This window comes from Erpetoichthys calabaricus, chromosome 2 (assembly GCF_900747795.2).
Source record: "Erpetoichthys calabaricus chromosome 2, fErpCal1.3, whole genome shotgun sequence".
NCBI classification, from domain to species: Eukaryota; Metazoa; Chordata; class Cladistia; order Polypteriformes; family Polypteridae; genus Erpetoichthys; species Erpetoichthys calabaricus.
Window position 1 is genome coordinate 200,580,870 of NC_041395.2, and position 144,179 is coordinate 200,725,048.

Below are 144,179 nucleotides of genomic sequence, written 5' to 3' on the forward strand. Positions count from 1 at the left end.
GCCTCTCCTTCCCATCCTTCTTTTAAAATATCCAGTATTCTCCTGGGTTGTCGACCATACAATAATTCAAACGGTGAGAATCCCGATATGCAAAGAGAACTTCCCGATATGCAAAGAGAACGAGGAGGAGGAGCTGATCCCAGTTTCTCCCATCCCTGCTGACCACGTTGTGAAGGTTTGATTAAACCTCTCTACGAGACCGTCGGTTTGAGGATGATACACCGCGGTTCTTAAATGCTTTATTTTAAGTAATTTGACAGTTTCCCTGAATGTCTCCGAGGTGAAAGGCATTCCTTGATCCGTAAGGATTTCTTTAGGGATGCTGAAACGTGCAAAGACCCCCACTAATTACTGTACGATTGCCTTAGATCTGGCTGAGCGCAACGGAAAAGCCTCAGGATATCGAGTAGCATAATCCACAAGGACTAATATGTACTTATGTTCTCGGGCTGAGGGCTTCACGGGCCCTACGATATCGACCCAAATACGTTCAAAAGGGACATCAATCAAGGGAAGGTGTTCAAGAAGAGCGCTGTCTCTCCTAGGAATTTGCCGTAATTGACACTCGGGACAAGAGACACAAAACAGCAAACATCCTCATTAATTCCCGGCCAATAAAATCGGAGCTTAATTCGCTCTAATGGCCTCCCAGGAGATGAGCATGCGCCAGCTCACAGACCTGCTGCCGGTAGGTTCATGGGATTAGCAACAGTTTTCTCACGCCCCACCCCCCCATGTTCCACTATTCTATATAATAGATTGTTTTCAATCACAAAGTGAGGACCCTGTAGCATGGGTTGATGAGTGCGTTGGCCATTGACAAGCACGACTGCATTTTTCGCAAATTTCAGGGAGTCATCGTTCCATTGCTCCCGTTTGAAAGAAGCCGGTGTTTCTCTAAACTGTATCTTTATTTCGGAGAGAGGGTCCGGTCTGACCTCAAGGGGCAGAGCATCATCCCGGCTCATCAAGGCGCGAGTTGATGATGTATCTGCCTCAGACGACCCAGGAATCTCCCCACCCCTTTCTTGGGTTTCCGTATCTCTCTCTGCCGGCTGATTACACGGCATAGAGACAGCTTGAGTCGGGCCATCCCCATCTATAACTAGGCCTAAGCTTTGTTCAGGAGTAGTCAAAAGCATACCGCATTTATTTTCAGAACAATCCCGCCCCAGAATCACTGGGAAAGGTGGCGAAGGGAGGACCGCAACAGGGATTTTTCTTAGCAATCCTCCCTGACAGATGAAACACCTGGTGGTTTTGTATTTTCGGACTTCTCCGTGTATACATTTAATACTGGTCTTACCCTTTATCCACTATTGCGGTAATACATATCAGAAATCAACAATGGAGATTGTGAGGCTGACTTTATTCTTTCGAGGAGCCCAATGAGCTCGCTCATGCCATGGAAGTCTCCCCAGATTGGCTGGGCTAAGTTAGCGGGGAGGCTCTTTAATAGTAAAAAGAAGGCTGAATCTGAAAAAGAATCTGAAATGTGCTAAGCTCAAATGGCCTTAGCCATTGTGCCACCTGCTCCCACGAAGTGTCTTTTGGGAATTATACTCCCAGGTCATTAATTTTCTCGCCTGCTGGTCTGGGGAAAGCCCATTTTTCTCTGAGGTCTTAATCTCAATGGGCGGTTCAGCTCTCTCCTCCAAGAGAACATAATGAGCCCACTTCATTTCATCCCCAGGAACCAGCCCACATCTGTTAGTCTCCTCCATATTCCCCCTGTGGTTATATTTTAGTCCGGGTTTATATATAGGGTGTGAAACCTGTTCTGAGTTACACCCGACCATCAGACTAGCTCCCCACCCAGAAACTCAGCCCCGGTACTTTACCAGCTGGGTATTTTTCAGGTTCTGTCCCGTTTTCTTCAGGATATCATCCTGCTGACTACGCCACTGTAACAAAATTGACTCCAGACAGTCACAAAGGTTTTGGGCAGCCACCTGTATAATATGTTCCTGGCTGCAAAAGGTTTAGAGTAAGGTTGAGTTCTTTACAAGACAGAGTCCAAAACAGAACTGATCAAATGGAGGTAAGATGGCGGTTTTTAAAGGTTGGGAGAGGAAATGAGGTCATCCAAGCCAGAACTGGAAGTGACATCTTCAGGACTGGAAATGACATCATCACTGGGGTTGGAACCGGAAGAGACACCGTCGGGACCGGACGTGACATCATCAGTGGTGCCGGAACCCGAAGTGACATCATCTGTGGCGCTGGAACCCGGTTGGATTTCCCAAGAATGGTCTGCAAGAGACTGAGAGAGACAGTCAGCAACTCTGTCACCCCCTGGTCTGGCATAGTATTACCGTTACTTAAGCCCTTTACCTGCCTCCTAATCACACGTGTGTGACAAACTTTATACATATGCTCTTGTGAGCAATCAGAGAGGTCCACCCTGGCTTCTCATCCACCCCTTGCGGGACATACAAGATGGCTAGATCATTGTTTTCATTATTGTGAATTTCCCCTTGGGGATTAATAAAGTATCTATCTATCTATCTATCTATCTATCTATCTATCTATCTATCTATCTATCTATCTATCTATCTATCTATCTATCTATCTATCTATCTATCTATCTATCTATCTATCTATCTATCTATCTATCTATCTATCTATCTATCTAATTGATCACAAAATGCAAGCCCTGTGGCATGGGATATGCAATCTGCTGTATGTCTAAAAAAACGACCACATTTTTAGAAAATTTTAAGAAATTGTCATTTTGTTGCTACCTTTTGAATGATGGCGGCAACTGCCAGAACTGAAAGCTTAGCTCTTAGAAAGGACCACCTATGACATCCCTAGGCAGAGTAATGTATTGTGTGATCCCAGCTAAATACTTCTGGGGATGTATCAGAGCTTTTTGAGTGGCCATGTCATTCCCCTCTCAATCTGAGGAAAAACATGGTGCAGAGACAATTTGAATGAAGATACCTCATCTTTGGAGAGGTTGATAGAATACGCTAGTGGGTTCTGTACTGTTCTGCTAATCCTATTTGACCAGTCCCACCCTAGTAATGACTGGATATGGAGGGTTCTGCATAACCACCACTGTAATTATGTGCATTTCCCATTGAAAAGTGATCACACAGATGTCAGAACTATACCATCGAGTTTCCCCATGAAAACAGGTCAGACTGGTCTTTCCTGAGCTCTATTGTTGAGGCAGCATGAAGCGGCAAGCAACAATAGAAATATTTCTCCTGGAATCTATGAGGGCTGTCACTTTAAGTCCTCTTTCTAACAACCACACCTGTATAAGGATGGGATAGAGGGTTAGCAGAAGTCAAACCACAATGCCTTCATCCCTGAGCCCGGCTGCAGTCCATTGGCTCATTGGTGTGAGGACAGTTGGGAATGATGTGCTCCACCTTTCCACACTTAAAATAATGTAAGGGAGGTGGGAATTTGTCCTTTGGTCAGGCTGCTTGTTCTGAACTATGATGCTCGACTGTGGTCACATTCTGGTAGAGCATCCTCTGATCCTCGATTAGAGATTCTATATTCTGTTGGGCAAGAGACTCAAGGAGAGAGTTGACAAAGTAGTCACAGCTATTCCTAACACCTTCTCAGAGGTATTTGCCCCTGGTTTGAGCCAGGATCTGAGCTCCCCCCATAGCTCAAATGCTTAGGAGAGTACTGCTCTGAATTGAAACACCACTCCTGATGCAGCCTTGCCTGCTGACCCACAGTCACCCCATATCTGGCTAGAATCTTGACCTTTATCTTGTTGTAATTCCTGGAGGCCTGCTCTTCAAGGTCATAATAAACCTTCTGAGCCTCCACCATCAGGAATGGAGCCAGTATGTGTGCCCAATCTGTATGCTCCCATGGATGGATCGGAATGATACAAATACCAGGGAGGGACTGACGGCTTGTTCCTCACAAAGAGCCCACTGGTCCACCTGATGAGCCTCAGATTCAGTGAGCTGCACTTGTTGATTTGACACCTGAATATGGAGAGCCTGCACCTCCTCTGTCAAGGCTACAACCACCACCAAGAGGTCCACCGGTTGACTCATCTCCGGTATGAATTCTGTTCACGATAAAACTTTAAACAAATCAAAGACAATAACATGAAGGGTTGGGGCACTGGCAGGTGACCCCCGTATAACTGATGGCAAAACAAAATAATTGGTTTTACAAAATATTTATGATATTGTCTTTTCTGACAATATTCCAAAACAAGACTGATGCAAAATGGCAGTTGAACAGTTATAAAGCAGAAGAGGCAAGCTTAGGTGACCAGAACCTGAAAGTGATGTCAGATGCTGATGTTCCCTCACTCATCAGATCTGCAGGCAGAAAAAGAGGAAAACATTAGACAACAGTACTAACCTTTGACTTGGAATTACCATTTGACGAGCCCTGAAGTTGTTTCCCAAGGGCACATTTGTGACAAGATTTATAGGGATTTGACTCACTGTAATAATTTAGATTTAAACATCTCACAAATTAAAGAGGATAAGATCACCTCCTTGTGCTTTAACTGTGCTTTAGTGTTAAGATCAGACACCTTCTGTGTGTTTAAAGCAGGGATTAAAGTGGCCAGTACTCACTTCTGAACTTTTCCACTGTTGTGCACCAGTGATAAGCACCCTCTGCCGATCAATTTTAATTGTAATTGACACACTGCTTGAAATTTCAAGTAGGACCCCCTAAAAACTTCAAAGAGGACCCTCACAGTCTTAAGCATAAGGTCATGGCACTGGTTTAAAGACATTTCCAAATTAATTTATTCTTTCTGATATGCTTAGATATAAACTAGCATCCCACCTTTTGTGGATTCTGGTCTTGTTCTTTGTGTTCTATGCTACTGAAGCATTTCTCAGGGATTTTGGTCCATATTGACATGACAGCATCACACGGTTGCTGCATATTTGTTGGCTGCACATCCATGTTGCGAATGTCACATTCCACCAGTCCCAAAGGTGCTTTATTGGATTAAGACCTGGTGACTGTTAAGGCCATTTGAGTACAATGAACTCATTGTCATGTTCAAGAAACCAGTTTCAGATGATTAAAGCTGTGTAGCATGGAGCGTTATCCTGATGGAAGTAGCCATCAGAAGATGGGTACAACCGTGGTCATAAATGGAAGGATCTGGTCAGCAACAATACTCAGGTAGGCTATGGAATGTAAATGATGCTTAGTTCACTACCAAGTGGCTCAAAGAGTGCCAAGAAAATATTCTCCACACTATTACACCACCACCTGAACTATTGATACAAGGCAGGATGGAGCCATGCTTTCATGTTGTTGACCCAAAATTCTGATCCAAACATTTGAATGCTTCAGCAGAAATTGAGATTCATCAGACCATGCAGCGTTTTTTCCAATCTTCTATTGTCCAATTTTGGTCAGCCCATGGAAATGGTAGCCTCAGTTACCTGTTTTCAGCTGACAGGAGTTGTACCCGGTATGGTCCCCTGCTTCAGTAGCCCATCTGATGAAAGGTTTGATGTGTTGTGCGTTCAGAGATGCTCTTCTGCATACCTTGGTTGTAATGAGTGGTTACTGTTGCCTTTCTATCAGCTCAAACCACTCTGGCCTTTCTCTGGCATCAACAAGACATTTTCACCCAGAGATCTGCTGCTCACTGATTATTTTTCCTTTTCAGACCATTTTCTGTAATCACTAGAGGTGGTTGTGTGTGAAAATCCAAGCAAATTAGCATTTTATGAAACACTCAGCCCAGAACCATGCCACATTCAAAGTCACTTAAATCACCTTTCTTCCCCATTCTGATGTTCAGTTTCAACTTTAGCAGGTTGTCTTGACAATGTTTACATGCCTAAATGCATTAAGTTGTTGCCATGTGATTGGCTGATAAAATATTTGTGTTAACAAGCAGTTGAACGGGTAAGTGAATAATGTTTGGCCCATACATTTTAAAGTTTAGCTAACCTTAGGACTTTTTTGTTTTTCAGAATGGTCCATAGAAACTGCTCAGCTTGAATACTTTGGCTGAAAGTGGAGCATAAAGTCTAGAACAGTTTTGGAGACAAGTTGAAATGGAGCTCGGGTGTACTTGGATCCAAATCTGTGACTATAATGACTTAATCACATTAATACTGAGAGAATGACATTGTTTTGAATAACATGGTCTGTTAAACCACTTAAACAGAGCATTTTAAATCCAGTCGCTTTGCTTGAAATTAAATCAAAAGTTATCAAAAATTTTCAGCTTTTTATTTAGTGTTTCTGTCAAGCTGCCTTAAAAAGCAGTCCAGGATCATTTTACTGAAAGCCTAAATGCTGGTTACAAGCAGACAAATTTACCATTAAAACAACACAAAAACACATTTGTTATAGTTCTGCCCTAAAAAAACAGACAAAATTAAAAAGGCCTGCTCAGCTCTGGCAACTCGTCAACAATGTGAGCTTTATCAGAGCTCAGAATGGAGTGTGTTGTAAAGTGCCAATGGACCAGCATCTGAACGAGCTTTCTGAGGCCCCAATCAGCATTCACCAGGGGTATCTGCGCAATAGACACTCTGTAACTTTAGGTCGGCAAATGCACTTTAGCATCTTCCCAAAAGCTGGAGGTTTACGTATCTTTGAAGTGGCTTTATGAACTGTACAATGACAGAGAGAAAATTATAACATTCTGCTGTCAGACATACTTTGTTGTCAGTGGAGATATTAATCCAGACATCTGCTAATGAATTTGGAATCCATGATGTGATTTCCAATTAGTTTGATCACTACACAAATTAAAAAAAAGAAAATAGAAATTATCCAAGAGTGTACTTCTCAAGTTAGGAGTTACTGAGCCCAAAAGAGTAGGAATGCAAAGAACCATTTTATACTTAAAAATATTCAGAACCATTTTATATTTAAGGACCTTTACAATTTTTGCATAATCACGAGTGCATAGGTCAATGTTTCTTTATTTTTCTTTACTTGCTGATAGTGAATTCCTAAGGGTAACAAAGTAAGTCAGTGCTGGGAATTTGTCCAGCAATTTTATAGTGAATTACCTGTGCTGCTAGGCTATGCTACTGTCTACATTGGTAAATGAAGAACTACAATGAAAAGAAGTGCTGCTGAACTGATCAGCCTTCAAATCAAATAGTGAATCATAAAGGTAACAGCAGTGCCGGATTAACCAATAGGCACATGTAGCATATGCTACGGGCCCCGCAATTTCGGGGGCCAACAAATGGTGGACCCGATATTTAATGAAAAAGTGTAGCATTGAAAAACTGGTCTTTAAAAATATTATCTTTACGTTTTTAAACTGTAAATTTCTTACACAACAAAACTTTAGGGGCCCAACACATAAAATTCACATAAATATTATAAGATTCTTATTATAATCGAGAGTAAAATGATTATTTAGTCCGGTTTGAACTGTTCAGAATCTAAACTTCAGATGATGCAGACCAAAAGGGCCTCCAAATTTGAAATGTGCTACGGGCCCCCAAAGCTCTTAATCCGGCCCTGGGTAACAGTATTGCAAAATACGTCACACACAAAGAAACATAAAATAAAGTGGATTGTTCTGATACTTTAATGCAGTATTGACATCCTTCATCCTTGTGATTTTCTACGTGGTGTGCTGGGCTGGTAAAATCACTTCAAGAGAGGCTCCCCGAATCAACAAGCTAATTTAAAAGTCAGGCTGCAAGCTAATTTAAAGTTATAGGATACACTCTGGACGCCCTGGAGGTCGTAGCAAAGGAGAGAATTCAAACAAACAGAATGGCATTATGAATAATGCTGCACATCCTCTTTTTGACACACTAACAATGAGGACTTTCAGCCAACTAATCATTCAGCAGAAGTGTGTCAAAACCCAAACTAGGGCTCCTTATACCAACAGTAATATGTCAGCATAATGCCTCCCTGTGAGTGTGACAGCCAAGTCAGAAGTTTTCTTTTTTAAATTTTTCTTCCTTTTTAGTCATTCTGGTGTGTGTTCAGACCATAGTGTGTATATATATATATATATATATATATATATATATATATATATATATATATATATATATATATATATATATATATATATATATACCAGTAACGGTGCACTGAACAATAGCGTGCAGTGAATACCCTTGACTTGAGTATTCATAGTTTTCCTACTCTTTCTCTGTACATTTAGCATTTGTTGGCTCAGAGGTTGATGAGCTTGCTTCTTCCTGGGCAGCTCGTCTTTTCACCACGCTAGCGGCCCACTTCTTCTCTTCTTTCATCGGCATCTGTTCATGTTAAAACTGATTAAATCAGTGTTTGTGTTGCAATTACTTAGTACGTTGTCTTTAATTTCAATCTGCCTCAAGAATGATTTAAGATATGAAGAGGTAGAGGAAGTGACGGCGAACGTGGTAGGGATGAGAGGGCCCTACTAGCTGCTGTAGAAATTTGATTCTAGAATAAAATAAAGTAAAAATAAAAAGAGGAATAACCTTGGAGTTATATATATATTTATATATATATATATATATATATATATATATATATATTTATATATATATATATATATATATATATATATATATATATATATATATATATATATATATATATATATATGGAAGAGAAGGTCTGTGATACGGTTTGCATATTTGCAGCTGGAGATCCACAAAGGGAGAAAAAATGAATCACGTATCATAAAGTAGTTTTTATTCCTGAGCTTTCAACCCCTACCAGGGGTCTTCATCAGAGGATAATGCTTAGACTTACAAGAATCAAAGGCAATATATAGCAACACATTAAGTGTGTTGGGAGGGTTTGTATAGTTTATTTATTTTGTAAATGTTCTTCTTAAGTTAGGGGTTGAAAGCTCAGGAATAAAAACTACTTTATGATACGTGATTAATTTTTTCTCCCTTTGTGGATCTCCAGCTGCAAATATATAATATATATATATATATATATATATATATATATATATATATATATATATATATATATATATTGCGATAGATAGAGGTCTCCGTGACCCCTTGAACCCTCAGACTCGACTCCAGACACCAGGTAAAAGTCCAATAATTATATTTATTCGGACAATACAGTGCACAAAGCACCCTCCACTCCACAATACTCAAATAATAAATCAATAAATAATCAATAATCCTCCACACTCCCAGACACTTTGCCACCCTTCCTCCCAGCTCAGCTCAATGTCTGGGCTTACCCATGAGTCCTTTATACCCCCTAACCCGGAAGTGTTTCTCCCTTCTGTCCATGTGATCATGAACACTTCCGGGTCGGATAAAAAGCTCCTTTCTTCAACCCGGAAGCACGTCGTTTCCTCTTGTCACATGATCATGACGCACCTCCGGGTTATAGGGCAAGTAAGAGTCCGGCAGTCTCCCCACAGCGACTCCTGGTGGTCCCCAAGGTATCCAGCAGGGCTGTGCATATAAACTACAAAGTCCATGAGGCCCTGCTGGAATTCGGGGAACGTCCACGCTGTTGGGAGAGCTCCATCTGGCGGCCTGGGGTTGAGGGCTGGAATATTTAGCCGGCCACACACCACAATATATATATATATATATATATATATATATATATATATATATATATATATATATATATATATATATACATTGTGATAATTAAAGGTCAAAAACATGTTGAAAAGGTTTGGGGATTTGCCCCGTATAATGTCTGGTATCCAAAATCTGTCAAAGTGAATTGAAAAATACATCAAACATTCGACCACACCAGTGCTGTGTGGATCGTTTTTATAGAGAAAATGGCTACAGGAAATGAGGTGGCAGGAAGTTAGCTGGCAACGGAAGTGACGTCATTAATGCGGGACTGGCAGTGACATCATCGGGATTGGCCAGAAGTGATGTCATCATCAAGGGACCAGAAGTGGCGTCATCAGTGCTGGCTGGAAGTGACGTCATCATCGAGGAACCAGAAGTGACGTCATCTGCGGGAGTCGGAAGTAATGTTGATTCTGAAGAAGTTACTCTTGCGGAGCTATTTTCAAGTATTGGGATTGTTGATGGTGATTATATGCTATTATTTTTCCTCTTTGGTTCTGTAAAGGTAGAGAGAGATATCAGTACCAAAATTCAACCCCCCGTTGGACCATATATCGCTCACCTCCGGGCTTGTTGACTGCCTCCTAAGCGCACGTGTGTGACAACATACACATATTTATCTACCCTATTTACGTATGTACTCATCCTAGGGGATGGAACAATATGATAAATTGAAAAAAAAACATTTACATGTTATGGAGGTAGAGTTAGGGGGTTACAAGGGAAAGAAAACAGCATCAAGAAATGAGAACCATAGAAGAAGTCTTCTGTACATCTGACTCAAGGGTTGAGATTATTATATCTTGAGGATGTTATAATGGCTGTATGCACCATGTGATAGCACTGTAAAGAAAGCAGCTATTCACCTTTCCCCTCTAAAACTATACTAATATTTTATATATTTTATATATATATATATATATATATATATATATATATATATATATATATATATATATATATATATATATATATATATATATATATATGTATATATACTGTATATAGTGTGGCTCACAGTTGGAGCTCATGCCCAGTCAGGACACCTGGAGGATGAAAGGACTGGGAGAGGAGCTGTACCTATATATATAAATAAATAATAATCTATATTAATACTATATATATAATATAGGGTCTTGATAGAGGTGGGATATATTTCAGCAGCATTGGGCATAAAGCAGGAGCCCACCCTGGATAGGTAATAAGCCCATTTCAAGTCACATTTACTTATACTACAACAATTCTCACAATCAGCCTAAACTGCATGGCTTTGAGATGTTTAAGAAAACTGAAGAATTACAGAGAAAATATTAATAAGCAGTAAGAACAATGTACACACTCAACTGTAAATTATATTTATCCCTAGATCTGAACCTTGGTCTTTTGTGTTATGAGAAAGCAACACCAATCCATGTGTCACTTAATTCTGTGGACAACTAAACTTTGTTATAACAACCTACTTCTAAAATGCATTTTAACTGTGGTGTTATAAAAGGCAAAAGCATCAGTATCAAAGCAACGTAATTAGGGTCTTTCATTACATTTGCATTTTTTAAAATACTGTAGGAAAATTGGGTATGAACAAACTGTAAACAAAAGTGACAGCACATTGACTTGTTAATTTTATTGTGTTCTCAGAAACACAAAATCATATAGAAATGATAATCTTTATATGTTTATAGTGGGCATAAAAATATGTTGCTATTCCACCATTCTCACACATTCAATTGTGCCAGTACCACATAAGATTTACTTCTCTCGTCTTCCAACTCTCTTTCTCATTCAGTCACTTATTCACAGACTTGGCCTCTCTTTCTCCACTGAGTAAGACTTTACCCCATATCTATGGCAAATGCTAACCCCAAGATGCCTATGGCTTTGGGCAGCTTTCAAGGTCCTACCACGGTCGCTTAAAACTAAGCCAGAAACCACCTGAAGAAACTGGGGTGAGTCTTTAAAGATATTTAGCTGTTGGGTCATAGTGACATGTGGCTGCCCCTAGGCTATCACACCCTTAAGTGTTTTGAAGTCCTTAAATGGACAGGTTTCCTCTAAGCTTCTGCACTTAAACATAGGCCAATTCCTTCCATTTTTGAATCATACACTAACACCTAAAAGGGCTAGAAGTTACTAATCTACCCCCTGACCTGTTCTTCCAGTACCCAGCTTTTAAAGGACAACATGAGATTCTCCCAATAGGTCAGGAGGTATTCTGCTCTTCTGCCAACTTCATGTGACTTTTGCTGTATTTGAGGGCAAAGACATTCCTGGACCTGCTGGATCACATGTGCTAACCTACCTTGGGGGAGCACTGTATGTTTCTTTTCATGCCACAGCTCAGGTTCTCTTCTCTCCCCACACAATTCCCAGTGAATACACTTGCTGAGTTTACTGACCACTGGTAGTGTCCTTCTTTTAACACACAAGTAGAGTAGTCCTCTCTCTAAAATATTTCTCATAGACCCTCTTCCTGTCTTTTGCTAACCTTTTTTGCCAGGCACCTCTTTCCCTTAAAAGCTACCACATAATAAAATATATGTTATAAAAAAATAGTCAGGACCCCTATACTACAGTAGCTATTATACATTGTAGCATGTCTCCCAACTAAAGCTATAAAGTTGTCAGCCCTACCAATATATGAAAGAAGGTCTTCTGTACCCCATGGCATTTTGAATAATAGCCAGCTTTAACCCGACTTACATCTCAAACACAGTTACTTTATAAATATGTCTGAAATATGTAGTGTATGCTAAGGTAATTGTTGGCTGTCACCATATTTTGAATGATAATATGCATCTATGATGGTTGCTTCATGCCTTTGACAAGATGCTTAAAACTGCAGCCTCCCAGACACTGAAAATCTTGTATTTGTCTGTGCAGAATGTGTAAGTTCTCTTTCTGTGTTGTGTGGATTTTTCTAAGGAGACCTTGAATTTCCTCCCATATCTTAAAGATGTCTGTATTTAATTGGTGGTTCCATATTGGTTCCATATGAGTGCAGGTATAGCTGTGTGCATGAGTAGGTTCTGTGATGTTTTGGAGTCTCTCTCTATCGGAGATGGTTCCTACCTTGCACCTTGGATGGGTTCAGGCCACTGTGACCTTTAATTGCTTTCAGTGGGTCTACGAATATCACGTTATGTTACTGTATATCTCATTCACTTGTTTAGGTAACGGCTATCTCAAAGTATCTCACCCAGTCATTTTCAAGTTGATGGTGAGGGCCCTGTTTCAACTACAGAACTGGGCAGTTTGTTTCAGGCTTTCAGTAATCTGACAGTTACACATTGTGCTGTCTAGACACCAACTGATATGAGTTCCCTGACCTTTGAGCACTTACGTGTAAACTTTAACCTTCAGCAGACCATAGCAGCAATCAGAAAGCCTCTGGAATGAATTAAGCAGTCTGTATAAATTCTAGTTGCTCATGCGGGGGGTCTCAGCTAATGAAGGTGTTCAGCCTGGGAGTAAATATGGTTGTTTTGCACCATCAAAATACTGAACTGTTCCTAAAGGAAAAGCTCAACAAAAACCGATGAGGACTGTCTTTGTTCTGTGGGCACGGGCAAGACAAACATAAAGGGAAGTCCCCAGCAACACAAAGCAAATGAAGCTGAAATAAATTTGAGACAGAACACCAGCAGGGGAGTGAAAACACAGAAGAGCCCCAGCCCACCAGGAGGCATAGGATTAATTACGGCTTTGGTGTTTTGATTTTCCAGAGACCTGTATACATACATTGTCAGCTGAGTTCATTGAAATTAAAATGTGTGAAATGAGATGTTGCACTTGTATGTGAAGAGCATGGAGCAGTGATCTATTTTAGATTTAATGGACCTCCTGGGTTGCTCTTTTGTGGGAGTAAGTGCCATAAATTACAGCTGCTAATATGTATGTATTTGTTAAAATTTATTTTAGGCAGCATGATCCATCCATCCATCCATCCATTCTCTTCCGCTTATCCGAGGTTGGGTCGCGGGGGTAGCAGCTTGAGCAGAGATGCCCAGACTTCCCTCTCCCCGGCCACTTCGTCTAGCTCTTCCGGGAGAATCCCGAGGCGTTCCCAGGCCAGCCGGGAGACATAGTCCCTCCAGCGTGTCCTGAGTCTTCCCCGGGGCCTCCTCCCAGTTGGGCGTGCCCGGAACACCTCACCAGGGAGGCGTCCAGGAGGCATCCTAATCAGATGCCCGAGCCACCTCATCTGACTCCTCTCGATGCGGAGGAGCAGTGGCTCTACTCTGAACCCCTCCCGGATGACTGAGCTTCTCACCCTATCTTTAAGGGAGAGCCCAGACACCCTGCGGAGGAAACTCATTTCAGCCGCTTGTATTCGCGATCTCGTTCTTTCGGTCACTACCCATAGCTCATGACCATAGGTGAGGGTAGGAACATAGATCGACTGGTAAATTGAGAGCTTTGCCTTACGGCTCAGCTCCTTTTTCACCACGACCGACCGATGCAGAGCCCGCATCACTGCGGACGCCGCACCTTTCCGCCTGTCGATCTCACGCTCCATTCTTCCCTCACTCGTGAACAAGACCCCAAGATACTTGAACTCCTCCACTTGAGGCAGGATCTCGCTCACAACCCTGAGAGGGCACTCCACCCTTTTCCGGCTGAGGACCATGGTCTCGGATTTGGAGGTGCTGATTCCCATTCCAGCCGCTTCACATTCAGCTGCGAACCGATCCAGAGAGAGCTGAAGATCACGGCCTGATGAAGCAAACAGGACAACATCATCTGCAAAAAGCAGTGACCCAATCCTGAGTCCACCATACCGGACCCCCTCAACACCCTGGCTGCGCCTAGAAATTCTGTCCATAAAAGTTATGAACAGAATCGGTGACAAAGGGCAGCCCTGGCGGAGTCCAACTCTCACTGGAAACGGGTTCGACTTACTGCGAACCAAGCTCTGACACCGGTTGTACAGGGACTGAACCGCCCTTATCAGGGGGTCCGGTACTCCATATTCCCGGAGCACCCCCCACAGGGTTCCCCGAGGAACACGGTCGAACGCCTTTTCCAAGTCCACAAAACACATGTAGACTGGTTGAGCGAACTCCCATGCACCCTCCAGGACTCTGCTAAGGGTGTAGAGCTGGTCCACTGTTCCGCGACCAGGGCGAAAACCACACTGTTCCTCCTGAATCCGAGGTTCGACTATCCAACGGACCCTCCTCTCCAGAACCCCCGAATAGACTTTTCCAGGGAGGCTGAGGAGTGTGATCCCTCTGTAGTTGGAACACACCCTCCGGTCCCCCTTCTTAAAGAGGGGGACCACCACCCCGGTCTGCCAATCCAGAGGCACTGTCCCTGATGTCCATGCAATGTTGCAGAGGGGTGTCAACCAAGACAGTCCTACAACATCCAGAGCCTTGAGGAACTCCGGGCGTATCTCATCCACCCCCGGGGCCCTGCTACCAAGGAGTTTTTTGACCACCTCGGTGACCTCAGTCGCAGAGATGGGGGAGCCCACCTCCGAGTCCCCAGGCTCTGCTTCCTCATTGGAAGGCACACCGACCCACAACGTCTCGAGTCGAGGTCAGCAGCGCACCATCCCCTCCATATACAGTGTTGACACTGCACTGCTTCCCCCTCCTGAGACGCCGGACGGTAGACCAGAATCTCCTCGAAGCCATCCAAAAGTCGTTCTCCATGGCCTCCCCAAACTCCTCCCATGCCCGAGTTTTTGCCTCAGCAACCACCAAAGCCGCATTCCGCTTGGCCTGCCGGTACCTATTAGCTGCCTCCAGAGTCCCACAGGACAAAAGGGACTGGTAGGACTCCTTCTTCAGCTTGACGGCATCCCTCACCGCCGGTGTCCACCAACGGGTTCGGGGATTGCCGCCACGACATGATCCACAGTGGGAAAATCATAAGCATGTGAGTGTGGCTTTTAACTTATCGTTTGCTCTGGACATTGGACAATATGCCCTGGAAAACATATTTGGTGTGTTAGTGTCAAGAGCATTTACTCACTTGTTTTCTGGTATAAGAGCTCTTTTTTAGTACTTGTACATTGTAGATCACTGCTATGATGGCAAATCAAATTTACATTTCACAAAACAAATTACAACAGTTAATTAAAATTTACAAGAATCCCTCTGGCGCAAGTGAACTCACCTTTTTTACCGGTCCAAACCCATCTGGCTTCAGATCAGCCAATACTCAGTCCTTCTAATATGTCAGGCTGTAGGCTCATGTTTAGAAGCTCAGGTGGTGTGGCAGTTGCAATACTACTTTCAAAATGACCTGTCTTAGCCTTTATGATGTGTTTTATCAGAGGCGGGCTGGGTCATGGTCCTTAAAATAATGCCACAGTGTTCAGGCTGTGCATAGTGTTTTAATTCTTTTTTTTTTTTTTTTTTTTTTTGAAGTGGTTTTTCTGTTGATTGATACAGATTTGTACTTTGTAGTGTGATTAGTTTTGTTAAGCACAAAGCTAATTGATTGATTTCACATGCTTTGGAAATTATAGCTTTAATTAATTAAGATGGGAGGTTGATAAAAACAGAGACTTTTGTGACCGCATGAACAGGGACGAAGCTGAAGTTCACCACTTATTCACAACTCCTTTTTCGGCTGGCTACTTATTCGCAGCTCCTTATTCAGTTCCAGCCAGCTAATTCTGACATTTCTGTGCAAACTTTGTCAAGCTGCAGTTGAGCTTTTCCTGGCCCAACATGGGTACCTGGCTCAAAAGCACTGGCAAAGCTGGCACAATTCCATATCTAATGAATTAGATTTACTGCAAAGTTTAAAGGGCACTGTAAAAAGTTAAAAGTGTTGGGCCACCCCAGTTGTCACACTTTTGCAAAAAGACAGCAATGCTTTAACTTTAAGCTGGATACCTGGGTCAAAATGACTGGCAAGGTTGGCACACTCTTATATCTAATGAATGGAACACACAGTGGTGTCTGAATGGCACTGTAAGGGGTTAAGCAGCATTGATTAAACAGAATTGTCACACTTTTGTAAAAAGACAGTTGCCTTTGTTATGTTTCAGTTGAGTTTTGCCCAGCCCAACATGGGTACCTGGTTTAAAATGACTGGGAAAGTTGGCACACTCCTATATGTAATGAATGGGATGCAGTGTGATGTTTAAAGGGCACTGTAAAGGGTTTAAAATCATTGGGCCACTCCAGTTATAACACTTTTGTAAAATGTAGTAGTCATATGGAGTTTCTTGGATTAAAATATTGAACATTCAGTGTAGACGCATGCAACGGCAGGCAGACCAAACCAGGACTGACTGCACTCATCATTTATCATTAACTCTGTTTCTCATTAACAGACAGTAAAACCGTGTATAAGGCAACCAAGATGGGTAGCGGGTACAACTTTTTAATCACTTATTAAAAATCTTAGCATACTGTATCTGTCACTAATTCTCTTCTCGTTGAAGACTGGGCAGCCAGTGCATCAAGTTTTAAGCCGGCTTTGTCTTGGGTTTTGAAGTACAATGTACCAAGTAAGCACTCAAGTTCTAATTATTTCATAAATACCAAGTCAAAGTATTCATGTTTCCTTTCAACCCTAAAGTTTTCAAAATTTTTCTAAACATACATTTTTATCACTTTTCAAGCTACACATCTAAGCATAAAATACAGAAGATAAAGTGCAAAGCAACACAACACATAATTGTCTGATGTTTCTCCCCATGTTAACATAATTGCTTATTTAAAGGGTGTTGTCTGAAAACATAAAATTTAGGAGGACTCAGGGAATATTAGAAGAGAGAAGCAGTTAATTTTGCTATTGTCAGACACGTGCAATTAGGGGGGTCAAAAGGGTCCAATTCAGGGCATGAATACAACAGAAAAGGGTTAGTAAGGAGTCCTAATGCCTTCTCTTTTTCTTGCTACAGAACCACGGAGGACTAAGTAAATTTTCCTCACTTTCGTCCCTTTCCAGTTGACCTCACTACCATCCTAACCTGATGACCTCACTTCCACCCCGTCTTGATGACGTCACCCTACTTCCTGCTACCATAATATAAAAGTCTTTTGCTGTTTTACTGCTCATCAGACCGGTATCAGTACTTTGTGATTGCTCCACACTACAATTTACAGGCTCATTCCCCAACTCTTTATTTTTGTGCGACTTATATTTATTCGACACTATTTAACTTTTTATTCTGTAACCTGTGAAAAGTATTCCATGTGACACACTTTGAAACATCAAACAAACGTTTGAGACACCATTGAACAAATATCATTGCATGCAGCTCTCCATATAAAGTCTAAAGTCAACCACTAACACTAGGGAACTTTGTTTACATAATATGAATTGTTCTAGAATGCAGAAATAAGCATTTAAGAGATGGAGCCTCACTGACAAACCTATGGAGAAAAATTCACAGACTGGGAGGCACACACAGAGGTGGCCAAAAGTATTGGTATCCTTCCAATATAAAAAATATTAGTAAAAATTAAAAAAAAAACACAATTTCCAGTGAAAAAAGTTGAAACTAAGATAAGTAATTGGCCTCCACCATTATTTATTTCAGATTCCATAGGGTGTGATTAAAGACAGCATAATAGTAAAAAAAAATAAAACAAATGAAAATGGCATGGTCAGAATTATTAGGACCCCATTGGAGCTGAAAGACATAACTGAATTGTAGTGACATCTCAAGCGGACTAATTACTATCCTTAGTGTCATAGGTGCCTTCAATCTTATACTCAATCACTCTGCCTGTATGAATGGAGCGAAGACGTAGAACCCAGCTATGTTTTGTCAGTATGGGCATCACACTGAATATGTTATGCTATGTTATGTTACACACAAAGATTTTAATGGCTTCTCTCACCTGTGAGGCATTTTTGCTATTTTGAACTTTAAATACTTGGCTTCTCCATTTCGGGGTCTTGTCAGGCTGCAAACTCCTGCTAGAAATTTCAGATACTGTTGCCTGACAGAAGTCTCCCGGCCTGATTCTGTAGTCTTTTGGATGGATGGAACGGTGGTGAAAGAACCAAAGAAAACCTCAAGATGGATATAAACTAACATCCAAGATCAAGATACGACTGTTCTATTATTTCCTATATGTGAGTCACATGGACCATTTGTAGAGTTATATTAAAAAACTGTTAGTAGGATTTCCTGGGTTGTCTTCTCTGGGTAAATTAATTTGATGCATTTGATATCTCAATATCTTGTCTAAGGTAAAAGACCTGATATGAAGTTACCTAGGGCGGCACGGTGGCGCAGTGGTAGCGCTGCTGCCTCGCAGTTAGGAGACTTGGGTTCGCTTCCTGGGTCCTCCCTGCGTGGAGTTTGCATGTTCTCCCCGTGTCTGTATGGGTTTCCTCCCACAGTCCAAAGACATGCAGGTTAGGTAAATTGGCCCTAGTGTGTGTTTGTGTGTGTCCTGCGGTGGGTTGGCACCCTGCCCGGGATTGTTTCCTGCCTTGTGCCATGTGTTGGCTGGGATTGGCTCCAGCAGACCCCCGTGACCCTGTGTTCAGATTCAGCGGGTTGGAAAATGGATGGATGAAGTTACCTCATTTATTACCTTATACATTGGAACATTTTTATGAAGTGAGTAAAACTTGTGTTGGGAAGGATAAAATAAAATTTCATTTCTCAGACTTACAGTGTGTTTAGTAGTTTTTATGTGGAAATGCTACAGTATATTTGATAACCAGTATGTTATTTTATATAATGCCTTACCTAAAGGTACAAATCAGTAGCCATAACATACAACACTGGAATTTATTTTGTGTGTTTCCACCACTTACAAGTGACATTTTTATGATGGACAAAGAGAATTAAACATCCCTGGCTGAGGAGACATGGTCTCTATGCCTGAACTACTGAAGGATGTTCTTAAACCTGGAGTCAGAATGGAATACATGCTTCTCATATGTCGAAATGACATTTCAGTTGACATCATACAATTTCGCTCCTTAAACCTTATTATTCTAATTGACAAAATTATAGTAGCAAAATACATATCTAAACTAAAATTGCACAATATTTATGATTTTCTCCACACTTCTAAATCTGAAAAATTATTACTTATACTATTTGGACAGGAATCATCAGTGCTGAAGGACATGGAAAGTGCAAGTCACTGGATGATGGAAAAAAACAAAATAATTTACAAGAAAAACATGTAAACCATTAGTACTAGAATTGGAGCATAAAGTTGCTATGGATGCAGTTAAACAGTTAGAAGTCAGCAAAGACTGTGATAATGAAGAACAAAGGGAGCGTAGAGCCTTTTACATTTACTTTTCACAGCTCTAAAGATATGGAGACATTTCTCTCTCACTCATACGAGAGACAAACTAAGACTGTGTTTTTACATCATTGATCACATGAAACAAAATAAATTGTTGATGCCACAAACATACTGTATATATTGAACTGTATATAAATCATGAAAATGTTAGCCTACAACTAAAGTGCTGTTTGTGAAAAATGTATGTACAGTATATTTTGAGTTAAGTCATTGCATTTTTAAAAAATACCAAAACAAACTCTACCACCTAACTTGCATTCGGACGAGCAAAACTAGGCATCTGTCATTTTACAAAAGCGGCTCAACGATTTATAACCCTTTACTGTGCCCTTTAACGTCACAGTGTATCCCATTTATTATATATAGAAGTGTGCCAAATTTGCCGGTCCTTTTAACCCAGGTACCCACACTGGGCCAGAAAAAGCTCAAATGTAGCTTCAAAGGGTTTGCACAACAATGTCACAATTAGCTGTCTGGAACTGAATAAGGAGCACCGAATAAGCAGCCAGCCTAATGAGGAGATGCGAATAAGTAGTCAACTTCAGCCTCGTCGAATACGAAAGGACGGAACGATGAAGCATGGAGGAGCAGTTTAGTAAAGAGGAAAAAAGGGCAACCAGTGGTCGTAGAGACTGTGCAGATGGATGAAGGGGAATTGTATCCAGTTCTGTCCCCCCTAATAAAGATGTCAATCAAATTTCAAAATCAGTGACGTTTCACGATCAGGGCACGCACAGAAAACAACAGTAAACCACGCCCTCCTCTACATTTTTGCCAGGGGGACAGGGTGGTTGCTCTGAACTGGATACATCACCTGTGACCGGGTTACTGATGTGGCAAAACGCCACCCCGTTTTGGATCAAGTAATTGTTACCCGTGCCTTGTTGTTTAGACTTTTATTTCATTTGTATTATTGTCTGTTTTAGCAGACTCCTCTTCTAAGCAGATATGGCTATCAACTGGATGACAGCGGTCTATCTGGAGTTTAATCCTTATCCCTAGTCTAGTGGAACTCTTTGCCGGCTGAATCAGTGATTAAAGACCGTGGGGACTTGGAACGTTATTTATGGACTGTAACTATTATATGGGGAACGTTTTATTGACTTTAAAGTTTAAATGAAATGTAATTGTAAAATGACTCAATAAGTCTGTTTGGGTCATTGCGTTTGGCTGTTTCTGGTTCCCAGAATAAAATAATGTTAAATAAAACAAAACATTGCAAATTAATCTCTTGGTTTCCGGGACCCAGAGCTCACAATCCACAGGGTGGCGACGTAGGATGTTTATCACCCAGTGACATAACGGTCTCTCTCTAATCCAGGTCACAAAGTGGCTGTGTCTGCAGCATTGACTGTTAGCATCAAAGCAGGCGTGTTCGAAGTTGCCCTCTCTTTAAATTACACTTGTGGCTTCTGAAAGAAGAGAATGCTGGGGTTTAACTTGCGACATTAAACCGGAAATTCTCTCTTCTGTTTATCGGTGAATTCCTGAGATAGTTTGCTCTTGTAAATTATATTGCGCGTATATATAAGGGACAGACACTCTTGTCAATTGCATCCACATTTCAGAGAATCACATTTAACCACCCCATCCTTTGGTTTACCTTGTCACTGTCGTGCCTCGTGCCCACCGCGTGTTATCCGCTTGATTTAGTACATTTAAAAAGACTTTTAAAAACACAGTGATAAGTGCCTGGCATAGACTCCAAAAGCTCTAAACACTTAACGGCTCTGGAAAGGCATTGGTGTTTTTCAGAAGGTGATGTGTGTAAAAGTTGCTTGCTCTCAGATAAATAATTTACAGTATTTCAGGTTTGCTCTCAGCACACTTTTCAACACCAGTTAATTTCGCATAAAAAAAATCGCATTTTACTGGCTCTGCATTGGCAGCTGCCCAGAAACTGCTATGCAGGTTGTTCTTCGTGTTTACCTGCAATAACTGTGACAATAACGAAACGATTTGCCTCTCATATGTCATAATAGCCTTTTTTCGATAGATACCAAACACTGATTTGTAATTGAACTCATCTTTTTCACCTGCACGTACCTAATCGCGTAGGTGTTTCGTTTTATGAAAGAATTGTCGACACTTCCTTGAGCTAACATTTGCCAGTTAATTTGCCCATATTAGCACACACGCAATCTCTGAAAGATGCGTACCCGGAAAGAATGTTTTAATGCCTCGAAAAACAAACTTAAAAGTGAACACTCGCTCATTGCTGTCAATTTTTTTTTTTTTCATCTGTCTTCGTCTCATGTAGTGCCAAGAACTGTTGCTTGACTTGTACTGTACCTCCAACCACTTCGGAAGTCACATAATCGGAAAGGAATCTAAGCGCCTAATTGTAAACAAACATCAGTTTGTGTTTGAAGTTTTATTTTTCTAACTTGTTTTAAATGAAGGCGCGCATCCACCTTTTCTACCACTTGTAACAAGGCGTTTGTTTTCACACTATCCGGATGGTAATGTGGTACTTTGCGGACCTTCAGACTTATATCATGAAAAAGGTGCTTAGCAGCACTGGTTAAAATGCCAGGGTGAAAACTCCAAAGCAGTGCGGATCTAATCAACTTAGAGTCGTTGATAAAGTAATAGCCTTCTGTTCGGTAAAACACTCATTTGAGGACACCTAGTGGACGATGAGAGGAATCACATTGAAGTTGGAAAGAGCTCCCCATCTGTTAATATTTGGTTTGCAGGCTCAGATGCAGCACATCAAAACTGTATCTGGACTGGGACATATCATGGGATGGGACGCCATTCCAGCTTATGGCACATCCAAGGTGCAGTCACACAGATCTGGACAATGTAGAGTGCCGAATTATCGCCATCTTACCCAAAAACAGGTTCTTAATGTACACACATTTGGATATATTAAGTTAAGATCATCTGTTAGCGGTTAATGTTGACTATTAAACACTTTAGCAGATGAAGGTCTGATGTTAAAGTGTATTATCGCTATCAACTTCATTAGGGAAAAACTAGTCAGACCAAGCACGGCACCACTGAGAATGAGAAAGTCTTGTGCTCCAGTTCTGAAGATCTTCTAGAAAGAGCAGACGCTTCAAGAACGCTGGCAATCGCGGCTCTGCTGATTGCTCCTTGGATGCAGACAGTGGTTCCTCAGGACTGGTCTCTGCTGTAAGTGGGCACAACTCGGCGTAAGCTGATGCGCTCATATCTTCTTTCAAGAATGAGCCCGTTTAGTCTCCTTATTGCTCTCCTGACTTTTCAAGGTAAGAAAATTTAGTTAATTACTGTCTAATATGATCAAGCAGCCTCATACAAAAAAGAAAAGAAAAAAGAAAAAACGAACGCATCTAAGAATTTTTTGGAAATTAAATATAAACATCTAACATTAGTTTTAATAGGGTAACTCGTTTCCAGAACAAGCTTATTCTTGGATACGACAGAGTCCAATGCTGGATGGGGCGCAGTGCCATTGTAGGTGACATTCACATTCGTGTACACTTTTATTCAGAGTCAGTGGTCAAGCTAACATTCATATCTTTGGGATGTAAGTGCTAACCCAGAACAAAAATGCAAACTGCACGTGAGCTATTGAGCTGTGAGCAGGCATATGAAGAAAAGCCATTGTCAATTTGTATTCAGTAATGAAAAGCTACAGGCAACGGAAACACACGAGGACTTTGAACTCAAATATTTCCCAAGCAATAATAGCTGACTTTGTCAATTTAAAAGCAAACGTTTTAGGTTCTAAAACACCCACGACAGTAAGATGGATTACGCGATGATAGACCGTCGGCTCATCAGAGTTAGTCCAGCCTTGTGTCCACCGCTGCGGGACAGGTCCAGGTATGGATTAAGATCGCTGTCACAAATAACTCAGAATAATTACAGCACAGGCTCACCGCGACACTGCATAGGTGGGTGAGGAAATTGACAGGCTGAGAAATTAATGGGCACGAGTTTTTACGTTTAGCCGTCAATCCTCAAAATGAGTATATGTTGTGAATTTCAATGCAAGGTGGCTAATAGAGCTAGCATATATTAGGCGATCGTCATATGTTAATACGTTATGAATGAATGTAACACTGCGACTTTAAAATGGGAAAACTTGCTACCTGCTGTAATCTAAGTTGGTTTGCAGTAATACTAAATAAACTCATCCCAGAGCCGAAGCAGTGGTGCTCAGGCTGATCCAGGAGGGCCTGAAGGTTTTCATTCCAACCATTCTTTACTATAACTCATTATTGGTAGGTAACTATCTCTTAATTAAGCACCTTATTTTTCATTTTAGTTTTAAGAAAATCTCATTTAAAAAGTCTTTTTGATAATTATACAAAATTGCACAGGACAAAAAAGGAGTTAGTGTTGGCCATGCCCTGCGGTAGGCTGGTGCCCTGCCTGGGGTCTGTTCCCTGCCTTGCACCCTGTGTTGGCTGGGATTGGCTCCAGCAGAACCCCATGGCCCTGTAGTTAGGATATAGTGGGTTGGATAATGGATGGATGGATGGATAGTGTTGGCCACCTTTAACTGACTGTAAACTGGATGGTGATTAAGAAAAAGAGAATAGAACAATTTACAAACAAGTGAGATGTGGTGTTAAGGTGCTGGTTTTTCTTAGAGGGATTAAATAGGTGAAGTCTAAAAAAAAAGGCAAAATAAAGCAGTAGTAGTTCAATTAAATTCAATCATATTCTAACCCAGTTAGTCCTGAACAGGATTACGGGAGTCTGCTGGGACTCATCCCAGTTATCATACGGCGCAAGGCAGGAACAAACCCTGAACAGGGTGCCAGTGCATCTCAGGGCGAATACACACACACACACACACACACACATGCACACGCACACACGGACACACACAAACACACACAAACAGGCTAATTTAGTATCTCCAGTCCACCTAACCTGCATGTGTTTGGACTGTGGTTGGAAACCCATGGGTACATGGGGAGAACATGAAAACTCTTTAATGCGAGGCAGTGGTACTACTACTGTGCCACCGTGCCACCTACTCAGTTAAAATGACTTTGTCAATTGAAAATTTTAACCTGATTCTAATAAACGCAGCAGCAATAACAACAAAATATTTGAAACAAAAGTCTGCAGCTACCATAGCCCTCCACCACCATGTCTGACTTTAACAAAACTAGTTTTGAGCTGAAAAAAAAAGCATAACTTTTTATAGAAATACATTTGGCAAAAAGAGGGTTAAAATTAGAGAATGACAATTAATTTAATCAAGAGGTACATTTGTGTATTGTTATACTGCAATCACTAAGAAAATTAAGAATATTCGCCAACTGTTAGTTAAGTTGTTCAACATCTCATTAGAACCATTTTCAAAAGCTGGCAAGGTTTCCTCTTCATTGAAAAATTAAAACAAAACTCTTAAAATATAAGTGAAGTCTTAATGGTCTAGGAGCAGGAAAATCATGACTTAAATGTTTAGTATTTTGAAATATCAGAAAACAGAGAGGTATTAGATGAGTATTATCTTGAGACAGGTTGAAAGTCGATTAGTCAATCATTTTCTAACCCACTTAGTCCTGAACAGGGTCGCAGGGGTCTGCTGGAGCCTATCCCAGCTAGCACAGGGCAGAATGCAGGGAACAAACCCTGGACAGGGCACCAGTCCATCACAGGGCAAACACACACACACATGCACACACCTCAACCACACACATGGGCCAATTTAGGATCACCAATCCACCAAACCTTCATGTCTTTGGACTGTGGGAGGAAACCGGAGCACCCGGAGGAAACCCATGCAGACACAGGGAGAACATGCAAACTCCACTCAGGGAGAAGCCATGATGCAAACCCTGGTCCCCCACTTTGCTCCCCAGGTTGAAAAATAATTTCTTAATTTTACTTTTCTATAGCACCCTTACCATTGAAAAACTTAGAATGCTGCATTTACTGATATTGTAAATATCAGTAAATGACTAAAAAAAAAAAATTAAACAAAAATGCTAACGGTTAATACACACAAAAAACATTAAGAATTATTTATTCGTTTTCTAAACTTGATTTTCTATTATTAAGATCTCAGTGAGGCAGTACGGGCAGAAATCAATCACAGTGAGAACATCGGCCCTTTGGTGGGCACATGCTTTCAGCCACCCACCCTCCTTTGGTTTAATCTGCTTGTCTTTGGGATCCTGGAAGATGTCAGCGAATCAGAATACACACATGGATGGGGCACAACAAGTCAACTCCACCCAGACTGTTGATCACATTGGGTCCTGAAGTCAGCAGCTGCTATTGAGCCACCTTGGCATTGCCTTACAATGAGTGCTTATGTACACATTTGTACCTCTGGACATTTATTGAAAGGTTCTTAAAGTAATATTTTAGTAATAAACACAGTAATAAATGTGAGGCTAAGGGAAGATGTTAATGGAACACAGAAATAAAACTTCACTTTGTGCCGATCCAAGAAAAATAAGCCAAACCACAAGGGGTAGTCACACCAAATATTGATTTGATCTTTTTTTACTGCTTTTTAAAGTACATTTTGTGATATTAACAAACTTTTATTTTGTAAAGCATCTTCACTTTGCACATTTTTTTTTTGCACGTGCCTATGACTTTTATATAATACTAAATATACACATACAGCAGCTTTTTGAAGATTGTTTATGTAATTTCAAGACATTATTAAACTATTTTAAATTATAAATAGGTCAGCAGTAGCTGTAACTTATATATACAGTGTGTGTGTATGTATGTATGTATGTATACATATATTTATAATATATGCTAGACAATAATCTTCAGAAACATCTTTAATAAATTTGACAGGGGACATGGCACTTGCAGAAGTCAGCTACGATATGGGTGTCTTCATGAAATTCTATCAAAAATTTCAATATATTTTGGAGATGCCAAAAATGAGACCGAGCTCTAACTGGACTGTACCAACGAACATTAACATCTCGGTAACCTTTCACCATATCCTCGGAGTGGTATGTATTCACATTTCTAACTACGGCTGCAATACATATCTCACAATTAAATGTTAGCCTCTTTGTGGCAGTCGGTACCTTTCTTCTTCTTTTTTTTCCTTTTATGTAATCTTTAAAATATAATAAGCATCCAAAAATGACCCATTATAACAGGATTATACTGATTATTAGTTGGGAATGGAAAACTAGTTAAACAATGTGCTTAGCGCCAGTAGCTGGCTTTGATGAAAATGATTTTAAAAACAGCACATTTTCAAGTGACAGCTATTAGCCTGTGGTACTTCAAATGCACCCGACCGAGTGGTGGGGAGTGTTGAGTGCTTCTTCCTTGTTTCACTTGTTGATTATGTGTTCAAGGCTTTTTGTGTGTGTGTACAGAAGGTTTAGAACAACCAGCAAAAGAGATCTGATAAGGTGTCAGTAACATTATACTACTGCATAGGAACTTATGCCACATGTTTAATTTTCTGCTTCCAATCCACTGCATCTTTCTTTCTTTCTTTCTTTCTTTCTTTCTTTCTTTCTTTCTTTCTTTCTTTCTTTCTTTCTTTCTTTCTTTCTTTCTTTCTTTCTTCTTCCAATCTGCTTTCCATTCTTGGCTGCACACAATTTCTCTTTTACACTATAGCCACTGTAATAGCTATTTTAAACAGACATTATTTGTACCTTTTGGGGGAAAGATAGAGCTATCCGAATTTTATTTTCAAGATCTCCCTGCCTTTCTGTTAAAACCTGACATGAACAGGTCTGTCTGCCTAAGAGGTCAATTTAAAATACTAGGAGCCCGATCCAAACCAGCCCAATGTAAACAAAACAAGTTGTTTTCTTGTTGTAGAAGTAATAGAAAAGAAGGGGGCAGTGTTAGGTATTTTCATAGAAGAAAAACAAAATGTCTCTTAGGGGTCATCGTGTCAGAAAGGGTTGTGTTGGATCTCTTGTTTTTGTGCATTCACTCCACTGCTGTCCCTGCAGACCTTGCTAGAACATGACTCTCCCTGCTTATTTCTCAAGGGAATTTCCTTTATGGGTCCCTTAGGGCTTCCTTTAATTCTTAACAGCAGCCACCACATCCTGTCACTGATTTCCAATAAATTGTTTTTTATGCAAGTACTAAATTACATTTATTGTGCAGTATGCTGGCACAGTGGTTAGCAGGGGTCCTGTGTTTAAATCTCACCCTTGCCTCTGTCTGTATTGTCCCCATATTTAAGTGGGTTATCTGTGGTTTTCTTCTGCATCCAAAGACATGCATTTTAGGTTCATTTTTTGTTACTGTTAATGTTTCATTCTTCTTTTAAGAAGGCTGGGTTCTCCCACTTATGTGTTATTTTTTTCAAGAAGAATTTTTTTTTTTGTAGTTTTGTTTGGATGACATAATTTCAAAGTAATTTTGTTTACTTTGATTTCCATCATTTTGTCCGTTTATTTGAGTAGTGCCATCTATTGCTACTACATGACCAGAAATCGTTGTGTGACATCACGAGCATGAGGCACACTGCTCCAGATATCAAAGCTTTGTATAGAGAATCTTTGTCAATTTTCATCATAAATTTTTGCACTTTATTTTTGTATGTTTGACAATGAGTTTTTTATAGGCATTTTTAATTTTGGTCTCTCTCTATATATATATATATATATATACAGTATATATATCCATCCATCTATTTTCCAACCCACTGAATCCGACTATTTATATATATATATATATATATATATATATATATATATATATATATATATATATATATATATATATATATATATATAATATACAGTGCATCTGGAAAGTATTCACAGCGCATCACTTTTTCCACATTTTGTTATGTTACAGCCTTATTCCAAAATGGATTAAATTCATTTTTTTCCTCAGAATTCTACACACAACACCCCATAATGACAACGTGAAAAAAGTTTACTTGAGGTTTTTAAAAATTTGTTAAAAATAAAAAAGCTGAGAAAGCACATGTACATAAGTATTCACAGCCTTTGCCATGAAGCTCGAAATTAAACTCAGGTGCATCCTGTTTCCCCTGATCATCCTTGAGATGTTTCTACAGCTTAATTGGAGTCCACCTGTGGTAAATTCAGTTGACTGGACGTGATTTGGAAAGGCACACACCTGTCTATATAAGGTCCCACAGTTGACAGTTCATGTCAGAGCACAGACCATGCATGAAGTCAAAGAAATTGTCTGTAGACCTCCGAGACAGGATTGTCTCAAGGCACAAATCTGGGGAAGGTTACAGAAAAATTTCTGCTGTTTTGAAGGTCCCAGTGAGCACAGTGGCCTCCATCATCCGTAAGTGGAAGAAGTTCGAAACCACCAGGACTCTTCCTAGAGCTGGCCGGCCATCTAAACTGAGTGATCGGGGGAGAAGGGCCTTAGTCAGGGAGGTGACCAAGAACCCGATGGTCACTCTGTCAGAGCTCCAGAGGCCCTCTGTGGAGAGACGAGAACCTTCCAGAAGGACAACCATCTCTGCAGCAATCCACCAATCAGGCCTGTATGGTAGAGTGGCCAGACGGAAGCCACTCCTTAGTAAAAGGCACATGGCAGCCCGCCTGGAGTTTGCCAAAAAGCACCTGAAGGACTCTCAGACCATGAGAAAGAAAATTCTCTTGTCTGATGAGACAAAGATTGAACTCTTTGGTGTGAATGCCAGGCGTCACGTTTGGAGGAAACCTGGCACCATCCCTACAGTGAAGCATGGTGGTGGCAGCATTATGCTGTGAGAATGTTTTTCAGCGGCAGGGACTGGGAGACTAGTCAGGATAAAGGGAAAGATGACTGCAGCAATGTACAGAGACATCCTGGATGAAAACCTGCTCCAGAGCGCTCTTGACCTCAGACTGGGGCGACGGTTCATCTTTCAGCAGGACAACGACCCTAAGCACACAGCCAAGATATCAAAGGAGTGGCTTCAGGACAACTCTGTGAATGTCCTTGAGTGGCCCAGCCAGAGCCCAGACTTCAATCCGATTGAACATCTCTGGAGAGATCTTAAAATGGCTGTGCACCGACGCTTCCCATCCAACCTGATGGAGCTTGAGAGGTGCTGCAAAGAGGAATGGGCGAAACTGGCCAAGGATAGGTGTGCCAAGCTTGTGGCATCATATTCAAAAACACTTGAGGCTGTAATTGCTGCCAAAGGTGCATCGACAAAGTATTGAACAAAGGCTGTGAATACTTATGTACATGGGATTTCTCGGTTTTTTTATTTTTAATAAATTTGCAAAAACCTCTAGTAAACTTTTTTCACGTTGTCATTATGGGGTGTTGTGTGCAGAATTCTGAGGAAAAAAATGAATTTAATCCATTTTGGAATAAGGCTGTAACATAACAAAATGTGGAAAAAGTGATGCGCTGTGAATACTTTCCGGATGCACTGTATATATATTATTGCAGGTTTTATTATTTTTATATTTCACAATACTTTTCTGAACAGCACATTTCCAAATGTCTCTTAATGCCAGCGCCATTTCTTTCACTATGCCTCTTTTCGTGATGATTTTGTCACTTGTCAATCAAGACAAACGGGCTGAACCTGTTTCTATTGCTTTTATGCATTGTAGGCACATTGTTTCTTTATTTCCTTAATAATTGCCAAAAACATCAAGGCAGCAGGTGTTGCAGTATTTAGTTCTACAGATGAAATATATACAGACAGTTTATAATATTGTAATTGTACCAAACAATGGTTGGGGGGGTGGCATGGTGGGATAGTGGTAGCGCTGCTGCCTCACAGTAAGGAGACCTGGGTTCGCTTCCCGGGTCCTCCCTGTGTGGATGTTCTCCCCATGTCTGTGTGGGTTTCCTCCGGGTGCTCCGGTTTCCTCCCACAGTCCAAAGACATGCAGGTTAGGTGCACTGGCAATCCTAAATTATCCCTAGTGTGTGCTTGGTGTGTGTGCGTGTGTGTGTGTGTGCCCTGCCCGGAGATTTGTTCCTGCCTTATGCCCTGTGCTGGCTGGGATTGGTTCCAGCAGACCCCTATGACCCTGTGTTAGGATATAGCGGGTTGGATTATGACAGACTGACTGACTGACAATGGTTGTGTTTATCAAACAAAATTAACTCTGTGTTAAATAACCTAAATACTTGTTACAACCCACAGGAAATGCCTGGTAAAAGAAGACACACTCATACTCTTCCACTGTCCCCATCCTTAATGCAGCCTACTACTGCTGATAGATCTGATGGACCCTGCACACTGTCTCTCCATCTCTCTTTCACTCTCCCCGATTCAGCAAGAACAACCCACAACTCCTGCATTGGGATCTTTATTGTCTTGAATATTCGTGATTGGAATGCAGGGTCTCCATTGCTGTTTTCTTCTAAGTGGTTGCTGTCACTCAAGCATTTAGCGCCTCTAATCTGAAGAGCAGTCTGTCAGCTGCAATGTGATGCTAATGATACATTAGGAATGCTCAGACAGGTAAGTGTTCTTCAAAAAATTCAATATGATGAAGACTTTGTCAGTAGTTTAAGATCAATTGAGTGGTGTGTCTGCACAGAAGGACATCTGCATTAATGTGTGCCAATGTGATTTCTTAATGGGCATTTTCTGTGCAGACGCAGAGCTCAGTCAGTTTTAAACTACTAACTACTTCTACATCAATGTGAACATTTTGAAGAGCACTTCTCTAATCACCACAGCTTTTGATTGCCTCTGCATGCTTTCCAGATGGAATACAAATAAAGGGAAGCTAAGATTATTGGCTGCCTTCAGCCTACAATCAGGGGAAAGGAATTGACAGCAAAAGATTTGTCAATAGGAACAGGTTCAGCCAGGTGGTCTTTGTCTTTATTGACTAGTGATGAAATCATCTAAAATAAATCTCACAAGCATTAAAAGTCACGTTGTGTAATAAAGACGGTCTTTTAAACAAGGCTATTTTTAAATGAAATCTGTGATAACAAAAAATGATGACATTCATTTAAATAATTTAATTACTTTTCATAATAATTATATGACTTTTCACAATTTATGGACTATTTATTTATATATACTGAATATATATATATATATATATATATAGTAGAAAAGGCGCTATATAGCCGCCTGACCCGGCACAGAACGACACAGAGGCACGTAATAAACCAAGGAATTTTTATTTTTCTTCTTCACCTGTGGGTGCATGTCTTCCCTGTGACCCACAGGCAATACACAGTCCCAAAAGCACTCTTTTCCACACAACAACAACAGCACTCTTTTCTACTCTCCCACCACTCCTCCGCAAACTTAGTCCTCCTCCTTCCGACCCTGGCTCTCTGAGAGGTGGTGGCTGGCCCTTTTTATATCCCACCCGGAAGCATTCCAGGTGCTTGATCACGTGGTCCTAACTGCATTTCCAGGTGGGGCTGAAGATTCGACCAGCCAGGCTGCAGACTCCATGCAGCTACCCCTAGCAGCCATCCGAGCCCCCAACCAGGCTGTGGAGGACTCCATCTCCCATGGAGCCATGCGCCAGGTTGGGGAATCACCGTCCGCCAGGGAGACTGCCACCAAGCATCCCGGGGGAGGTATTGAGCTGCCCATGGTGGCTCCCACAGAACAGATGCAGCAGGGGCATCCCTGCCGGGCATGGGACCCGGCTGTCCTTCACAATATATCCATCCATCCATTATCCAACCCGCTATATCCTAACACAGGGTCATGGGGTCTGCTGGAGCCAATCCCAGCCAACACAGGGCACAAGGCAGGAACCAATCCCGGGCAGGGTGCCAACCCACCGCACACAATATATATATATATATATATATATATATATATATATATATATATATATATATTATATATATATATATATATATATATATATATATATATATATATCCATCCATCCATCCATTTTCCAACCCGCTGAATCCGAACACAGGGTCACGGGGGTCTGCTGGAGCCAATCCCAGCCAACACAGGGCACAAGGCAGGGAACCAATCCCGGGCAGGGTGCCAACCCACCGCAGGACACACACACCCCCACACACCAAGCACACACTAGGGCCAATTTAGAATCACCAATCCACCTAACCTGCATGTCTTTGGACTGTGGGAGGAAACCGGAGCGCCTGGAAGAAACCCATGCAGACACGGGGAGAACATGCAAACTCCACGCAGGGTGAACCATATATATATATATATATATATATATATATATATATATATATATTTATATATATATATATATATATATATATATATATATATATATATATATATATATATATATATTACAATAGCTTATTACAATAGCTTTATGAACTCAAAAAAATGTCACAATAGCAGACCACACTTAGGTACAATCTCATAAGTGCTCGAATTGCCGGCCACTCATACTCACAACTGTAAACCTACTTTTGCCCACCCCTCTATATATCTCACTATACTTTTGTATGTGATTTTCTTATTTTATTTACTATTTAATTTATTTGATTTTGCCAGAAATGATATTCCATAGCTATACTATTGTTAAGTAAAGTCAACTGAATGTGTGCAGCACATGTCATCACAAGGTATGAAGGTATAAAGGACAGTATTGGTTGTCCATGTTTGAAGATAGAACAATGAAAAAACTCGGCATTCTCATTAGCATTCTGATAACTATTTTGGTTTTGACTACATTTCTTGAATTACAGTTTTGATTTCTTGTCCTGGGCTTGTTTATTAGGGTATTGTCCTTTGCCTGTTATCAAACCACTGCCTTTCTCCTGTTTTCACTCTTATATAAATACTACTGCTGTCCAGCAGAGTCAGTAATATGAACTTATTTAGTGGCGCCAGTGGGTGAATGTGAAAGTGTCTTGCTGTTGTCACGATTGGGTGTACTCTATTGGGGGGTAAATCTCTCAGCAATTTTTTATCAAAAAGTCGGCACTTTGATACTGCAAGCTAATCACATAGCTTGCCATCTCGTATACAGTATATATAATACTGAAGCAGGCTTGAACCAGAAGAACAAGTACTACATTTACTATTCCACTGCAACCTTTGGGCACAGCATATGATTAATACTTCTGTCACAATACCTTATGTTTTTGGGGTTTTTTTCGAGTACAGCACCAAAATTCCCAACTATCCATTTTCTAAACCTACTAAATCTATTTTTATCAGTGGTAAGGATCTGCAGCCTGTTTCTGCAGGACTGGACACAAGGCATCAGCCATTTGTGGACGAGACACCACTCCATAGCAGGGACTCACTCACAACAAGTAGCAAAGTAAGACGAGTCCAAAACCTGGATGTACTAATGAAACCCATGACTACACACATGAACAGAAAACCTAAAACTCATTGATAGAGATGTTTTGACTTGAAGAATTGCCCCCTCCACATCATTCATTGGTCAAGAGTCCCGTCTTCAGTTCAAAAAGTCCTTACCATGAGTATTTAGATTTACTGTTTATGTGTGCACTGATAATCACAGATGTAACTATTTAGCAATATTTTAGCAAGTGAACATTAATTTTGTACATTTTGAAAAAGCAACTGGATAACAGACGTGGATTATGCAGGTTTTTTTTTTCCATTTTCCATGGACATTTTCATTTGCCATTGTACTACATTGGTCATCATTGATTTCTGTTATGTGACAAACTTCTTTTTCTGCATTCTGCATTAAAACATTAGATTAATTTTTTTCTTGGCCACCTCTACATTGTACATGGGTAAGTAACATATAAAAAATATAATTTGTTGGGTGGAGTATTCCTTTAAGAAAACCAAGAAGCTCAAAAGAAATCCAACATACAAAAAACAAATTTCTACTTCATTTAAGTGAACCACCAGGGATCCACTCTCCCAGCCTGCCTTTATAGGCTGAGGGCGGTTCTTTAGTGGTGAGGTAATGATGGCCCCGCCTCTTGGGAATGTCCACGGACAAAACACAAGAAACATAGGATTACCTACATAGAAACTAAATAGCGGATAAATAAAATTAATAGGGAATGCATAATTAGACAAATAGTAAATATGGCTTTATGGGAACCCACTCAGTAGATGGAGCACCACTCAAGAGCGGAAAGGACTTAAAAATACAAGTAGGGCAAATGATGTCAAATATTTTTTAATTTATTCTATTACCTGTCTTTGACAGGTAGCATGGTTGGTAAATGAATAAAACATTAATAAAAAAGACAAAATGTAATTTAAATTAAAGCCAGAGAAGGAATCCTGATGTAAATATAACGATACCAACATTAACAAGAAATGAATACTAGCAAAAAGCACATTTAAAATAATACTTCAAAAATACCAGAAAAGACCATAAAAAGAATAAAACAAACATAAACATAAATTAAGGAGTAAATCGTGTCTGAATCATATCACGTATGAAGCCTGTGTTGTTCACCTCTTTCTCACTTCAATTTTGGATTTAATTTTGTGGATATTGTAAGTCTTCTTCTTCCTCTTGTTGATTCTGACTTCCACACTTGTTTCCGGGTTTCCTTATTGGTTTGGTTTGGATTGGATTTTATTCTTTTTGAGTTGTTTCTTTGAGGCAATCTTTTATATTTTGTCTTTTTGTGATGACATATGCTAGCAGCCAGTGGGCACAAATTGCTTTTGAAGCATCTTGTAGTTCATGAACTGAGATGAACTAGGGCAAGTTTTAGTGCAAAAGCACAAAAAGTATATTTATTTAAAAGCAAAAATCAACAATGGTTTTGTGCAGTTATATAAAATTTCTCCATTAAATAAATAATCTTCAATAAATCAATCCATAAAACAGTGCAGTGGGGAAAAATCCAATAAATAGTTAAAGCCTTGAGTTAAAACTGGAATCAGCTATGTCACAGTTTTTCACTCCAGTGAACCTCTGGCTCCCCTGCTCTCGCTCTAAGTCCATTCAGGAGATACGAGATGCCATGAAACCAGGTCTCCTTGTCTCCTTCATGGCCATATCCATCAGTACCCACCAAGAGTCACTAATGCCAGGCTGTTCTCACTACCACTTCCCCTAGTATTCACAATGCAACCCCTAGAATCTGTGATCTCCCCTGCCCCTTCCATTCTTTAGCAGGCTTGATCTGTCTTGTGCTCTGGAGATTCTCACCACTATCTCACTCTTAGGTTTCCTCACTAACTTACGTTGTCCAGTTCTCTAATTTTTCATCTCTGTCTTACATTTCTAACTTTTCCTTCTCTCTGGCTTCAGACCTTTATACCCTGAGTGTAGATTAACCCATGGAGCTGCTAATGAGGGACGCCTGTGGTAGTCTCTCACTCACACATGCATAATTAATTAGCCCATTCCCCCTTTAAGCACCAGTGGGTCTATTTCTACTTCTGCTCCTGTGGATTTGGGTCCCCTTGCACAATATGGTATGCCTGTTATTACAAATTTGGGTTTTAGGATAGATGAGGATTTTAGACTGGATGGTCAGATCAGTGCGGTGGTGAAATCTGTTTTTTTTTCAGTTAAGACGTTTGGCGAAGATAAAAAACATTCTTTCCAAAGATCAATTGACAACAGTAATCCACGCCTTCATTACAACCCGATTGGACTATTGTAATTCGTTGTATGTTGGTGTTAGCCAGTCCACCCTGTCTCGGCTGCAGCTGGTACAAAAGGCTGCTGCACGCCTTTTAACTGGCATGCGAAAGAATGAGCACATTACACCTGTGTTATCCTCACTGCACTGGCTGCCTGTTCAGCTTAGAGTTCATTTTAAGATTCTTTTATTTGTTTTTAAGTCCTTAAATGGGCTTGCTCCGCCCTACCTCGCTGAGATGCTGCATATGCACCCTCCTTCCTGCTCACTCAGATCAGCTGGTCACCTGCTTCTGGATGTGCCTTGGACTCAGCGAAAACTCAGGGGGGATAGGGCTTTTTCCGTTGTGGCTCCAAGGCTCTGGAATTCACTGCCGATCCACATTAGACAGGCCTCCTCACTGCCCATTTTTAAGTCTGCTCTTAAGACTTACCTTTTTGGTTTGGCGTTTGATCCTGTGTGAGCAGTTGATTTTTCTCTGTTTTAACTCTGTTTAGTTGTTTTTACTATGTTTTAAATTAGTTTTATTTATTGTATTTTATTTACTTATTTATTATTTTGTTTCTGTTTAAAATTTATTTTAGCCTATGTTCAGCACTTTGGTCATCGGCTGTTGTATGTAAAATGCTTTATAAATAAAGTTGACTTGACTTGACTTGACTTGACTTTAAGGGGGCCACACGTCTTTCTTTCACACACACACACACACACACACACACGCACACACACACACACACACGCACACACGCACACACACACGCATGCTCACACACACACACGCACACACACGCACACACACGCACACACACACACCTACAGTCACAAATCTGAGTTGTACTTCTTTTAAAAACACCGCCCCACCATTTTACTATGACTTTGTGACACACCATACCTTGTTTATATTTTTGAACATTGCTTGAATAAACTTTACTATTATTAAGAAAATCTGATTTGTTTTTAATTCCTGTTTTTTTTATGGTTCCCCTCTCCCATTTTGCTATTTAATTGGATTTTGTTCATTTTGGATGTGCAGGCCTAATTGTATGTTTATTTAGAAAGATGTCTTTGAGTTTTGTAAGACCTGCATCATAACAGTTTCCACTATGCACATTGGTATCCAGTTTTATATATTGTTTGGTTTAAATGCTATTTAAAAATAATAACGAAACCAAGAGCAACCTGGAAAATGAAAGTCTAACCTGCTTATCCATTTCACAGTCACTGGGAAGGGTAACATTATGAATAATAAAATCAAATTAAAAGAAGGAATAAGTCTGTGATTAAGAATATGGAAAAGGGCACCAGAATTTTATAGACGTGTTCTTTCAAACTGTCTTAGCTTAGCAGTCCTTTCTCTTTCTTTGATGCAGAGTTCTGTTTGGCTCTCTCTGAATATTAGAAAAAGAACCATCAACCAAATTGTAGGAAGGGTCAGTTTCAGGCAACACACAATACTTTCTGGCTGAGTTAGGGGTCTCAGAGTGAGTTTTTCTTGCGGTGAAGCATGGTCCACTGCATGTAGGTGTTATTCAGCATATGAAGACACAGTATGTGATTTTAGGACCATCATTCTCTAGAGCAATGTACCATAGGACATTTGAGAATGTTACTAATCTCTGACAAATGTCTGTCGTCAGGCTGAAGTGAGATGGCTGTCCCTTTTTCAAAATTAGACTTTGCAGGTTTCACATGCTTTTGTTAGACTTGTAAGTTGCACCTTAAAAGGCACCAAATTTTCCATAAATTAAATATTGGGAGAAGGATGCTAATGATAGAGTTTCCAGGCAAGAGGAAAAGAGGAAGGCCTAAGAGAAGGGTTATGGATGTTTATGGACATGCAAGTGATGAGTGTAACGGAACAAGATACAGAAGACAGGAAGATATGGAAAAAGATGATCCACTGTGGCAGCCCCTAACGGGAGCAGCCAAAAGAAGAAGAAGAATTTTCAGAATGTGGCACAATGTCATACCATGTAGGCATAGCCTAACAATTTTTTTCCAAAATAAATGTAAAAAATAGTGCATTGTAAAATTGAATGTCAAACTGTCTATGGTGTCTAAGTAGAGTAGCAGAAAAGGTCCATCTTTTTATATAAATTATCTCAATGTTTTCTGAACGTATACCCATATTTACTAAATAGACTGTGTGACTGTTCATGTCCTATGCTTATTTTTTATTTATTTATTTTTTTACAGAATGAGAAGGCACACATCCTCATTAGCTTCCTCTCCTCCAGACAGGTAAGTCCCCACACAACTCTGAAATCTATCTGACCACCTTTCCGCAACGGTGTTTCTCATTCATTGTTTGCCAATAAGAAGAAAGCTGGGGATCATCAAAGACCCCCTTCAATAGCAATCAGATTTCATCAGTTTAAAATGACTGCAAAATTGATATTTGTTTTTTTCTTTATATGTTTACTTGCTTTTCCCAAAGATGTGTGTGTTAGGACGATTACCAGCAATTAATTTTCCTGGTATGTAGCCTTTAGGTTCTTCCCTTAATGGTAGATAAGAAGAAAAGTCAAAACCAGCTATACACCTGTTGTCTATAACTTCTTACCTGTCTTACAGCCCTTATTGTACCCTGCATATTCAACCCTAGGGACTTTTAATGGCAGGCTGCTCAGTGACTGGGAGGGACTTTCTTTCATTGTCATTCCTTCACTTCAACCCAGCTTACCACCAATAGAAGATCACACAAAGCATCCTTGAGTCCTAAAGGAACCTCAGCTAGACAAGGAATTATCAATCAGAACTTGGCTATGCTAGTAATCAAATAAGTTAGAGACACTGAGCTTAAGCTTTTAGCTTAAATACATATTTTAATTTCTATAATAACCAATTGCTGCAGATATGAGCAATACAAAGAATTATACAACCTATGTGTGTTCATTCATTCTTCATTCAGTACCAAATGAGAGTCCCCAATTGGCCCAGGTCTTTAGTTATTGATTATATCACCTTAATGTCAAAAAGAGAAAACAAAAGAAAGTATCTAGCAGCTAAGCAGGCAGCAAGCACCATTTAAATATCCATGGCTCCTCTCAAAGTGTCAGAAACACTTCATTCTTTCAATAAAACACTAACTGAACTAAAATTAAAAAGCTGAACTGAAATTTGAACTAAGACTCTTATTGGAAAAAAAATGTTCTAATAAAAGGCAATCACTTTCGCCCCAACTTTTCACCCAAAGTGAGCACTTCTACACTTTCTTACAACAGAGCATAAGTACCACACAAGCTCAAGGTCAGTTGCAATGGGAACTAAAAGCTACACTAAGCTGCCGACAGACAGGTTGTATAAAATATTCTAAGATTCTTTGCCTTTTAGCTTTCCCAGAATACACTTTACTCTTGTCCAACTTTCAGACCTAAGCCACTTACCTGAAATCTGTCAATTCAGGAGGTTAAAGCATCCCCCATGCATCTTCAAGCCCTGAGCTTGATGGTTCAAATCCCACTGCTGACACTGTTTGACCATGAACAAGTCAAAACCTGCTTGGAAAAGCAAAAGCAATGTACAGATTGCATCTCTAAGGTTGTAACTCTCCTTAGATAACAGATTCATTGGAATATGTTGCTTCAGGAAATACAGAGAATTGATACAAAAACTCCTTTTTATCCTTATACAGTGTTGATATTTTTAAAAATTGATTATTTTGTTAAAAAATAAGGAGTGACATTTTTAATGAAATTAATTTATTGCTTTTACAAACAGATTATTTGTTTACAAAATGCCTGACTAGTCTTTTAATGAAATGAAATTGATACTGCTTTAGTTCCAATTCCGTATAAAATGTGAATTTCCCCTTGGGATTAATAAAGTATCTATCTATCTATCTATCTATCTATCTATCTATCTATCTATCTATCTATCTATCTATCTATCTATCTATCTATCTATCTATCTATCTATCTATCTATCTATCTATCTATCTATCTATCTATCTATCTATCTATCTATCTATCTATCTATCTATCTAAAATGAAATAGAATCCACAGTTCTAATTTAATGAGAATCACTTCTTGTTATCTTCTATATTGCCTATACCTTCTCTGACATTACATACTTTTTAGAAGTTTTGCCAGTTTCTTTGTGACTAGTTCAGCGTTCCTTCTTCTGCTCTTTAGGAGCTAGTTCATTTAGTCATAATAACTACATAGGCTCAGGTGAAAGAAGTCTATGGGCTTCACCATAAGATGTTTGATTTGGGATCTGTCTGGGTCAGTTAAAGCCCTTTGCTGATTTTTTGGGTCATTATAAAAACAAATGACTGCTGCATATTTTGTGCCTGGTGCTCTTTTTTTCCCTCTAACTTGTCAAGCATTTTTGTGAGACTCTTTAATTTGTGTCTTTAGCACAATAATGCCTTATGTATTTTTATCATTTTTTTCATTTTTTGGTGTCTGTTTTTCAGCACTGAGATGTTTATTCCTTATTTGCTCCTTATGAATTAGTTTATGTTTTGACAGCCACACACTTCTGCTTAATCAGAGACAAGTGAGGGATGTAGATCCAGGCAGACTCCACCATAGAGCATTCCTAATTAGCTAATTTTATATGCAACTGATTGGGCATGCCTGGATTTTTACATTACATCACTGACACAAACTTGTCAACTAATCAACACATATTGCACCTTTGAGTATTTTATGTATCTTTTATGTGCTTGGTGGTCTTGCTAATGTCACTGTCTAACTTTCGATTTTAATATTCCTGTTAGAGGTGCTTGGAGAGTCTTGCAGAAATTTTTATACAGTTAAACAGTATAAACAGTTACAGCCCAACTATTCTGTTGTTTACAGTTAACCATTTCTTGGGCGACTGACTGAGATTTGGTTAGATGACCTGCTTCCATATTTTGAGTAGGGCCTGCTGCCTATTGAGTTGAAAGTTGAACACTGGCCCATCTGGCAGTGCTGCTGAAGCACCTTCTGTTTGTTACTAGTATGTTATCAGTGTATTCATTTGGAACTCTTCTTGAAGTCACACAGTCAGGTTAATGGGAGACTTAATGATTTTTATTTTTTACCTGATTGGTTATTTCAAATAACAGCACAGATTGCTAGGATAATAAAGACCACTGAAACTGTTAGTTAATATGGAATGTGTTATAGTTATTAAAATAAACAATATATTCAAATGCCATGCAAGCAAAACCTAATGATATGGAACATTTCAGATAAACAACCTAATCTTTTTATAATTTAATGACATATTTCTTTCTCAGTTGGACACTTCAAAACTTTGTCCACTATGGTATTCTCTAAGAGTCATTCAGAATAAACATAGAAAAAGAAGCCTGTAAACTGTTAGAGCTTGTAGTATTATTTGAACTTGGAACATACTTTTGCTTAAATTTCCAATTGAAGCTTTTAATTTGCTAGACATAAACGTGACCTTCTTCAAAGATACAATACATTGCAGCTTTTGAAATGCTAAAAAAGGTGAATATGAAGGAAGGTATTTAGACTCCTTCACTTTGTTCACATTCTGTTATGTTAGAGCGGGGTCCTCAATCACAGTCCTGGAGGGTCGCAGTGGCTGCAGGTTTTTGCTCCAACCCAATTGCTTAGTAAGAAGCACTTATTGTTCAAGTAACAGCTCTGCTTCACTTTAGTGGTCTTGTTCATTAAGATTTTGAACCCTTATTGCTTATTTTAGTCTTAAACAGCTCTATTCTTGGTTTCAATTGCTCCTAATTAGCAATAACATGCAAATGACAAAAGAGAGCAGCATTTCTCCATTTAACTTGTTACCATTTACACCTGTGTGTATTTATCATGCATTATTGGGTTTAATTAAATACTTGGAAGGAAAGTGAAGAGAAAAAAGAGAAGGACTGAGAATTACTCATCCATTTGAGCCTTCAAATCATGTGGATGATATCCTTAGAAAGGGGAAGAAAATCTAGGATATGAGAACTACCTGACATAGCAGTGTTAAAGCACTAACAAGCCATGAAATTAAATTATTGGCAAGAATTGCTTTCTAATTAAGCAACCGGGTTAGAACAACAACCTGCAGCCACTGCAGCCCTCCAGGACTGTGATTGAGGACCCCTGTGTTAGAGCCTTGTACTATAAACATTTCAGTTATTTTTTTCATTATTATAAAACAGTATTATATAAAACATTATTATAATTTTTTTTTCAAATTTGTTAAAATTAAAAAAAAAAAGAAATATGTTGACAGAAGTATTCAGACCCTTTACTCTTTCCTTAGTTAACCACCTTTGGTAGTGATTAAAGCCTGGAGTCTTCTTGGATATGATGTGACATGCTTTACACAACTGAATATGGGGATTTTCAAGCTCTGTGAGGTTGAATGGAAACCTTCGGTAGATAGCTATAGTCTGGTCTCTCCAGAGATATTTAAATGGGTTCATGTCCAGGATATGTTTGGTTAGCTCAATGATCTTTAAAAAGTTGCCCCTAATCCACTCCTGTGTTGCATTTGCTTCGTGCTTATGATCCTTGTCCTGTTGGAAGATAAACCTTTGTCCAGTCTGAGGTCCAAAACACTCTGGAGCACATTTTCATTAGGATGTCTATGTGCTTTGCTCCATTCAGCTTTCCCTCACTCCTGACTTGTTTCCCACTCTGTGCCACTGAAAAACAACCCACAACATGACACTGCCACTACCACTACTGGAATGGTTTTGCACAGTGTGGAGACTGGCTCGGACACAGACAGGCAGACACGCTCATGTTACCCAACACACGTTTATTATACATATTTACAAAGTTATTATGCTCACAAACCCCAAAGACTTGGTCACACAACAATGCCTTTTCTCTTTTCAGGCCACCTCCTTGCTTTCCTCCCGACATCATCCAACTTCCACCCGACTCTTGTCTCTGTCTGAAGGGAGGCGGCCCCTTTTATACACACCCGGATGGGCTCCAGATGCTCCCCGGCAATCTTCCACCGGCACTCCCCAGTGTGGCAGAAGTGCCGGCTGCGTACCCGGAAGCACTCCGGGTGTCCCCTCTTTTCTTCCCCCCAGCACTTCCGGGTATGGCAGAAGCGCTGGGGTCCAGGGTCCCCAAGACATTGGGGCGCCCCCTGGCGGTGGCCACGGGCCCCTACGGGGTAAAGCTTCCAAGCTCTGTACCCGTGGCTCCCAAAACAACCAGGTCGGTCGCCCCCTCGTGGTCTGGAGGAGGCACAAGCCCTCCTCCGGTCCGCCTGGGCATCCCGGCCAGGCATGAACCCCAGCCGGGTGCCACAATAGGTGAAAAGTAGTGCCCAGTTTCTTCCAGACATGGTGCTAATCTTGGTTTCCTCAGACCAGAGAATCTTGTTTCTCACAGTTTGAGAGTAATTTAAGTGCCTTTTTGTAACCTCCAAGCAGGCGTCCATGTGTTGTTTTTACAAAGGAGAGGCTTCTGTCTGGCTTCTCTCATATAACCCAGACTGGAGGAGTGTTGCAATGATAGTTGATTTCTGGAAGTTTCTCCCATCTCCACACAGGTTTTATGGAGCTCAGCCAGAGTGATAATGAGGTTCTTGGTCATTTCTTTTGCCATGGGTCTTCTTTCATGATTACTTTGTTTGGTCGAGAAGCCAGCTCTAGCAAGAGTTTCAGTTTTTCAAAACTTTTTTCAATTTAACAATTATGGAGGCCACTGTGCTCTTAGAAACCTTCAGTACTGCAGGAAGTTTTTGTAGCCTTCCCCAGATCTCTGCCTTGTCACAATCCCATCTCTAAACTCCGCAGGCAATTCCTTCAACCTCATGGCTTGGCTTTTGCTCTGATACACATTGATCTTGATCATTTCCAATCAACTGAATTTAGCACACATGGACGCCAAACAAGGTGTCAAAACATCTCAATGATGACCAAATAGAATGGGATGTACCTTAGCTGAATTTCAAGTGTCATAGTAAAGGGTCTTAATTCTTGTGATAGTGTGATTTTTCAGTTTTTTGATTTTAAAAACCTCTGAACAAATCTAAAATTTTGATTTTGCTTGATCATTCTGGGGTTTTCAGACTTTGTTCAAATGATTTTAGCATAAGACTGTAACATAACAAAATGTGACAAAAGGTGTAAGTGGTTTGAGTACTTTCTGAATCCTCTGTATATGCAAGTGGCTGTTAACTTAAAGAAAAATAAACTCCCTTAATCTTTGGTTTTGAATGTTTCCTGGACTGGTGTTTATGGATAAAATAAACATCATCTGATGAATGTTAGAACTCAAAGTCTAAGCATGATATTCTGCTATGTGCATACATTCTAGAATTTTATAACATGCATTATCTGTAATTGAAAACACAATTAATAAAGCTTATAATAATTACTCTAAAGCATTCTCATTATATATATATATATATATATATATAGCTGGCACCCTGCCCGGGGTTTGTTTCCTGCCTTGTGCCCAGTGTTGGCTGGGATTGGTTCCAGCAGACCCCCATGACCCTATAGTTAAGATATAGCGGGTTAGATAATGGAGGAATGGATGTATATATATATATTATATATTATAAAAAAAATCCTTGGACAAGATGATACTTTTTAGCCTGGGATGAGACGTGACTTTTTCAGAGGGATACTTTCAAGTCCCATGAGACGAGACTTTGTGCCAAGAGATTTAACTATGTCTGGGGCCGGAAATAAAAGACAGAGTAGATGACAAAGTAGAATGTCATATTGAATTCAAAAATGTTGGTGCGATACACATGTAGAGCAGGTTAGAGATAATGAAAGTACTAAAATTCGAAAGTCTCAAAAAAAATTATAGTAAAGATCTCATTAGCGCAAAAAAATGGAAATTATTACTCGGTGAAATAATGGAACAGCGAAAAGAGATCGAATATTTTGTTTGATTTAAACTTTAAGTCGGAGACTTGTAGACCGTCTAATTCATGTTCCCATCAGGGAAAAGTAGTATTTCATCCCAATGAAGAGGCGTATCTGAGAGAATTAAAAGATTTGTTGTTTGGTGAAAGTGAAATCCCCAAACATGAGCAGCAGAGACACAAAGTGGCTGGCACGTAGTGCAGGCCTGAGGGTTGGCGAGCGAAGCATATATGTAAAGTTTCATAAATATCACCTGTAGTGATGATATAAATTGTGGTGGATGGCCAGGGACCTTGCCCCGCTGGGATGCCTCCACACTGGGAGCACTGGGGGAGCAAGTGTGGCCAGAGCATTATGTCCCGGAACAATAGATGTCAGCCCCCCTGCGTTGCAGTGGTGCCTTGGACTCTCACAGGGCTTCATGGGAGTTGAAGTTTGGTACAGCCCTTGTGGGATCTGTGAGTGCCCCCTGGTGGTGCTACAATTACCCTGGCGAGTAGCTCTTCCACCATACCTGGAAGTGCTGCCGGAAACACATCATCAGACACCTGTAGAACTCCTGGGTACCCTATATAAGGAGCCAGCAGACACTACTCTGAGAGCCAGAGTTGGGAGGTGGAGGGCGAAGCTTACCGGAGGGAGAGTGGAGGAGAAAGAAAGAGAGAGAGAGAGAAAGAGAGAGATGAAGAAGAAGAAATGAAAAGGAGATTAGTAAAGGGTGTTGGTGCTTGTTGGAACTGTATAAATAAAATCACGTGTGCTTTGGTACTTGTGTTCTTGGCGTCTGTCTGTGATCTGGGCTGGAATGTTCACCAAATTTATATTAAAGCTCTTTTTTTGATGAGTGCAGTTATTGCAAAGCACAGGTGCCCTCTTCAGGGTTCATTCATGTGAATTTCCCCTTGGGATTAATAAAGTATCTATCTATCTATCTATCTATCTATCTATCTATCTATCTATCTATCTATCTATCTATCTATCTATCTATCTATCTATCTATCTATCTATCTATCTATCTATCTATCTATCTATCTATCTATCTATCTATCTATCCATTCCTGTTTCACGTCTTGTGCTGATTTCTTAGACTCCATATGCCTTTGAACAGAAAAATATGTGTTTAATAAGTAATGGATGGAGGGATTTCTGGTGTCATGCTAGAGCTTTTGATGTCTGTTGCCAGAAGAGGCAAGTTATGTCCTACGTAACATAAATATTGACAGCTTCTTCCTTCTTCAGGTATTTTCCCATTTGAGGAAATGTTTTCATCTGTTTCATTTTTCTGTGAACAGTAATGCATAACACAGTGTGGGAAAACCAAAGCAGCAACTGACATTACTTATATAAAAAACCAGTGGATCAGGTAGCATGATCATTTTATAAAAGGGCAACAAGCAATTGAGTGTGAAACATGTAAAAAGTACAAGAAAAGTGTGACATCAAAAACAAGGCAAGAGATCATAACTGCAGTTAGCAAAAGTTGTCAAGGTTGTGCAGCAAAAACATTGTCAAATATCTGGGCTGGCAGGTTGAGAAGCCACAGAAAGTTAAGGCAAGGAAGGTAACAACTTGAGGGACCATGTACTGTGCTAAAGACTTGAGCCTGTTTAATTAACAAAGCCAACGAAGGTGACAGGTAAAAACTGCCATCAGAAAAGCCTGGCAAAAGGCAGGGTACACATTTATGTTCACATGTGTGGCCACTTACCAGTACCAGGCATGACTCAGGAGAGACCTCCTTGGCATGTGCTACCCAAGGCTGGAAGGGTGTTCAAGGCTTTGAAGGCCACTTGACCAATTTTTGAGATGTTTGATGTATGGAATATAATTAGCCTGTAAAAGAATGTTTTATTACAGGAAATGATGCAATCAGTACATATGTTAACAGACAGCCCCAGCCGTTTTGAAGTAAATTAGATAGAAATTTATATAACCCGGAGTAATTTTAAAGGGAAATGTTCAGATGGGACCTCCCCTTCTTTCCACTTGTCTATGAACAGATCAAACAGGACTATTAAAATTAATCCAGTTTTCAAGCTGGTTGTGTGAGCTTTTAATGGACTATTTAATACTGACAAACCTGTCAGTCCTGGTTGTAGGTTATGTAATACTACTGTGACAGACCCACCAAGAGCCCACCATTCAGCTAAGCTATCAAAGTTGTAATCTATTCAAGAATGTTCATGTTTTGTTTAGTTTTGTTTTCTGCTTTCTGTTCAGTCTATAAAACAATACATAAGAACAATGAAATGAAAATGAATGGATGTGCTTTAGAAAAAAAATCATAATAATAGGTTGGCATTGTTTATTGCTTGACATTTTGGGAGCCTTTGTTATATACAAATACAAATTAAGTTAATGACCTGTCAAGTACATCCATAACTAGTAAAAAAAAAAAATTCGACCATTCTAAACCTACAAACACTGTCAGAGTTTAATTTATTTATATTTTTTCTGAGAGCCATATCTCCAGGATGCTAACACATATTAGGTCAAACAGAAGAATTTAGGGAATTTAATTATTTCTATTTTTTTTCATTTCTACATCTACAGCTGTGGTTTAATGACTACTTGGTGTGGAAACCAGAAGAGTTTGATGGTATCGATCACCTAATTGTTCCTCTTGACTTCATCTGGATTCCGGATTTTTACATTTGGGAATTGTAAGTGCACTCTTGTTTTATTTGGAAATGGTTTTTCATGGCCGTACCTTGAGTCCATTCCCTTTTAAGGATGCAGACTTACAATTATGTGCTCTCTACACTCTTAAAAATAAAGGTGCTAGAGTGGCTTTTCACAGTGATGCCATAGGGGAACCAATTTTGGTCCCCAAAAGACCCATCCGCATGAAGGTACCAGAAAGAATATTTATTTATTTAGATCAGCAACAAGCTCCATACAGTAAACAACCGGGAATAGATGGCAAAACATTTTGTTGAAATACCAATGGCCTATGATATTTAAAGGACTCTCGCTGCATATGTAGCGGTAGCAGTGGCACAGGCTAGATTTTCTTAATCTGTTAATGTCCTGATATGTAGCCTACCACATGTTAAAGATTTCAGTTTTGTTTTCGTTTTCCTACATACTACAACATTTTTCAAAGCACAAACAACCAACTTGATATGTGAAGAACCCTTTGCAGAATGAAATGGTGCATTGTCAAGCAATGGATTTACGAGAAATCACACAACCCAATAAAGAACCATAAAGTGCAAATAAAGAACCATTATTTTTAAGAGTGTAGGTCTCCTCATGTTGTATGAAAGTAATATGCTTAGTTAGGTAAGCTAATTTAATGACTTTTCTGGCTATGGAAAGTGTTTACCTATTAATGGTGCGTGCTGTTTTTGAAGACAGGAATATTGCACTTGGAGATTTTGAATCTCTAACAGGCATGATATTACGATAAGGAAAATAAACTGCAAGGGTATCCATAATTGTAGCTTCTGATGTTTGTTTGTTTCTAGTAATAATGCTTTTTCATTATTATTAAATGGAAGAGATGGGTTAATAAGTAAAGGGACTGATTCATACTACTGAGACACCATGATTTATTGATTAAAGATTAATTTCTACTAGAAACACACGGACCTCCAGTACTCCCAAAGTCAAGGCTACAGCCTCAGTAGTTCATGAACAGCTGCAGTTTGCTGCACCATATGTGCTTGATGCTTAGCACATGCTGGAGCTATCCTTCTTCTTCCTATTACATAAGTGGCTTCATGCCCAGAACATGCCGCTGCTCTTCTTTCTCTTTCTGCCATGTCACCTTCTCAATCAATTTCCCTATGCAGATTGCCACAGGAAAGACACAAATACCAAAAACCTTGCAGAGTTTTCTACTAGCCACATTTTTTGCTTACATGTATCACGTCATAAGCTTTCAGTTAGGACCAAGATTCGAGGTGCTGGCCCCAGTGGTTTGAGATTACGAAATTGACATTGTGACAGAAGAACACAACTGCCATGCAGTTAAGAGACCCGGGTTTGCTTCCAGAGTCCTCCCTGCGTGGAGTTTGCATGTTCTCCCCATGTCTGCATGGGTTTCCTCTGGGTGCTCCGGTTTCCTCCCACAGTCCAAAGCAAAAACAGTTCACACAAAAATAAAAACAAAAATTGGAAATACACAAAAAAGGGAAAATTTCTGATATATGAGGCTTCTTTTTAAGGCTTACATAGTTACTTAGTTTCTCGAAGTTACTGTATAGTTGCATTTATGTAGTCAAAAAACTGTATACCATCATAACAGTCACTTGAATGGATTAACCTGTCGAACAGTTCATACTTCTAGCAAAGACACTATGTTACACTATATAACTGACTAATTAACATTCTGTTATTATATATTTAGAATCTGTTAATAAATATAACCAAGAACAGTACATGTTATCTTGGATTATACATTATCTAAATAAATAACAAAAATTAACATTTTTATTCTACCTAATCAAATACTTATGTAGCTCTCACACCCTTAGTTAAATCAACACAATTGAAGGGGTAGCTGGAGTCAGCTGAATGGACACAGCCCGGCTTGGTAACATGCTGCTCAATATAAACATAATTTCTTTTGACCCACTACCATGAAAGTGAGTCAAACCAGCATCAAGCCCACACCTAAAATCATTCAGGAAGTCTTAAATCATCCTAAGAAACATCCGCTCAGTTGCAAGTTTCTCCTGACTGGTCAGCATTCATAGCTCCACTATCATAAAGACACTAGGAAGGGAAGAGACACAGGGGAAGGCGGAAACTCCTGTTAACCAAGAAGAACATAAAGGGTCGCCAGGGAGCAACGAGAAGATCCCCAAGCTTTTTGCAAGGATATTCCTTGAACAAAGTAAGACAAGATTGGAATGTTTTGGATGACATGTTTACTTTTATAGTGTTCTTATTGTAATGTGCATAGAGTACAATGACATTTTAATTTGCATGTACTAATCAACGTGCAACATATCACCACTCTCCAGTGCCTTGATTTTGAATGCTTAAGTAATTTTATTTATCATTTGTTAAATATAATCACTTTTATCCACTCTTATTTAAATAGAGTAACACAATCATAAATAAAACTATAAAAAAATCTGTAGATGTCCCATTATGCGTGGCATAAAGCAAAAAGCAGTCTTCACTAAGAATGTCAAACATAGAGGTGGCAGTTGGATGGTGTGGGGATGCTTCACTGCCTTTGTACCTGAAGGACTTGCCATAATGTAAGGAACCATAAACTCTGCTCTGTAACAGAAAAGTTTTAAACAGAATGTCCTGAGAGATGAATGCTTGAAGTGCAGTTGTGTCATGCAGCTGGACAATGGTTCAAACCACAAAAGCAAATCACCTCAAAGTAAAATCAAAGTTTTGTGCTGGCATGACCTAAACCCAATAGCTATAATGAGGCAGAATATGAAAAGAGCAGCTTATGCTCACAAAGCTTTCCATGTTTGTGAATCAAAGCAAGAGTCAACTAAAGTCCTCCCCAGAGATGTGAAAGACTGATATTGAATCATAGGAATAATTTTGTTGCAATCATTGCAGCTAATGGAGTTATAAGTTTTGGGGCAATTACTTTTGCAAACAGTGCCAGATGATGTTGGGTAGCTTGGTTAATTTAATACATATCATGCATTGTAAAAAATGTGGTACTTCTTCAATCAGGTGCCCTGTATCAGATATTAAAATTTGTTTGGAGACTGGAAAATATTAAATGTCAAAATGTATAAATGTCAAAAATGTACAAAGGAAATCAGGAAGGGACAAATGCATCTTCACAGCAGATGGACTCATCTTTCATGTTTTCTTAAAAATGTGCAGCTGAAGTGGTGATGGAAGATGTCTAGAATGTAGATACAAATATAAACCCAGTGGAACGCAAATAAACTCTTTCCACTAGTTGTACTATTTCCATTTTAGATGAATTTAAAATTATAAATGTGCAATATTTGTGCAAAAGTATTTCTTCCCAATTTTTCATTGGGTGTTAAGATTATTATGTCAGTTAGAGATATTAATAGTCATTGTTCCATTATGTGTTATTAATTCTTAATTGCTCTGAGGAATCACATGGCCTTGCTTAACTTCAGGATCAGATCTCAACCGGCTGCTAGTCATGTTCATTTAAATTTTGTTGTCATGATTACCATCATCTAATAATACTTCCACTACCTAAACGATTCAGCTAAAGTAATCTCCAAAAACATCTGTCTTTTTGACAATAATGTGTTTTCCACGCTGCTTAGCACTGTTTGACTTTGAACAATTAAAACAAAAATAGCAGACAAGTTGTAGCTAATTGAAATATTTTATCTAGTGCAGAATGCAATCTCATGGGCCTCTTGCCTGTTTAAGTCAGTCATCTCTGTTTTCTAAACTGTTAAATTCATTTTTTTTCAGTGTTGGTGAAAATATTTCTCCACTCATGTCATATGCATACATTCATCATACTGGAAAAGTCATCTGTGATCAGCCAATAAGAGCTGAGACGTCTTGCTACTTGGATATTTTCTTCTTTCCTTTTGATACTCAGAAGTGTTTGTTTACATTTGGACCATATCTCCATACTGGTATGTAAATATTACTTTTAAGTTCTGTAGCTTTATATTCTAGACACTGACTGATACTAGAAAATGCTCTTTTTCTTTTCACCTTGGTTTTTTAATAAATTTTGTACTGGGCTATAATTCAGCTTAAGAGACGTTCATGTCAGATGGATTTTCACCTCTTTCTCTGTCTCTATCTCTCCATCTTATAATCTCTTTCAATTGGAGTTTTTGTGAATTAGGCTGAGGGACTCTGAAACGAATGGAGAAGAGAGAATGGATACTCTGTCACTTAGTGACAAATATCAGACTAACAATCTTATTTCAAAACCATTCTTCATTTTTGTTTCTTAATAGGTGTTCCCCATGGATACAAAACAAGGCTTTAAGATACACATAATATGTCTGTGGATTGTCAAGGGTGGTTAGTAGGGGAAATGCTGACTGGAAAGGCAGATACCTGACAGATATGTGGTCTATAAAGAGAGGTATGGGCTCTAGCTGAAACAATGTATGTTGTCTTACCAGAGTAAACAGAGCACAGGGATAGGTGACGTGCCTCCTGAATAAGTTGTGTTCTCGAGATGGCCTTTGGAGGTGGCAATAATAGAGAGTGGGAGTGATTACGTATTAAGAGCCACATTGTCCCCAAAAGGAATATCTGGGACTGTTCTGTCTCAAGGAATGAATGTTCAGCTGGGGTTGTTGTCTTTGAGATCTGGCCATTAAGGATGATACTATGCCCACATCAGAGGCCAGTGGAGGAAGCCCTATTCTGGTTTACTAGAACAAAGTATGGAGACTAGAAGTTGCCCAGGGAGGCGAAAAAAAACCAGGGGGACTTCAGATGTTGTCTTGGGAGGAATAGTTTGGCAAGAGCTCAACTAGGAGGGGGAAGAAGAGTGCAGAGTGATTGGAACATTTCGGAAGCCAAAGCAGCGGTGGATGGATAAAGAAAAAGAAGATCTGAAGGAAAAGGGCTTGACTAGTGAGGAAGTGCAGGGACGAGCTGTTTGGAGAAGGCTGCTCGAACGCATAGACCCCACAAAAAAGTGGCGGAAGATGAAGAAGATGAAGAAGAAGAAATTGCTGACAACTTTAGCATATACAGTTAATGAGTCAGCAGTTGTTTGATATTACATCATACCTCCAGAAGGGCCTGGAAAAAGTAGAAGGCCATGTCTCTAAATGTTGTTCTTCAAGGCATCCCAAAGGTGATCTATGGAGCGAAAGTCAGAAAAGGCAGAAGGCCAATACACCAGCATTCATATTCTATGAAAGCTAACACCACAGCAGTTGTGTATGGCCTGGCATTTTCCTGGCCAGCTTGTGTAAGAAGGTGTGAGCATGAAGACCGTTTTCTATTGTGTTTTCACTAATGAAGGGATTCAGTCTGACAACAGTTTCAGCAGCAGTATGGGAGGCTTATCTGAAGCGATGTCCCTGATGGACTAGTCTGAGATGTTGGTCCTGCTCTAGTGTCGCTTAAAGGCAACCAGATTCTAAACATTTATCTGTTCTGACCATCTGGTTAAATCTTTCCTGCAGTTTGGACATTCCATTGCTTCTCATGACATTCAAGTCATTATTTAATGTATCAAAAGCAAATACTGTAAGTCTTCCATTTGTCTTGTCATGACTTTTGAATTAAGGTCTTTTTAAAGGTGAGCTGATGTGACATTGTTCCACCTAGATGCACAGTTGCACAATGAGATCTAACAGGCATTTATGGGTTTGGCCACTTGCTAATTTTTACTTCACAAATTGTATGGCTTTTTCAGAGGGCTAAAGCAAATTGACACTGTTTTATGAAAGCATACAAATTATAACTATAATTATCTCATTCCAAAATTATTGTTTTTCTTTTGTCTTCAGTATATCATGTTTCTCCCTGTTTTAACCCTCCTTTTAGTTTCCTAGATACATTTCCTTTGTGTACTTTGACATCTTTAGACATTATTTTAATTAGAGATTACTACAAGATAGCCCCCTGGTAGTTAACAAAATGTATACTCAAAGTCCTGACCTATACCCTATTGAGATGTTATACAAGATACTGAACCAAGAGGTTCATAGACAAAAACCCACTAATCTCATTGAAGAAGTTCTGTTATAAAAAAAACCCATCCAAAATTCTTCCACATTAAGAAACTGAACATCTGAGAAAAGAAACATCAGCTTTCAATTATTACTATTAAAGATTGCATGACAGGCTATTGAGTTCTAGGGAGAAGATAGTTTTTTCCTAAGAGACATTGGGTCTCATTGGATAAGTAAGTATCATATTGGTTTATTAAGGGGGTTCATTGAAATTATTCGTCTATATTCTCAAGTGACGTATAGAGTTTAACATGTAAATAAAATAAAATAAAATAAAATAAAATAAAATAGAAGTCTTTGCAGTTAAAGCAGAACCCAAAGTAATTCAAATGGACTGAACTTCTGTTTAATATCCTGTGTTAGCCGATGACAAGACAAATCAGAATTGGAAAGTTCTGTAAAAGAACATGTTATATATTCACATGTGTGAACACGTGTGTACTGTAGCTGGAAGTCCAATAAATGTAATTTGTTCAAGGCTATTAGTCGAACAGGCAAAATCGACTAAGGACATCTCTTTGTTGCTGTAACCAGCAGGGTTGTTTAATCATAAATAAATATTCTGACACTAACTCCAGCTTTACTATATGCTAAATAAAGTTTCTAGCCATAGTTTTTATATGAGACCTTACTAATATTTTGTAGTGATTGGCTTGTATTTATGTAGTTATAGTACTGTTATAGTACTATAGTACTATAAGTCATGATGTACACCCTCACCTCTTACAGTATATGACAAATGAAGGCATTAGTGAAAGAAGATTTGTGATAGAGGTGGTCATCTAAATTGGGACTCAACAGTTGTAGGTCCAGGTCTACATAGCTCTAGAAATCCTGTGGTACCCATGGGGTCCACCCCAAGACTTTAAGAGCTGTGAGCAGATGCAGAGTTCATTGTTTTCAAATGTATTATTCCAAATATTGTGGCGCATGCAGTAGGCAAATTAGGCTGTGTACTCAACTCATGTGCTATTTTAAGGGGAAAACACATCGCACTTGGGAATGTGATGGGGCTTTTGTAGGAGCAGCTGGGAGTGGAATAGGAAAATCAGTACCGCGCATACCTCTAGTTTTAGGTATGGGATGTTTTCACTGACATGTAAGCAACAATGGGCTGTCAACATTGAGATATGACAACATGTGCAATAAAACTCCAGGGAAACTGTTATTGCTTTGAATATAAATAAAACCTTTACTTTGGAAACAGACTTTTAAATATTTTAAGTATTAAAAATTCAATTACTATGTCATTATATTTATGTTTTTTTCTGAATGCCACACATTCACAATATACTACTTAAATGGAGAGGGCAGATGTGCAGTGGACAGCCATTACAGTAAAATAAAAGGAGAAGTCAGATTTACAGATTTAATATTACTTTTATTATTTGTTTATTTGGGGAGGATTGGGCCAAGCTGTTCAGAAAGCAATGATGTGAATGGTAGCAGTCAGAGTATGCTATTTAATGCAGGACAGTTTTCACCTGATATGAAATAAAAGCAGGAGAGGGTCTAATGATTTATGAAGGAGATACAAGAACATTACAATTAAAGCTGATAAGTGTAGAGAAAAGCCAAGCAAAATGACACCTTTTATTGGCTAATTAAAAAGATTACAATATGCAAGCTTTCGAGGCAACTCAGGCCCCTTCTTCAGTCAAGATTGTAATCTTTTTAGTTAGCCAATAAAAGGTGTCATTTTGCTTGGCTTTTCTCTACATTCATAATGGCTAACACGGTACAACACCCTAGTACAGCTGATAAGTCTGAAAAACCGACTGAATTTGTCCATGTTACTGCCCAGGAGTGGTTGCATCATCCTGTTGATGTTTATTTTTATTTATTTAGTTTTTTTTTTTTTTTACCACTCTAGAGGGCGATGGACTGGGTGTTGGGCAAGGTCATGGAGTCTAGCAGCTGTGGACCATCCGTTGGTGAAGAGAGATTCGCTGATCTTGACTTTGCTGATGATGTGGTGATCTTTGCAGAGTCAATGGAGGCTCTGATTGGGGCTCTCAAGAGACTAGGCAAGGAGTCTGAGTGCCAGTCCTTTAATGACTTCTTGGGCACAGCCATCAGTAGTGTGTCTATCTGTGTAGAGAATGTCTAGTTTGTCGAGAGGTTTACTTACCTCGGCAGTGACATTTATGTCTCTGTTGACTCTTCCTATGAAGTCAGTAGATAGATTGGGAGAGCATGGGGGGTCATGAGGTCATCGGAAAGGGATGTGTGGCGCTCCCAATATCTATGCAAAAGAACAAAGGTCCAAGTCTTTAGAGTCCTGGTGCTTTCTATCTTGCTATATGGTTGCGAGACATGAACTCTATCCAGTGATCTGTGACATAGACTGGACTCCTTTGGTACTGTGTCTCTTTGGATTATTCTTGGGTACCGCTGGTTTGGCTTTGTGTTGAATGAGCAGTTGCTGACAGAGTCCTGAATGAGACACATTACCTACATTGTGATTGAGCGTCAGTTACGGCACTACAGCCATGTGGCACGATTCCCCAAGGGTGATCTGGCTTTCATGATCGTCATTGTTGAGGACCTGAGTGGCTGGACCAGACCAAGGTAAAATCTGTGTACACCCTGATGCTGCAATAGCACTCAGTGTCGCTCTGTAACTTTGTTTGCATGTCTTAGTTATATCCTGTGCTAAAATTGGAGCCCCGATTAGTGTGGATAACAACATTCTAAAATTAACTTTAAACCAAATTACATTTGCAAATGTCAGGTTACTTTGTTTTTATTATTGTTTTAGCCACAAAAAAAGTGGCGGATATCAGAGTAGCTCAAAGCCCTTGAGACTCAATTGCTGTAACTGGAGCCAGATAACAATTTTGCAACTGCAATTCTGCCAAAAAAAGCCAACTCCATGATTGCACAATCCTGTTAAAAAAATTTACATTTAAAGTGTTAAATGTACACAGGAAGATCATACAAAAAGAAAACGTGAATGATGAAAGCAACTATGAGGTGACAATGCAGACTGAAACCAGACTTCAAATTCATACAGAGATGTAGTTTATATTTAACAGCAGACAGCAGTAATCCACAGTAAGTTATTTGAAATTCAGCCTTTGTTTTTTCTACTATAATCTGTAAATATAATTTTCATAAATGATATGTGAAGAACAGAATTTACCACATAAACACGACAAGGTGTGAATGAAAAACGGGGCGTCAGTGAGCCCCAAACCCCCAAACACGATCACACCAAGAGTCCCAAGTTCAAATAAAGGATGGTTTATTCACCAATTTCTCTATAAAGTAACACATGCACAAAGACAGGTTGTCTCTATCCACAAAACACAATACCTCTTCCCAATCCCTCTCACCACCGAACTGCCCTACTCCAGCTGAGTGTTGCTCCACATCCTCCCAACTCCAACTCGCCTGGATAAGGGAGTCTCTTTTATTACAAACCTGGAAGTACATCCGGTGCCAGAGCAATTGCCTGATGGAAGTACTTCTGGGTCACATGGAAGTCCCTTTGGGGAGCGCATCTCCCTACAGCACACTCTTGCGGCACCCATGGTCCCCAGCAGGGCTGCTGGTTCCTGAATGGGTGCCTTCATGGAGGGCTTATTCCATCTATTATCTAGGGGGAATAGAAAGTCCCAAGTAACCTCTTCCACTTCAAGTGGGCTGTCTGTTCCTCTGTTCTGTCCAACTCTTCCAGGTCTGGTTCCTCTTTCTTCCCTGGTTGGGATGCCTGTCTGCCTTCTAGGAACCTCCCTTCTGGGTAAGGAACCATCCCCTCATCTGGCTGCAATGCTGGACCAGCCCATGTGGTATCTACAAAGAACAGCAAGGACATTAGTCCATCACAAGTTACTCAGTCATACATTCATACAGAGCAAATCTAGATTCACAAATGAACTTAATCCAGAGTCGACAATAACATAGGGAGAGCATGATGTCCCCACATAGGCACGAGCTGCTGGGCAAAGTCAGTTATGAGACAGACACCATGCTACACTTTGTGTGATGGTTTCCTGTACCCCTGCAGTTAAACAATCTGGTGTACAAAATGGATTTATGAGCACTGTTAGAAAATTTGAAACATTAATAATTAGCAATGAAAGAATACATCCTTCTCACCTTGTACTGTTAGAGAAACACCATTCATATTACTTATGAATTATTAGGGCTTTATCAGATGGTCTTTATAATGTATGTGGTCAACCATGCTATTCAGTCTGACTGTAAGATACGTACGTGTTCTGCTTAGAGACAGAAAGCTGTAAAAAAATGGTTATGATACCCATTGACACAGGGTAAAATCTAAGGAAACCAAAAACACCCTGGTACTTTTTTGTCTCAAATATTATTCAATATAAAATTTATATTCCGAATCTGACTTGTATTTACATTATATCTTAATGTGGTAGTTCATTTTGTTCATGTATTACCCCCCTAAAGAAGCATCAAGATTCTGGGTTCAAATACCGCATAGGTTCTCTTCCAGATATTCCAGTTCTGATCACACATTCCCAAAGAAGTGCTGGTTAGTGCACTTGGTGACTCCATATTATCCCCATGTGGCTATGTGTGGTTATGTGTGTGTGTGTGTTTGTGTGTCAGTGGATCCTGTCATGGACTGACATCTGGTCCAGGGCTCTAGCACCTAGTGCTGCTGGGAAAGGCGCAAGCTCCCCACAACACAAAATTGAGTGGGATAAAGAATGACTGATCAGCATTACAAGGAGATCTGCAAAATAAGTTTCTTGAGAGGATAAATAGCACTACACTTGTGCAAATGGTAGATTGCAATACAAAGTAAATCTATGTGTAGGGTAGTTGCACATTCTGAACTTTTAAATCAAAAGAAATAATCATTTCAATTGAAATACTCTCAGCAGCTACAAGAAATTTTTAAATATTATTGATTTAACAAATTAGGAAAGAATACACTCAGCATAAACAATAAGTATAATGAAAGATCCCAATCAATTTCTATTAAGCGATGCTAATTGTTCATATTACCAAAATAACTGTCCTGCACAAGACTGCAGAATATTGAATATTGGATTAATAATACTTACTTGGATTAATAATACTCAGATTCCAAACCATCATAGATGGACAGTACAACTAGTTATAAATATAAAAGGCATGATAACTTTTCAGCAGGGAATCTGCCATCAACAGGGAGTGGAAAACACAAAAATACTGAAGTTCCACATTATTAGCAGTTTTAAATGCAATGAGAAAAGGAGAAGATCTTCAGCTATCTGTACTAAGACTGAAGCTGAAGGACACCTTATTGCTGTAATAAATGATTTGATTAGCCAAGAAATGGTGGAAGAAAGTTTTAGCTTTGTATTTATTAGTGGGGAAGAACAAGGCAGACAGGAAAGGAGAATTTTCCACTTTAGGAAGGAATCCAAATGCATAACTGATTAAATTAGTCTTTATGAGGATGTCTTTACTGCAATGTGGATAAGAGTGCTTGACTGATTCTGTATATTTGAATTATTAATACAATTTGTCTAAAAAAAATGTCACGTATATGTGTTATGTGTTGACTATTGCATACCCAGACATATTTCTGCTTATGTGCCCTGAAAGACTTTCTCCTGGCTCACAAGTTTTAGGTCCAGTAAGTAAGTAGATTGCAGCTTATACTGATTTCTTAGTGGAGCTTTTATTTTTATTTGAAAAAAATTGGATTTCTTCTATACTCCTGTTGTAAAAATGAAAAACACATATGGAACATAAACAGATTTTCAATTGAACATTATAAGCTAATAAGTGAAGGATAAGCAAAAACCATCCATAACCAACAACATATTCGGAAAATGTCGTTAAGAATATTGTACTGAGAAAAACAAGAGCTTATTTATTGCATATTTTAGAAGTAAATGTAAAAAAGCCTTTGAGCTAATGTTGACATTAGCATACATTAACCAGGAAGCTGTAACCTGTCTAGATGTTTCTGTGAAGCTTATATTAATGAAGATGTCACAGATTTGCCTGTAGCTACAGAGTGTGCCAGAACCATTAATTAATAAGGAGATCTTAGAGAGTGATATATAGCAGTAAGGAAGCTAAAACAAGTGGGAGCCAAATCATACTCATAAATATATTCAACAAGGTAATGTCTAACATTGGAAACCCATTATTACTTCTACAGTAGTTTGCATTGAACCCTGCAGGCCATTGCATTTCATAGAAAGAGAAATGTGAACAGTATTGTATCCTACAAAAATATAAAAAAATAAATATTAATAAAAATAATAATAATAATAAGAAGAAGAAGAAGAAGAAGAAGAAGAAGAAGATGAAGAAGCCAGGAAGGACATTATAATTAAATTGCTTAGTAGTTTTATCTATTTTAAAACTCTGTAGTCCCAAATTTTAGATTAGATTAGATTAGATAAACTTTTTTGATTCCATGGGGAAATTCAGATGCATACAGCAGCAGAAACACTATAAAAACAAAAAATACAGATTCACAGGACAGATAATACAGCCAAACAATCAATCAATCAATCAATCAATCAATCAATCAATCAATAAAATTAAATAAACTTAATGAGAAATAGGGTGGAAGCATTGAATTGCCTGACATCAGTGGGCAGAAACGACCCCCAGAGAGCACAACATGGTGGAATGAGCCTGTGGCTAAAAGTGCTCCAAGAGAGTGCCTCTTGGAGGGGATGAAGGGGATTTTTCATGATGGTAGCCAATTTTGCTATCATCCTCTTTTCCACAACAGCTTCCAGTGTGTCCAGTGTTCGCCCTGTGATGGAGCAAGCTTTCCTGATAAGTTTGTTCAGGCATTATGCTTCTTTTGAACTCGGGTTGCTTCCCAGGAACACCACACTGGCTACTATGGACTGGTAGAACGTTTCCAGAAGCTTGCTGCACACATCCAAAGACGTGAGTCTTCACAGCAAGTACAGTCTGCTCTGATCCTTCTTGTACAGCACCAGTGTGTGATCAGACCAGTCCAGGTTGTTGTTTATGTGACCCCCCAGGTACTTGTAGCTCTGCACCACTTCAACATTCTCCTCCATAATGGTGACTGATCTCAGAAGGTCCTTGGCATGCCATATGTCCATCATCACCTCTTTTGTCCTACTAATGTTGAGTAAACTGCTGTCTGTTGGTCATATAGTTCATGATCCAGGAGACTGTGAAAGCATCAAGATTCAAAGGTTTGAGCTTTCTCCCTAGTCATTTAAACAGAATGGAGTTAAAACACTGGAAAAATCAAAGAACATTGTCCTGACTGTATTACTGGTTTTGACCAAGTGGGAGTAGGCTTTGTGGAGCATGTACCTGAGAGCATCCCCCACACCTATATGTGCCTGATAGTCAAACTGCAGATGATCCAAATGTTCTGAAGCCAGGGATCAGAGATGTTTCAGAACCAGCCTCTCAAAAGTCTTCATGATGTATGAAGTAAGAGCAACTGGTCTGATGCAATTCCCTTTCTTTGACACTAAAACCGCACAAGATGAGATGACACCTTTTATTTTCAAAAGTACAGTTTGTCATCAAATGGTACACTATATATATAATGGTTGTTAAATTAAAGTTCTATGAATAGCACTATTCTTAATTGTTCTGGGTGTCAAAGATACTTCAATACTTTACGGGATTTGATTGTTCGGTTTTTTGGCAACACTAAATTAGCTCTGTATAAGTCAGCATAGGTTTCATCAGGGTGCTCCAGTTTTTGCTTACATTCTAAACACACATGAGTTAAATGGATTAAATATGCAAAACTAGCCCCTGATGTGTGTGTGGGGGTGTGTTCACCCTGTGATAGGATAACACCTTGTTCCAGGGATATTCCTGCGTTGTGCCTGTTGCATGCTGGGATACACGCAAGCATTTCCATGCCCTTCCTCTGGATAAGCAAGCATAGAAAATGGATGGATTGGTGGATCAGTAAATGTGAGTGTGTGTATGTGTGAGTATGTCCTACGATATACTGATGTCCTGTCTAGGCTCGTTTGTGCCTTGCAGTCGATGGTGGGATTGTCATTGGTCCTCCATAACCTTGAATTCTATAAACAAGCATGAAAATTGCATGAAAGAATGAATCACCATCACCAGGCACTCCAAAGGAAAAAGAATCAATGGGGCATGATCTAATTTACTGTAGATCAAGAATTTTTGGCAAACTGATAATAATAAAATCAACATAGTGCAAGACATATTAGATGTGGATATGTTTGTACATTAATGGAGTTCAAGTTAGAAAGTTTACTTTGTATGAGATGAGATAATGATATATTTATTTCATATGCACTTCTGTTATTTTGAAAAGTGTGTTTATATCATAATGTGTTCTGTTAGGCAGTTGTAACAAATATTTGCATGTGCTGGTTAATTTAAAAGTGTCATATATGAAGAAAACTAATAATGAAGGACATGCTCAGCATCCCCTGTTGTGTATTTGAACACGGATACAAAAATGGTGTCAATCTCCTTTTAAAATGTTATGGTATCCAGGAAATAACACCTCCCATGGCCAGCACAAAGAATATGATTAGAAAGGATCACAAACAAGTTAGCTTACTAAGAAAGTCTTGCATGCTTTGGTAATGAATTTCATGTAACCACAATGGGGCACCATTGAGCCCCAAACTACAAGCACAGTAATCCCCAACACAATTTCAGTTTCAAATAAAGGATTTTAATTGGAAAAAATACCTTCTTGATAAGATCATCAGCAAAATAAACCATTCAGAAATCTCTCCTTCCTCCTTCAAGAGTGTTACCCGCTGCCTCCCAACTCTGACAGTGGTAAGTGCAGTGGTGGGCTTTCTTCTAAAGTAGACCCTGAAACTGCTTCTGGTCGCCTAGCCAAGACGTCTGGAGCACTTCCAGGTTGTGTAGAAACCAGGGTGCTCCTCCCCTGGCAGCACCCTCTGGTGGTCCACAAAGACCATGACAGGACTGCATTTATAGACTCCAACTCCAATGCCACCCTGCAGGTGTCCTGATCCCCTGACAAGCACTGCCACCTATCATTTGGGGGAATGAACCACTCTTGGCATGCCCATTCACCTGATTCTTCCCTTATGGTCTTGTGGACAGGGTATAAATCTTTCCTTTATCCTGGCCAGGATGCCTGTCATATAACATCTTACCCTGCCACCACATTGTTTTTCTGTTGGCATTTTACACATATTTCTTTACTGTCTGTGGGCTGGTTGTCACCCTATCACAAACTGAAGTCACTATTCTGACTATTCAAAGATTGGCTTTGCAGCTCCCCAGTTGTCAGACATTCTGCATAAACAACAAAAAGCTTTTTCCAGGTATTAGGATGTGTCTTTATTTAAGATAATTGCTTTATGTGTTGGTCTTTTGTAGCATAATAGATTTGACGTTAATAGGAACCCTGCTAGAGTTTTTTTACTTTGATTTTTGCAGTGTCCATCTCCCTGTCCATTGTTTCCATAGCAAAACTCCTTTCTGTCTGCTTTTCAAAGTCATTCTGTGCCAGCTCAGGAAAGTGGAGTGTCTTGCCCCCAACGCAGCATCATGGGATATGTGAGTCATGTAGGTAGTCAGAAGCTGAGCTTTAGATCCCCATTTAACTTAATTATAGCTCCATTCATGAAAGTGTAATAGAGCTGTGTACAAAGAATTGAGATTGGTTAGAGGTTGGGTTCTTTCACATACTCTTTGTGCACTCTTTGTGTTTTGCTTATGGAATCGAGCTTCCCCAGTTTTCAACTGATTGTTGAAGGAGTAGTCTTACCAGTTCTGTTCATGGCAGAGAAGACTGTTTAAAGTTTTTGAAAGTACCAGCTTCATAGTATTTATACATTTTTGAAAACTGGTCCAGTCTCTCTGAATACTGTTTCGGCCTCTACGTTTACTCCCTATATGCCAATCAATCATATTACATAAATTTAGCAGCTCAAGCATTGTTTTTTTTTTTGGCATTCATTGTACATTTTTTCTGCTTTTAAAATATTTTTGTGATCTGTAATTAACTGCATTGTTTGTTAAAACAAAAGAGGATTTTTAGGGTTTTGTTGCTAGTAGTTGAGGTGCACAAACGTTGTGCATTTGAAATCACATTTGAAATTTGAAGTGACACTTTATAAACACATGCAGTGTCTGAAATTGCAAATAATCCTCCTAAAACCTTTACTGGTGTTTAAGATGTTGTATATGCTTATAGGGTAAGAATTTAGCATTGTTTTATTGATAGCAATTTTGGTTTATGGCTTTGTTAATTTAGGTCATTGGTTCTTTTGGGTTTAACCCCTGTGCATTTACTTACCAGGAGTCTAGTCTTGTCCATCTCATGTCCTTGAATTACCTTCATTCCGGCCTGTTTCCAGCCTGGCACAACAATTGGAGCTTCCTGATGGACTCCACCAATTTTCTCTTTCCATGCTGTTAGTCTCATGTCTCCCATCAAGTTTCATAGTTTCATAAATTCCAACTAGCACAAATAACCTGTTTCTTCGTAAAACAAAGGATTATATTTTTAGCCTAAAAAGTGCAAAAAGACACAAATAACAATTCACAATTTTTTACACAAAAGAAAAGAACACATACACTGGTGGACTGAGTTTCCAGTGGCATAAACAACTTTATTTTGTGAGCATCTGTGTTTTCCTGAGTATTTTTCAAAAGAGTTTAATGGTTGTTTTTTATGTCCTTCTTTCCTTTGTAGCACTAGATGGCCCTATACCAGTGTTTAACCCAACACACAAACACTGACAAAACATTTTAAAAGCACCAATAAGTTGTTTAGTTTGTTTTCTTTAAATAAATAGTGCCCATAACACCTACACCACTATAAACAAATAAACACAATAATATTTAATTCTTGAAATCTCTCCCCCACACCTCCCAGCAAGCTCTGCCTTCAACCTCCCAACTCCGGCTCGCTTGCTGGGTCTTCAGTAGTCCTTTATATAATCCTTGACCCGGAAGGGCTTCTGTTCTTCCGTCCTTGTGACTTGCCAGCACTTCTGGGTCAGATGGAGGACTTGAGGTTTTCTTCAGCCCAGAAGTACTTTGTGGCTTCCGACCCCGTGACTTGGGAGTACTTCCGGCTATTTGGAAAATAAAAATCCCCAGATCTTCCTGCAGCGATTCCTGGCGGCACCCACGGTACCCAGCAGTGCTGTGATGCCGAACTACAGATCCCATGATGCCCGGCAGGAATCCAGGGCACCTCTATGCTGCAGGAAACTTGCCATCTGGCATCTCGGGGGAGGCAGTGCCCCTCAATAGCTGCCTTCCCCCATCCTTCTCTTTTTTGGGTGTCCCAGCCGGATTGAGCAGATGGCCATCCGCCACACCTTTTGTATTTCCTTGTCACTAAAATTGAAATTTCAACTATTTTTGACCTTTCAAACTGTGTTTAAACTACAGTGGCAGACATCACCTTGGGTGTTCACGTGTCAGATGAGCAGCTGTTGTCAGATTCTCTTCAGAACCTTCAAGACAGAGGAGAATGGGAGCTCCGACAGATTAATGCATCTATCCAGCAATTTTACTATCAGAGAGATGAGTGGCCAATGTGTGTCTTCACCGTGAGTAGCACATGTTATGTTTATCATTGTTACAAGGAAACTTGTCCATTGCTTCTTTTATTTACATCTCTGCAAATGCTGAAGAGGGAGCATTCATCACAGCAGTCTGTTACAGACTGTCAAAAAATAAGAGCAGAGGTCTGTTTTATAAAAAAACTGAATTTACTCAGCGGTGCTGATTAATGAATGCATTTACTTTGATTGGTTTGTTGGCTTACACCCAAATAACTTATCCAAAGAAAAGTCTATTATATTATATTTCTTGTTCTTTTCATATCTCTTAGGTTCAGCTATTACCATTGAAATCTCTGTGTATGTGACAACTGTCCAGCTTTGTTGTTTACAGGACATCTGATGATCTCTTAACCATCTCCTTGTACATTTTGTGTATTACATCAATCATTCTCCTAGTACTTATACATTCTTGTTGTTTATTCCCTTAACCATTTCAGCAGTTCTCTTCAGTAGTTCTGAAACAAATGCTTATATATTTCAATGTATACTGCAAACCAGAATAAAAGGGAAAATGCTGACTGAACCATGACAATTACCGCTACAAATGCCAAGAATAGGCTGCTTAATCCTAAACAGTAAAGCTTCAAGAGGGGCTAACTCACTGATATGGCTCTGCTGACTATTGTCAACATATTACAGTTGGCTAGAGCCACCACCATTTCATCTGTCCTGACCCAGCTTGAACTTTCCTTATCGTTTTACACAGTTAACCATCAGCTTCTCCTTGTCATCCTCTCTTTTGTAGGTGTCATTGGGATTAATAATAATAATAATTCATTACATTTAGGATTACTCTCATATGGTTTGAATCCTACAACTTTTGCAGATTACACTATGTTTCCTGATGTGTAGAGATGTCAAGGGTGCATAAGACAAGCACAGGAGTGCCCCAAGGATCTGTTCTTGGTCCTATTCTCTTCTCTTTGTGCAATACCTCATTGGGCCCTGTCATCCAGTCCTGTGGATGCTCATATCAGTACTATGGTGAAGATACATACCTGTTGTTCCCTCTGGAAGATCATTTTCTCTCTGATATCTCAATCTGGATGAAGGAACACAATGTCCAGATCAAACTAACAAAGACAGTCCTCCTTGTTATTCCAGCCAGTCTGTTTATTCAGCTCGGTTTATTATCATTAATACCTGCAAATTCAGTATGCAACCTTAGGGTTGTGATCGAAGACCATCTAGCATTCCCTAACCAAATTGCAACTTCCTGTCATCCATTCAGATTCACATCTGCAAGATCAGCCTTTATATGGCCGAGTATTCAGCATGACTTCTTGTTCAGGCATTGGCTTCATCACAGCTTGACTACTGTAAGCTTAGGTTGCTGCAAGAAGAGGTGTTTGTGAGGCCAGCAGGGGTACTTAACCTGTGGTCTGAATGTGGATCCCAATGCGCAGTGCTGTAAAAATGGCACTGTCCTTCGGATGAGATGTAAAACCAAGGTCCTGATTCTCTGTAGTCATAAATGAACCCTGGACATCTTTCGTAAAGAAAAGGGTGTTTCCTGATGTCCAGGCTAAATTGCCCACCACAACCTATTCATCATGGTCCCCTAATCATCTCCAGTCTCTAATTGTTTCTCTCTCTCGCCACTTCACCAATGTGTGGTGAGGGTAGTGTATTTTAAGCAGTTGATCATGACCTATGTCTAATTAATCATTTGAGACTTACTGGACTCATATCATTTGATCTACCACACAATTAAATCAACAGAGCTCAAATTTTCCCCTGCCATCCATAAAGCACCAACCCCCCCTTGACAATGGAACATGTGACAATTATGTTTGTCAAACATAGCTTTACATTCAGTACAATCATCCCTCTAAAGTGATTAGCAAAGCAGAGGGCCTTTGGTTAGAACATCCCACAACAGACCTTCCTGACTAGTAAACATCTGGCTGTCAGGCTTTGGAAACATACAACTAACAGTGTCACTTTGGACACCAGAGGAACCCTGGACCATCTCAACCAATTGCTGTTTTGCCTGTGAAAGCCCACTTGGTTTACCAAACATGAAACACTGGTAGCACCACTCTGGGTCAGATTACTAAATATGAGGAAACATTTTTACAGCAAAGAAGTGTTATTTCCTAATGAATGGTGCAAGGATGTCTCATCATCCACTCATCTAAACACGGACTATGGAGGTTTGGAGGGAGTTAGGTGTTTATTGATATAAATGGGGTTAGAAAGAGTGAAAAGCCTTAAGTTGTTAAGGCTAAGGATCTTCTGTCATCTCTCAGCACCAGTTGAGAAGGTAGTAATAGGGTGTTCAGCTTTTGAGAATGCTGAGGAAAGTTAATCTGGTCCCCCAGTCATATTTACAGATGCACAAGAGAAGAAAGAACTACTACTTGCATTACACTCTAATATGGCAATGACATTCTGGTAGACCACAAAGCCTCCCAGTGGGTGGTTAAAGTGGCCAACCTAATTACTAGAGCCATAGTATTCATCTTATAGGAAATGTAGAATAAGCCACTTGGTTGGCCTCTTCAAGCTTCTCTAAAAGGCTTCTGGGTGCTGCAAAACACACATGATCCTGGATCTTCAGAGATCCTAGTGTTTGGAGGAATGACTAAAGGACCAATTTCTCTAGTAAATCAATAGGAATTTTGAAGTGTCTTTGAAGGCAGTTATGCTACATGGTTGACATGGCATTCTGAATAAGCTCTGCCACCTTTCTTTGCACAAAGTTCCTCCCCTCTCAAGTAACAGTTTCTAGTGTCAGGGGCCTCATTTAAAAAACATTTCCACCTGTTGCACTGAGACCCCGCCATCTGCATTCAAGAGTATCTGGCTGTGCTCTGAGAGAGTAGGATCACACGCAGCATTATTGTGCCTCTCCTCTGTATTCTGCGGGTCCGGAAAAGGTGAATGGCACCATTGTCTGAATGGGTAGCTGCTATCACCTGACACATGTAATGATGTGATTGTTGTTACAATGAGCAGTGCAGACCAGTTACCTTATCAATAAACCAGCCACCATGTAGAGCACCATCATGGCTGTTCGAGCTACTTTGCCTTAAAATAAATTAATCATGGGTTGACCCAGGCCACCAAGCCATGATGTTTGTCAGTCTCATCCTGGAATCACAGAGGGCTTGTGCATTAATAGAATGTCACTGCTCATAGTTAACAAAAGCAGATTCTTTCTTGCTAATATTAGGTGCTCTTATTGCAATAAGAGAACATTAAATTGCCTTTTTCTGTAGGCAAAAATATGTTAAGTTTTATGTATGTGAACTGAAAACCATGCAAAAACTACATGAAATGCCTTGCTGATCAGTTAATGCCAATAAGCACAGCAGGTAAGATGGAGTGGAGCTTGGCTGAGATACTGTTGACCTATCAGCCAGTTCCCTAAGAAGTGACAACAGGTAGCTGATATAAACTGATGAAAAACCATAAAAAGTCTTCAGAGCAAATATGCGGTATTGACCCTCTTAAAAGGGAACTAAAATAGAGTCTGTACATCACATTAATCATTTTGTGGTGTAAGCACGTTATTTTGACAGCTCAGTGATATGAATTATTATGTCCACAAGTCATCATTTAGCTTGTTTGGCAGCATTTCCCAACTTGATCAAGGGCGTTGTCATTTCCCAGCCACTCTGAAATGTTATATATGGAGTGATCTGAGTTGCTGTAAATATTCTCCCTTAGTCAAGTTTTCTTTTATAAATCCCGAAATTTGTGTGGGAAATTGTGCATGTACATTTTGAGCTCTAGGCCATTAAAGTAACCTCCAGTTTATTCACCTCCTTGCCCTATGTCCATGACACCACATGCACTCTGTTTAGTTTGGTTTTACTGTCTTATTGGTTGTGGTTCTGTCTGATAAATGTGATATTTGCTTATGTATTTATTGCACTTTTAATTTGAAACTGTAACATATCACTGCTGTGTTTAGTAATTTGCATTAGCTGTACCATTTGTACCATATATTGTATGGCTGCTACAGATATCTGCACCAGTGACTGGAAGAAACACTTTTTATTTTACTGTAAAGGTATATTGACAATGAAATAAATTGAATTAAGTAATGTGCTCCAGAGTCCATTAGTTTAGTCTGCATTATGCTTCATCAGGATAAGTAGAGTAAAAAATTGAATTGATGGATGCTATTAAAAGCCCCTTTAAATTGTTGCCATTCAATGCTTGAGGGTTCTTTTCAAGCTCGTAAGTATGAAATAAATATTTTGCACTTCATTGTCCCCTACTTTAGGAGAGTTGATCCAATAACCACTGAAATACTTTCTTTTCTTGGCTCCATTCATATCACATGAAGTTAATGGACTGTTGTGAACTAAAGGCTCACCTTTCGGTCAGAGGTACTCCTATTTCTATTTTTTCTCCTTTTGCAGGTCAAGGTCAGGCGAAAGCCCACCCTCTATTTGGTCAGCCTAATTCTGCCTAGCGCTTTCCTGATGCTGATTGATATTCTGAGCTTCTACCTTCCCCCTCATTCTTTGGACAGATGTGCCTTCAAAGTGACTCTTCTCCTGGGGTATACTGTCTTCCTGCTGATGATGAACAACATTCTGCCAAACAATTCTGGAGGAACTCCCCTCATAGGTGGTGTACAATTTATACTCTCAAATCTCCACAGACCTGCCGTCTGTCTCTGCTAATCATTTTTCCTTGCCTTCCTTTCCAGGAGGATACTTCTTATTCTGTCTTGCCCTGTTAGTTATCAGTTTGTTGGAAAGCATTTTCATTTCTTATATTCTCAATGGACTGGCTACTCAGAACAGGACTGTTCCCCAGTGGGTTAAATCTTTTGTCTTGGGCTACATGTCCCAGCTGATTTGCTACAAGATCACGGATACCAGGGAGCATCACAAAAAGATAAATGTGTTTACAGTTGGAATGATCAAAGGTTATGAAGGTACTTATATTAGGTCCTATTTCACAGTAGATATATATTGATATTTCTATGTTGATCTTTCATGTTAACGTATCGGTGTTTCTTTATATTAAGGTATTATATGATGAAATGGCTAGCCAGGCTATACTTTCATAAAGAACCTTTTGCTAGAGTATAAGATAATTTGTAGTCATTCATTCTATGTTAGGAGGTCTGTCCTATCAGTGTCGGTTACATATAGAAGCCAGCTCTGAAGGCAGTACTAGTCAGTGTGGCCTTGTTTAACATCATGCACAGTAGCTTCAAACTCCTTCTTTCAGTAGTCAGATATGATGTCTGGCATACTGCACACACTATACACACAACACTTTCAAAACCATCGACTTCACTTACATGAAAATGACTTTGTTTTGCCCACTGTGTTATTCATAAGAACATAAGGAGCTTCATATTTAGTGTATCAGGCTAATCAGGTGATATAGTACCTATCTTATTCAGATACTTTTTAAGCGATGTCATTTATTTATATAGCACGTCTTCATACAAACAACGTAGCTCAAAGTGCTTTGCAAAATACAATTAAAAGGAAGTTTATATAAAATACAAACAAACAATATGAGGCGAAAATGTTATACAGTATGTAATAAAGAAAAAAGGTTTGGTCGAATGACCAGGATGACTGAAAAAAATAGAAAAAACTTGAGATAGTCTGGAGAAAAAGACAAAATCTGCAGGGGTTCCAAGGCCAAAAGACCGCCCAGCATTCTACCTAACATAAATGTTCTAGATCAGTCCTTACAGTTTTCAGGCTTTACATGGAAGAATTTGATGATGATGGTCATGTGGACATCTGGGACACCCGCCATTCAATCCATAAATACTGGGGACAGCATTGTACCTTTATCAGGTGGTGGGGTGCAGATTGCCATTACAGAAGAATAAGAAAAGACAGACTTTGACTTTGATATTCCACAGGTTTCAGAATATTGCCTAGCATTTTATTTATCTTATTTCTGCACATCATATGGAAATGTTGCATCCGTGTCAATCCTTATATTTTTTTTCAAAAACTTGCTTTCTGAAGGCCATTATTATCCATTATCCATGTTTCTTTTGTCTGTGTATAATGCTTTTCTCTCTTCTATGTTGAATTGCATTTTCCATTTGTTTGTCTACTTTTGACGATTGCCCAGGATTTTTTAAATTGTTTTTGCTAGCTCTTCAGCATTTGCAACTCCTCCAATTTTACTGTCTTCTGCCTGTTTCATACATTTGCTTACTATATCAGAATCAATATTAGTAATGTAAGTCAAAAAAGTGACAGTCTAAGCAGAGATGTATGGAAACTTCACCAATGTCCTCTCCACTTACCTGTGCTCGGTGAAGCTGTTAAATCTGCAAAATGTATTCCCCATTTTCAGTTACACAATGATATCTGCCTTTAGACAGCATGACCACCTCCATCTTCCCATTAATCATTTTACAGCCAAGAATCTGACAAGATCAGGTCACTGAAAGGGAGAGGATGTGTGAACAACCAGTGAGTGTATTTCTGCAGCTGGGTCACACAATGCATCCAAATGTCTCACAAGAGAGAAATGTGTGCAACTCCGGTTTGCAGATATGAGTCTCCCAAAAAATCTGGGAGACTTATTTAACAAAAACAGAAAAATAAGGTGAGTGGCTCATAAGAGTAAAAAGGATTTACCTGAAAAAGCAATCCATAGCAAGCATATTCAAAAACACAATCCAAGGCTGAAATCCATTGAAACAGAGCGAACTTAATCACAAGACCAGAAAATTCATAGCAATAGCAACACTCACACAACTTCATATACAAGCTTAATGATCTGCCTCCTGCTGAGTTTCTTCTTCTTCTCCTGCCTTAAATAGCCAGAGGGAGGGCTCAGGAGTGGTGATGTCATAGTGGTCCTGCCTCCTGGAGTTCCACCCACAAAGTGCAAAGGAATGAAGGCATGCTTAAAGTTACAGTTCATAATTATCTATATTACTTTCTATATTACTAACCGAGAATGGTAAACCGGATGGCATGGAAGCAGGTACACGGCGATGGGACCATGAGACGTACTGCGCAGGCACGTACAGCGCGCGTCTCATAAACCGCACGTGAAGTTGTATCCACCGCGAACGAAGGAGTCACGGCCCAAAAACGAAAGAGCTCAACTGACGTGAATGAGAAATGAAGCAACAACGTGCCCATAGCTAACTACTAATGACACAGCCATACAAAAAAGAGGATTCTCAGCCCAGATTCAAACGGAAGAGGCTACGGTGGCCCCACAAGTCCACATTGTGAGTGGTACTACTACGGAAGGCGCAGGCGTCACCGCCATATTGTGAGTGGCACTACTGCGGAGTGAAGTTAGGAATAATGTGCTGCTTGGGATTGTACAAACCGCTGAACGCTTTACACCGAATTCAAACACAATACAGCTCAACGATACAAACACGAGCCCACCTAGATAAGATCAATGAACGCAGGCGCCTACAACACACGTCTGAAACTGCGGAAGCAAAGCAGGCACGGGTTCAAAACGAACAAGCTCGACTGACAGATATACAAACATGAACCCGGCTGGATAAAATCAATGAACGCAGGCGCCTACAACGCGCGTCTGAAATGCCGCAAGCAAAGATGGGCACGGCTCCAAGACGAACAAGCTCGACTAATGTATTTCAGGATACCCAACGCCGGGGGTAGGCGAGCGAAGCGAGCAGGGGGCGGAGCCCCCCTTGTAAACAACAGAAAAGACATAAGGATCTGAACAATAATAATTCAAAAACAACAAACAAATAACACAAATTCAGAAGGTAATATAACAGTTTTAAGATGAATATGATTCTGATTCTTAACTAATTGAATACAGTATTGGAATAATTATAAAGCTGATTTATGGGATATAATTTTTCAGCAAATATTTTGCCTTAATACTAGAGTCTTGACTGTTCATTCCACACAGAGACCGTATAATGACCTGTGCAAGTAATGTTGGTACTCAGGTCCCTGCTTCTAGATTGGTTCAACTGTAAGTTGTTTCATCTTGCTAGTATTTCAGATCAAATACAATTAAACTGTAAATGCATTTTTTTAGTCACTAAAGTCAAATAATTGAAATTAGATATTGTTAGTAAAGTAGATATTTTTGATGTCAAACAAGAACCCTCAAGTCAGCATTTAAGAACAGTATTCCACCGATGGCAGAAAACAAAAAAGAAATCTACTCCAGACTCATAACAGACTTCTCAGAGTAAGTACTACTTGTGCACTTCTCATTTAATCCTGAATTCCCACAACAATGAATCCTCTTCTGATGCTGAGTCCACTGCTGTATATGCCACCAGACACCCCAGAGTGGGTAGAGCTTTAGTGTTCTGAAAGGCAAGAAGGACATTTGTCTGTGTTGGTCAGTTGCCAGAGGTGTGCTGACTTGTTGTGTCTCAGACTTAGGAAGTTCAACTGCTTCAGGTTTTGGCTCTCTTATTGCTTTTTTAACTTTGCCCATGGAGTAACCTAGATAATAGGTTTCAAGAACTCCCAATGTACATTTTTTAGGATTTGCAGTCAATACCACCTCCCTGGTATTGTCATGCACAATCTGTAGACAAAACACATACATATTCAAATCATTGTCAAATATAGTGAGGTCATCTAGCAATCTGTCAGAAGGCAGTCTCCTCATAACTAGACTCCTGTAGTGAAAGCTGCCACTACCCTCTTTGGCAGGTCAAGAATACTCAGGTAACTTGCTTCTGCAAGCTCTTCCAGAAGTTCATCAACACAAAGCATGAGATATGCATAAACTTTGAAACTTTATTTAAGTAAACAAAGTCAAAACCAAAACACATAATTTGGTTTGGATCCCATTAGTCAATCTCAAGTGGATTGCACCAGTCACTGACTGATGCTGGTAATTATGCTCAGTACTGTAATTTGTTAATTTTTTTTTTATCTTTTATTGAATTGTATTAGTGTCCTGCAGTGGGTGGCAACCCTGCCCGGGATTGGTTCTCGCCTTGTGCCATGTGTTGGCTGGGATTGGCTCCAGCAGACCCCCGTGACCCTGTATTCGGTTTCGGCGGGGGTGGAAAATGGATGGATGGATGGATGAATTGTATTAAAAGCATATAACATTTTTTTAACAAATTAACCTCTTGCCAAAGTGTGGAGAATCTAAATGGAGGTACATAGACCTTTACACTATTAGCTAAGTTGTGGCGCAGTGGTTAAGGCTTTGAACTTCAAACCCTGAGGTTGTGGGTTCAGATTCCAATCCTGACACTGTGTGACTCTGAGCAGTTTCACTTCACCCACACGTGCTCCAAATGGAAAAACAAAAGAACCTTAACCAACTGTAGCTCAAATGTTGGAAGTCTCTTTGGATAAAAGTGTCGGCCAAATAATGAAATGAGTTGAACCAAGTTAGTTTGCTTTATCTCAGGCCTAATGTTACTAAAAAAAACAGCAACCAAAAAACTCTCAAAACAAGAGGTGAAACATTATAAGGTTAGAGAAAAAAAACAATGCATAGCTTAGCTTTTAATGCAAGTTCAACTTGGAACTTACAAGTAGTTATAGAGACAAGGAGCAGGTTATTATCACTATTGTCAGAATATGACCCTCTGGTATAACATTTTATGGAAATGTTCTTGTCTGTTCCCGAATTTTCTTTGTGGCACTTCAACTTTGTTTAAGTGTCTTGATTAAGAAAAGGTCTAAGGCCAGGATGGCTCAATGACATTCAATAATAATAATAATAGTAGCTGTACCTGACTGACCCGCTTAATTGTTTACAACCTTTGCCCAATATGTGATACGACTTCATATTGTATGCATCTTTTGTCCCCTTTTTTTCCTTCTGTAAGCAGGAATTGTAGCAATTTCTAGTCCTTCAGCTATAATCTTGATTTCTAGCATTTCTCATGCCTTATTATCAAGCTCATATATTGTGTCCCAGGAGAATGTAAAATAGCTTCACATGGTTTGTATATATATATTAAAATATCAACAGTATGTGTAGCTGTGTTTGTTCCAAATTACCAAAGTTCTGCAGCTTTTAGTTTACTTCATAGGACAGTTCTGGCACTAGTGTGACATGTTTTTCAAATAATTCCATAGACCAAATATCTTTGTTTTAAAAGTTTTAATAAAATTTAAAGCAAAACAGATCATACAAAAATAGAGAAAAAATTGAAATTTCAAAGAAAGCAAAGTTCTTAATTTAAAGAGAGTTCAGATTAATGCTTATTTATCTTATTTAATTTCTCTCTAAGTTTGTTCATACAGTTATACTTTCAAATGCTCCTATCAAAACATGTAGTACAGTCAGAAAACTGTTTGCCAGACTCCTATTTGCAAACTTATCTAACAGTTCATGCTAGCAGTGAGACTTTCTCCTAACTGGCTTAATTAACACTCAGTTTTACACATATAGCTAAGAAAGTTCATTTTTCAGATTAATTTACAGGGGGTAAAAGACTATTCCATATTCTACGTAACTATAAGAAACTGATATTCTACTATTGAAATTAAGCAATTCTAACATTAACATTAATCATTCTAAGATTGGCTCTTACAGTCATCTTCTTTCTGCTGCTCCCATTAGGGATTACCACAGTGGATCATCTTCTTCCATATCTTTCTATCCTCTGCATCTTGTTCTGTTACACCCATCACCTGCATGTTTGCTCTCACAACATCCATAAACCTTCTCTTAGGCCTTCCTCTTTTTCTCTTGCCTGGCAGATCTATGCATCCTTAGCATCCTTCTCCCAATATACTCAGCATCTCCCCTCTGCACTGTCTAAACCAACACAATCCTGCCTCTCCGACTTTGCCTCCCAACCGTCCAACTTGAGCTGACCCTCTAATGTACTCATTTCTAATCCTGTCCATCCTCGTCACACCCAATGCAAATCTTAGCATCTTTAACATCTGCTACCTCCAGCTCTGTCTCCTGCTTGCTTTCTGGTCAGTGCACCATCTCCAACTCATATAACATAGCTGGTCTTACTACCATCCTGTAGACTTTTCTTTCACTCTTGCTGATACTTGTCTATCACAAATTACTCCTGACACTCTTCTCCACCCATTCCGCCCTGCCTGCACTCTCTTTTTCACCTCTCCTCTACAATCCCCATTACTCTGTACTGTTGATCCCAAGTATTTTAAACTCATCCACCTTCGGTACCTCTACTTCTTGCATCCTAACCATTCCACTGACACCCCCCTCATTTACACACATGGATTCTGTCTTGTTCCTACGGACCTTCATTCCTCTCCTCTCTAGAGTATATCTTCACCTCTCTAGGGTCTTCTCAACCTGCTCTCTACTATCGCTACAGATCACAATGTCATCAGAAAACATCATAGTCCATGGGACTCCTGTCTTATCTCGTCTGTCAACCTGTCTATCACCTTTGCAAATAAGAAAGGGCTCAGAGTCGATCCCTGATGTAATCCCAACTCCACCTTGAATGCATCCATCACTCCTACCGCAGACCTCACCACGGTCACACTTCCCTCATACATATCCTGTACAACCCTTACATACTTCTCTGCTACTCCCAACTTCCTCATACAATACCACAACTCCTCTCTAAGGCACCCTGTCATATGCTTTCTCCAGGTCCACAATGACGCAGTGCAACTTCCTTCTGGCCTTCTCTATACTTCTCCATCACCATCCTCAGAGCAAACATCGCATCTGTGGTGCTCTTTCTAGGCATGAAACCATACTGCTGGCTCACTAATCATCACCTCACTTCTTAACCTAGCTTCCACTACTCTTTCCCATAACTTCATGCCGTGGCTCATCAATTGCATCCCCCTATAGTTACTACAGCTCTGCACATCCCCCTTATTCTTAAATATTGGCACCAGTACACTTCTCCACTCCTCAGGCATCCTCTCACTTTCCAAGATTCCATTAAATAATCTGGTTAAAAACTCCACTACCATCTTTCCTAAACACCTCCATGCTTCCACAGGTACGTCATCTGGACCAACGGCCTTTCCATTTATCATCCTCTTCATAGCTGTCCTTACTTCCTCCTTGCTAATCCGTTGCACTTCCTGATCACTATCTCCACATCATCCAACCTTTTCTCTCTCTTGTTCTCTTCATTCATTAGCCTCTCGAAGTACTCTTTCCATCTTCGCAACACACCCTTCTCGCTTGTGACTATGTTTTCCATCTTTATCCTTTATCATCCTAATCTGCTGCACACTTTTCCAGCTTGGTCCCTCTGTCTAGCCAATCGGTACAGGTCCTGTTCTCCCTCCTTAGTGTCCAACCTCTCATACAACTCATCATACACCTTTTCTTTAATTTCCTTTTTCCTCCTTCATTTGTCCAGATGTCACCCTTACTACATCTGCTGTAGTTTCCCAACTGTCTGGTAACTCTTTACTTACCACCCAGTGCCTGTCTCACCTTCTCCCTAAAACTCAACCTTGCAGTCTTCTTTTTTCAGCTTCTACAATTTGATCCTTGTCTCTGCCCTCACTCTCTTCCTCTTCTTGATCTCCAACGTCATCCTACAGACCACCATCTTATGCTGCTTAACTACACCGATCACTCTCCCACTTGGACAGAGGCAGTGGTGCTGTGGGAATTGTGTTTCTAGACTTCTCTAGCGCCTTCAACACCATCCAACCTCTGCTCCTGAGGGACAAGCTGACAGAGATGGAAGTAGATTCATACCTAGTGGCATGGATCGTGGACTATCTTACAAACAGACCTCAGTATGTGCGTCTTGGGAGCTGCGGGTCTGACATTGTGGTCAGCGACATGGGAGAGCTGCAGGTGACTCTACTTTCTCCAGTCCTGTTCAGCCTATATACATTGGACTTCCTATACAACTCGAAGTCCTGCCACGTGCAAAAGATAGCTGACGACACTGCTATCGTGGGCTGCATCAGGAGTGGGCATGAGGAGGAGTATAGGAACCTCATCAAGGCCTTTGATGGGTGGTGCGGCTCAGACCACCTACACCTGAACACCAGCAAAACCAAGGAGCTGGTGGTGGATTTTGGGAAGCCCGGGCCCCTCCTGGACCCCGTGATCATCAGAGGTGACAGTGTGCAGAGGGTACAGACCTATAAATACCTGGGAGTGTAGCTGGATGATAAATTGGACTGGACTGCCAATGCTGATTCTCTGTGCAAGAGAGGACAGAGCCGGCTCTACTTCCTTAGAAGACTGGCGTCCTTCAACATCTGCAATTAGGTGCTGCAGATGTTCTGTCAGATGGATGTGGTGAGTGCCCTCTTCTACGGAGTGGTGTGCTGGGGAGACAGCATAAAGAAGAAGGATGCCTCACGCCTGGACAAAACTGGTGAGGAAAGCAGGCTCTATTGTAGGCATTGAGCTGAACAGTTTGACATCCGTGGCAGAGCGATGGGCGATCAGCAGGCTCCTATCAATTATAGAGAATCCACTGCATCCACTAAACAGTGTCATCTCCAGACAGAGGAGCAGCTTCAGCGACAGACTGTTCCACCCGGGTTTGGGTAAACGTTAACATTATTCAAAGTTATTGTCCTGTTTTTACCTACATTTTTTATTACTCTTTAATTTAATATTGTTTTTTTTGTATCAGTATGCTGCTGCTGGAGTATGTGAATTTCCCCTTGGGATTAATAAAGTATCTATCTATCTATCTACTATCTGTCTATCTATCTATCTATCTATCTATCTATCTATCTATCTATCTATCTATCTATCTATCTATCTATCTATCTATCTATCTATCTATCTATCTATCTATCTATCTATCTATCTATCTATCTATCTATCTATCTATCTATCTATCTATCTATCTATCTATCTATCTATCTATCTATTCTATCTATCTATCTATCTATCTATCTACACTTTCCCCTGCCACCTCTTTGCAGTCTACAATCTCCTTCAGATTGACTCTTCTACCTGTGTGCATCTTCCGCCACTCTTGTATATAACCCTATGTTCCTCCCTCTTCTTAAAATACATATTCACCACAGTCTATCCTTTTGGCAAAATCCACTATCCTCTGACCTTTTTCATTTCTCTCCTTGACACCACCTCCTTGTCTCCTCTGTTTCCTTCACCAACATGTCCATTAAAATCCGCTCCAATCACTACTTTCTGTCCCTTGGGTACACTGTTTATCACTTTATCCAACTCACTCCAAAATTCTTCTTTCTTATCCATTGCACACACAACTTGCAGTGCATATGCACTAACAACATTCATCATCACACCTCCAATTTCCAGCTTCATAATCATTACTCTGTCTGACACTCTTTTCACTTCCAAAACACTCTTGACAACTGTTCCTTCAGAATAACCCCTACCCCATTTCTCCTCCTATCCACACCATGATGGAACAATTTGAATCCACCTCCGATCCACATAGCTTTACTCCCCTTCCATTTAGTCTCTTGCATGCACAATATATCAACCTTCCTTCTCTCCATCATATCTGCTAACTTCTCTCCCCTTACCAGTCATACTGCCAAACATTCAAAGTTCCTATTTTAAGTTCAGTTATCGGGTGACCATTGTTGCTGCAGGTTTTTATTTAAGCCAGTTCACAAACCAGTGAGTCACCCATTCTAATTTTAATTTGCTATTAGCATTTAGTAAAGTTCTTTAGTATGATAGTTACATTTCTACAAAATTCAGGAATTTGTATTTTTTTTTCTTTAATTTTAAATATTTAACATCTTTGATAATTTTCTTTTTTAATTTTCCTTTTTCTGTTGAATGTGTTCTCGTAACTGTATTCAAATGCTGCCAATTACTAACGACCACTGCACACACTACATGGCCAGAAGTACATGGATGATCCCTCAGATTATTGAGTTCAGGTGTTTTCAGCGGCCCCCATTGTTAACAGATGCACACACTCAAGTGCATAGCCATGCAATCTCCATTGACAAACACTGGCAGTAGAAGGGGTCATACTGAAGAGCTCAGTGGCTTTAAACATGGCACTGTCATAGGATGTCACCTTTGCCAAAAGTCACTATGTGCTAGATCTGTCCTCACCACCTGTTAAGTGCTATTAATGTGTACTGGAAGTGTGTAGGAGCAGCAACAGCTCAGACACAAAATGGTAGACCATGCAAACTTACATAGCCACCAAGTGCTGAAGTGCATAGCACCATAAAAATCACCTATTCTCTGTTGCATCACTCACAACAGAGTTTTGGGCTGTTTCTGGAAGCAACATTAGCACAAGATCTATGCATCATGAAATGGGTTTCCATGGCTGAGTAGCTACGTAGAAGCTTCAGATCACTATCCACAATGCCAAGCAGCATCTGGAGTGGTGTAATGGAGTAATGGAAAAGTGTTTTATTGAGTGATGAATTATGCTTCACTATCTGGAAATCTGATGGATGAATCTGGGTTTGGGGAATGCCAGGAGAACACTACTTTCCAGACTGCATGATGCCTATTGTAAAGTTCAGTGTGTGTGTGTGTGTGTGGGTTGGGGGGGGGGTTTGGGGGGTTATGGTTGGATAATGGACTGGGGCTGTTTTTCAGGGTTTGGGCTAGGCCCCTTGGTTCCAGGGAAGGGTGCTCTTAATGCTACCGCACACAAAAACATTTTAAACAACTTTGTAGCAACAATTTGGAGAAGGCCCTTTTCTATTTCAAAATGACTGTACCCCAAAGCCAGGGCCATAAAGACATTGTTTGACAAGTTTGGTGTGGTAGAATGCCAGTGACCACCACAGAGCTCTCACATCAACCCTTTTGAACACCTTTGCAATGAACTGGAACTCTGACTTCTGAGCCAGGTCTTCTCACCCAATATCAGTGTCTGACCTCACAAATGGGCACAAATTCCCACAGACACACCTCAACATCCTGTGGAAAGCCTTCCCAGAAGAGTGGTTATTATAATAGCAGCAGTAATGGGGCAACTCATTATTAATGCCCATGGTTTTGGAATGGGATGTCCAACAGGCTCACCTAGGTGTCTGGTGTCCACAAATATTTGGCCATTACATTTGCCTTTACTTATTTGGCTGACACCTTTATCCAAGGATGAATTACATTTGAGATGTGATTGGTTACCTTTCTTTTGTTTTTCTAATTGGAAGCATGCAAGTCAAATGACTTACTCATGGTCACACAGTTTCAGTATTTGAGCCCACAACCTCAGAGTTTAAAGTACAAAGCCTTAACCACTACACCACACCTCTCATCATATGCACAGTATGTGCACAACCAACCAATGATGTACAAACTAGTGATTTTATCTACGGTACATTACTCCAAGCAAGGTAGCAAGGTATTGTTCTTGGCTAATTTTATCAGCCATTCTTTCTAATGTTCTTTCAAATCGGTCCCAAATTGGTCTTGTGTTGTGTTACTACCAGTGAGCAAGTCTATTTTACTGTGTCCTTTTCTCTTAACAAATTTACATGCCTTCTTATATTCAGGTGATGTTACTTTATAGTTGACAGCATGTCCTGTTAATGTGCTGTAGATGTGTGAGGTTTGTGTAGAACAGGCACCAAAGGTTTATCTCTCCTGCTAAATTCACACAGTTTTGTTCCTGGATCATAGCATCATCTTTGTATCTCTTCTTCTCACCACAGACATTCTGTCACTAAGGCAGATAATTTTGAAGGTTCTCTGTAGAGACATGTCTGTCAGAGACTGTATCAAGTAAAAGAACACCATATCAGACCTACTCAGTGAGTGAATAAAAGACAAGAAGCAAATAAAAAAGTTGAAAGTTTAAGCTTATTTTATGAAAGAATTTAAAATATTTGGCTGCTTGATTAATGCAGAATATTTGTCAAATTGTTACATTCATGCTTTCTATAATGCCTCCATGATAAACTAGAAGAGTAAAGTACAAATAATATATTTGTCATTTAAAGTGCAATTGTAAGCAATCATAAAACAGTAGATGCCTAGGCAGAGTTATCTGGGAAACCACTGTCCTCACAGAATTCCATCAATCTTTTTCAGATGAACTAACTGGCAACAGAGAAGCCCCAGGACAAGAACTGGAACAATTTCTAAAGGACACTTGTGACAAGGTGAAGGATATAAGAAACTCCTTTGAACACTTTCACATCAGGAGCAAAGATGCTGAAGAATGGAAAGAAGTGTCTATTGTCTTGGACATTTTTATTTTCAGAGTTTATATTATCTTTATTACTGTTTGCATGGTATGCTTGGGTATTTTTTGGTCACAGTGGCTCACAGAATAGAATGGTTCACCATACGCTCAATGTCTTCAGCTTCCTAGGTTTCTGTGCTGACTTTATACTTAGATCTGCTAACCATTAGCCATCCTTTAATTTACACAAATGCCAGCACAAAGCACATTACAGTTAATTAATATTATAACATGGTATAATCAAAATATATAATGTACATTAGTAATACTAGACAAAGACAATGTTAACATGGCGGGACATCTAAGAGGTTATGGTAAGGCGAAGTAACAAGAGTTAAAGAACACTGTGGAGGAAGATAGCAGAATGAGTTCCCCTTAACTGAGATTCACCAATGTGCTTGGAGTTTTGAGAATGGTCATATAAGAGATTGTAGGGATCAGGGCAGTGCGGCAATGAGGTTCAGTTCAGTTATATCACATAATCAAGATGGTTCTAGAACTCTTGATGAGGGTTCCGAAAGGAACAGTGAACTCGATCTTACACATCCTTGACATTTAGTTTGTGTCATGTCCCTGTAGCAGTACAACAAACCAGTAGAGTCTATTAGGATTTACAGGTGACCATTGAATAGGACAAGAAAACAAAAGAAATCAAAAAGAGAAAATCGTCTGACATTCATGTTGTTTCACTTGTGTCCTTGCTGTGCATTTTCATAAAAACTTCTTTTCCGGTTTATTTTATGTAAATGTAAGTTAAACAAGTAAACCTATAAACACTGTGGGTAGGCAAGTGAATGTGTCAAGAGCTGGACTAACGCTCTCAGGGATCATTTCCTGCCTTGCACTTTGTGCTGCTAGGATGAGCACCAGACCCCAGTGGTTCTGAAATGAAATGAAAATGGATTGATAGATGAAAACCAACAAAAAATTTGGAAGTAAATAACAACTACATTCAATAAGGATAGACAAAAATAAAATATCATCTGTTTATAAAACTCAATAAAGCCAATAATTGTCTTTATGTTACAGTTCAAGACATTTATTCATTCTCAAAGTTTATTTGTTGTAAAATATTAAGAGAAAATCTGAATTCTGATTCAACATTGAGCTTGAGGTGGGTATGAAACCTAAGAAAATGGCCATTCATGAACAGAGCTATTTTAAAATGAAAACTTCATTTAGCTGCAGTGGGCTGGCGCCCTGCCTGGGGTTTGTTCCTGCCTTGCACCCTGTGTTGGCTTGGATTGGCTCCAGCAGACCCCCGTGACCCTGTGTTAGGATATAGCGGGTTGGAAAATGGATGAATGGATAGAACTTCATTTAGACAACCAAATGTGGATTTCATTCACAACATAATGAGAATTTGCCTCCACCTAGTGGCGAAAATGCATTACAACAATATTTTGTTAATATTTGGATAATAGTAATAATACATGTTGTTTATATAGCACCTTTCCCAAGCTCCTGCATAGATAATGATAACTTCTAATTTGTTTATTTTTTCCAGTTCACATTATTTTTTTATAAAGTGAAATTCAACTCATTAGCCCAATGTATTATGTAGTGTTATTAATTTCAAACACGGGCAAATTATGAAACTCCATTAAAGGATAGTACAAAAAAAAAATACAACGTATTATGTACCATTCGATGAAAGAATTTCAACCTGCTCAGTCTAATTATCCCTTCCACTCTAGTCAGTTAAGGCAGTGGCTGCATCAGCCAATCACTCTCTCTGTCTCTCTTTCGAGAACTGCTCCAATGTCCAGGATGAGTGTCACCTTGGTGGTACAGATATGATAAAAATCCAGTGTGGTTCAGGCCTACATATTTTTTATTTTTAAACAAAACATAAATGACAATCTCTTTTAAGTTTTGTGAGCCGTCAAAAATCAACCTTTGAGCAGTAAAATTTTCCTATTGGATGAACCAGCTAGTTCTGCTTATGTGCCTCACATGTGCATTTGACTGCCTGTAGTTTGGGTAGAACCTCTGGTTGCCATTGTTTATCTTGAATAGAACTGATGGAGCTGCCCAGTGTTTGATGATGATTCAATACACGCCAGTTTTTCCCTATCCTTTGCTCTTGTACGAAGGTTCAGTTAACTGGTGGCCTGCTAAGTTACAAAATGAGACCACCCTCCTAGGAAGCGTGCACTGCTTGCTTTTTTCACACTTAAAAAAAATGTAAGAGTTAGCCATTTAACTTGCTTTGTTAATGTGGCTAATTAGCACTCTTGATCTTCTTTTTCTTTCGGCTGCTGTGGCTCATCAGTTTATCAGTTACTACAGCTCTGCACATACCCCTTAGATAGATAGATAGATAGATAGATAGATAGATAGATAGATAGATAGATAGATAGATAGATAGATAGATAGATAGATAGATAGATAGATAGATAGATAGATAGATAGATAGATAGATAGATAGATAGATAGATAGATACTTTATTAAATCCAAAGGGGAAATTCACATACTCCAGCAGCAGCATATTGATAAAGAAACAATATTAAATTAAAGAATGATAAAAAAAATGCAGGTAAAACAGACATTATTATTAAAAATCGGCACCAGTACACTTCATCTCCACTCCTCAGGCATCTTCTCACTTTCCAAGATTCCATTAAACAATCTGGTTAAAAGCTCCACTACCATCTCTCCTAAACACCTACATGCTTTTACAGATATGTCATCTGGACCAACGGCCTTTCCATTTTTCATCCTCTTCATAACTGTCCTTACTTCCTCCTTGCTAATCTCAGGTTTCACTGTCCAACCCTGCTATCTGGCCCACAGCTGCAGGGTTCACAAGTTCAAAAGTAGGGCGCCCACTAGAGGATGGACAGTTCCGCACCAAATGACCTGCTACTTGGCACTGATTACAAATGGGCCTACCTTGTGAATCCCAGGCATAACAGCTGTTAGTGCAAGGCCTCCTATCTGGCTGAGAGTGTGCTAGTGGCTGGGCAGCATCAACCTCTGGAACTGCTGGCCTCAGTTCCTTCAGCAGCTCCTGAGTCCATTCCTTCATCTGTGTTTTCAGGTCACCCAGAATCTCTGCCTTGAATGCTAGTCTCCAGTCTGCCTGTGATGAGAGTTAGTTGCGAATAACTTACCAATAGCTCCGCAAGTTGCTTCCCTGTGTCACGCATAATTACATTCCCCTTCCAGCAGCAGAGACTCTTGATGCACTTCCCCAAAAGTTTTCTCTGGATTGTGGTGCACAAATGTCCGAAGTGCTTGTCGCAGTCCATTGTCATGGAGGCCCAACAACAGCTGATCTCGCAGCTGTATATCGGAGGGGGCTTGTGCTGCACTACGCCGTTGTAACCTGTAATGAAGTTCCCTCAATCTAAGAACAAAAGCCCTAAAAGGTTCATTAGTTCTTTGTGGACAACTGTAGAACTGGGACATCAGAGTAGCTAATGGGACTTGGTCACCATATAATCCATCTAGAAAAAGAAAAATCTTTGTAACCCTAACTCTTTCTTCCACACTCAACACACTGACTTCCCGTTTGGCATCCCCAGTCAATGCTCCCATCACAATACTGACCTTTTGAGATTCCCCATATTCAGCAGCTTTTAATAATCCCTGCATCTGTTCTTTCCACTCAGCATATTTCAAATCACCTTTTTCCCCACTAAACTTGGCAATCCAAGGTGCACCGGCAAAAATAGGCATCATCATGATGATAATAAAAAACACAGTAAAACTACCCCAGAAAATCAATAACTAAATAAAATGATTTAAAAAAAATGCCTAGTACTTCCAAGTGTGTTACTCACAAGCCCAATCCTGCCGACTACTGCCAACACTTATGTGACAGGTCTCTGGTCACACTTACAGGTAAACTAACTTAGACACCATTAAAATATCCAACTACGCCACTCAGTTTTATTAAGGGACTGGGAACTCTTGAAATTTACTGATAATAACACTCAGGTTTCTTTAAATTGGACGGTGAGTAAACACACAATGAAAGACACAACAGTAATTTCAGAAAAAAAGGAACAGTAAGTTCTATTACACAAGACAATATAAAGTACATTAAAAAGATAAACGAACATAACAAAATCTAAACATATCAGGAACGAATTTCCTTTTTTTAAAAGGAAAACACACAGTTCACACTCTAAAAGTCCATTAAAAACAAGAATTGGAGGATACAACCTATAGTGGTGCAGAGTCCAGTTTGCGCACTGTGTTACCCCAACACTTAATTGTTCAACTGTCCACGGATGCACTCTGTTCACCAGACACTCGTTTCCCAACAGAAGTTGTGTCAAATCGTTGAATCCCTGTCAGTGTCTCTTCGTCATTCCTATTTTTTCCACTCTGGGCTCCTTGTGTTGCTGTGACCTAGGCAAGCCTCATTTCTCATCTGCCAGCTTTGCTTGGTCCTTTCATGCGGCTTCCCTCTCTCGCTGGACCCACAACTGGCGTCTCTTTGTGGAGCTGTCTCTTCCTCCCTGGAAGTAAGTGTTGCCGTCCTTGTGCCTCACGTCATGCCAGCCAGATACCCTCGTCTGCCTACGAGCCCCCTGTGCTCTGTCCGAGTGTCTTGGCAGCGTTCTCAGTGGACCGTCCCTCTCCTGCCCAGGAGTTTAAATCTCCTTTAGTCCCTGCCGTTGTCAGTCCTGGACAATCAGTTTAATCAATGGCACATCTAAATTTCCTGGGTTTAACAATTAATGAAAACACAAGTTAACAAAATGTATTGTTACCAACCATTAATGAGTACAGATCTGCTGATTAGAAACCAATATTGTCAAACATGTTAATTTCAGGTAAATACAGACATCCTCCAAGGAAGGAGCAGTTCAGTTATCACAACTTGGTATTGTTTGTAATCTCAACCAGCCAAAGTGACTCCTTTGCAATATAGCAAATACCTACATCCTGCAGACAGCCTTTTAACTTCTCACCCCCCAGTCCCAACAATGGGTGCCTAATGGAACCACCCAGTGCACAAAAAATGTCCCCTTCTGACACAGTTGCATGATAAGCGAAGACACAGTCCACTGTTCATATTGTCTAGGAGGAGGCACTTTAATGGTGATGGCTTTATTTGCTGAGAAAATTTTAAGCTGCTGGTCTTCATCTCTTTAGAGCTTTGCAGTATTAACAGTCGAATCATGGCAGTCTTTCAAGCCCTGACATTTTTTTTGCTTTAATTAGAAAACACTAATGAGTATTTAGTCATAATGAAATACCCTTAATCACTGAACTTTGAATACCTTTTTTGTGTTTGCCATGCTGAATTGTCATATAGTATTTGAATATCTGAATATTTATTTTTGGTAGATTCAGGTTTGCTTATGCATAATGTGCTGTGTACTGTTGTCTAAATCAAATTTTTGTAGCCTGGGGAAGCTGAAGCAATTAAAGTGGGTAGGAGGTGATTTTGTTGTCTCTTTTAAAAATTTGCTATCTTAAATCTTCATCCATCCCTCAATTTGCTAAGTTACTTATCCAGTTCATGGTAAGCTGGTGCCTATCCCTGCATCACTGGGTTTAAGGCAGGACACACATCTGGACAGGGCCTCTGTAAATAGAAGGACACACTCATGCACACATACACCTTTTTCCATTGAAGCCCAATATAGGGAACTACAGTATGTAAATTTTAATGCAGGGTGGATCTACAGCACCACCTCATCACTGTATAATAGCCAGTATCATAGGGACTCAATTCAGATCCCCATATTTGCTCAGGTTCCTACCTTATTGGTGTTTTTTTCTGTCAAATGTTCTCAGTTTAATAGAATTCTGAAAATACATACAATCACACAGTTATACAGGACGAGTTTAAAGTTTTCATTTAACCTCACATGCACATCTCTGGGGATGTGGGAAGAACACCCATAGTAATCTACGGAGAACATGCAAACTGGACTCTGGAATGATGGAGCAGCAGTGGTAAACATTGTGCCCCCCGCTTAATTAGAAATTAATCATCCTAATTTAACAAAAAATGAAAAGCAGTGTACATGCTGACAATTACAAATAACAAACTGTAATTGGGCATTTAATTGTTTATTTTCCTTTGAATGACACACATTGTCTTTGATGTAACAGGAAAACACTGATTGTGGCTTGGGTTTCGTGAAGTATGTTGTATTGAAATTGCTTTATAGTGATAATAACTGTGTTGTCTCTTAACGTCTGTTGTATGTTGAGGTTTGAATATTGGGAATTATTGAGAATTGAGTTTTGTATCATGCTATAATGGAATGAATCATTAAGCATAAGGAAAATGATTGAATGTAACTCAGTGTTTAACTAGATGTAACTTAAAGCTTAAGTGCCTTGTCAATGTCAATGTCAATTTATTTATATAGCACATTTAAAACAACATAGAAATGCTCTGGCGAGCATTGAGAGGGTAATATCAGCCAGGAGATCAGAGAATTTCAGAAATGAAGAAATCATTAATTACAGGAGGTCTATAAACCACAGCAAACAACAAAGAAGGGGAGCTGCACACTTTGAAAAGTTGCAGTTCGAAGCTAATAAACGGACCCCTTGTAAGGCTCCGACACAAGAACATACTTTTAGAAACAGTGGCAATGCCCCCACCACGACGAGTCAGCAGAGGAGAGTTTAGAAATGAATAACCTGATGGTACCAAGTCAGTAAAACATGAAGAGTCACCATTTACAATCCAGGTCTCAGTGTTGAAAAAGAAATCCAGTTTATTTGAGAAAGTCTTGCAGAATAAAAGTTTTATTAGACACTGATCTCACGTTAAAGAGAGCAGCCTTGATAGAAGTAGAAAGCTCACTGCGGGATAAGCACGGGTGAGCGTGCGAAGATTAGCAGCGTTTACTCCCTGAGAGCCTACCGAGGAAGAGTGATGCCGCCTTGAAATGGAGAAATTAAATCTGGTATCCAGAGCCCATGGACCAAGGATGGAGTCCTGTGCAGGAGAAGATGGGTCATAGACGACTCACAGGCATCGGGAATCCAAGCTCTGGGACTTGAGTCGGCGTTGTTTAACAGCATTACTGGCTCTTCTTTCACGGTGGTGGCGGGTGTTTGCATCTCCGAGAGACATTCAGCTCACTGATCCAGGTGAACACCGCCGTCCAGGTGAAGAAGTCAGGAGATGAATAAAACAAAGGTGAAGGTTCACATAATATCCCATCAGGAGATGAAAATTTAGAGGAAAGCAAGCAAGAAAATATGTTAAGTAAAGAATCACGATCATAGGACAGTGGCCGTTGAGATAAACGAATACATAAAACGAAGTTAAAACATAGATTAACGAGACGAGCAGACAGCCAGCCACACCAGTTGGCACCATCTTTCTGAGTCATCTTTCTGTCTTAGAGAAGCTACCAAAGTAAATTTCCAATGTTAGAATGAGATAAATGAGTAGCGAATATGTCTCTAGTGGGGATAAACTTGTGGGAAAGCTGATACACCCCTCCTATGAAGCAGTGTTAAGATCAATAGGACTATCCACAAAACACCCCTCTTAATGAAGCAGTGTTCAGAGTAATGGGAGAATTGACATGAGTCAGAAATTACTCCTGTCGTTAGTTGATTGGAGGAGGTAATAAAGTTTAGCATATTAAGAGTCATATGGCATGATGTATTAGAGAAAAAGTATACGTATATGAAGTGTATGTATCAGAAAAAAAGTGTAAAAGCAGATGAATTGTTTAATTGATTTCTCACACTACAGACTGGGACATTTGTGCATAACTCTGTGCAAATAAAGAAGTGTTTTGCATTATTTGGATCATCTGGCTGCCTTCTTTGAAGATAGAGAATTTTTTTTCAATGACAGTGTCCAGTTGTCAGTTTTTATTATTGCGAAGTCAATGCTACAGTAGAATGACTTATTTGTCTTGTTGTATAGCTTCTGATTAGTGTCTTGTCCAAAAAAAAAAAACTCCCTTTATTTAAAAAGATAAAAAATAAATTGATAAATCATAAATGTTTCTGTGGCACACTGCCTTTAAAATTACTCACTTTGCACAGTTTATGTACAAAGATGCTCAGAAACTCTCTTGGTGTACTTTTTGGTTTGTCTGCCATGTCTTGGCTCTGCCTGATATCAAACAATAATAACAATAATGAGGGAAAAACACTTTCCCTTTCTCCAAACACCTGGTAGGATAAATATTTTCCAGCAGCTACCTTAGTCCAGCAAATCAAGACATGCCAAGAGAAACAAGAGAAAAATAAACTCTGGGGATTTTTGTGATTTGGAGAGGAAAACAACAAGGTGGCACCCAGGGGAGTGAAGAAGCTAAACAGTAGGGTCAGCATGAGAGTGGTCAAGCCATTCATTTTGAAAACTCGCCTTTGGGTTGATCTGTGTTTCAACAAAAGTATTAAATGCAGAACTTTTACTGCGCTATCTGGTAATTTGAAAATAAGTGTGTTCTATACTAAAAGCCTGTTTAGAATTGGCAATAATCTGAAGTTTGATATGATTGTCTCCATAACAAGCTTCCCAAGTGTCCCCTGGGAGCTGTGTCCACTAGGAGTGGGCGCGGCAAAGAGCGCCTATATAGAAGAATAATGTGCAATTTGTGAGCTTGTACAAAAAAAGTGTGGCTGCTGGTTATCACCCTGAAGGAGAGTCGAAGAATGTGTTATCATGGTGAAAACAAAGTGTGTTTACTTGTCCTGTATTGTTCTTTTCAATGGTAGGCTTGTTTTATTACAAAGATGACCTTCATTATCTTTGCATTAATGATATAATTCATATGTCATGTCATCTAAATAGTGCATGAGTAGTCATGACTCTTTTTAATGATCACTTTAATATAATCTGTTCATAGTTTTTGTAAGTGCTATGATATTTTTTTTTCATTGCTTTGTCCTGGAATTTCTTATTTGGTTCATACGTATCTTGGAAGGTACCAAATGTGTTCATATTTGTTGAGACTTTTGTAATAGATAATGTTGTTTGTTTCTTTGCCTGTGTGAGATGCTTTGAGTTGTGTTGTTATTGCTTTTAGATCGTTTATACTTCTTACAAGTATATGAATCAGTTTACTCTTCACATTGAACAGCCCATTTAACAGTTTTAGTTAAGTTTAAAAACCCTTTGTAGTGCTGAATTCTGGTCTTAAAGAGCTGGCAGGCCGTCTCCACTTTTCTTCTTACATCTGCGTAGCACTGACCCTGGCACAACACCCAGATTATCTGTCTCCTTTTCCAAGGCACCAAAGTGTGCAATCTGGGAGCTGTGGCAACCTTTTGGGTGCTAAAGACTTACCCTACAATTCCAGGCCACTGGACAGGCATCAATGGGATTCAACAGGTTTGTCTTAACTATCCTAATCTCTAAAATGAGAAAAATTAGTCTGGGTCAGAATAGCCAGAAAAAAGTGTACAGCAAAACACAATTTTGTACTTGAGAATGCATTTTTAAAATACTGTAAGTTATCATCTCTTTTAGGAATTAATTAGTAGTCCAGCACACAGTTAAGTGTCAGAAGCAAAAAGAATAACAGAATTTTGTAGCAAAGTCACATGAGATCTGGACTTTTCCTTTGTCTTCAGTTAAAGAATGAGCCTCATAAAATAATCCTCACTTTACCCTTTAAATCTAGAGTTTCCCTCACAATTATATTCTTATTTCAACTTTAAAAATAAAATCTAAATGAAACATTTTTGATCAGCTCAGTCAAAGTTTTTTAGCAGTCACATATATTTATAATATTTCTTTTTTAAACTTGTTTTTTTTCTAATTCATGAAGTATTTTCAGCACCATTTTCCTATCCTGTCACTCCATTCAAACTTGTTACATAATATAAATCATGTTTATTGTTGTAAATGTTATTTTCATAACATACATTAAGATCTCAAACATAATGTCCATTTTAAATGCACTATGACTCTAACCTCACCCAAGTAGCACAGGAGTGTATCTGACGCTGTTTGGATCGCTTGGGGTCACCATGATTCCAAAAATAAATGTCAGAAAATGATGCTTTAATAAACTTAGTATTTGGCATGTGCTTCTGCTAATCATGGAAATAACTGATATATTGCTTTTTATATTTGAATATAAATTACAAAGGCCCTGTGACCCTATAGTTAGGATATAGCAGGTTGGATAATGGATGGATGGATAGATAAATTACAAAGGTCATGTAGCTGTGTTTGTCCCAAATTACCAAAGCTCTGCAGCTTTTAGCTTGTTTCATAGGTTGATTCAGGCAATAGTGTGATGCATGTTCCAAATAATTCCACAGATCAAATATCTTCATTTTTAAAAGTTTTAGTAACTTTTCAAAGCAAAACAGTTCATACAAAAATAGGGAAAAAAATATATTAAAGAAGATAAAAGTTCTGGATTAAAGAAAGTTCTGTTTAAGGTTTATTTTTCTTGTTTCATTTCTCTAAGTTTGGTCAATCAGTTGAACTTTAGGCATGTTAAGTATGTCAGAAAACTATATACCATCTCCTATTTGCAAACATATCTAACAGTCTATGCTAACAGTAAGACTATTCCTTAGTGGCTTAATTAACACTCCGTTTTACAGATAAAGCAAAGAAAGTTCTATTTCTTGTTATCTAACAGGGGGTAAAAGACTACGCCATATTCTAGGCAGCTATAAGAAACTGATATTCTATTATTAAAATTAAGCAAACATCCATCCATCCATTCTCCAACCCGCTGAATCCGAACACAGGGTCACGGGGGTCTGCTGGAGCCAATCCCAGCAACACAGGGCACAAGGCAGGAACCAATCCAGGGCAGGGTGCCAACCCACCGCAGGACACACACAAACACACCCCACACACCAAGCACACACTAGGGCCAATTTAGAATCGCCAATCCACCTAACCTGCATGTCTTTGGACTGTGGGAGGAAACCGGAGCGCCCGGAGGAAACCCACGCAGACACGGGGAGAACATGCAAACTCCATGCAGGGAGGACCTGGGAAGCGAACCCAGGTCCCCAGATCTCTCAACTGCGAGGCAGCAGCGCTACCCACTGCGCCACCGTGCCGCCCAATTAAGCAAACACTTATATGAATTTAACATTAAAAATTACTTTCTAAAATTGGCTCTTACAGATAATTTTAGATAGGATGCGTATGAGCAGGTGTTGGATGACATTAGAACATAAGAATTTTGAAGAGAACAGGCCATTCAGGCCAAAAAACTCATGCTCACTGTTGACCTAGATTGTCCAAAATAACATCAAGTCAAGATTTGAGGATGCCTAAAATCCTACTCTCTATTACTCCACTTATTCATTTATTCCAGGCATCTATCGCTTTTTGAACAAAGGAAAAAACACCCTGAAGGGGAAGCCTATTTAACCTGTCTCTCCAGAAATGATAGAAGGAGTCTAAAAGTCTCAAACTATTATTATTTTCCGAGGGATAATAATACAGAGTAAGAAGAGATTTTATACATTCCTCAGTTTTGTAACAGATGACCTCAGGTTGCTGCCTTTGAGGCCCCTGTAGCATTGTCTGGCACTTTTAGTAAAAGCAGACAAGCAGTCCGGCAGGGATACCTGGATCTGCAAAAATAAGACCTGGACAGATAACCCCATCAGTTTTTGTATGGCTGTGTCTGACTCGGAAGTGCTTCAGAGGAGAACAGAAGTGAGTTTGTAAGGACTACTTAGATCAGACCTAAAAGAGGCCACTGGTCAAAGGTCCAATGGGCTTGGAGTCAGGGCTCCTCTGATATGAGGAACACTGACTGATAAGGGATGGGAGTAATCAGGGGCTGTGGGAGTGGATCAGCCACCTCTCAGACACGAAAAAATGTAACCTATTGTCATAGGTATAGCTAGAGAGACTTAATTTTTTTGTTATTTTGGTATCTTTTGTTATTATTATTTTGCCTAATGTGTACATAGCCATATCCTATAGAGTTTGTAGCAAATAAAAACACACTTCTGTGTCTATCTGGCTGTTTCCTGAGTTCAGGGTGTGCTATTATGCCCATTCCAGTTGACAATATTATTAAATTTATCATCATCTATACTTAAAATAGATCGAGCTCTGTTTAATTCTACAAAGCTTTCAAAAAATAATAGGCATCCAAGTTTATTGAAACATATTTTGCAAATATGATCCGCACGCCATCAGTTCCTATGCATTACCTGTTGTAATACATAAAAATGGGCTGTTGTCAGACGGTTTACTTCAGCTCACTCTTATAAACCTCTTCTTATTTTAACCCATAGCAAACTGCCAGTTATCTCACCGTGTGCAATATATTTTACAATCACCTTGTACAATCTAACTAGCAAAATTCCCTGAGAATCGACTATGTACAGTTATAGAAGAAAGAATGTGCATGCAACTGTAGTAGTTGGGTGAACCATTACAGCTGTGGAAACTCATGGGAGCTGTATAAGAATGACAGATGAGACAACTAAAATAATAACAATTGAATCAAATAGCACCAATCAGAAACAAAGGCTACTTGCAAAAAATACATGAATTATTTATTTCCATACTTTTTACTTATATTACCTTAGATGACTAAACTCTCACATTGAACAAAGTGCATAAAGTATTAAGTATTTGTTCTTTAATCTGTGACAAGCAATTATGCTCTTTGTTTTAAAAACTAATCAATATAAAATTACTTTTCTGTTTGATAATATGTGATGTATTAATATTTCTCCAGATTACACAAAAACTAGGCTCTCATGAAGTACTTTTTTCAAAATGGGGCACAAGTAGTTATTTCTTAATATTTAATGCACTTCTAACTAAACTAGCAGATGGCTGTAAATTATTTCTTGTTTTTTAATTCCAGCGATGACCATCATCTCCACCACAGATCTTAACTTTACTGACTATGAGTATGTGCAATTTTTTGAAACATTTAAAGACGTCATAAGCAACAAGTTTCTAAGACCTGTGAGAAACTGGACAATCCCTGTGCAGCTGAACATCACTTTGACCCTCTATGAGATCATTGGCGTGGTAAGAAACATCTCTTTGTACTGTTGTGTTCACTTGGTGCTTACTGTGAGAGACATTTTGTGTTGATTGAACACACACAATTAGGCTCTTCTTCATCTGAAAGAGCATTTAAAAATATAGTCATTGGTGTGGGCAATTCCACATTACTGTGTTGTGTGGATCTTCAAAGTTTAGCATGGTGGATCAGGTCATTGACCTCAACGTGTCAAACTTTAATTTCAAAAACTGAATGGAACTGCTGATTTTAGCTGGAAGAAGCAGTAGGAGCAGTGTTGCCATGTGTACAGAGTACAGTGAAATTCTTACTTGCAATGTCTGTAACATGCAACACACTGAGATTCTTTAGAGTATGTACATCAGATGAGTGAACTGAAACATAATGGTGTTTAGCAGGTTTCCACATTTATCACTTATACCAATCTAGAATTTTCTTCTTAGTGTAATGCTGGATTTCTTAAATCACCTAAGACTAGTGTCCAAAGCACTCCTAATTTTATGAAGATGAAACTAAGGCCTCCAGCTCCATAAGTACTCTCTCAAATCCAAGTATTTACTTTTTTCTATGTTTTGCAAATGAAGAGCTTTAGATAGATAGATAGATAGATAGATAGATAGATAGATAGATAGATAGATAGATAGATAGATAGATAGATAGATAGATAGATAGATAGATAGATAGATAGATAGATAGATAGATAGATAGATAGATAGATAGATAGATAGATAGATAGATAGATAGATAGATAGATAGATAGATAGATAGATAGATAGATAGATAGATACTTTATTAATCCCAATGGGAAATTCACAAGAAGTGTCCAGGGAAGGAATCCACATAAAATAAAGTAATAGGAGTGATCAATAAATAAAAATAGAAAAATAAAAGTAGAAAAGTACACATACATATGTACATTATGTGCAACACAAGTCATTTTTATTTAAAAAACATAAGCTTACATTTTCAAATGTTATTTATCCTATTGAGGATTAGAGGGAGACTAAGTCTACTGTATTGATGAGGACTGAAGCCAAAACAGAGCAGACCCTGGATTGGCGGCTAATCCATCACAGAGCACACATATGGAAACATGAATACCCACAATCTCACCAGCACTCAAGATTTTAGGAAGTAATAGAAAAACAGAGTAGAGAGGGAAAAAAATGGACATGAAGAGAAAGTACAAACTCCTCATAGACAATGACCAAGCTGACAAAAAATACTCCGGGCCTTGGGGGTTTGAGGCAGTAGTGTCAACCACTGTGCCACAGTGCCTGCTTTAATGAACTCTAATAATAATAACAATATAATAACAACACATATCTCTATTTAAATCTAAAAGGGATATGAAAACAATGTAAAGAAGATAAAATACAGTAATTAGCTGTAACTGAAGTACAAACAATACAAATAACATCAACCTGCAGCCATTCCATTTTTATTTCAAATCGTGCAAGCCTAATCACAACGAGACTTAAACATCAATAAACACAATAGTGTAAAAACTCTGACATACTGTATAACCAAGACAAGAAATCAAAGCAGGGTGAAGCCTATGGATTCCATTTATTTTATGTGCAGACGGACACAGACATTTGCTTCACAGTTAATGGTGTTTTGGTGACATGGTGGTGCAGTGATCACTACGTGTTTTGAGGTCAAAACTGTGTGAAGTTTATATTTTGTCCCTATGTGTTTTTCTCCCAGTGAAGTTGTGAATATGCCCAGCATGGCCCCACGTTTTGTGTCCTGTTTAGGCATGGCTCTAGTCTTGCACCAAGCGCTATTGGGATAAAAGCCCAGAATTGGATTAGCAGCTTTGAAAATATTTGGATGCAACAGATGTCAAACTTACTGAGCTTTTTGATTTAGACTTGCCACTTATGTTATGTCACATCAAAATGTATATGTTATTGTTCAGTTATGTACCACATTTAGCTCTTTGAAGATTTGTTTAAAGTTTACAAAATCCAGTATTGGGTTTGTTGTGAAGAAAAGCTTTGAAAACAAAAGGCCTGGACTTTATACATGGACATTATAAAAATATTTCTGGAAGATAAACTTTGACATCATTGGCCATCACAAGTGAGTTTGAGCAATGCATGATACTGCCCAAGCTAATATGATGCTGTAATAGTATTAGCAATATTAATATTGTCACATGTGCAGTGAAACCATCACTTGCATAACTGACCAACATGCAATACATTGCCACTGCCCAGTACCATGGAAAATCAATAAAATGCAGAACTTCTCTTTATTTAATAAAATACACAAATGAGCTTACCTGATGTCTTTTTTTGAAACCTTGTGCAAAATTCTTAGAATGAAACTCCAATATACAGCAGCAGTGAGATCTGTAGCAGCTTGAAAATATCCAAATCTAAGAAATCCTGGACAGCATCAGGGTAATGTGGATGCTAATTTACTCAACTGTGTAGCAAAAACTGGATTTGATTTATTTATATAATTGTTCCCATATTTAGCATCTACCAAGCATTTAGGTATACCATCACACAATCTTCATGTCTGCTGTTTGCTATGAAACAGTTGCAAAGTTTTCAAGTGAATACCATGAATGCTAAGATCATTGGAAATAGGCCTGCTCCTCTAATGGGTTATGGATGTTACGAGGGACCTTCATTTTGCGGAACTCCACATCATCTTGTATAGAAATGCCTGAACAATGAGCTTTTATGTTATGCTCCACACTAGACTAATCCTTTACAATCAGCCTGTCTTTTATCCATGTAAGTTTATTCATAACAGTGTAAGTAAAAAAATTAGCTTTCCATGTTTGTGTACACTATTATTCTATGATGTACTAATATTTATTAATTGTTATTGACACCTTCTAAAGTTCTATGTTCTCTGATTTCAGAGTTACTTACAACTTTGCTAATTTTATTTTTAATTTGTTAGGATGAGAAATCCCACATTTTGAAAACATACATCTGGCTCCGGCAGGTAAGAGCATGACAACTGAGGGATGTTCAGTCAAACAAGTTTTACCAGTCGGGTTTCCATCCCCAAAACAGTAGGATGAACATAAAAAGAAAGAAACAACATAGAACAAAACATATCCCAGAAACCTTTTCTGTTTTTCTTTCCTCAGTTTTCAGAGATGGTTTCTTCTCACATACTGTAACAATTGCTTGTTGCTTAATCTTCAGAAAAGCGACCCACTTTGCTATCCTGCCTTTGGTCAGTGTAGTGGAGTTTGTCCTCTTGGTGCCGCTGGAGGTGAACTAACTGTTGGGATTAGTCGCTCCTTAATAATGGACTGAAGTCACATGTCTGAAAGTGACTCATCTCTTGTAAGGAAAAGACTACACTGGGCTGACCAGTTCCTGATGTCTTCTGGTTTCTTTGAGTAGCATGTCCTCAGTAGGATACTATCAGTCCACTCCTGAAAAGTAAGAACAACATGCTCTGAGGCATGTTGAGTTCCTTTATTTTCTGCCTTAGCTCTCAGCCTATATCTCACAAGAAGATGGAGTAAAATAGGATGGGGTTCTTCAAAAATACTATGCATTAATTTCAAGTCAACTTTTGATAAGACTGGTTAGTCAATTGTACTTTACTATAGTAGTGAATTACACTGCCATCTTGTCCACACTCCTTTGTCTTCGTTTCTCTTTAGTAATTGGTTCATCACATCACAATTAAGCAGAAAACCATTGTCAGTTCATGTACAGCATTACACAACAAATTTTTAATTACAGAAGAAATCAGCAATTATATCTGTCCGTTAGTATTACTATATTTAAACACATTTAAGTCAGTTTAGGGTTACTGGAGGCCAATGGAGTCTATCCAAGCAGCACCCTACACAAAGCAAAACACAATCTCGGGTAAAATGTCAGTAAAGAAGAAAGCGAGAAGAAAGATGAATTGCTTAGTTTTATTTAGGTAACACTTTTCAAAATTAACATTTTCACAATTTTTATTGAAAAAGAAATTAATTAAAGAAATGTGAATCTATGTAGAGAAGGCACTGTGAACAGTCTTAAAAATAACATTTGTCAGTAGCACTTTACTGGGTTATGTAGTTCCTCTTAGAGCTACTACCTGACAAATATTTCACTCTGGGAAGATTTCTGTGAGTTCTTTGAACTTTGAAAGTTTCCTGATATGTGGAAAAAACAGACTTTTTAAAATGTATAGTAGGCTACCTACTAGGACATTACCAGATTAAGAAAACTTGAACTTAGCCTGTGTTATTTTATGCATCAAGAATCCTTAAAAATCAGAATCCATTGGTATTTCATGAATCTTCTATTATCTATGCATGTTAATTTATGGAGACTGTTATGCATTTAAATAAATAAAGGTTCTTTCTGGAACCTTCACATAGATGGTTCTTTCGGGAACAAAAATGCTTTCCCTTTGACATAACTCCTTACTTTAAAGAATGAATGGTGGTCGAAAGGTAATCGTCTGCCTCACACTTCCAGAAGAATGGATTTCAGTGCTGGCCTGGATACTTTCAATACAGGATTTGTACATCCTCCCTATGGCTTTATGGGGTCTTCTTGCCATATTCTATAGACACACTTTTCATGTTTATTGGTAGGTCTAAACTGGCCCTGTGTAAATGTGTTGTCCCTGCAGTCAGGGGAAGACTTATAAGTGAGGAGACCCCTGATCTAGAACCATTGTTCAGGATCCTCCTAGGCCCTTTAAGGGAACCACAGAAAAAACTAGCACATTTACGTTTATAATGTCAAAACTTAGGGAGTTGACAAAATTTGAACGTGGTCTACACAACTACTGCAAGTAGAGTGAAAATATGCAATAGGTGTATGAATAGCAGAAATAGCTATAGAAACAGCATCCGAGATTAAAAGCAATACAGACAGGGGGACAGAGTATGTGATGGCAAAGCTTATAATTATATAGCCATCAGAGCACAGTCTGTCATGTCAAATATTAAAAACAAAGAGAGTGTGATCCATTTCAATTATCTATTCTGAGAAAGAAAATGAGATACAGTGAGAGGGAGAACAGATGTTTTCAGCTGTTAAAATAAAACTAAGAAAAATTACAACAGAAATATAAACAGATAAAATCCATAAAAAATAAAGTAAATAACAATTTAAAAAGTTTCATTTTTCACTAGTTTGCAGCCTATAAGCACTTTTGTTCAGTTTTCAATAAAGTTTTCCTGTTGTTCAGTAGCGATTCAACCAGCTCAGTAGTTGTACTAGGCATGGAAAATTATTTGTCAACAATAACCTTCTGCTCAGGCATGTAAAGCATAAAGAACGATTTTGTTTTCCAAAAGGATTCCTCACTGCTATGCAAAGTGTCAGGCAGTGTCAATCGAAGCTCATATGGAGCCCCATGGTGTCTGTAGCATGTTCCATAAGTTACCAAAACAGTGCCCCTTGGTGTCCATAACGCATATTCATTATTATTAGATTTCAAGGACGGTGGGGGTGTTCCCTCTTACTATCTGTAGTACAGGCTCTTAAGTTTCAAAACAGAGCCCCTCAATGCCATCAAACATCTGGGGTCTGTTCCAGAAAGCAGGATTAGTGTGAAACCCTGTTAAAATAAAATGGGATTAACAGAAATTGAGCTAACCCTAGTCTCCTAACTGTGAGGCAGCAGTGCTATCAGAATACTTTACACACACATAGGTAAGGAACATATTTGGCTAAGAAAGAACATTACATTTATAGTGGTGAGATAGAGAGAGTGGAGAGAGTGCATTTGCTCTGCACCCTCGATGTGTCCTAAATTTGCTATTGCAATTCCACAATTCATACTCATTCAATACAAATTAAAGTGGTGTAAAAAAAAAAACGGATTTCAATTTTTACCTATATTATATTGGAAACATACAGAGAGACAGCAACAGGACTGCTTCAATTGCATGCATCAACCAAGTGTGTGAGGGAAAGTGCAGTCCGAGGTGAGGTGAGGCTCGTCGCTACCACACCTTGCATTTCTCCCATGTATTTGAATCAGAAATGTGCCAATTCAGTGATTTTGACTATAAAAATAATCAAAATTGTTGGAATCATACAGAAAACAAATGTATAACACAGACCAGATACATTTATTTTATGTTATTATTATTCGTTTTTTTTAACTTAGAGCCTCACCTGCCTCCCTTTACCGCACTTTCTGTTAATACTGTATTATCATTTATCCCAAGATGGACGACAAAGCTCACAGCATTATAACTAAAAATAAACAAATATTAATTTGATATCAAACTCTTTCTAAGAGAAGAGAGCCCTGGTGGTAGCCTTTTGGAAATTAATGTAAAAACATAAAAACATAAACATAAAAACATAAAAAATTATAAGTCAATTTTAATCATAGAGAGAAGTATGAAAATGGGAGAAACCAAATTACACATAAGCCCAAACAAAACCACAAGTTCTCTCTCTGAACTGGGTCTGGCTGAATGGGTCTTCAATCCCAGCTATTCTTCTTCTAATACTTTGTGTTTCCACATCTAGCATTTCCTGTCTAGCCTGACTCTCATTGCCAGTGCGAATCCTGGAATCCTGCAAAGTGCTGCCTTAGCATCCCCTAGTGGTCTCTGGTACAATGCAGGAGTTTTCCTGCTGTTAGTAAGCCTCTTCTATCTCCCTGAGAACTGTCCATGGGGCTTCTTCCTGTCTTGTGCCACCATGTTCCTGGAAGATTCCTCATTAAATCTGTTTAGCAAATTCTACCACAAGGAGTGTTAATAACCAGATGACAGTAGACTTCATTTTTTGACTTAATGGAAATCTGTTAATTGTAAGCATAATCATGAAGCGCTTTATTAAAAGGTGACAATATTGAACACCTTAGCACATCAGGCTGACAGGCGATAAATGCATTTCTGGAGCATCCATGCCCTAGATTAAGAGGTCATGTCAACTGAAGTTTAAAAAAAGGCTAAAATATCATTAGAAACTGTGCTGCATGACCTCAAGGTCAGTGGTTAGGAGTCCAGGATGGTTACATTATTTAATTTTTTTTCCCAGTCTGAGACAAAAGTAGGTTTTTTGATTACATCGTAATGACTGAGAAGGCTTTAATAAATACTGAGGTGAATTTCATTTGCTCTCCATGATTGGGAAGCAGTAATGAAGGACCTCTGTGACCCATGGCTGGAATTTCTGTAGTGTGAGGAACAAATGCAGAATCACTCAGTTTTTTTTTTTTTTTTTTTTACGGTCAGCTCTTTTGAAATCAGGTCCATTCTGCTTGGCACTGTAGAATTTTATAATTTTTAGGAAAATGCTAAATATATATGTATGTGCCCTCCGGTGGGCTGGCGCCCTGCCCGGAGTTTGTTTCCTGCCTTGCGCCCTGTGTTGGCTGGGATTGGCTCCAGAAGACCCCCATGACCATGTAGTCAGGATATAGCGGGTTGGATAATGGATAGATGGATGGATATATGTATATATGTATATGTACTGTATATATATATATATATATACTGACTTTATATATTCGGGAATGACTTTATATATTCCGACACTGACTTTATATATTCAGGAATGACTTTATATATTCAAGTTTGACTTTATATATTCTGGAATGACTCTATATATTCAGAACATTGAATTTATACATTATGGGGTGCCAAATAGGCAAATATAATGATTTTCTGAATATATAAAGTCAGTATTCTGAATATATAACATCAAAGCCTGATTATATAAAGTCAGTGTTGAAATATATAAAATCATTCCCAAATTTATAAAGTTAGGACAATTCACAAATAAAATGGTCTAGTTCCACCAAATATTCTCTACCTTCCGTGCTTGTCATTTTACTCCATGAGGGGCCGTTCAGGAAAAAAATATTTGTTCTAAAATATATAAGTTGGTTCAAATATATATATATACTGTATATTGGTTACATTGGTTTGAATATATCCAAGGTGACTCAGTTGGACATATCCTGATTTGGACACATCCACCTCTGGTGGAGAGGTATACACAAGCTTTTCAAAAGCACATCATCACATGGCAAAAAACCTTGTAAAATGTTAACATGCAAGCAAACATTTTAATAATTTTTGTAAATGTCTACTAGATTAAATTCCTGCACTTTTCTCCACAGTGACTTTCGGAGGTGAAAAAAAAATTCCTTTTAGCTCCAGTACTTGGAACATAGTTATGCATGCATTCTTGTAAACATGAATTGTGAATACTTGACATAAAAAGCAAGGTGATGCTTTGAATGTGAGTATATTTAACTGCATAAATTTACCATCATGCCTTTTAAGTGATGAAAAAAGACCCCATGTTTTATTTCTCCTTGACCATTATGTCATATGACAGTAGGCCACTTATCACTAGTGAGAAAAAGATGAAGATGAGTGGACTCGGGGTTGGAGACCAGGCCACATCCCTACAGAAAGAACCACAATGCAAACATATAAAATGAGAGGACTAACAAAAGCTTGACCAAACAAACAAGAAAACTTATGGCAGAAATGTGCAAGTACAGTAAACTGCAAAGCCCCTTTAAACATCCCTAGATCCTGACAACAGTGTCATTTTTTTCTACTTCTTTACTCCTAAATACTGAAGTTTTCCTCTCCTTATGTTCCCTAAAGTCTTTTTCTCTTTTTTCTTTGTTTCATCAAAGTTCCCAGACCCCAGTACAAGTTCAATCACATCTCTTTTACATTTCATTTCACTTGTATTTTGAGTCTTTCTAGAATTTACATTAATTCTGTATTATTAATCATCGCCTTGTCTTTTGTTACCCTGTGCTCATCTTGCAGCTTTATTTCTTAAATAGCATGTGATATGAATTAATCAAATAGCAATTTCTGGGTCTTCTGCTGTTTGTTTGTCCATCCATGACATTAGGAGCTGTAATATTTTATTTACCTTATGTTGGATAACTACAGATTATTTAAGGGTGGATTAGACAAATATGGATGTATGCATAAAATGTTGACCAGGTCCTTTGCAACCTTTAGTCTAATTATTTGACCACACATATGTATTAGCAGAAGTAATAGTAGATGTGTATTGTCCCAATATATGTGTCTTCATCCAAAATTTTCCTCTATTCATATTTCTGCCTCTTTTGCATGCAGTGACTACATGCCTAGCTCCTTATAACTCACATATTTCTTATCTGCCTTGTTCTATAGTTTTGGTATAATGAATTCTTGGTTTGGGACCCAAAAGACTTTAATGGATTGGCAAAAGTATCTATCCCAGTGGACAACATTTGGCGTCCTGACATCTATGTCTATGAGTTGTGAGTAATGTCTCTGATTTTTAAAAGTAAAATAAACTGCTGTATTATAAATGATTCTAATGCTTATAAATGACAATTAAATGCATTTTTTTTTCTTGAAATTTTAGCCCCCCTGTTTTTCCAGTGGCCAAGTTCAATGTTAATAGAAGGCATTTCCTCCTCAGTAAAAGTATGGATAACACAGTTGAAAATGGAATAGTTTTAGGAAGTAGAGGTTTGAAAGCATTAATTTAAGTGTGCCGAATACCCAGCAGATGGAGCTGTTTCGTAAAAATGAAATAAGTAATTAATTTAACGGTGGCCAGACAATTCCCCACATCAGTCAATTCCCCACATTCCCAACTCCCCACAATTACAATTCCCCACATCACAATTCCCCACATTGCAATTCCCCACATTGCAATTCCCCACTTCCACAACTCCCCACATTGGGATAATATGGAGTGCACTGAATTAATAATATAATGAAGGAATTCTAAAATGCAAATAGTAGTAATTAATCTCCAAAAGTTTTATTTCATGACAATTTATTGAAATGCATTACTGATTACAAAATACAAGTAACTGATATACACAAATGAACAAATGAGTTTAATACAAAATATGCTTGGTACAAAAATAATGAATTAGATAAGGTCCTATTCCATTTGCTAATAATTCCACTGTACAGGTTTATCTAATAAAAGAAAATCATTAAACTAAATGTACAGTACCCGACTAGGGTAAGTTCGCTACAGACTATCAAACGTGCAAACTTGGTGCGCGCGACGCGGAGCACGTAGATACGTTGTAAGGCGCGAGAAGAATTTTATTTGATTTATTTCGTGTTTTTATTTTTACACCATAAGTAGAGTCTATTATTTTGAGAACTTTAATTTTGGTAATTTAAAAAAGATAAAAATCAAAAATGTTACGTTTTAGCATGTTTTAAGAAAGATTCAAAAAATAATAGAATTCAACTTACCTGTTTCAAATTTTTAAAAGGCAAATTGTATATAAAAATGCATGCTTGGATAATGTATTTTTACATATTTATTAACAAGTAGCGTTTTTAAATAAAATAATGCTCGATGTGGGGAAACGGAGGGCACGCTTTTGTATCATTATATGGACTGTCTTATATAGTACATTAGTCTATGGTTATAATAAATATTATCCCAATGTGGGGAGTTGTGGACGTGGGGAATTGTGAATTTGGGGAATTGCAATGTGGGGAATTGTGATGTGGGGAATTGTAATTGTGGGGAGTTGGGAATGTGGGGAATTGACTAAGGTGGGGAGTTGTCATGGAACCGATTTATATTCTGTATTCTTTGATAGAAGTTGTGAATGTTCTGAGTTTTCATTGTTACGTATCAGCCAATCAGTGTACCCTTTACTGAATGAATACTACTTGCTTTTCTGCTTTCAGCTTTGAGTATTTATTATATTTTGAAATATATTTTAATTCTGTCCGTTGGTGGTTGCACTGTAAGGTAAAATAATATGCTCACAAATCTTCATTTTGTGTGATTTTTTCAATACCATTGTTCATCTGACATTTTATCATCACTGTTCCATAGTAGCTCCTCCAAACTTCTGCAGCTTCTTCGATACAGCTCTACTTTGTCCAATGCTTGCACATTGATGACCCTGGCTCTATCTCACACCACTCACTCGGGAGTCTGAGGCAACCCATTCTGCACTCACTTTCCCTGTCTTTGAAGTACTTCACATCTTGTGCTCACTCCATCTTTCTCCTCCTCCTCTCTTGCTGCCACTCTCACACATACACAGACAAACAAATAAACACCTTCTGCATCACTCCATTTATGGCCAGATTCTTAGGCATGCTCTGCTCCCTCATACGGTCTGTAGATACTACACCCCATTGAATTTTCTTGCCATAAATGCCAAGGCCGGAAAGCACACTATTTACTTTAGAACATTAGAACACTCTAGATGAGAACAGGCCATTTAGCCCAACAAAGCTCCCCAGTCCTATCCTTTTATTTCTTCCAATAAACTTCAAGTCGAGTTTTGAAAGTCGCTAAAGTCTTATTGTCTATCACACTACTTGATAAATTATTCCAAGTGTCTATCGGACTTTGTGTAAAGAAAAACTTCCTAATGTTTGTGCGAAATTTACCCGTTAACAAGTTTCCAACTCTGTCCCCATGTTCTTGATGAACTCATTTTAAAATAACAGTCTCGATCCACTGTACTGAGTCCCTTCATAATTTTAAACACTTCAGTCATGTCACCTCTTAATCTTCTTTTGCTTAAACTGTATAAGCTCAGCTCTTTTAATCTTTCCTAATAATTCAACTCCTGTAGCCCTGGAATCAGCCTAGTCTCTCTTCTCTGAACCTTTTCTAGTGCTGCTATGTCCTTTTTGTGGCATGGAGACCAAAACTGCACACAGTATTCCAGATGAGCATAACAGTTTCACAAACTCAGGTTTGATTCTTGGCTTGGTCACTCTCTATACATTTTGCACAGTCTCCTTGTCTCTAGGTAGCTTTTCTCCATTTTTCCACTCAGCATCCCAAAGACACACAGTTAAGCTTGATTGATAACATTAAATTGACCCATTACACATTTGTTTGAGTATGTCCTGTGATGAGCTGGTAACTTGTTCAGTTGCTTCCTGCCTTGTGTTTAATATGACTGGATGATAATTCACTGGAAACTCCCAGGAAGAGACATTTTTCTGTTCGTCAGTTGTTCTGAGTTTTTCTATTGATCATTCTGCTGTTAGCTTTACTCTTTGCATTATTGGGTCAAGAAACAGTAACCAGTTTCCATAACGGATGATGGCTTTTATTTTGTCCCACAGTGTGGAAGAAGACTTATCTCCACAGATCCCATACCTGTATGTGAGAAACACAGGCAGAGTCACTCACGATAAACCCTTACGCATCATCAGCTCCTGCAACTTGGACATCTTCTACTTTCCATTTGACATCCAGACATGCACTCTGTCCTTGGGTTCCTATTTGCACACAGGTACAGCCATCTGGGGGGGAGTTGGATAGAAAAAGAGTCAAAGGTAATATGAGCCATGTTATATAGAAGAGCAAGAAGATATTTGATGATTAAAAATGAGAAACACTGATGTTACCAAAACACTAGCATTTCAGAAAATGAAAACTTTTATTGATGGTTCCCAACAATTTAATTCAATTCTATCTTGTGTTTGGCACTGTTAATAACACTAAATAGAAATTCGCCTCATTTAATAACTTTGTTTTGCTTGTGGAAGGCCAGCACAGTGGTTAGAGCTACCACTGTTTTGCTCCAGGTGCCTGGATTCAAAGCCCTGCCTGGGTATTTTATTTTTAGACATTGTTTTACAGTGTGTGGTCTCACCCCAGAGCTTGTGGTTCAAGACTGGCCCAGTGTGGACATTGCCATAGATTTCACATGTTGGCTGGCACCCCAGCCAGAGTAGATGATTCCTTACCCTGGCTGGGAGTCTGTGGTAAAAGAAGGAGATGGAACATTGGGCATCATGACTGGGTTTAGTTAGTGGTATTTTTCCTGGTCATGAAACTATTACAACAAGAACAAGAACAATAACAATAATTTATTTTCTGTATAGCCCAAAATCACACAAGGAGTGCAGTAATGGGCTTTAACAGGCCCTGTTTTTTGACAGACCCACCAGCATTGACTTCCTAAGGAGACAAGAACCCCCGCCCCCCCAAAAAAAATATTTTTATTGGCTAACTGAACAGATTGCAATATGCAAGATTTCAAGGCAGCCCAGGTCCCCAAAAAAAGGTGTTATTTTGCTTCACTTGTGTATGGAGGTTTGAGAAAAGAGTCTGTAAACTTGCAAAAATCTACATCTACTGTGTTTGTATTTTTTATTTATTTCATTTTTTAATTGAAATAATTAATTAAATGATGGCCATTCTACAGACATATACATTCATTTCTCATGTATGTATTGTATGTAGGTCATTTAGGCCTATGTGAATTATGTATGTATACCATATAGTCTTTGAAGTCAGCAGCACCCTTTATTAAAAAATGTTCCTGTGGCCCTGTATACAGAAGTGATCAAGATGGCTAATAGAATGTTAGGTTATATAGCATGATGGGAAGAATACAAGTAAAGGGAGGTTATACTTGAGTTTTATAACACACTACTAGTGTAGCCTCACCTGGATCACAAAGTACAGTTTTGGTCTTCAGGCTACAGGAAGGATAAAGAAGCATTAGATAAAGCACAAAGTAGAGCAGACAGACTGGTTCCAGTACTGAAAGGTAAGCACTATAGTATGTGGAAAGACTGAAGGAGCTGAAATTTCCAATTTAAGCAAAAACAGAGATTAAGTGGAGACATAATCATTGTGTTTAAAATTATGAAATGGATTAGGAGAGGTTTCCAGACTCCACTTCTCCTTCCACATTCTAAGTATGTGAGTGCTAGTTTAACAGGCATTTTATACATGGAGTGGTGTGGGTGAGTGTGTGAGTGTGCCCTGCTATAGACTGCCACATTTTTCAGAGTAAATTCTGACCTTGTGCCTTAGACTACCTTGAATGGATGGTGCAACAATACAAATCAATGCAATGGTAAGGTATCTTCATAAAAACTATGTTACATTTTATACGTAAGTACTCTTGGGGTGAGATTTATCATGTAAAGAGCAATACTAATACTAGACTAATAATTGAAAAAGAAAAAAAATAATACAATTAGTTGAAGTTTCTGAAATGAATTATGAACTTGCAAAGCATTGCAGTTTCCTGTGTAAAGTGCTACAAGGTTGTTGCCTCATTCCACTGTCTACTCTAGTCCATCTTTGTTCATCTATCTTTGTGGCACCTTTTATGCATTTTTTGAATTACCTTTGCAATGACAGGTACACTAGAGACATAAGGTTAATAAATTAAACATGAATTTTGTAAAAAAAAAAAAAAATGAGTAAATGTTTGAGGGGATTAATTAAACAGTCTGGTATCCTGAAGCACTTGGCTGAAAAAGTGCAAGATGTAGTACTGTATAGCTAAGGCTGGTACTTCAAAATCCCACCAAAGCCTCATTGTGTTTTGTGATCAAGTCACTTAACTCACCTATTCTGCAGCTGTAGAATATCATTATTAAAGGGCAGTTCTAGAATTCAATTTTTAAGGCTCATCTGGTTAGTATTTAACTTTGATAGCTTATAATAGATTTGTTCGAATAACATTTTATGGCTCTGCAGCCTTCAGGGGCTTAGCTTGCTTGAATGCTAGCTTGAAATAGCCCATAGGACAAGTTAAAAAATATCCAGGACATAAGCAATTCTGTCTTCTTTATGTTCAATCTCTCTTCTGTCCAAATGTTGTGCTCCTCCACTTTCAAAAAGCACCAATGATAAACCAATCTGTTTTGGTGTGTATGCAGCAAAGGATATAGTGCTGGACCTGCTTCAAACACCGGAGGAAATCACTCGCGAATCAAAAGTCAACATCCAGAGCAAAGGAGAGTGGGAACTGCTTTTTATAGAGGCTCACACAACAACATGGCAGCTGCAAGGTGAAGACTGGTCCAAAGTCATCTTTAAGGTATGCCCTACTTTTATTAGCCTTCTGGGAATTTTGTTCAGGAACCTTCATGTTTCAAGTTTTGAAAAGCTGTGTGGTGTGCAACATATAACACATGGCAAAATTGAAAGACACATTGGAGTCTAAATGGGGGTGGCACTTCCTCACTCGTAGATGAATGGTTTAGAAAATTTGCAACACAATTCATGAGTGAAGAGATAACATGGAAAGTGTGCCACAAGGCAGCAATCTTGGTAAATAACTCGGAAAACCATGTCATGGTCCGGTATCCATATCTTATCTTACAAGTATGCTTTTATGGTTTTAGTTTATCTGTATTTTCATCTTCACTATCCTAACAAAAGTATTTTCTTTTTGGCACAAGTGCCACACTAAAATTGGGAGCTGCTTTTACCAGTCGTAGAGATGACTTTCCTTTTGTAAAGTATTAATATGGCATCCAGTCTGACACCCTGTGAAAATCAGATCTCTCTCATGTTCTTTTCCCAACCAGGTGAGGATGAAAAGGAGGCCCCTGCTATACTTAGTCAACCTCATTGTTCCCAGTGCCTTTCTCATGGTGATCGACCTTTTCAGCTTCTATTTGCCCTTACACAGAGTAGATCGTGGGGCTTTCAAAATGACCCTTCTTCTTGGGTACACGGTGTTCCTACTCATCATGAATGACCTACTGCCCAACAATGCTGGTGGCACTCCAATTATAGGTGAGTGAGTGTCAGTCTTTGGTAGAGACCACTGCCTCCTTGCCTACCTCTTCTAGTCCTTGCAATGTCATGGAGAACTCAGCCCAGTCATTGTGACCAGAACTCAGAAAGATTCTGTTTAATAGAAGTAAGAGTTCCAACTGGAACAGTGAGATAATAAGGTAGAAACACAAAGAGAGAGAGACAAAGAGAGCAGGGATATGACAGTGGCATGGGACCACAGAGTGAACGCTATAAATGAAGGGTAGTGGATATTCAGTGCCAGAGTGGAGGTGGAGCCAAAGACTTGTTTTCATACGTGATAGTATCTCATAAAGTATAACCTCTTGGAATGGTCAATTATCAGATGATCAAAAGACACAAGTTAATAAATAGAAATTTTAAAGCAGAGATACTTACACAAACATTTAACATAAAGTATAATAATCCTGGGCGGCACGGTGGCGCAGTGGGTAGCGCTGCTGCCTCGGAGTTGGGAGATCTGGGGACCTGGGTTTGCTTCCCGGGTCCTCCCTGCGTGGAGTTTGCATGTTCTCCCCGTGTCTGCATGGGTTTCCTCCGGGCGCTCCAGTTTCCTCCCACAGTCCAAAGACATGCAGGTTAGGTGGATTAGCGATTCTAAATTGGCCCTAGTGTGTGCTTGGTGTGTGGGTGTGTTTGTGTGCGTCCTGCGGTGGGTTGGCACCCTGCCCAGGATTGGTTCCTGCCTTGTGCCCTGTGTTGGCTGGGATTGGCTCTGGCAGACCCCCGTGACCCTGTGTTTGGATTCAGCGGGTTGGAAAATGGATGGATATAATAATCCTTTAGACTTACAATGTGAAGGGGAGGTGCCACCTTTTTACCTGGCCACTAATGAGTGGTCTACAAAAGACTCTTTTCTCAATAATGTTGGTATCACAAAATCGGCCCTTATTCCGTTCTTAATTTCCTTAAATAACAACAGCCTCTTGTTGGCTGAAAGTCTTGTGTTTCACATATGAATAAGTAGTTGCAATTAACACATTAACACAAAGGAGATTCAGCAATCACCCATTACCATAAATTGCTATAAGTGGATATGAGTGAATGATCAGACTTGCAGCAGGTGAGCATTGAAAACTATACCAGTGAGAATGAGTGCCACTGGGTTGATGTGCCCAGCATGCACTACTCAGGAACACAACACTCTCAGTTCATAATCCTGTATTCTTTATATTGAGAGATTGTACAATTATACCTTCTCAATTCTCACTGCAGAGTGGCAAAGAAAATTTAGTGATTTTAATTTTTTTTGTCCCTCCTCAGGTATCTATTTCTCTGTATGCCTAGCCTTAATGGTCATAAGCCTAATGGAGACAATTTTTGTCATGAATATTTTACATCAGACACGGTCCAATGTGCTTGAAGTTCCACCTTTTCTCCGAACTCTGACTTTTAGTATCATTGCAAAACTCATCTGTTCTGAGCCCGCTGATGAAGAAAAGGGCAGTATGGAGAACGAGGTCCAGCAAGGTACATTCAGCTTTGTCTCACATGATATGCTCTTGTCTGTATGTCTTTCTGTCTGACTGTGTGCTCTTCTACCACCTGAGGCTCTCCTAATGACATTTTGGGAATGGGAGATACTCCATGGGCAGCACGGTGGCGCAGTGGGTAGCGCTGCTGCCTTGCAGTTGGGAGACCTGGGAACCTGGGTTCGCTTCCCGGGTCCTCCCTGCGTGGAGTTTGCATGTTCTCCCCGTGTCTGCGTGGGTTTCCTCCGGGCGCTCTGGTTTCCTCCCACAGTCCAAAGACATGCAGGTTAGGTGGATTGGCGATTCTAAATTGGCCCTAGTGTGTGCTTGGTGTGTGGGTGTGTTTGTGTGTGTCCTGCAGTGGGTTGGCACCCTGCCCAGGATTGGTTCTTGCCCTGTGTTGGCTGGGATTGGCTCCAGCAGACCCCCGTGACCCTGTGTTCGGATTCAGCGGGTTGGAAAATGGATGGATGGAGATACTCCATGTGACAGAAGGAATCAACCACCACTGCCACTCGAAACACAGCTGTCTGAAGGCTGTCGGGTGAGAGACAAAGAAGATGGAGCTGTAGAATAACAAATGTGCATCTGACACTTAATTCTTAGAAAGCTTAACAGGAAAGATGAACACTTTAGCTATATTGACATTTTTTAGCATTGCCTTTTTTTAACAATTTCCAGACATTTACATTTAATATTTTCATAGCCTTAGCTTCTGGCTACAGAAACCTGTGGGAAGTGTTTAGGGTTCACAGAAAAAAAGAACCTACAACAACATTTATTTATATAGTGCCTTTCAATGCAAAGTACAATTCAAGGTGCTCTACAAATGGTAGTATGTGGAAAAAAAGAGAAAAAATAATCAAATTAACTAATTATACTATGGGTCAGATGGTCAGTGAGGAGAGGAGAAAAACTCCAGTGGAAAAAACTCTCAGCTTCCACAAACAAAATACCTTGTTGATGTAGGGTATGGCTACTTTAGGCCATGTGTAACACTGCCCCCTGGTATTCTTGGATAACGTTACGCTTTTTTAAAAGGTTGAGCCAAGTGTTCCCCTACAGCAGGGGTGTCCTGGAGGGTCGCAGTGTCTGTAGATGTTCATTATACCCCTTTTCCTAATCATTGACCAGTTTTGCTGCTAATTAACTTCTTTTTCATTTATTTTAAAAGCCCTGTTTTAAGGATTCAGTCTTCTGAATTTATTTTTTTCTTCAGTAAATGGCAGCCAAACAGAAATGAGATGTGAAGTGAGCCAAAACATGATCAGCTAAATTGGGACTTCAAACTCCAACCAATCTCACTCCAACCAGTTTCTTAATTAGAAGTAGGCTTTTGTTGTTAATTAAACACATTATTTTATTCCATGGCTTGTTGCTGTCACAGCAAACATTACCAAAACTGTTGATTTTCTGTTTTTTCTAAGAACCCATCAAAAAATTTTATTGAGACCTTCATCTTTCTTGATTTTCAGATACTGTGTGATGGGCACAGGTAACTCGTCATGTGGCACCTCGTTTTGTGTCTCATTACTGTTTGGATGTTGATTAAGGAAAAAGAAACAACTAAGGGGTCTGAGTCAAGTTAATTTAAACTAAGGCAAAAGAAGTTAATTAGCAGCAAAAATGGGTCACTAATCAAGAAGATGGTTAGAATGACACTGTTATTATGGGCTATCACAGCACAACAGCTTAGTGACTTCCACATTTCCCCTGAAACAGCCATTGACAGCTGCTGCAAAGTGAAGAGTGCTTAGGGAGCTAATGTCCTTCTTGTACTTCTACTTGACCACAATAATTTGGCCATTTGGTCACATGTGTATGCACTATGGTGAACATCCAGGTGACCGAACTCACTGGGAATGTCACAGTTTATTTGTACAGTGTGGTATGCACCAGTTTCACTATCTATGTCAAGGTCTGAATACCAATTCACATTGTCATCACTATCACATGACTCAACTAGTGGTTCGGTTTTCTTCTAAAACTGGCTTTATAGCTTCTCCTTTAATATTTGCTCAAGTGAAAATGGCAGTGAAGCAACTGCTACTGCTCCCCCTAGACATTCACCTGTGCCTGTGACACTCATTGCAACTCATCAGCATCTGGATAGAATTAAAGGAGTGCACTCTACAGAAGGAGGAAAATTAAAAAGAAAATGGCAGAAAGTTAAGCATTTAATGATCTGGCAAGGAATATAAATATTTATGAATTTGTTAGAAACATTTGTAGGTTAGACAACTAAATAATGAAATCAATTAAAAGAATAACACACTGATTATACACTTTGTTGGTTAAAAACTTGCACCCTGGAGGTCCCCAGGACTGATCTTGGAAAGTATTGCCATTGATAGTTCCTTCCGCCACACTCTTCTATTTACTGGCTTGAGTCCTCGTTCTGTGGAATGTAAGCTTTTTTCTTTGTGGTGGAAAAACAACCTCCTGGGCCATATAAGTCATGTCAATATACAGAAATAAGCAGTTGGGACAAGATGAGGGGTTTGGCAGCTACCATTCACAGACCCTGAAATTCTTGACTGTGTAACTAGGGGGCACCTCACCACCAACAAGAAAAAAGAGTCTGCAGTTTTCTACTTAACATTAGATAGATAGATAGATAGATAGATAGATAGATAGATAGATAGATAGATAGATAGATAGATAGATAGATAGATAGATAGATAGATAGATAGATAGATAGATAGATAGATAGATAGATAGATAGATAGATAGATAGATAGATACTTTAGACAGCTCATAAGGTTTGTAAGGAAAAGCCCAGCTTCTTACACCTTGGAGAGTTTCTGTAAAGAAGCCATGCTCTCACCTGCTCACATCTACTGCCTGTTTTTCTGCAGGCTTCTTAAGGTCATCACTAACCACATATAAAAACTCTTTCTTTTAGTTTTGGATATGCCTGAGAACCTGAAGAGTCCTCCACTAACACAGATGCTCTTGAAGAAGCTTTCTGAAGATATCTTTGCCATTCGGAGTCACTTGGACAGCAAGAATAAGAAGGCACTCATGCAAAGTGAGTGGATTGTGGTGGCTTCTCTGTGGGACTGCCTTCTTTTCCGTGTGTACCTCCTGTTCTTTGTACTGTTCTCTGTTGTCATCATCGTGTCCTGGTGTATGTGGTACACAGCCTGAGCGGGTGATTTAGAGTTCGGCCTACAGGATTTCAAGCTCACTTGGAAAGTAGCTCAGCTGTCCTATTCTGTTCTCTGCACCAATGTTGCAATTCTGTTGTCTTCATAGTCTGTCACTCATGTAACTTTCTGGGGCTCCACTGAGCAGGAAAACACACAGTGCAAAATTAAAGTCAGAGCCATGACCAGATGTTTAATTCAATCCACCTAGGAAAATTTAATTTTACATCACACTTTTCCACGGTGCCTGGTGATTCAAGGTTTTCACAGTTATATACTTAGAAGTCAGGTGGATAAACAACTGACAACTTTCACAAAGTGAGGCTCTCTAACAGCACAGCTGTTCAGCCAAACCACCTTCATTTGTGATTATCCCACCATCATAAATAACATACATTTTACTCAAATGGATTATTATTTATTTCTAAAATAGTAACAGGCACAGTTACATAGCACTTGCATTAGTCCAAACCCATAGAGTTTGGCCATTTGCCCTATGTCTGCCTGGCTTTGGTACTTGTGGGTACATTTTCCTCCAATATTTCAATGGACAAGCATGTTACATGACTGTGAATGGGCTGGTATGAGTATGTGTGTGTGTGTGCCCCTCCGTGTGTGTGTCTGTCCCCTGTCATACACTAACCCCACTGTTCCCTAGAACTGAATATGCAGGTTTGAAAATGCTTATATAGATATATAAAAAATGAAATTTGCATCTCCATAAAGTTCGTCAGCAGCAGGAAGCATGAAACTTCCTGGTAGACGGTTGCGTTGACCTTGGACCTCAGAAAACACAATGGACCAACACCAGCAGATGACATGGCACCCCAAACCATCACTGACTGTGGAAACTTTACACTGGACCTCACGCAATGTGGATTCTGTGCCTCTCCTCTCTTCCTCCAGACTCTGGGACCTTGATTTCCAAAGGAAATGCAAAATTTACTTTCATCAGAGAACATAACTTTGGACCACTCAGCAGCAGTCCAAAGGCGAGACGCTTCTGACGCTGTCTCTTGTTCAAGAGTGGCTTGACACAAGGAATGCGACAGCTGAAACCCATGTCTTGCATACGTCTGTGCGTGGTGGTTCTTGAAGCACTGACTCCAGCTGCAGTCCACTCTTTGTGAATCTCCTCCACATTTTTGAATGGGTTTTGTTTCACAATCCTCTCCAGGGTGCGGTTATCCCTATTGCTTGTACACTTTTTTCTACCACATCTTGACCTTCCCTTCGCCTCTCTATTAATGTGTTTGGACACAGAGCTCTGTGAACAGCCAGCCTCTTTAGCAATGACCTTTTGTGTCTTGCCCTCCTTGTGCAAGGTGTCAGTGGTCGTCTTTTGGACAACTGTCAAGTCAGCAGTCTTCCCCATGATTGTGTAGCCTACAGAACTACACTGAGAGACCATTTAAAGGCTTTTGCAGGTGTTTTGAGTTAATTAGCTGATTAGAGTGTGGCACCAGGTGTCTTCAATATTGAACCTTTTCACAATATTCTAATTTTCCGAGATACTGAATTTGGGACTTTCATTAGTTGTCAGTTATAATCATCAACATTGAAAGAAATAAACATTTGAAATACATCAGTCTGTGTGTAATGAATGAATATAATATACAAGTTTCACTTTTTGAATGGAATTACTGAAATAAATCAACTTTGTCATGATATTCTAATTTTATGACCAGCACCTGTACACATATACAGAAACCCACCCTCAGTTACACTGGAATGATTTAGGAACTTGAGGACACCAGACAGTGTTTCTATGGAATATGGCAGAACTTGTCATCTTCAAAAAAAAGGAGACCTGTTCTGGAAACCATGTATACAAGAGATCAAAAAGGAGAAGAGAAATTAACATATTGATTATGACTTTATACATTTGAAGTGGGTCCTCACAAAAGCTGTTCTGTGTTAATTAAAGTTGCTTGTAAATTATTCATTTTCCCTGTTACTTATTTTGTACTATTACAAAAGGTGCCATATAAAACAATAGTTGGCAGGATAATTATAGAAGGCTGCATTTTTGCTTCTTTCTCTCTTTACTTAATTCTCTTTGAAAGCACTAATACACATTTATATCTGGGTTCAATATATTAAGCTTCTTTTTTTTTCTTTGTGTGTGGTGTATTTTAGTTTAAAGAAGAAAATGGTTCCCACCCTCTCTGCTGCGTTAAAGTTTGGATTCCCTTAGTTTCAAAAGACTGATGTCCAAGGTGATGAACAGCAAAGTCTCCCCCTGTCAGCAGCTGACAGAGCAAAGCTGGTGCTAGTGTTGGCTGATGAGTGATAGCGCACACATGACTTCACCACCAGAGGGAGCAATTTTCCCACAGCACTTTCACTCAGACTTTTTTTCCATTTGTGTATTTTAACAAATGAGTGACTTGCAGGCTGAACGGTTATGAGACACATTGTGGTGATGCCGCAGACTACATACAGCACAGTTTTTAATGTAAAACATGAGTTTGATTCCACTCACACAGACTTACATCCTGTTCTTCTGCAAATCTTAATGATGCCTCTGGTGCAAGGAGTGAAGCTCAAACCACACAAAAACTGCAAAGCTGAGCTATTTATCTGTGTGGTGGATTCACCACCAGAGGGTACAATGTCTCACCTAGTATGTCTTAACTTCCTTCAGCTCTCTCTAAATGAATGGCAACAAGCTCTCAATTAGGAATCTGTAGCTCACACAGAGCATAAGGCCAGGATGATTCAGTGGGTGCTGGCATCCAGCTTCTCCATTACCTCATGAATTACCACGGAACATAAGCAACTGTTTTGCTAACAGAACTGAGTTATTATAAATAAAAATAAATAAATCAATAAAGAAAAGAAATAAAAGGAAAGGTCTTCAACAGCCTTAGGCTGTTTTAAACCAAGGGCAACTCCTCAATTATGTCAGCTAATATCCAACACTGATTTTTAGGTTATGGCTGTATCTTGTAAAGGTTTTAACTGTTTGTAACACCCTATAACATAAAAAGGCACTATATAAAGTTCAGAACTGGCAAGTGAATTAAGCTATTATTTTTTATTATGTCTCATTTGTATTATCAGTGGTTTTAGACATTCTCACATACAGTATGTCAAAGTATCCTAAAAATGGATAAGCATTTTTTGAATTAGTGATTTGTTCTGATAAAAGTATAAAGTGTTGCAGTTACCTGATCTGTTGCATCATCATTATTCCTGGAGATCCCTTGACTTTGTTTAACGTCTGTGTTCCATGGAATTATTAGCTGTCTCCTCACAATAATTGTGCTGCTGAAGTGGTCGTCCAGTGGGTGGCAGCACTGTTTCTCACTGCCCTTTCACAGCATCAGGTCAGACTGACCGGGCCCTCCATCATCACATTTAGTGTTAAAGTAGATTCTTTCAACTTTAACATGTTCGTACCAATGAATTTTGATGTGCAACTCACGACACTATTCTAAAACGTGGGTTAGGTGGCAGGGGAAACCTCACATTTTTGTTTTCTAAATGCCATATGTATGTCAGAAGGAAAAAAAACAAAATGATTTTAAAGCTTTTCCACTTGGCCTGCTGCATATGCAGATAGGCTTGCTCACATGTCGTCCTCACACTAGGCCAGGGGCCTTATTTATAAAGCAAGCGTACGCACATAAAGAGGTTTGAAATGTGCTTACACAACGTGCCACACAAACATCAGGATTTCTAAAAGAAAACTTGACCTGAAAGTTTGCATATATTTACAGCAACTCTGACCCAACATTTTGGACAAACAGAGAAATGATGACACACTTGATCACACAGGGTAATGCAGTAGTATTAGCTAAGTGATGACTCACGTGTGTAATAATTCATATCATCAAGCCATTATTGTAATGTGTATTGACGTAACACACATAATAAACCTCGGATACAATGAATATAATGCACAGACTGTATTTTAGTTTCTATTAAATGGGCCAATGCTATGTATTTGCAATGAAGAATTTTTCTTGTTTTTTTCCTCAGTTTACATCAACTTCCTTCTCAGTAAACTGGCCAACAGGTCAGGAATATTTCAGCTTAGCTTCTCCCTGTCATGCACAATGTATTGGAAGCCATTAACTGATAATGGTAGCAGTATCCAGTTCTCCTAATGTAACTGGCGCATTTTACAGCACTCATATTGCAATAGGGGTACCTAGTGAGAATGAAGCTGCTTTTGTTAACCATAAATAGTTACATTCCATTTATGTACAAATCATCCAAGATGTGACTGGCAAACATCAAGTCTCAGTGGCAAAATAGTGTAGCACCCCTCTGCTCTTACTGAAGGTGCATACCTGAGTTCAGTTTGTTTTCTTCTTTACTAACTTTAAATGTAAACTTTTACCCTAGCGTTCTCAGCACAACTGTTTCCAGGATCAAACCTTTGTTACTAATGTAATTTACATAACTCTACCATTAATTGCACAATTCGTTACTAGACCCCACATAAGGATACTATAGCCACCTGCCAAACGTGATTTCCCTTTTTTTTTCCTTATATGGCTTAGCCAACCATTATAAAAAAAAACACCTAAGTTCAATGGTTTAGTTTAAATTTATTAACTATTTACATATATACATAACACATCCATACAAAAGTTTAAACTTAAATAATCCAAGAAATCTATATCAGTGTTGAACAAGCAGTCCTTTCTTTGAATGCAAAAAATATCAATAAACAAGTACAATCCACTTACTGTATAAAACCTAATCCAGTAAACTAAATAATAGGAACCACCAAAAGTCAGGTAAAAGGTACCACAGATAAGCGTTGCAGGCCTGCTACTTGAAGGTGATTGCGACGCTACTTGGCGATGGCCTCTTATGCTGTAATACAGCAGACAGGTCTTGTTTTCTGGTTTCCAGCAGATGTGAGTCCACTTTCGGTTCTCTCCTAGCGAGTATCAATTCTCAGCGATAGTTGGTCAGCTGTAACAATATCGGATATTGACAATGTACTCCAATGTCCGCCGATGCCTTCCATGTTCAGCCTTTCACGGACAGTGCTCCCATTCTCGACCAGTCTGTCCAATCACCAACATGTTCACTGTTAATTCCGTGCTGGAATCCGGTCTTCTTTTTTTTTCTTTTTAAACTCCTCGCTGAAGTTTACCATGGATCGCGTTTCAATCTTCGCTTTCAGCGCAAAAACCAAGTCCTCCTCTTTCTTTTCTTGCCCCTCCTTTACTCGTCTCTCTTCTGACCTCTGACCCCCGCCCTTTGCTACTTTCCAAACCAATAAAATAATTTAACATAAATACCAGCATTTACTTTTTACAGTTAAAACCTTAGAAATATAATTACATAACTTTTCAACAACATGTACAATAAATTTAACTGTATTAATCACATTTATATTACACCATTGCTATTACCACCTCAAAACTTGCATTTTAAAGGGCTACAGTAGCTTTGATAGACATGATGATGCCATACATGGTGGCTGATTTATCAGTAAGGTAAGTGGCTGAGTATTTCAGTATAACAGCAATCGTGTCATTACGTGTGCCAGGTGTAAGTGGTTATCCGCTCAGAAAATGGTGCCTTACATGTTTCCCGGACAGATGAAAGGCTCTATAATGCCGTACATGATCTTCCACTCTCAGTTGTGGAACACAACCATACTCTGTCAGCCAGTGAAGTTCTGCAGCTTCGTGATTGCATATGTTTGAGGTTTATCAGCAAGCTCCACATATGGATGTTTCAAGGCTGCATTTAAGACACGCTCACATATGCTGTGAAGAACAACCACCATCCTTACTTGGCAAGGATACCTTCAGGATGGAAGGACAGAGGGAGACAGTTTATACAGAGCTTTATCTCCTCCAGGATGCTAGATGGCAGCGAGCCTAGTCTCAGATTCCCACCTGGGTGCCTGCAAGGCATGCTGGGTATTGTAGTCCCAGAGAACAGCCCTGATGTGTCACCATGGAGGCTGCCAGGGGGAGCTGCAGGATTGGGAGTCCCTACATCATGGGGATTCCACCTCACTCAGAAGTGCTGAAAGACCACTTCTGGGGGAGGCTAAAATAAAAGGAGATGCCTTCCTCAGATCAGAGAGCCCGAGTTAGGAGGAGGAGAGTAAAGCTTGTGAGAGGAGCATAGGAGGCATTGAGAAACAGAGAGAGGAAAAGACCAAAAGTATGCTGTATTGTCCTTGCTGTACTTGTGGCTGAGGTGGTGAGAAATCCTTATAAAAGAAGAGTTTTCCCCAAAATAAAAGACTCTTTGCCTTTTAGCCTGTATCCGTGCCCGTTTGTGCTGATTTTGGGGAGCTGCAGCGCCCCCTACTGTCCACATTGCATATTTACAAGGTGACTGTGATTTATAAATCATAAATTGCATAGAAATATGCGTATGCCAGATTTTATAAATCTGATTTTTTTTTTTTGGTGTAAGCATTTTCCTGTTTTAATTTTTGGTGAGCACATATTTTCACACTGAAATCCACACAAAGGTTTAAAAATTAGGCCCCAGGGATCTTCACTCACTGTCCTGCAGGGCTGCAGTGGCTGCAGAATTATGTTCCAACCAGTTTCCTAATTAGACAACAGTCCTTGCTGATAATAAAATGATATTTAACTGTATTGCTTGTTAGTGCTTTTATTCATCCAAGACAAATTTTAATTACATTGTAGAGTTTCTTCTTCTGAGAACATTATCCATATGTTTTGTGGACCAGAACAGATTTACACTTTACAATCCTCCAAGTTTCTCTCTCATTTACTTCTAAACATTTTATTAACACAGATACTTTATGATGCACATTTACCATTGTAAACAGAACCGGGTTAGCTGAAGAGCTGGCAGTTTATTTGTTGTTTGCGTTTCATTATTTACCATGGCTGGTTAAGAAAACAGGATACAAATAAAACCCAAATACAGCTGTTTAAAACTAAAATAGGCAATTAAGGGTTAGTGAGTTAATTAAAATTAAGCCCTTAAAAGACATATTGCTTTAGATGTAAATTAAGAACTTGGTTGAATTGAAAACCTGCAACCATTGTGGCCCTGCAGGACTGTGAGTGAAGATCTCTGCTATATAATATAATTAACATTTGTTAACACAAGTGACTTTTTAGAATAGGCTGGATTTTAGTGAATCTATTGCGTAATTGTGCGATATACTCTAAGATGTTTGTCGAAAGGAGGGCCTCTTCCTCCCAGCCTTCTTTAAGGATGTCCAATATGCCCCAAGGTTGTCGTCCGTATAATAATTCAAAGGGTGAAAACCCTGTAGAGGCCTGTGGGACTTCCCAATAGGCAAAAAGGATGAGGGAGAGGAGCTGATCCCAGTTCCTCCCATCCTCACTGACCACCATGCACAACATCTGTTTTGGGGTCTGGTTAAACCTCTCTACTAAACCATCGTTTTGAGAATGATACCCCAAGATTTTCAAATGTTTTATTTTCAGTAACTTAGCAGTTTCCCTGAACGTTTCTGAAGTAAAGGGCATCCCTTGGTCCGTTAGGACTTGTTTAGAGAATGCCGAATCACGAAAAGCTCTCTATCAATTCCCGTTACATAGTCTTGGAGTTAGCTCCAAGCTACAGAACAGGGTCACGTAATCCACTAGGATCATTATATGGCCGAGGGCTGTACAGGTCTCACCAGATCGACCCCAATTCGCTCAGGGGTAGGGGAATGAGAGGACCATGGTCCCTTCTGGGAATCTGACGTAGTTGACATTCTGGACAGAATACCCAAAAACGGCAGACCTCCTCATTGATTCCCAGCCAAAAGAATCTGGTCTTGATACGCTTGAGTGTTTTTTCAGGGCCCAGATGGGCTCCCAGGAGGTGGGTATGTGCCAGTTCACAGACCTGACACCAGTAAGTCTTGGGGATTAACAACAGTGTCTGCACCTCCCCCTCGTGTTCAGCTACCTGATATAAAAGATCATTATTCAGCACAAAGTGAGGACCTTGTGGTATAGGATGCTCTGTACGTTGGCCATCTATCAGAACGACTGCATTTTCAGTGAATTTGAGGGATTCATCATTCCACTGCTCCCTTTTAAATAAGGCCAGAGTCTGCCTGAATTGAAAATGCAGACTTGTGAGAGGATCGAAGGAGACCTCAAGGGGTGTGGTTCCCCCCATGCCACCGCTGTGCCTGGAGATGACGTAGTAGCAATCGACAGTCAGGGAGTCTCCACATCATTGTTAGAAGTCACCGTCTGCTGCTCTTCCGGGTGTAAATACAGCGTGGAGTCAACCAAGGATGCAGTCTCTGAGTCTATTACTAGGTCCAATGAACGTTTAGGAGTGGTAAGGGTAATACTGCTTTTACTGTTTGACCAGTCTTGACCCCAGTATATTTGGGAATGGAAAGTTTTCCATGACCGTGACCGCCAGTTTTTTTACAGTCCCCTCATGGCTGTCATAGCAGGAGGCAGACTTATACCGGCGGACATCCCCGTGTATACAGGCTAGACTCATCTTTGGTTTAAGCCATTGTCGCAGTAAAACCAAGTGGCAAGCAACAATTGAAACGTTACTGCCTGAATCAAAGAGGGCTGGTGTTTTGAATACGTTTAATATCACCTCTCCCATATGCAAAAAGGCCAGAGGAGCACTCTCATCCCCCGCTCTGTCTTACCACTGACCACTTTGTCACCATGCGGAGACAGCCACTGCGTATCAGGAGGTCCCGAGGTTTGCTTCGTAGTGTGGCTTTGGAGCTCAGGTATAGAGACACCAGCACATCTGTGATCACACAGGTCCTTTTCTGGTTATCCTGGATAGGTAACCGTTCGTATTGTCTCCAGGATCTCTATCAGAGAGACCATGTTTTTAATCGGCTGTCCCCAGGCTGGCTTGGCGAGCTCGCTGGGAAGTGCTCTGAGCAATAATGCACATGCCACCTATTCAACTATTTGGCATGGGCTATTGTGACCTGGTCGTAACCAGCAGCCGACTTTGGCCCATAGTCTCATGGCTTGGGGAGCCGTATGCAGTTGGGGATTAAATTCCCATTGAATTATTCTCCTTGACTGCCAACCTGGGGCACCCCTACCTTTAAGCAAGGGTTTTCCCCTTGTGGGGTTCTGCTCAACAGCCCCTTCTCCCGAGAACCCATACTCAGTCCCCAGTGTTCTCCTTTCTGAGCCTGGCTCTAGTCTGTGGGCCCTTCGTCCACCTGGCCAGGGTCCTAGATTAAAACCTTGGATCAAAGCACCCCTCAGGTCCCCTTTACCCACACCAGCTGACTCCAAGCCAGCAACTCAGGAACGGTACTTTCCCGCCAGTGTCCTTAATGGTTGGAGGTCTGGATGGTGTGTCGAGGCTTTCTTTTGGTTTGTCTCCCATTTCCTTATGGAGGCCATCCTGCCGACTGCGCCACTGTGAAATGATGAGCCTCAACACAAGACAAAGGTTTAGGGCAGCCACCAGTGTACTTGACCTTGGCTGCAAAAAGGCAAAGTTTTCAGTACAATAGTGTACAGAAGTGAGTCCAAAACTGTTCAAAGGAGGAAGGAAGTTGAGTTTTATAGAGATGTTTAAGGAAGTGATATCATCCTCGGGGCTAGGACAGGAAGTGGTGTTGTCCTCAGGGCTGGGACAGAAAGTGATATCCTCAGAGCCAAGGTAGAAGTGACATCCTTGTACTCAGGCAGAATTTTATGTGTCTGGTATGATGGGACAAAAATAAGAGGGTTGAGTGCACTATGCCACCCCCTGGCTGGGCATGGAATTCCTTTCTTTTGGTTCCTGTTGCTGGCTCCCATGCACACGTGTGTGAAAACAGCTACAAGGCGACAACCCCAACACGTGACAGCGTATATCTTCTGGAGTGTGCTAACTTGTAAGTCTGCTCTGTATAGTCCCTGTGGCCTCTTTGTTCTTCAGCTATTCACTGTGTGTGCCTAAAGAGGTCAATCACTTACTCTGCCAGTACTGCAAATGAACAAAATTAGAACAATTTTATGTATGCATCACTTCAAGATGGTGCTTATTAGTGAAAGGCACTATATAACATAAAGGGAGTTTTATTTAATAAACACACCTCCAGACACAGAACCTTGATAGTATTTAAGAACCTAAGGTGGTGTGAGCAGGCTGGAGTTCAGGTAATTACTCCTTACACACTGATTAAGTGTCAAAGAGCGGAAACGTGTTGCATGTCGATTAGTACATGTGAATAAGAATTTCATTCCTCTCTGTACATGTGACAATACTGAGGAGTAAGGACAAGAGGAACCATCGATGCTCTCCTGGGCAGGATGTATAAAAGCTCTTTGCACCAAAGCCATGTGTGCTTTTACTTTTTAATGTCTCCCTTTGCTTTTCTTTCCTTAAGTGTTCCGAGTAAACACATACAGTCCAGTTTATCAGGAACGGTTTTGGCTGCTGGGGTGAGATGGACATATAAGGATCCAGTTTTGCTTACAAACTCACTTCATCAGACTACGCTGGGTTGGCATGTTATTATTATTTTATCATTATCATTATTATTATGCTTGTTTTGCGAGTGTTCTTTAAGACCTCACTACGTCAGTTTTGAAAATGTCACAGTTAATAACTTAATGCACCTTTTAGTTTATTGCAATGTGTTTGTGATAATGTGACCTTCTGCTTTCTCCTTTTAACTGCCATTTCCAGCAGAAGACGTCTTGTGAAGTGTGCAGCTGCAGCAGGGTGGACTGTTGCTAGGAAGCCAGGCTGAGCGTGTGACTCTTTTGAAGTGGTACATTTGTGTGATCTCACTCTTCATTCAAGGCACTATAGAGAAAAATAACATTAGGTTATACTGGTGCTCACATGGCACAGGTTGCTTGGCCAGTACCTTTATATGTCAGTGACTGTATTTACCTTTTCTTTTCTATTCTTTCATACTTTGTCTGCCCTTTCGTGCTACTATAATAAACATAAATATTGTATAGGATTGTCATAACCCAAATAAAGATGGATGATCTCAGCTTTAATAGCAGCATCCACCTCCCATTATTTTGTTATACTGGGAGGAGCCCACAAACAATCTCATGTGTTACCAAACCAATAAAACCACATAAAAAAATTAACATATGCACCCCAACTGTTTCAACAGTAACTCGTGCATCTTTGAGGTCTTAAATTTAACTTTAAACACACTGAACTGGATTAAGCAGGTTTGAAAAGGTTACTCTAAGGCAGGTTTTACTAAACCAAAAATCTAAAAAGACACAACAAATACAGGGTGACGTGTGTTTTTGGGGGCACCAGGGATGGCACAGGACAGCAGAAAGTCCCAATACAAATTATATGAAAGAAGATCCCATGCTGGCAATTTGATAATTTTTCTATAAGTCAACAGGGGCACAGAAGAGACACCTCTATGTGGGTCTCTGGGTGAAGAGTTCACTTAGTCGGATATCTGTACTGTCACCTGAGAGAGCTCGATGACAGCTAATATGTGTCATACACATGTGAGTTCTTAACAATATTTGTATGTGTGATCCCATTGGCATAGCTGGTGGGTGGATTTGAGATTGAACCCACCCCCCAATACTGACTGATTCAAAGTGGATTTATAATTCATATACAGTGGAACTTCGGTTAACGAACTAATCCGTCTCTTTTCGCTAACCAAAATGTTCGCTAACCAAAGCAATTTTCCCATTGAAATTAATGTAAATACAATTAATCTGTTCCAGCCTCGGAAATTATGTAATTTTATTTTTTTAAGGGTTTTTCTGTGATGAAAAATATAGAAAAAAATGTATATGTCATTAGTACAAACAAATAAACTAAATTAAATAAAACAGCACTGTATTTACCTTGTTTGTTGTAGTTGGTGTCATAGGTGGATGGCAGAGGAGGAGGAGAAGTAAGCTACTGTTTTGATGGGGAATCCCCCTCCATAAAAACATTGGGTAACACTGATTTTGGGGTATATTTTCACATCGCGATTCCTTTTCTTGGGGCACAACAAAGCGATCTAATAAGATTTGTCTTTTTCTTTGCTGCAGAATTTTTCTAAAATGCGATATTGCATTGTCATTCATTATGTTAATTGCCCCATTAGCCACAACTTTGTTAGGGTGGTGCTTCTCAATAAATTCCTGCACATCATTCCACTTATTGCAGATTTCCTTTATCTGAGCACTGTTGATTTCCTCCCTAACCTCCTCTCCTTCTGATGAATGCTCTTCCTGTAAGGCTTTCACCTGTTCTTCCTGCAAGGCAACCAGCTCTTCTGTGGTTAGATCAGTGTTTCTCAACCTTTAAGTATTTGCGACCCGAGTTTTCAGAACAGTTTTAATTGTGCCCCCCTAACGTTTTTTTGAAACCCTAATAAAATTTATTCCTATACTTTTTGCTACCAATACACCGCTACAAGTTTAAAATTTTCCTACGAATAGTGAAATTACGCCACATATGGCAACATTCATGCCCCCTTTTTTGTTACTTCAGGGGGAGCGCCCCACTGTTTGAGAACCGCTGGGTTAGATCATCTTGATGGTCCTCCATCAACTTCTCCACTTTAGCATCATTGACCACTAATCCCATACTCTTCCCAATGGACACAATTTCATTCACTACTTCGGCAAAGCTCTCTGCTTCAAATCCCTCGAAGTCTCGGACACAACTTGGCCAAAGTTTCATCCAGGCAGATGGCAATGTGTGGAAAGAGACCTCACTCCAGGCTTTGTCAATGAGGTTGGTGCAGTGGAGGATGTTAAAGTGCTCCTTCCAAAAAACTCGAAAGGTCAAATCAGTGTCATTAGTGACCTGGAAACACCTGGAAAACAGTGCCTTGGTGTATAGCTTCTTGAAACTGGAAATGACCTGCTGATCCATCAATTGCAATAATGGAGTAGTATTGGGTGGAAGATATTTGACGTTGATGAAGTCAAACTCGATATCCAGGTCTTCCTCCAAACCTGGTGGATGCGCAGGAGCATTATCCATTAACAGAAGACATCTAAGAGGAAGATCCTTTTCTTGAAGATAATTTTTGACAGTTGGGGCAAACACTTCTGTCAGCCAATCCATAAATAAGGTCTGAGTTACCCATGCCTTGCTATTTGCCCTCCATTGTACAGGCAGTTTAGACTTTATCACATTATTGCACTTAAAGACACGGGGATTTTCACCGTGGTAGATTAAAAGTTGCTTGACCTTAAAGTCACCACTTGCATTAGCGCAAAATAAAAGTGTAAGCCTGTCTTTAATAGGCTTGTTTCCAGGTAGTGTCTTCTCCTCTTGGGTGATGTAGGTTCTTCTGGGCATTTTTTTCCACAATAACCCTGTCTCGTCGCATTTAAGCACTTGATGCGAGACGTAGCCTTCACTTTCAACAGCTCCGCGAATTCATCCACAAATGCTTTTGTTGCTGTTTCATTTGAACTTGCAGCATCCCCGTGCCTTATAACACTATGAATTCCACTTCACCAGCGAAAATGATCAAAGCACCCTATACTTGCTTTAAAGTCTCGCTCGTTGGCACTTGCACTGGGTGTTTTGGTCAACAAATCAATGTGTAACTGCTTAGACTTTTCACAAATTATTGCTTCGCTAACACTATCTCCAGCCAGCTGCTTTTCATTTATCCAAATTTATAGCAGTTTTTCCACTTCATCTAGCACTTTAGACCTTTGTTTCGTTAATACAGTCACTCCTTTAGCCACTTCAGCTGCCTTAAATGCCTCTTTGATAGATAGATAGATAGATAGATAGATAGATAGATAGATAGATAGATAGATAGATAGATAGATAGATAGGATAGATTAGATAGATAGATAGATAGATAGATAGATAGATAGATAGATAGATAGATAGATAGATAGATAGATAGATAGATAGATAGATAGATAGATAGATAGATAGATAGATAGAGATACTTTATTAATCCCAAGGGGAAATTCACATCTCCAGCAGCAGCATACTGATACAAAAAAAACAATATTAAATTAAAGATTGATAACAATGCAGGTAAAAACAGACAATAACTTTGTATAATGTTAACGTTTACCCCCCCGGGTGGAATTGAAGAGTCGCATAGTTTGGGGGAGGAATGATCTCCTCAGTCTGTCAGTGGAGCAGGACAGTGACAGCAGTCTGTCGCTGAAGCTGCTCTTCTGTCTGGAGATGACACTGTTTAGTGGATGCAGTGGATTCTCCATAATTGATAGGATCCTGCTGAGCGCCCGTCGCTCTGCCACAGATGTCAAACTGTCTAGCTCCATGCCAACAATAGAGCCTGCCTTCCTCACCAGTTTGTCCAGGCGTGAGGCGTCCTTCTTCTTAATGCTGCCTCCCCAAGTCGATTTCACCATATTATATTCCTTTGTGATGTCGGAAACACGAATGCCATTTTCCAATTTTGCTATAATTTCTTTCTTTACTGCTACGCTAACACGTTTCCTACTGCCACTATCACTAACATGTTTCTCTTTCTAAGGTGCCATAACGAGTAAATATGCAAATAAAAAATAACATCGAAACTGAAAAAATAACAGAAAAGTAACGTTAGTAAACATAACACTCAGAAAAGCAATGTTTAAAGCAAGCGTGCCAAAGCATAAATGAGCACGAACGCACAAAAACCGGTCTGTGCTTGTGTTCATTATCCAAATTTCGGTCGTTAACCAAGACAAAAATTGTTCAAAATAAAAGTTTGATAACCAATTTTTTTGTTAAGTAGTGCGTTCGTTAACCGAGGTTCCACTGTACTTTCTCATCCCCCATCAAATTAATTCCTGGCATAACCCTTTTGTGGACCTTATCCTTTATGAATAGTTTGCGACAAATGAGAATCTCTTCTTAAAAATGTGACATCTGAAGAGACAGAATTGCCACAATTTGTATCCATTCATCCATTTCCTTAAGATGTTTAGCCCACTTGAAGCTGGTGGACAGACTGAGTCTAATCGGGATGCATTGGGCACAAGATAGGAGCCAAACTTGAATGACATTCAAGTCCAACTAATTCAGTTAAGGGTGGGCTGGGGCCTATTCCTGAAGCACTAAATATGGCAAAAGCAACTGTAGACTGGAGCCACTCCATTGCAGAGCCAACATGCATTACACCCACTTTGAATCAATTGGAATCACCAATTAAATAAACATTCAAATCTTTGGTGATGCGTGAAGACAACTGGAGTACATCATAGAGAAAGAAGAACATGCATATACCTAACAGCCAACGAATGGGCAGGTACAAATGAACCCAGCACAATGCGTCACTGAGACAACAGCGTTATTAAATTACATTACACACAGATATCAGAGGAAATACCATGCAGGCAGGTGAAGAATGTACAAACTCCACGTGAGCAATGAGCAGGTGTTGGATTTGAACTCAGAACACTGGATCTCAGAGGCATCAGTGCTGACCACTGAGCCACAATGCTCCCTCTAGGCCACTTTTTAACTCTAGTAAATCATTATCTATAGGGGCAATCCAGGGGCTTGAACTGATATAATTAAAAGGTTTGCAAAATCTTTAAAAAAAAAAAACCTCATCCCTGCAGTGTGGACTAAAATTCCCAGGTGGAGCTCATCTTATGCTATAAACAAAGTGCAATAAATGGTGCAGGGTCCCAGGACTCTCTTACTAATCCTTTGGATACCTTGAAATTCTGAAAATAAAAATGGTGGCAGTTCCCAGTTCCCAAAAAAAACTACCATCTATATATGTAAAATTGAATGAGGTTTTTTAGGTGTTTGCTTTCATGAAATTTTGCATGTACATTGCCATTGGTCCAATGTCAAATGCAGACTATATGGTGTATTGGGGAGAGGGGTCGTAATAGAAGGGGTAACCCAAAAAAATCAGGACCAACACAGGGACTAGAAATCCCATCAGGCAGCAGGTATGCACTACGACTGGTTGGAGGATGCCTGCAGTGTGCACAAAATGTTGTAATAGCCAAAGTGTGATCTCATTACAGGTACGACATTTTCTTCTCAGCTTATATTGGTAATAATTTCTTTGCCTTTCCTTAAGAATATTTTATCACATTGTGGGTTTTATTTAGCCTTGTTGAATTTTCAAAAGACAGCTTTTGCCCATTTATTTATACCCAGGCAACACCGGGAACTTTGGCTAGTGGTATTAAAACTACACAGTGACCATTTCTGGCTTTGTGAGAAAATATAGTAGTCAGCAGACAGCTACTCACAGTGGCAACAGACTGGACAGAGGCTGGACTGAGTTAGAAGATTGAGTGGGAATGGGCTGAGCAGGGCTTAATACTTGAGATGCTGAAGAGTATGACAGTGGATTTCAGAAAGTAATGGAGAATGCTAACACCAGCAGACTGGTTAACATGTGTATGATGCAATTTGTCTTCCTAATGTACATCCTACCTGGCAGCATTTGCCATAGCTAATTTTGATATTCAGTGTTGAGCCAACACTGGTGCACCAACAGGAAGAACCCCCCCCACCACCACCACCCCACCCCAATTACACAAGTGAAAAGTGAGACATAGAGTTGCTTGTAAGGAGAGTTGCTATACAAAACATAACTTCTATTCATTCATTTCTTCAAACCTGCTTATTCAATTACAAAATTATGAGAGTGGGAGGCAGGGAGGAGGGTGAGGGCATCAACAAACAAAACAGGAACCCACTCTGGATGGATTTCTAAAACACTCAAACTTAATTTGGCTGTGTGTATGCAAGATCCTGAAGTTTCATAGAATATGTACTTGAAATGAGAATAAAAGTCAAAGTTTTATTCTGGCCAAAAGTGTTTTCTGTTTTTATTTATTAGAGGTGCACTCTTAAAGAAATACTCCTCCCATAAAAATAGTTTGTACTGGTTGCTGGAAAACGCTTCTAATTTCATGTTTAGGACCCAATAGTGACCAATGCTGAACAATGGCAATATGAATAAAAATAAATAAATAATCTTACACTACTTATGTTGCTGAAATATTATTAATAATTACTTTGTATATCATGAGTACCTGGTTCTGAAACAGCCACAACCCCTGGCATCAGAACATCTGGAACCTCTGCATTTTGACTATCAGACATATATATGTATGGAGGATGCTCTCATCTTCATGCTCCACAGAGACTACTCCTACATGGACAAAGCAATCTTTTGATTTTTTACAGTGCCTTTAACAAACTTCTGCCTCATCAACTAAGGAAAATGTTTAAGGCTATGATCTTGATTCCCCCACACTCTCCTGGATCATGGACTACCTGACCAGCAGCCAGCAGATTGTGAGGCTAAGGGACAATGGTGGTTTGTAATGCTTGTGTACCTCTGGGAAATGCCCTGTCTCCCTTCCTGTCTACCATTTACACAGCAGATTTCCAGCACAATACCAGCACTTGCCATCTGCAGAATTCTTAGATGACTCTTAAATCATAGACTGCAATCAATAATGGTGGCAAGTCAGAGTACAGTAGACTTGTGTAGGACTTAGTCTTGTGGTGTAGGGAGCATAACATCAGAAAGACAAAAGAGTTGGTGGTGGACTTCCAGCATGCCAAAGAGCTTCCAAGATCTGTCATCATTCAGTGGGAGGACATGGAAATGGTGCAGAGCTACAAGTACCTGGGGGTTCACGTAAACAACAAACTGGACTGGTCTGATCACACACTGGTGCTGTGCAAGAAGGATCAGAGCAGACTGTATTTACTAGGGAGAGTCAGGTCTTTTGATGTATGTAGCAAGCTGCTGGAAATATTCTATGAGTCCATAGTAGTGTCATTTTCCTCTTGGCTGTTATTCATAGTTTAATGTCTGTCGTGTTTAATTTTGTATCATTTAATTGCATCAATGTTTGTTTTATTTATTATGTATGTTTTTCTTTGTGTATGTTAGAAAAGGAAAATGGCCTTAGTTTTGTCCCTTGTGCTTTGTAGGTGGTCCCACAAGGGGTGGAGCCACCTGCTCATCACTGATATTTAATGGAGGAATGTGCTGGGAGTGGGGAGTGCTTTGGCGAGTTACTGTGCTATTGCTTTGCTTTGTGTTTCCTGGATTCTCGACTATGTTCTTTGTTTTTGACTCTTACAATCTGTTTTAGAACCGTGTTTACTATTTTTTTAACCTCTGCTCCGTCTTGACTACGATTTTTGGATTTTGTACTGGGATTGTGTATTTCATATTTTGGAAGCTCTGCTTTCAACCATGACTTTTGGGAGTCTATATTGGGACTTTGCTTGCTGTGTTTGCCTTGGCTTTTCAGACATCTCCTTTGTGCTCTTTGGAACTTTATGCTTTTTTTTGTGAAAATAAACCTTCAATTTTATTAAGTTTTGCTTTGGCCCTTTGGGTTTCTAGTTGGGGATTTTTGATGGTATTTCCCCTTTTTAGTGGACAACCTTGGAAGTGTTTTTTTGGCAGCTGTGCATTCAGAACTCAATGATTTCACGACAGGTAGCCAGTGTGGTGTTCTACACTGCAGTCTCCTGGAGAAGCAAATTGAGTAAATCCGGGGGCAGCAGCTTGAGCAGAGATGCCCAGACTTCCCTCTCCCCAGCCACTTCTATTAGCTCTTCTAGGGGAATCCCGAGGCGTTCCCAGCCCAGCCGAGTAACATAGTCCCTCCAGCTTGTCCTGGGTCTTCCTCAGGGTCTCCTCACCAGGGAGGCGTCCAGGAGGCATCCTGATCAGATGCCCGAGCCACCTCATCTGACTCCTCTCAATGCGGAGGAGCAGTGGCTCTATTCTGAGCTCCTCTCGGATGACCAATTTTCTTACCCTATCTTTAAGGGAGAGCCCAGACACTCTGCGGAGGAAACTCATTTCAGCCACTTGTATTCGCAATCTCGTTCTTTTGGTCACTATCCACAGCTCATGACTACAGGTGAGGGTAGGAACGTAGACCGACCGGTAAATTGAGAGCTTTGCTTTATGGCTCAGTTCCTTTTTCACCACAACAGACCGATGAGGAGCCCACATGACTGCAGATGCTGCACCAATCCGCCTGTCGATCTCCCACTCCATTCTTCCCTCACTTGTGATCAAGACCCCGAGATACTTGAACTCCTCCACTTGGGGCAGGATCTCACTCCCAACTCTGAGAGGGGACTCCACCCTTTTCTGGCTGAGGACCATGGTCTCGGATTTGGATGTGCTGATTCCCATCCCAGCCGCTTCACACTCAGCTGCAAACTGATCCAGAGAGAGCTGAAGATCATGGCCTGATGAAGCAAACAGGACAACATCATCTGCAAAAAGCAGTGACCCTATCCTGTGCCCACCAAACCAGACCCCCTCAACACCCTGGCTGCACCTACAAATTCTGTCCATAAAAATTATGAACAGAATCGATGACAAAGGGCAGCCCTGGCAGAGTCCAACTCTCACTGGAAACAGGTTCAACTTACTACCGGCAATGTGGACCAAGCTCTTACACCAGTTGTACAGGGACCGAACAGCCCTTATCAGGGCGTCCGGTACCCCATACTCCCGGAGCACCCCCCACAGCATTCCCATGAGGGACATGGTCAAATGCCTTTTCCAAGTCCACAAAACACATGTAGACTGGTTGGGCAAACTCCCATGCACCCTCCAGGACACTGCCGAGGGTGTAGAGCTGGTCCATTGTTCTGCGACCAGGACGAAAACCACACTGTTTCTCCTCAATCCAAGGTTCGACTATCTGATGGACCCTCCTCTCCAGAACCCCCCGAATAGACTTTTCCAGGGAGGCTGAGGAGTGTGATCCCTCTGCAGTTGGAACACACTCTCCGGTCCCCCCTTCTTAAAGAAGGGGACCACCATCCCAGTCTGCCAATCCAGAGGCACTGTCCCCGATGTCCATGTGATGTTGCAAAGGCGTGTCAAACAAGACAGTCCTACAACATCCAGAGCCTTGAGGAACTCCGGGCGTATCTCATCCACCCCAGGGCCCTGCCACCAAGGAGTTTTTTGACCACTTTTGTGACCTCAGTCCCAGAAATGGGAGAGCCCACCTCTTAGTCCCCAGCCTCTGCTTCCTCATTGGAAGGCATGTTAGAGGGATTGAGGAGGTCTTCGAAGTACTCCCCACACCGACCCACAACGTGCCGAGTCGAGGTCAGCAGAGCACCACCCCCACCATACACAGTATTGACACTGCATCGCTTTCCCCTCCTGAGATGCCGGATCATGGACCAGAATCTCCTCGAAGCCATCTGGAAGTCATTCTCCATGTCCTCCCCAAACTCCTCCCACGCCCGAGTTTTTGCATCAGCAACCACCGAAGCTGCATTCCGCTTGGCCTGCCAGTACCTATTAGCTGCCTCCGGAGTACCACAGGACAAAAAGGTCCTGTAGGACTCCTTCTTCAGCTTGACGGCATCCCTCACCGCCGGTGTCTATCGGCCGGTGTTTTGGGGATTGCCGCCACGACAGCCACTGACCACCTTACAACCACAGCTCCGGTCAGCCGCCTCAACAATAGAGGCACGGCACATGGCCCATTCGAACTCAATGTCCCCCACCTCCCACAGTACATGGTCAAAGTTCTGCCAGAGGTGGGAGTTGAAGTTACTTCTGACAGGGAACTCTGCCAGACATTCCCAGCAGACCCAACTCACCACCAGATGGTGATCAGTTGACAGCTTCGTTCCTCTCTTCACCCGAGTGTCCAAGGCATGTGGCCACAAGTCCAACGTCATGTCCACAAAGTCGATCATCAAACTGAGGCCTAGGGTGTCCTGGTGCCTGGTGCACATATGGACACCCCTATGCCTGAACATGGTGTTCATTATGGACAAAATTGAGTTAAATTGACACAAAATGCATTAACAAACTTATTAGGAAGGCCAATAAACTGGAAGCTGGTGTGGAAAAAGCAACTGTGGCAAAATTGGATGCCATCATAAAAAATGCCCTCCATCCCCTACAGTAGACACGCTCCTGAAGCGTATTTAGCCACAGATTCATTCCACTGCAAGTGTGCTAAGAAGTGCCTCTGGAGATCTTTTATATCTGCTGCTTTCAGGCAATTCAATGCTGCATCCTGATATCCCAGACTTAAAACTTATATTCTTTCTTGATTGATTGATTGATCGATCAATCGTTTGATTGATTGATTGATTGATTTTGTTATTCGTCCTGTTGTCTGTACCTTTGGTTTTTATGTTACTATCTACTACATACTGTACATCTAAATTTTCCCTTGGGATTATTAAAGTGGGCGGCACGGTGGCGCAGTGGGTAGTGCTGCTGCCTCGCAGTTGGGAGACCTGGGGACCTGGGTTCGCTTCCCGGGTCCTCCCTGCGTGGAGTTTCCATGTTCTCCCCGTGTCTGCGTGGGTTTCCTCCGGGTGCTCCGGTTTCCTCCCACAGTCCAAAGACATGCAGGTTAGGTGGATTGGCAATTCTAAATTGGCCCTAGTGTGTGCTTGGTGTGTGGGTGTGTTTGTGTGTGTCCTGCGGTGGGTTGGCACCCTGCCCGGGATTGGTTCCCTGCCTTGTGCCCTGTGTTGGCTGGGATTGGCTCCAGCAGACCCCCGTGACCCTGTGTTCGGATTCAGCGGGTTGGAAAATGGATGGATGGATGGATGGATTATTAAAGTTTGTTTTTACCTAATCTAATGGAATTCTGGAAAACTCATTTTAAAATATAAACAGGAAATCTGCATCCCCATAATACTTTGCTTTTGAACAGAGGACAGGATTCTTGACCAATGAATGGGGGGGAGAGGCAAATCTTCAATTCAAAAGCAAAGTACTACTGTATGGGAATGTGTGTGTCCTGTTTATATTGTACACAGTGAGTTTTTCAGAAGTACTGTATTATAAATATTTTATCAAAAAATACCTGCATTTTGCACATTTTAGTCATACAACTTGATAAAGAACATATGGATTATGGAACAGGAGTTACATGAGAATTTATTTTCTTTTTCCATGGATGTTTTTCACATTGTTTGCCATTGTCCAGTGTTGATCACTATTGGGTGCCATTCTATGAGAATCATTGTTTGGTACTTTCTCCAAAAAAACCATGAGATTAAAAATGTTTCTCAGCCACCACTACAAATTACATGGGGTATGTAAAAAACATTTTTGGGTGGAGTATTTCTTCATAAGTTATATCAATCAATCAATCAATCAATCAATCGATCGATCGATCAATCAATCAATCAATCAAGGACTCTTCCTTCAGAAAATGTAATCACAAGTGCTTTGACATAAACCTGTGCAATATTCTGTTGTGGTGCCTAAGTCCACCTGTCAGTCACCACTGCTGTGTAGCACAACCTTAACAAAGGCTTTTCTTGGTTTATGCAGCAGTGAGTGCCTAACGCATACACTACTCCAAGTCCCTATCCTTAAATGTCTCTTTTTCAGTCCAGCAACTGGTGGTTTATTTCCTAGGCAGTATATTATTCAAAGGGCAGCAATAAGTTGCTCTCTATTAACCTCAGCCATGCTACATTAGTAAAGGAAGCAGGCATCCAACTGGGGGTCTCCCCACTTCATTGGAACTTCACAAATGAAAATTCATTTTTAAATTAGTTAGGCTTAGCTTTACATGGGAATGCATTGGAATGATTTACAGTACTCTTCATTAGCTGCCATCTGGAATGTCAAGGTTTCAAACAAATTATTAAACCCCCCACAGGATGAAGTGTACACAAATGTGAGGTGAAAAAATGAAGCTTGTATTCCTTCAAGCTTGTCTGATTGTGTAGGCTGTGGCCACAGGAGGAAGATATCAGTAAATGCTTGAGGGTACCATATGAGAATGGGGTGCCTCAAGTACCACATCCACGGGACGAGCTCCTTTTAAGAACCTAATGCATGGGAATATTATTTACTGCTGTATTTACAGACATTTGGGGCAAAGGGACAGAAGTGAAATCAAAAATAACCTTTACCTCCTTCAGTCATCTACTCTCCCCCTTATAACGCAGTGTAAATCTGCCCTTCCATCCTTAAATATTGAGGAAATGGTGAGAGGCAACAGAAATATGCATAAAACTATTGTATGTGTGTCTGTATTATTCATGTTATGGTAAAGAGAAACTTAAAAATAGCATTTTCTCTTATGTTTTCCTAAACAGGTGTAGGATTCTCATCAGTGGACTGATGCTAACTTCTGCCACTTAGGCTGCACACATTCCCCCAGTCAGCTCTAAATTGCTTTTTTCCGTGAGGTCTGTCCTTCTCCTGCCATGCTGTTTTATTTATATATAAAAATGAATTTGTATGTACATGTGTATCTGCATCTATGAACTTAGGCAAGTATTTTAGAAGGGGTAAAGCCCTCAGTAGTCTACAGGGCAGTGAAAAGTCCCATAGGAGGCCACCAAATAGGTGTCAGAGAGAAACCACACATACCTCTTTGACACTTAGGAGAATCGCTGCACATGCAATGCGGGAAGGCAGAAGCCACTAGGGGGCAGGATGTCCATGTATTAGGTGCACAAAGGGCAGAGTTTAGAGGCTTACCGGTTAATATGGTTTAGGTTTAGGTTTAGGTTTAGGTTTATTTGTCATATATAGGTTAACACAGGGTCAACATACAATGAAATGTGTATGACGAGAAAAACAAGTCACTCAGCCTAGATCCAATAAAGCTAAAAAATAATTTAAAAAAAAATTACAAGTTAAAAATAGACTAGCCATATAAAATAAAATGTGAACGTTTTAAAAGAAGTTATAGAACAATATGAGTTGAATGAGCAGCAAGTACAAATGACAGTTATTGCTCAGATAATGTTTTATAAGTACAGATGCATATTCCATAAAGTGCAGATGCATGTTCCAGTCAGTATTCAGAGTGTGTGCAGGTACAGTTTGTGTGTGAGTAGTGCAATGTAGATGTAATGCAATGTAGGTGTAATGTACGTGTATGTAAGTGTTCAGGTGTTGCTGTTGAGGAGTCGAATGGCCTGGTGGTAAAAACTGTTCTTAAGTCTTGTAGTCTGAGCAGCCAGACTCCTGTATCATCTGCCAGACGGTAACAAGGAGAACAGCTGGTGTGATGGATGGCTGTGGTCCTTTATGATGCTGCTTGTCTTACGCAAGCACCGATGGAGGTAAATGTCTTCAATGGCAGGAAACTCTTGCCCGTGATGTGCTCTGCTGCCTTCACCAGTCTCTGTAGTGATTTCCGGCTGCTGGCAGAGTAGCTCCTATACCAGACGGTAATGCAGCCCGTCAGCAAACTCTCGACCACACTCCTGTAAAAGTTTGAGGTGATGTTGGTTATGATGGTTGTGTCGTCTGCAAACTTGATGATGGTGTTTGTGCCGTGTTTTGCAACACAGTCGTGGGTGAACAAGGAATACAAGAGGGGGCTAAGCACACAGCCCTGTGGCGCTCCTGTATTTAAAATGAGTGATGAGGACGTGTGTTTGCCGACTCTCACCACCTGGGGCCTGTTTGTGAGGAAAGAGAAAATCCATCTGCAGATGGTCGTCCCCAACCCAAGGTTGTCAAGCTTCAAGACGAGTTTTGAAGGGATGATGGTGTTGAATGCCGAGCTGTAATCTATGAACAGCATACTTACATATGTATTTCCTCTTTCCAGGTGGGAGAGGGCAGTGTTTATTGTTAGCGCAATGGCATCCTCTGTAGATCTGTTTGCTCTGTAAGCAAATTGGAGAGGATCCAGCGTGTCAGGGAGGGAGGAGCAGATGTAACCTTTGACCAGTTGCTCGAAGCACTTCATAATGACCGATGTCAGTGCAACCGGGCGATAGTCATTCAGACAGGAGACCACCGGTTTCTTTGCGACAGGAATGATGGTGGATGCCTTGAAGGAAGTGGGGACCATTGACTGCCTCAGGGAGAGATTGAAGATGTTGGTGAACACACCTGCTAGCTGGTCAGCACACACCCTGAGGGCACGGCCTGGGATGCCATCTGGTCCTGGAGCTTTGTGAGGATTGACCTTTTTGAAGGACCTTCTCACATCAGACTCACTGCCCCCTTGAGGATATAGCACCTGTTCTTTGTTGGCTGCATCAAAACGAGCATAGAAAGTGTTGAGCTCGTCTGCAAGACATGCAGTGGGCTGAACACTGACTGTGTTTTTCTTTTTATAGTCAGTGATGCAGCACAGCACAGTCCATTCCACAGGTGCTTGGTGTCAGAACTGTGGTAGCTTGACTTCATTTTGTCCCTGTAGTCCCATTTGGCCTTCTTGATGGACCTCTGGAGGTTGTATCTGGCTGCTTTGTATGCATCAGAGTCCCCTGAGACAAAGGCAGAGGTCCGCACCTTGAGCTTAGCCCGAATCTCCCCATTTACCCAGGGTTTCTGGTTAGGATATATGAAAATGGAGGTTTTAGTGACAACATCGTCAATGCACTTGCTGATATATCCTGTGACAGAGTCTGTGAATTCATTGATGTTGCCATCAGCTGCATCTTCAAACATCTGCCAATCAGTTGTTTCAAAGCAGTCCTGTAAGACCCCCTCAGCTTCACTGTCCCATTTGTAGATGTCCCTGTAAATCATTTTTTCCTGTTTAAGTCTTTGTTTATATGCGGGCAGCATCAATATAGAGCAATGGTCTGCTTTTCCAAAAGCTGGTCGAGGGAGGGGTTTGTGGGAGTCCTTGAATAAGGTCTAACAATGATCCAGTGTTTGATCACCTCTTGATGTGCTGATAGTATTTAGAAAGAACTTTCTTCATGTTTGCTCTGTTAAAGTCTCCCAACACAATAAATGCTGCATCTGAGTTAGCATTCTCTAGTCCACTGATAACATCATACAGTTCATCCATATCTGAAGATTTATCAGCTTGTGGAGGGATGTAAACAACTGAAAGGAGAACTGAAGGTTTATAGGGTTATTAGCTGTGTTCAATTGCTTCACCCGAGGAATTTCCCAAGAAAATGGGCCTCAGTTATAATGCCAACCCTTAATCCACTGTATCAGAAGTACTAAGTAACTAACTACTTACTTTTCTACATAAAATATATTGGATTTTTTTTAACTATGGGACTTATTAGCTCACTTGAGCTCCTTTTCCTAGTGGCTGAACTTGGGTTATGTCAATGGCCATTGCAAAACATAATTTTACAAAAAACTGTATTGATTTGAAACAGGTAATTAGAAGGAATAATGAGAATCTAAATATAATTTACCTTTGTAGGAAATCCCGTAAAAGTGGTAGCTTCCGTCAAGTTTGAATATAATACTCTGATCTTGTACTGTACAAAGCTTTGGAGAGTTTAGATCTAAAGAAATATATCAACTGAAACAGGACAAGTGATTGGAAACAACAGTTTATTACAGAGAAGTGGAAAACTAAAAAGTGTGCAATTAATAGGAACTGAACTCAAAATTGAAAATGGCGGGAAAGTCAAATAACAAGTACAGCAAACCACACAAAATTAGCACTTTGCATTGTGATGGACAGCCACGGCCCTTTCCCTGCCAGCAGGCCAATATATAGGGAGCACTGCCTTCTCCACAGTGCTAGATGGCAGCCCCCTTGGGTTACAGTGGCACCTCGGATTCCATGGGAGTTGTAGTTTGGCACATTCCTGTTGGGTTCCGTGGGGGCCGCGAGGGGGAGCTGAAGAGCTCTATTGGGACGTCCGCCACACCTGGGAGTGATTCTTGACCTCCCTAACAAGCCAGCTGGAATACTCCTGGGTGGGGCTTAAAAGGAGCCACCTCACTTCACTCGGGGAGCCAGAGTCGGGTGAAAGAGGACAAAGCTTGCCAGAGGAGAAGTGCAGTGGACGAGGAAGAGAAAGGGAAGAAAGAAGTTGGTGCTTGAACTGTTATTGTACTGTGCTGCTGTGGGGGAGCGAGGAAAAAGCGCTTCCCCGCTATAATAAACATGTGCTGTGTGGCAAAACTTGTGTCTGCGTCTATCTGTGTCGGGGTTTGGCCAGCTGGAGAGCCCTCTGGTGGCCACAGCATGTATCACACAATGATTGCAAGCCAACTGAAGCAAACTCGACTTCAGATGTGGGTTTTTCTTTGGAATTTATCTTAGGAGTTGTTTGCTGTAAGGTGCCATTTTAGGCAAACCCAGTGCTTCATTTTTGCCTTTCTGCAAGTTTTTCTTTTTTGTTTGTCCAGAGAAATTACTTCCTTAATAAAGATTCATTTGGACTTGTCTCCCAAACTAGAGGTTTGATGGTTCCTCTCACTTGTGAGTCATTTTTCTATATTTTAGGAGGTTTAAAGTATTTTGATCTCCTTTTACAGGAGCTTTAGGTCAGCCTGCCAGGGGTGAAGCCTATCACAAGGCAGGCCAATAAATGTCTTGGCCTGATTTTGTGAGTCTTTTTGGAGATATATCACCATTTTGCTAATTTGTGTGCAGTTAATTACAACATTAGCACATTTATGGATTGCTTTGATGTAATTCTACTTAAAGACAAAATTCTTAGGACCTTAAGAAGTTAGGCAGGACCTTTCATTTTTAATGTGAGAAACATCTGCCCCAGTATTCTTCAGTATATGGATTATGTTCTCTGGTGAACCTCACCACTAAGTCACTTCTATAAGAAATGTAGAGAGTTCTTTTATTTGCAGATGTCACTTTCAAGACTTTCATGATCTTATTATCAATCAATGCAATTCAAATAACAATAGAGAGAAGGTAGTATGTTCTTCTGAGTAGTTTTTAAAATGAATTTCTTGGTTAAAAGTTAGAATTGCATATTGACTATTTCAATAGCTTTGGACATTTGGCAACATTTCTGTAAGTGTAAGGAATCCTTCGACACTCCTAAACAGGGTAAAGCAGCTCCTGTTCTGTGAATCCAGCTTTGAATAAATATGACCTGGGTAACTATTCCTTTCTTTGGGCTGTCTCTGGGAACAGGGTGGGCAATACTCTCAAGAAGAAAGCAAAAAGGAAAACGCTCCCAAAAAGTAAGCAAACATAAGTGAAGGGAGGCCCAGCAGTGGAATTCTAATCTGAAATCATCCATGGCTAGCTCCCTGTTTATAATTAATACAAGGATGACCCCTTTGCAATCTGAGCTGACTGCTGTGTTTCTTTTCTTTTTTTGATTAATGGTTTTTCCAGAGCAGCTGCACAAGACGGCCATGTGACTTAATTTACACTCCTTAGTGAACGATAGATGCCTTCTGTGACTGGCATGTGTGAAGCTCTACCGCTTGACACACCTTTATGCTTGTGATGCTCTTCATGAACGACTGGACTTGTGTGAGAGGCAATAATTAAGACACTAAATGGTGCTGTCTGATTTTTTTAGGCAAGGACCAAGTTTTTGATTACATGGAGTCTCGGTGGCATGTGTGATAGTGGCTGGCACACTCTAATGGAAAAGGGGGCTGTTGCTAGGATAACTCCCAACTGACACTTGTGCCATGATAATGGTTTGACAAGGCCAGTCCTCAAATAAAAATAAATTAGTGACAATGGTGTCATCTGGGGAAAATGGGGACCATTTGTTTTTCTTAACTTGTTACCCACAAGACAGACACTCTCCTGTGCTGCAGACCAATGGTTTGTCACTCCTCTCCAGGTGCTCATCTCACTCTGGTGCTGGAAAGCACTCAAACAGCACCTGGAGGTCTGAGACAGGATCTAAAAGTCCCATTGTGGGGTATCAGGGTACCCAAATATGTAGAGGCATCTCTGAATGTTCAGTTTCAAATGAGGTAGAATTGGATCATGTGTTAAAATGTGTGTGACTGAAGTGTTCTGCATCTCATGGACTCTGTGGCTACCAAGTCGGGCCATTAGCAGTCTGGCAGCACAGGACTCACCTCAGAGAAAGAACACACTATAACTCGGAATGTACTTGGTCCCATTGGATGATATTCATTGTGACTGAAGACCGATTAATTTGAAGGTAGGAGGATACAGAGCAGTAGCAGTAGCCTGGTTCACCAGTCTGGGGTGTCTTCTTCAAGGGAGTTTACTTCCCTGTCCCATTTAAGAAACTAATCTTACATCCCACAGGCAGAGAGCGTGACAGATGGGTGTATGTGTGTGTGTGTAAGCATGAGTCTTCTGAGGAATAGACCTATAATTTAGTTTTGCTTCTGTA

General features: G+C 39.8%; 2 protein-coding genes across 2 annotated transcripts; both read left to right on the top strand.

Annotated features, from left to right (window-relative positions):
- The first annotated feature begins 23,484 nt into the window (after positions 1 to 23,484).
- LOC114646703 (5-hydroxytryptamine receptor 3A-like) lies at positions 23,485 to 83,225 on the top strand. Its single transcript, XM_051922251.1, has 9 exons — positions 23,485 to 23,584; positions 26,543 to 26,706; positions 38,396 to 38,440; positions 47,566 to 47,675; positions 51,406 to 51,575; positions 65,019 to 65,179; positions 69,571 to 69,781; positions 69,864 to 70,094; positions 82,073 to 83,225. The coding sequence occupies exons 2-9, from the start codon at positions 26,548 to 26,550 to the stop codon at positions 82,315 to 82,317; spliced, it is 1,332 nt and encodes a 443-aa protein (XP_051778211.1). The 5' UTR covers positions 23,485 to 23,584; positions 26,543 to 26,547; the 3' UTR covers positions 82,318 to 83,225.
- Positions 83,226 to 94,993: 11,768 nt separating this feature from the next.
- Positions 94,994 to 119,398, top strand: LOC114645513 (5-hydroxytryptamine receptor 3A-like). Its single transcript, XM_028793359.1, has 9 exons — positions 94,994 to 95,161; positions 98,082 to 98,126; positions 104,287 to 104,396; positions 107,215 to 107,384; positions 109,777 to 109,937; positions 110,431 to 110,641; positions 111,926 to 112,132; positions 115,040 to 115,165; positions 119,271 to 119,398. Exons 1-9 carry the CDS (start codon positions 94,994 to 94,996, stop codon positions 119,396 to 119,398), a joined length of 1,326 nt encoding a protein of 441 aa, XP_028649192.1.
- The last annotated feature ends 24,781 nt before the right edge of the window (positions 119,399 to 144,179 follow it).

What these genes read in the sequence shown, in the direction of transcription:
- LOC114645513 (XM_028793359.1), top strand. Translation starts at nt 94,994, where the DNA reads ATGACCATCATCTCCACCACAGATCTTAACTTTACTGACTATGAGTAT. An exon ending in GACATCTATGTCTATGAGTT is followed by an intron (nt 104,397 to 107,214) that starts GTGAGTAATGTC and finishes TTTGTCCCACAG; the next exon opens with TGTGGAAGAAGACTTATCTC. An exon ending in GGAGAACGAGGTCCAGCAAG is followed by an intron (nt 112,133 to 115,039) that starts GTACATTCAGCT and finishes TCTTTCTTTTAG; the next exon opens with TTTTGGATATGCCTGAGAAC.
- LOC114646703 (XM_051922251.1), top strand. Translation starts at nt 26,548, where the DNA reads ATGGCACTTGCAGAAGTCAGCTACGATATGGGTGTCTTCATGAAATTC. An exon ending in GATTTTTACATTTGGGAATT is followed by an intron (nt 47,676 to 51,405) that starts GTAAGTGCACTC and finishes ATTTTTTTTCAG; the next exon opens with TGTTGGTGAAAATATTTCTC. An exon ending in AATGATCAAAGGTTATGAAG is followed by an intron (nt 70,095 to 82,072) that starts GTACTTATATTA and finishes AATCTTTTTCAG; the next exon opens with ATGAACTAACTGGCAACAGA.